This window comes from Hemitrygon akajei, chromosome 18, assembly GCF_048418815.1.
Source record: "Hemitrygon akajei chromosome 18, sHemAka1.3, whole genome shotgun sequence".
Classification (NCBI taxonomy): Eukaryota; Metazoa; Chordata; class Chondrichthyes; order Myliobatiformes; family Dasyatidae; genus Hemitrygon; species Hemitrygon akajei.
In genome coordinates this window covers 43,396,788-43,509,710 of record NC_133141.1, presented here as the reverse complement: position 1 = coordinate 43,509,710, position 112,923 = coordinate 43,396,788, and the positions used below count along the sequence as shown (strand labels likewise).

Genomic DNA, 112,923 nt, shown 5'->3' with positions numbered 1-112,923 from the left:
AAATCCGATGTGTCAGTATTTCAGTGGAGTAAAGGAAATTACAGTGGCATGAGAGAGGAACTGGCCAAGGTTGACTGGAAAGGGACACTAGCGGGAAGGACGGCAGAGCAGCAGTGGCTGGAGTTTATGCGAGAAGTGAGGAAGGTGCAAGACAGATGTATTCCAAAGGAGAAGAAATTTTCGAATGGAAAAAGGATGCCACCGTGGCTGACAAGAGAAGTCAAAGCCAAAGTAAAAGCAAAGCAGAGGGCATACAAGGAAGCAAAAATTAGTGGGAAGACAGAGGATTGGGAAGTTTTTAAAAGCTTACAAAAGGAAACTAAGAAGGTCATTAAGAGGGAAAAGATGAACTATGAAAGGAAGCTAGCAAATAATATCAAAGAGGATACTAAAAGCTTTTTCAAGTATATAAACAGTAAAAGACAGGTGAGAGTAGATATAGGACCAATAGAAAATGATGCTGGAGAAATTGCAATGGGAGATAAGGAGATGGCGGAGGAACTGAACGAGTATTTTGCATCAGTCTTCACTGAGGAAGACATCAGCAATATACCAGACATTCAAGGGTGTCAGGGAAGAGAAATATGCGCAATCACAATTACAACAGAGAAAGTACTCAGGAAGCCGAATAGACTAAGGGTAGATAAATCTGCTGGACCAGATGGAATGCACCCTCATGTTCTGAAGGAAGTAGCAGTGGAGATTGCGGAGGCATTAGCAATGATCTTTCAAAAGTCGATAGATTCTGGCCTGGTTCCGGAGGATTGGAAAATTGCAAATGTCACTCTGCTATTTAAGAAGGGGGCAAGGAAGCAAAAAAGGCAATTATAGACTTGTTAGCTTGACATCGGTGGTTGGGAAGTTGTTGGAGTCGATTGTCAAGGATGAGGTTATGGAGTACCTGGAGGCATATGACAAGATAGGCAGAACTCAGCATGGTTTCCTTAAAGGAAAATCCTGCCTGACAAACCTAGTGCAATTTGTTTGAGGAAATTACAAGTAGGCTAGACAAGGGAGATGCAGTGGATGTTGTATATTTGGATTTTCAGAAGGCCTTTGACAAGGTGCTGCACATGAGGCTGCTAAACAGGATAAGAGCCCATGGAATTATGGGAAAGTTACATACGTGGATAGAGCGTTGGTTGATTGGCGGGAAACGGAGAGTGGGAATAAAGGGATCCCATTCTGGTTGGCTGCCGGTTACCAGTGGTGTTCCACAGGGGTCAGTGTTGGGGCCGCTTCTTCTTACGTTGTGTATCAACTATTTGGATTATGGAATAGATGGCTTTGTGGCTAAGTTTGCTGATGATACAAAGATAGGTGGAGGGGCCGGTAGTGCGGAGGAAACAGAGAGTCTGCAGAGAGACTTGGATAGATTGGGGGAATGGGCAAATAAGTGGCAAATGAAACACAATGTTGGAAAGTGTACGGTCATGCACTTTGGTAGAAGAAATAAACGGGCAGACTATTATTTAAATGGGGAGAGAATTCAAAGTTCTGAGATGCAACGGGACTTGGGAGTCCTCGTGCAGGATACCCTTAAGGTTAACCTCCAGGTTGAGTCGGTGGTGAAGAAGGCGAATGCAATGTTGGCATTCATTTCTAGAGGAATATAGTATAGGAGCAGGAATGTGATGTTGAGGCTCTATAAGGCACTGGTAAGACCTCATTTGGAATACTGTGTGCAGTTTTGGGCTCCTTATTTAAGAAAGGATGTGCTGACATTGGAGCGGGTTCAGAGAAGATTCACTAGAATGATTCCGAGAATGAGAGGGTTAACATATGAGGAATGTTTGGCCACTCTTGGACTGTACTCCTTGGAGTTTAGAAGAATGAGGGGGGACCTCATAGAAACATTTCAAATGTTGAAAGGCATGGACAGAGTGGATGTGGCAAAGTTGTTTCCCATGGTGGGGGAGTCTAGTACGAGAGGACATGACTTGAGGATTGCAGGGCGCCCATTCAGAACAGAGATGCAAAAAAAATTTTTTTAGCCGGAGGGTGGTGAATCTATGGAATTTGTTGCCACAGGTGGCAGTGGAAACCAAGTCATTGGGTGTATTTAAGGCAGAGATTGATAGGTATCTGAGTAGTCAGGGCATCAAAGGTTATGGTGAGCAGGCAGGGGAATGGGACTAAAGGGGAGATTGGATCAATTCATGATGAAATGGTGGAGCAGACACGATGGGCCGAATGGCCGACTTCTGCTCCTTTGTCTTATGGTCTCTCGTTAGAATATGCCCTCTAATCTGGGCAACATCCTGGTAAACATCTTCTGCACCCTCTCCGAAGTCTTGACATCCTTCCTATAATGGGGCGACCAGAACTGTATGCAATACTCCAAATTCGGTCTAACTAGAGTTAATGAAGCTGCAACATAACTTCCTGACTTTTGAACTCAACGCCTCGATTATTAAAAGCAAGCATGTCATATGCCTTCTAAACCACAGAATCAACCCGTGTAGCGACTTTCAAGGAACTATGATCTTGAACTCCAAGATCCCTCTGCTCAACAACATTGTTAAGGATCTTGCCACCTTGAAAGTCAAACAATGTCTCTAACTCTAGAATTATTTGGTTTTATTTCAGGGATCTATGCATCAGATAAGCCAACATTACTAGATGCCCTTGAGAAAGTGGTGGTGGGCTGCCTTGGTGAACCAGTACACCTCTGTGAAGTTGCTGGGTGAGGTGTTCCGGAGTTTAGACGCAGTGACAGTGAAGCGCCAGTGAGGCAGGAATGAGTGCAGTTTGGAGAGGGACCTGCGGGCATTTGCGTTTCAGTGCCCCAGCTCTACTTGTCCTTGCTGGTAAAGGTAGCGGGCTCAGAAGAGGTGCTGGTGGAGTAGCCTGGGCGAGCACCACACTGCATTTTTAGAAGGCACGAAAACACTGGAGCTGCTATGTTCCGCGGGCTGACAGATTTATCATTTGTGTTGTTTTCATAATGCTTTGTCCTGGATAGTATCAAATTTATTTATGGGACGATACAGCATGGAATCGGCCCTTCGAATCGCTCAACTCCAGCAACCCCTGACCATCCAGATTTAACCCTAACCCTGCCGAAGGGTTTCGACCCGAAACATCGACTACCTGTATACTCTTTTCCATAGGTGCTGTCTGGCCTGCTGAGTTCCTCCAGCATTTTGTTTGTGTTGGTCGGATTTCCAACGTTAGCAGTTGTTCTCTTGGTTAACCCTAACCTAATCACGGGACAATTTACAACGACCAATTAACCTACCTGGTACGTCTTTGGAGTGCGGAAGGAAACCCTGAGGACGGACGAAGACTCTCTACAGAGGGCGCCGGGATTGAACTCCGATCTCGGACGCCCCGTGCTGTACTAGCATCGACCCATGGTACTATAGCGATTAAGTTCTCGAGATCTCTTCGACCATTGTACGTTATAGATGTGCTAAGCCCTTGGGGGAGCCATGAGGCAAAATAAAAGTTCTGTAAGACCCCCAGCCCCTGACTTATAATTGTTGCCATGGTGTTTCTGGACTAGCCCAGTAGAGTTTTCATAATACCGAGCTGGAGAAGGGAAAGGATCATGGGACGGGAGGCCTCAGGAGAAAGAAAGGAGGGGGGGGGAGCACCAGAGGGAGATGGAGAACAGGCAAACAACTAAATATGTCAGGGATGGGGTAAGAAGGGGAGGAGGGGCATTAACGGAAGTTAGAGAAGTCAATGTTCATGCCATCAGGTTGGAGGCTACCCAGCCGGTATATAAGGTGTTGTTCCTGCAACCTGAGTTTAGATTCATTTTGACAATAGAGGAGGCCATGGATAGACATATCAGAATGGGAATGGGACGTGGAATTAAAATGTGTGGCCACTGGGAGATCCTGCTTTCTCTGGCAGACCGAGCGTAGGTGTTCAGCGAAACAGTCTCCCAGTCTGCGTCGGGTCTCACCAATATATAAAAGGCCACACCGGGAGCACCAGACGCAGTATACCACACCAGCCGACTCACAGGTGAAGTGTCGCCTCACCTGGAAGGACTGTCTGGGGCCCTGAATGGTGGTGAGGGAGGAAGTGTAAGGGCAGGTGTAGCACTTGTTCCGCTTACAAGGATAAGTGCCAGGAGGGAGATCGGTGGGAAGGGATGGGGGGGGGGACGAGTGGACAAGGAAGTCACGTAGGGAGCGATCCCTGCGGAAAGCAGAAAGAGGGGGGCAGGGAAAAATGTGTTTGGTAGTGGGATCCCGTTGGAGGTGGTGGAAGTTACGGAGAATCATACGTTGGACCTGGAGACTGGTGGGGTGGTAGGTAAGGACAAGGGGAACCCTATCCCGAGTGGGGTGGCGGGTGGATGGGGTGAGGGCAGATGTGCGGGAAATGGGAGAGATGCATTGACTTCTCTAACTTCCGTTAATGCTCCTCCTCCCCTTCTTACCCCATCCCTGATATATTCAGTTGTTTGCCTGTTCTCCATCTCCCTCTGGTGCTTCCTCCCCCCCCCCCCCTTTCTTTCTCCCGAGGCCTCCCGTCCCATGATCCTTCCCCTTCTCCAGCTCTGTATCACTTTCGCCAATCACCTTTCCAGCTCTTAGCTTCATCCCACCCCCTCCGGTCTTCTCCTATCATTTTGCATTTCCCCCTCCCCCCACTACTTTCAAATTTCTTACTATCTTTCCTTTCGGTTAGTCCTGACGAAGGGTCTCGGCCCGAAACGTCGACAGTGCTTCTCCCTATAGATGCTGCCTGGTCTGCTGTGTTCCACCAGCATTTTGTGTGTGTTGTTTGAATTTCCAGCATCTGCAGATTTCCTCGTGTTTAGAGTTTTCATAAAGAGCATTTTGATGGTAGGAGAAGTGGTGACGGCAATGACATTGACGGAATGGTTGGACTCTCCCATCAGGGGTGGTAGTTATGTGGCACTCATGTGGCATGAAATATTACTTGCCACTGATCAGCCCATGCCGGAGTCTTGTTTGGGTCTTGCTGCGTGCGGATATAAGAACCACTGCAGCAATCTGACGTAAATAACTTCAAAGATTCACCCACCTCTGTGAAAGAATTTCTCTGTTTCTCAGTGCTAAATGGCCTACCCTATTCTGAGATTGTGATTCTTCTCCTGAAACTCCTTAGCATTGGAAATATAGGACCATAAGACACAGGAGTAGAGTTCAGCCATTCGGCCCATCGAGTCTGTTCTGCCAGATCCATTTCCCTCCCAACTCTATTCCCCTGTCTTCTCCCCATAATCTTTCATGTTTTATCTAATCAAAAACCAATTAACCACCTTAAAAACACTCAATGACTTGGCTTCCACAGCCACTTGTGACAATAAATTCCACAGATTCACCTCCCTCTAGCTAAAAAAAATTCCTCATCGCTGTTCTAAATGGATGTCTCTCTATTCTGAGGTTATGCCCTCTGATTCTAGACACCCCACCATAGAGAAAAACATTTCCACATTCACTCTATCAAGGCCTTTCAACTTTCGCTAGGTTTCAATGAGATTACCCCCCCACACACCACCACCACCACCCTCTATTCTTCTAAATTCCAGTGAGTAAAGGCCCGGAGACATCAATCGCTCCTCATATGATAAGCCTTTTATTCCTGGAATCATTTTGAAACGTAAATTTGGCCACAAAGTCATTAATTCTGTCATCAAAATCACTGACATACAACATAAAAAGTGGTCCCAACACTGACCCCTGCCAGATCACCACTAGTCAACGACAGCCAATCAGAAAAAGCTCCTTTTATCCTCATCTCCTACCAAAGAGCCAATGCTCTATCCATGCTACTATCTTTCCTCCAATACCAAGGGCTCTTGTTAAGCAGTGTCATGTGTGGCACCTTGACAAAGACCTTCTGAAAATCCAGGTACACATCTAGCGATTCCCCTTTGTCTATCCTGCTTGTTATTTCCTCAAAAAAATTCTAACAGATTTGTTAGGCAAGATTTTCCCTTAAAGAAACCATGCTGACTTTGGCCTATTTTGACATGTTCCTTCAAGTACCCCCAAAACAACATTCTTAACAACCAACTCTAACATCTTCCCAACTACTGAGATCAGGCTAACTGGCCCATAATTTCCTTTCTTCTCCTTCCCTCCCTCCCTCCCTTCTTGAAGAGTAGAGTAATACTGTATTTGCATTTTCCAGTCCACTGGGAACATTTCAGAATCTAGTGATTCTTGAAAGATGCCTCCACAATCTTTGACCAGGGACCAATCAGCATTTGGGATTGATTAGTAAGAGCAAATTAAAAGGAATGCAGAGGCAAGCGCAGCGGCCATTTGAGAGGTGATCTTAAGGCTTCAGCGAAGAGAAACTTCGCTCAGAGAAGTCTCTTTGTTATACCCACTCAGATAGGACAGTGGGAATTACAGGCTGGATAGGGAAATGCTCCTCTTGCGGGATGTGGGATGGCAGGGGTACCTGCAGTGTCCCTGACGACTACACCTCTGAGAAGTGCATCCAGCTGCAGCTTCTAATAATCCATGTTAAGGAGTTGGAGCTGGAACTGGGTGAACACCGGATCATTCAGGAGGCTCGATAGAGAGGACGCAGAGAGGTGTCTTGCACCCAAGGTGCAGGACACAGGAAACTGACTGGGTGACAGTCAGGAAGCGGAAAGGGGTTAAACATCCAGTGGAGAGTACCCCTGTTGGCCATCCCTCTCAACAACAGGTATACCACCTTAGATACTGTTGGGGGGGGGGGGGGTGACCTAACAGAGGAAAGTCACAGTGGTCGGGTCTCTGGCACTGAGTCTGGCTCTGTGACTCAGAAGGGAAGGGGGGGAATAAGAGGCACGCTGTGGTGATAGGGAATTCATTAGTTAGGGGAATGGACAAGAGGTTCTATGTCTGAGAACTAGATTCCCGGGTAGTATGTTGCTTCCTGGGTGCCCTGATCTGGGATATATCGGATCGAGTCCTCACCATTCTTAAGTGGGAGGGTGAGCAGCCAGAAATTGTGGTCCATGTAGGTACCAATGACATGGGTAAGAACAAGTGATGAGGTTCTGCATGGAGAGTTCAGGGAGTTAGGTGCTAAGTTAAAGGGCAGGACCTCAAGGGTTGTGTTCTCAGGATTCCTACCCATACCATGTGCTAGTGGGGCCAGAACTAGGAAGATCATACAGTTTAATCCATGGCTAAGGAGCTGGTGTAAGAGGGAAGGCATAAGATTTTTGGATCATTGGGCTCTCTTCCAGGGAGGGTGGGACCTGTACAGAAGGGACAGATTACACCTGAATTGGAGGGGGACTAATATCCTAGTGGGCAAGTTTGTTTATGCTGTACAGTGGGGTTTAAACTAGAGTTACAGGGGGATGGGAACCAGAGTGCCAGAACAGTTAGTGAAGAGTTTGTGAAGGTAGATGTTGTTTAGTCTTCAGACAAAGTTAAGAATCAAAAGTTTGAACATGGTGCGACTAGTGGCCTGAGCTGCACATATTTAAGTGCAAGAAGTATTGTAGGGAAGGCAGATGATAGTGCTGAAGATGAGGTGGCTGGTTTACAAACAGAGGCAATGTGTAGTGCGGAGAGGTTGTTGATAGGCAGAATTGTACTCAACAGGATGAGATGGAACGTAAAAGGTGGACAAAATCAAAATGGGTGAATACAGGACAGAAGGTGTTGTATGTGAATGTGTGTAGTATATGGAATAAGGTAGATGAACTTGTGACACAGTTACAGTTTGACAGGTATGATGTTGTAGGCGTCATGGAATCATGGCTGAAAGATTATAGCTGGGAGCTTAATGTCCAAGGATTCACATTGTATCGAAAGGACAGGCAGGACAGCAGAGGGGTGATGTTGCTCAGTTGGTAAAAAATGAAACAAAATCATTAGAAAGAGGTGACATGGAGTCGTAAGGTGTTAGACCATAAGACCATTAGACATAGGAACAGAATTAGGCCATTCAGCCCATTGAGTATTCTCCGCCATTCCGTCATGGCTGATCCCAGATCTCACTTGACCCACGTACACCTGCCTTTATTGGAGTATAAAGTTGCATTGTTTGCTGTGTAACCAAAACTATGTAGTCAGCTTTGTATTTGCTATTTGCTATGTATGTATCCAATTTAGTAGGAGAATGAAATCTCTGTATTGTCTCTGTACTATTGAACACATCAGTGACTTAAAAATGTAGCCAAATAAGAAGATAATGGTGTGTTATTGAGAGGCTAGTAAAGAGATAACTGTGGCCAGGGATGAGGTAACACGTGGCCCAAAAAGTAGAACATGATTAAGTTAATAGGTAGAAACAATAGTGGGAAGTCGAGAGCTGATGTACTGGTGATACGCAACTGTAGACCAATTGGATATGCTAATACAACTAAACCAGGAGATGGCTATAAAAAATGCTATGCACAAGGATCGGTGGGCAATCAGCGACTAGCTCACTGACTGTCTCAGCTTTGATTTGCAAATTAAAGTTTAACACTTCTTGAAGAATCTTCTGCATCTCCTGGTTGTTTGTGGTGCACAAGAAACCACGACACCTTCTCGCCATATTCTTTGAAGTCATGACCGATCAGGAAACTATCAATTTCTGCCTTAAATATACCTATGGACTTGGCCTCCACTGCAGTCTGTGGCAGAGCATTCCACAGATTCACTACTCTCTGGCTAAAAAACTTCATCCTTACCTCAGTTCTAAAAGATTGTCCCTCAATTTTGAGGCTGTGCCCTCTAGTTCTGGATATGCCCACCAGAGGAATCATCCTCTGCACATCCACCTTATCTAGTCCTTTCAACATTCAGTAGGTTTCAATGAGATCCTGTGCATTCTTCTAAATTCCAGTGAGTAAAGGCCTAAAGCTGCCAAACGTTCCTCATGTTAACCCCTTCATTTTGGAGTCATCCTCATGAACCTCCTCTGGACTCTTTCCAATGACAACACATCTTTATGAGATATGGGTCCCAAAACTCTTGACAATACTCTAAGTGCAGCCTGACTAGTGTCTTATAAAGGCTGAGCATTATCTCCGTGCTTTTATATTCTATTCCCCTTGAAATAAGTACCAACATTGCATTTGCCTTCTTTACCACAGACTCAACCTGTAAATTAATCTTCTGGGAATCTTGCACGATGACTCCGAAGTCCCTCTGCACCTCTGATGCTCCAATTTTCTCCCCATTTAGATAATAGTGCGCTCTATTTTTCCTTTCACCAAAATGCATTATCATACATTTCCCAACACTATATTCCATCTGGCACTTTCTTGCCCATTCTTCCAATTTGTCTAAATTCTACTGCAATTTCATTGCTTCCTCAGCACTACCTACCCCTCCTCCTATCTTCATATAATCTGCAAACTTTGCCACAAAGCCATCAATTTCATTATCCAAATCATTGATAAACAATGTGAAAAGTAGCAGTCCCAATACTGACCCGAGGAACACCACTAGTCACTGGCAGCCAAGCAGAAAAGGCCCCTTTATACCCACTCGCTGCCTCCTGCCTGTCAGCCATTCCTCTATCCATGCCAGTATCTTTCCTGTAACACCATAGGATTTCATCTTGTTAAGCAGCCTCATGTGTGACACCTTATCAAATGTCTTCTGAAAATCCAAGTAAATGACATCCACTGCCTCTCCTTTGTCCACCCTGCTTGTTACTTCCTCAAAGAACTCTAACAGATTTGTCAGGCAAGATTTCCCTTGACAGAAACCATGCTGACTTTGACTTCTTTTATCATTAGTCTCCAAGTACCCTGAAACCTCAACCTTAATAATAAACTCCAACAATTTCCCAACCACTGAAATTAGGCAAACTGGTCCGTAATTTCCTTTCTTTTGCCTTCCTCCCTTCTCAAAGAGTGGGGTCACATTTGCAATCTACCAGTCCTTCGTGACCACACCAGAATCAAGTGATTTTTGAAAGATCATGACCAATACATCCATTATCTCTTCAGCACCCTCTCTCAGGACTCTGGGATGTAGTCCAACCAGTCCAAGTGACTTATCCACCTTAAGACCTTTGAGTTTATTTTGCACTTTTTGCTTTGTAATAGCAATGGCACTCGCTCCTGCTCCCTGACACTGTGGCACACTGCTAGTGCCTTCCACAGTGAAGATTGATTCAAAGTATTAATTAAGTTCATCTGCCATTTCTGTCTCCCATTACTACCTCACTAGCATCATGTTCCAGTGATCCAATATCAACTCTCACCTCCCTTTTACTCTTTATATAACTGAAAAACTTTTAATATATATCCAATCATCCAATATATATCTTAATCATCCAACTTCCCACTCGCTTTTGCTACCTTATATGTCCTTTCCTTAGCTTTTATGCCGTCTTTAACTTCCCTTGTCAGCCACAGTTGCCATTTGAGAACAACTTCTTCTGTGAAACATATCTATCCTGTGCCTTGTGAACTATTCCCAGAAACTTCAGCCACCTCTGCTCTGCCGTCAGCCCTGCCAGTATCCTCCTCAAATCCTCTCTCATGCCTCTGCAATTCCCTTTATTCCATTGTGATACTGATACATCTGACTTGTGCTTCTCCATCTCAAATTTCAGTATGAATTCAACCATATTATGATCACTGCCTCCTAAGGGTTCCTTTACATTAAGCTCCCTAATAAGATCTGGGTTATTACACAACACCCAACCTAAGATAGCCTTTCCCTGAGTAGACTCAAGCACAAGCTGCTCTAAAAAGCCATCTCATAGGCATTCAACAAATTCCCAATGCGAACTGACACCAACCTGAGTTTCCCAATGAGCTTGCATATTGAAGTCCCCCTTTACAATTGTGTCATTACCCTTATTACATCCCTTTTCCAGCTTCCTTTGCAATCTCAACCCCACAACTTGGCTACTATTTAGAGGCCTATATATGATTCCCATAATGGTTTCTGAACTCTACCCACAAAGATTTAACTTTCTCTGACCCTATGTGTCACCTCTTTCTAAAGATGTAATTATCAACAGAGCTACACCACTGCCTATGCCTTCCTGCCTGCCCTTTTGATACAAAGTATATCCTTTGATGTTAACCTCCTAACTATGGCCTTCTTTCAGCCACGACTCAGTGATGCCCACAACGTCATACTGATGAATCTCTTATTGCACCACAAGTTTGTCCACCTTATTCTGAATGCTACGTGCATTTAAATACAGCACCTTCAGTCCTGCATTCTTTGCCCTTTTGAATTTTGCCTCTGTGGTACAATTTATTGTCATAAGTCGGGTGATGAATCAGGACCCAACTGCAGGACACAGACACTGGAGTCCCTGAAACAGGACGGGACAGGATGCAGTCTAGGCAGGGGAAGCAGGACCAGGATGAGGGACTGGGAACAAGGAGCCTGGGGTGGACTCTGAGCTCGAGACTGGACAAGGACCCAGAACCTGGGTCTTGCCTCAGGCTCAGACCCCCAAACCCAGGCGAGGACGTGACGAGGCTTGGCTAGGGACTTGGGGTCTTGAGGCTTGAGGCTGGAGGCTGCAGGCTTGGGTCGAGGCTGCCAGCTGGAGGCTTGGGTCGAGGCTTGGGTCGAGGATGGAGGCTGCAGGCTTGGGTCGAGGATGGAGGCTGCAGGCTTGGGTCGAGGCTGCCGGCTGGAGGCTTGGGTCGAGGCTGCCGGCTGGAGGCTTGGGTCTGGAGGCTGCCGGCTGGAGGCTTGGGTCTGGAGGCTGGAGGCTGCAGGCTTGGGTCTGGAGGCTGGAGGCTGCAGGCTTGGGTCGAGGCTGGAGGCTGGAGGCTGCAGGCTTGGGTCGAGGCTGGAGGCTGGAGGCTGCAGGCTTGGGTCGAGGCTGGAGGCTGGAGGCTGCGGGTCTGGAGGCTGGAGGCTGCCGGCTGCGGGTCTGGAGGCTGGAGGCTGCCGGCTGCGGGTCGAGGCTGGAGGCTGGAGGCTGCCGGCTGCGGGTCGAGGCTGGAGGCTGGAGGCTGCCGGCTGCGGGTCGAGGCTGGAGGCTGGAGGCTGCCGGCTGCGGGTCGAGGCTGGAGGCTGGAGGCTGCCGGCTGCGGGTCGAGGCTGGAGGCTGGAGGCTGCCGGCTGCGGGTCGAGGCTGGAGGCTGGAGGCTGCCGGCTGCGGGTCGAGGCTGGAGGCTGGAGGCTGCCGGCTGCGGGTCGAGGCTGGAGGCTGGAGGCTGCCGGCTGCGGGTCGAGGCTGGAGGCTGGAGGCTGCCGGCTGCGGGTCGAGGCTGGAGGCTGGAGGCTGCCGGCTTGGGTCGAGGCTGGAGGCTGGAGGCTGCCGGCTTGGGTCGAGGCTGGAGGCTGGAGGCTGCCGGCTTGGGTCGAGGCTGGAGGCTGGAGGCTGCAGGCTTGGGTCGAGGCTGGAGGCTGGAGGCTGCAGGCTTGGGTCTGGAGGCTGGAGGCTGCAGGCTTGGGTCTGGAGGCTGCAGGCTGGAGGCTGCAGGCTGGAGGCTGCAGGCTGGAGGCTGCAGGCTGCAGGCTTGGGTCGAGGCTGCCGGCTGGAGGCTTGGGTCTGGAGGCTGCAGGCTTGGGTCGAGGCTTGGGTCTGGAGGCTGCAGGCTTGGGTCGAGGCTTGGGTCTGGAGGCTGCAGGCTTGGGTCGAGGATGGAGGCTGCAGGCTTGGGTCGAGGATGGAGGCTGCAGGCTGCAGGCTTGGGTCGAGGCTTGGGTCTGGAGGCTGCAGGCTTGGGTCGAGGCTTGGGTCTGGAGGCTGCAGGCTTGGGTCGAGGATGGAGGCTGGAGGCTTGGATCGAGGCTGCCGGCTGGAGGCTTGGGTCGAGGCTGCCGGCTGGAGGCTTGGGTCGAGGCTGCCGGCTGGAGGCTGGAGGCTGGAGGCTTGAGGCTTGGGTCTGGAGGCTGGAGGCTGGAGGCTGGAGGCTTGGGTCTGGAGGCTGGAGGCTGGATGCTTGGGTCGAGGAGGCTGCAGGCTGGAGGCTTGGGTCTGGAGGCTGCAGGCTGGAGGCTTGGGTCTGGAGGCTGCAGGCTGGAGGCTTGGGTCGAGGAGGCTGGAGGCTTGGGTCGAGGAGGCTGGAGGCTTGGGTCTGGAGGCTGGAGGCTGGAGGCTGCAGGCTTGGGTCGAGGAGGCTGCAGGTTGCAGGCTTGGGTCGAGGAGGCTGCAGGTTGCAGGCTTGGGTCTGGAGGCTGGAGGCTGCAGGCTTGGGTCTGGAGGCTGCCGGCTGCAGGCTTGGGTCGAGGCTGGAGGCTGCAGGCTTGGGTCGAGGCTGGAGGCTGCAGGCTTGGGTCGAGGAGGCTGCAGGCTTGGGTCGAGGAGGCTGCAGGCTTGGGTCTGGAGGCTGCCGGCTGGAGGCTTGGGTCTGGAGGCTGCAGGCTTGGGTCGAGGATGGAGGCTGCAGGCTTGGGTCGAGGCTGCCGGCTGGAGGCTTGGGTCGAGGCTTGGGTCTGGAGGCTGCCGGCTGGAGGCTTGGGTCTGGAGGCTGCCGGCTTGGGTCTGGAGGCTGCCGGCTGCAGGCTTGGGTCGAGGCTGGAGGCTGCAGGCTTGGGTCGAGGCTGGAGGCTGCAGGCTTGGGTCGAGGATGGAGGCTGCAGGCTGCAGGCTTGGGTCGAGGCTTGGGTCTGGAGGCTGCAGGCTTGGGTCGAGGCTTGGGTCTGGAGGCTGCAGGCTTGGGTCGAGGATGGAGGCTGGAGGCTTGGATCGAGGCTGCCGGCTGGAGGCTTGGGTCTGGAGGCTGGAGGCTGGATGCTTGGGTCGAGGAGGCTGCAGGCTGGAGGCTTGGGTCTGGAGGCTGCAGGCTGGAGGCTTGGGTCGAGGAGGCTGGAGGCTTGGGTCGAGGAGGCTGGAGGCTTGGGTCGAGGCTGGAGGCTGCAGGCTTGGGTCGAGGCTGGAGGCTGCAGGCTTGGGTCGAGGAGGCTGCAGGCTTGGGTCGAGGAGGCTGCAGGCTTGGGTCTGGAGGCTGCCGGCTGGAGGCTTGGGTCTGGAGGCTGCAGGCTTGGGTCGAGGATGGAGGCTGCAGGCTGCAGGCTTGGGTCGAGGCTTGGGTCTGGAGGCTGCAGGCTTGGGTCGAGGCTTGGGTCTGGAGGCTGCAGGCTTGGGTCGAGGATGGAGGCTGGAGGCTTGGATCGAGGCTGCCGGCTGGAGGCTTGGGTCTGGAGGCTGGAGGCTGGATGCTTGGGTCGAGGAGGCTGCAGGCTGGAGGCTTGGGTCTGGAGGCTGCAGGCTGGAGGCTTGGGTCGAGGAGGCTGGAGGCTTGGGTCGAGGAGGCTGGAGGCTTGGGTCGAGGAGGCTGGAGGCTTGGGTCGAGGCTGGAGGCTGCAGGCTTGGGTCGAGGATGGAGGCTGCAGGCTGCAGGCTTGGGTCGAGGCTTGGGTCTGGAGGCTGCAGGCTTGGGTCGAGGCTTGGGTCTGGAGGCTGCAGGCTTGGGTCGAGGATGGAGGCTGGAGGCTTGGATCGAGGCTGCCGGCTGGAGGCTTGGGTCTGGAGGCTGGAGGCTGGATGCTTGGGTCGAGGAGGCTGCAGGCTGGAGGCTTGGGTCTGGAGGCTGCAGGCTGGAGGCTTGGGTCTGGAGGCTGCAGGCTGGAGGCTTGGGTCGAGGAGGCTGGAGGCTTGGGTCGAGGAGGCTGGAGGCTTGGGTCGAGGCTGGAGGCTGCAGGCTTGGGTCGAGGCTGGAGGCTGCAGGCTTGGGTCGAGGAGGCTGCAGGCTTGGGTCGAGGAGGCTGCAGGCTTGGGTCTGGAGGCTGCCGGCTGGAGGCTTGGGTCTGGAGGCTGCAGGCTTGGGTCGAGGATGGAGGCTGCAGGCTTGGGTCGAGGCTGCCGGCTGGAGGCTTGGGTCGAGGCTTGGGTCTGGAGGCTGCCGGCTGGAGGCTTGGGTCTGGAGGCTGCCGGCTTGGGTCTGGAGGCTGCCGGCTGCAGGCTTGGGTCGAGGCTGGAGGCTGCAGGCTTGGGTCGAGGCTGGAGGCTGCAGGCTTGGGTCGAGGATGGAGGCTGCAGGCTGCAGGCTTGGGTCGAGGCTTGGGTCTGGAGGCTGCAGGCTTGGGTCGAGGCTTGGGTCTGGAGGCTGCAGGCTTGGGTCGAGGATGGAGGCTGGAGGCTTGGATCGAGGCTGCCGGCTGGAGGCTTGGGTCTGGAGGCTGGAGGCTGGATGCTTGGGTCGAGGAGGCTGCAGGCTGGAGGCTTGGGTCTGGAGGCTGCAGGCTGGAGGCTTGGGTCTGGAGGCTGCAGGCTGGAGGCTTGGGTCGAGGAGGCTGGAGGCTTGGGTCGAGGAGGCTGGAGGCTTGGGTCGAGGAGGCTGGAGGCTTGGGTCTGGAGGCTGGAGGCTGGAGGCTGCAGGCTTGGGTCGAGGAGGCTGCAGGTTGCAGGCTTGGGTCGAGGAGGCTGCAGGTTGCAGGCTTGGGTCGAGGAGGCTGCAGGTTGCAGGCTTGGGTCTGGAGGCTGGAGGCTGCAGGCTTGGGTCTGGAGGCTGCCGGCTGCAGGCTTGGGTCGAGGCTGGAGGCTGCAGGCTTGGGTCGAGGCTGGAGGCTGCAGGCTTGGGTCGAGGCTGGAGGCTGCAGGCTTGGGTCGAGGAGGCTGCAGGCTTGGGTCGAGGAGGCTGCAGGCTTGGGTCTGGAGGCTGCCGGCTGGAGGCTTGGGTCTGGAGGCTGCAGGCTTGGGTCGAGGATGGAGGCTGCAGGCTTGGGTCGAGGCTGCCGGCTGGAGGCTTGGGTCGAGGCTTGGGTCTGGAGGCTGCCGGCTGGAGGCTTGGGTCTGGAGGCTGCCGGCTTGGGTCTGGAGGCTGCCGGCTGCAGGCTTGGGTCGAGGCTGGAGGCTGGAGGCTGCAGGCTTGGGTCGAGGCTGGAGGCTGCAGGCTGCAGGCTTGGGTCGAGGCTGGAGGCTGCAGGCTGCAGGCTTGGGTCGAGGCTGGAGGCTGCAGGCTGCAGGCTTGGGTCGAGGCTGGAGGCTGCAGGCTGCAGGCTTGGGTCGAGGCTGGAGGCTGCAGGCTGCAGGCTTGGGTCGAGGCTGGAGGCTGCAGGCTTGGGGCTGGAGGCTGCAGGCTGGAGGCTGCAGGCTTGGGGCTGCAGGCTGCAGGCTGCGGGTCTGGAGGCTGGAGGCTGCAGGCTGCGGGTCTGGAGGCTGGAGGCTGGAGGCTGCGGGTCTGGAGGCTGGAGGCTGCGGGTCTGGAGGCTGGAGGCTGCCGGCTTGGGTCGAGGCTGGAGGCTGGAGGCTGCCGGCTTGGGTCGAGGCTGGAGGCTGGAGGCTTGGGTCGAGGCTGGAGGCTGGAGGCTTGGGTCTGGAGGCTGCAGGCTTGGGTCTGGAGGCTGCAGGCTTGGGTCGAGGCTGCTGGCTGGAGGCTTGGGTCTGGAGGCTGCAGGCTTGGGTCGAGGCTTGGGTCTGGAGGCTGCAGGCTTGGGTCGAGGCTTGGGTCTGGAGGCTGCAGGCTTGGGTCGAGGCTTGGGTCTGGAGGCTGCAGGCTTGGGTCGAGGCTTGGGTCTGGAGGCTGCAGGCTTGGGTCGAGGCTTGGGTCTGGAGGCTGCAGGCTTGGGTCGAGGCTTGGGTCTGGAGGCTGCAGGCTTGGGTCGAGGATGGAGGCTGGAGGCTTGGGTCGAGGCTGCCGGCTGGAGGCTTGGGTCGAGGCTGCCGGCTGGAGGCTTGGGTCGAGGCTTGGGTCTGGAGGCTGCAGGCTTGGGTCTGGAGGCTGCAGGCTGGAGGCTTGGGTCTGGAGGCTGCAGGCTGGAGGCTTGGGTCGAGGAGGCTGCAGGCTGGAGGCTTGGGTCGAGGAGGCTGCAGGCTGGAGGCTTGGGTCTGGAGGCTGCAGGCTGGAGGCTTGGGTCGAGGAGGCTGGAGGCTTGGGTCGAGGAGGCTGCAGGCTGGAGGCTTGGGTCTGGAGGCTGGAGGCTGGAGGCTGCAGGCTTGGGTCGAGGAGGCTGCAGGTTGCAGGCTTGGGTCTGGAGGCTGGAGGCTGCAGGCTTGGGTCTGGAGGCTGGAGGCTGCAGGCTGCAGGCTTGGGGCTGGAGGCTGCAGGCTGGAGGCTGCAGGCTTGGGGCTGCAGGCTGCAGGCTGCGGGTCTGGAGGCTGGAGGCTGCAGGCTGCGGGTCTGGAGGCTGGAGGCTGCAGGCTGCGGGTCTGGAGGCTGGAGGCTGCGGGTCTGGAGGCTGGAGGCTGCGGGTCTGGAGGCTGGAGGCTGCCGGCTTGGGTCGAGGCTGGAGGCTGGAGGCTGCCGGCTTGGGTCGAGGCTGGAGGCTGGAGGCTTGGGTCGAGGCTGGAGGCTGGAGGCTTGGGTCTGGAGGCTGCAGGCTTGGGTCTGGAGGCTGCAGGCTTGGGTCGAGGCTGCTGGCTGGAGGCTTGGGTCTGGAGGCTGCAGGCTTGGGTCGAGGCTTGGGTCTGGAGGCTGCAGGCTTGGGTCGAGGCTTGGGTCTGGAGGCTGCAGGCTTGGGTCGAGGCTTGGGTCTGGAGGCTGCAGGCTTGGGTCGAGGCTTGGGTCTGGAGGCTGCAGGCTTGGGTCGAGGCTTGGGTCTGGAGGCTGCAGGCTTGGGTCGAGGCTTGGGTCTGGAGGCTGCAGGCTTGGGTCGAGGATGGAGGCTGGAGGCTTGGGTCGAGGCTGCCGGCTGGAGGCTTGGGTCGAGGCTGCCGGCTGGAGGCTTGGGTCGAGGCTTGGGTCTGGAGGCTGCAGGCTGGAGGCTTGGGTCTGGAGGCTGCAGGCTGGAGGCTTGGGTCTGGAGGCTGCAGGCTGGAGGCTTGGGTCGAGGAGGCTGCAGGCTGGAGGCTTGGGTCTGGAGGCTGCAGGCTGGAGGCTTGGGTCGAGGAGGCTGGAGGCTTGGGTCGAGGAGGCTGCAGGCTGGAGGCTTGGGTCTGGAGGCTGGAGGCTGGAGGCTGCAGGCTTGGGTCGAGGAGGCTGCAGGTTGCAGGCTTGGGTCTGGAGGCTGGAGGCTGCAGGCTTGGGTCTGGAGGCTGGAGGCTGCAGGCTTGGGTCTGGAGGCTGCCGGCTGCAGGCTTGGGTCTGGAGGCTGCCGGCTGCAGGCTTGGGTCGAGGATGGAGGCTGCAGGCTTGGGTCGAGGATGGAGGCTGCAGGCTTGGGTCGAGGCTGCCGGCTGCAGGCTTGGGTCGAGGCTTGGGTCTGGAGGCTGCCGGCTGGAGGCTTGGGTCTGGAGGCTGCCGGCTGGAGGCTTGGGTCTGGAGGCTGCCGGCTGCAGGCTTGGGTCTGGAGGCTGCCGGCTGCAGGCTTGGGTCGAGGCTGGAGGCTGCAGGCTTGGGTCGAGGCTGGAGCCTGCAGGCTTGGGTCGAGGCTGGAGGCTGCAGGCTGCAGGCTTGGGTCGAGGAGGCTGCAGGCTTGGGTCGAGGAGGCTGCAGGTTGCAGGCTTGGGTCTGGAGGCTGGAGGCTGCAGGCTTGGGTCGAGGCTGCCGGCTGGAGGCTTGGGTCTGGAGGCTGCAGGCTTGGGTCGAGGATGGAGGCTGCAGGCTTGGGTCGAGGCTGCCGGCTGGAGGCTTGGGTCGAGGCTTGGGTCTGGAGGCTGCCGGCTGGAGGCTTGGGTCTGGAGGCTGCCGGCTTGGGTCTGGAGGCTGGAGGCTGGAGGCTGCCGGCTTGGGTCTGGAGGCTGGAGGCTGGAGGCTGCCGGCTTGGGTCTGGAGGCTGGAGGCTGCAGGCTGCAGGCTTGGGTCGAGGCTGGAGGCTGCAGGCTGCAGGCTTGGGTCGAGGCTGGAGGCTGCAGGCTGCAGGCTTGGGTCGAGGCTGGAGGCTGCAGGCTGCAGGCTTGGGGCTGGGGGCTGCAGGCTGGAGGCTGCAGGCTTGGGGCTGCAGGCTGCAGGCTGCGGGTCTGGAGGCTGGAGGCTGCAGGCTGCGGGTCTGGAGGCTGGAGGCTGGAGGCTGCGGGTCTGGAGGCTGGAGGCTGCGGGTCTGGAGGCTGGAGGCTGCGGGTCTGGAGGCTGGAGGCTGCCGGCTTGGGTCGAGGCTGGAGGCTGGAGGCTGCCGGCTTGGGTCGAGGCTGGAGGCTGGAGGCTGCAGGCTTGGGTCGAGGCTGGAGGCTGGAGGCTTGGGTCGAGGCTGGAGGCTGGAGGCTTGGGTCGAGGCTGGAGGCTGGAGGCTTGGGTCTGGAGGCTGCAGGCTTGGGTCGAGGCTGCTGGCTGGAGGCTGCAGGCTTGGGTCGAGGCTTGGGTCTGGAGGCTGCAGGCTTGGGTCGAGGCTTGGGTCTGGAGGCTGCAGGCTTGGGTCGAGGCTTGGGTCTGGAGGCTGCAGGCTTGGGTCGAGGCTTGGGTCTGGAGGCTGCAGGCTTGGGTCGAGGCTTGGGTCTGGAGGCTGCAGGCTTGGGTCGAGGCTTGGGTCTGGAGGCTGCAGGCTTGGGTCGAGGCTTGGGTCTGGAGGCTGCAGGCTTGGGTCGAGGCTTGGGTCTGGAGGCTGCAGGCTTGGGTCGAGGCTTGGGTCTGGAGGCTGCAGGCTTGGGTCGAGGCTTGGGTCTGGAGGCTGCAGGCTTGGGTCGAGGATGGAGGCTGGAGGCTTGGGTCGAGGCTGCCGGCTGGAGGCTTGGGTCGAGGCTGCCGGCTGGAGGCTTGGGTCGAGGCTGCCGGCTGGAGGCTGCAGGCTTGGGTCTGGAGGCTGCAGGCTGGAGGCTTGGGTCGAGGAGGCTGCAGGCTGGAGGCTTGGGTCTGGAGGCTGCAGGCTGGAGGCTTGGGTCGAGGAGGCTGGAGGCTTGGGTCGAGGAGGCTGCAGGCTGGAGGCTTGGGTCTGGAGGCTGGAGGCTGGAGGCTGCAGGCTTGGGTCGAGGAGGCTGCAGGTTGCAGGCTTGGGTCTGGAGGCTGGAGGCTGCAGGCTTGGGTCTGGAGGCTGGAGGCTGCAGGCTTGGGTCTGGAGGCTGCCGGCTGCAGGCTTGGGTCGAGGATGGAGGCTGCAGGCTTGGGTCGAGGATGGAGGCTGCAGGCTTGGGTCGAGGATGGAGGCTGCAGGCTTGGGTCGAGGCTGCCGGCTGCAGGCTTGGGTCGAGGCTTGGGTCTGGAGGCTGCCGGCTGGAGGCTTGGGTCTGGAGGCTGCCGGCTGCAGGCTTGGGTCGAGGCTGGAGGCTGCAGGCTTGGGTCGAGGCTGGAGGCTGCAGGCTTGGGTCGAGGCTGGAGCCTGCAGGCTTGGGTCGAGGCTGGAGGCTGCAGGCTGCAGGCTTGGGTCGAGGAGGCTGCAGGCTTGGGTCGAGGAGGCTGCAGGTTGCAGGCTTGGGTCTGGAGGCTGGAGGCTGCAGGCTTGGGTCGAGGCTGCCGGCTGGAGGCTTGGGTCTGGAGGCTGCAGGCTTGGGTCGAGGATGGAGGCTGCAGGCTTGGGTCGAGGCTGCCGGCTGGAGGCTTGGGTCGAGGCTTGGGTCTGGAGGCTGCCGGCTGGAGGCTTGGGTCTGGAGGCTGCCGGCTTGGGTCTGGAGGCTGGAGGCTGGAGGCTGCCGGCTTGGGTCTGGAGGCTGGAGGCTGGAGGCTGCCGGCTTGGGTCTGGAGGCTGGAGGCTGGAGGCTGCCGGCTTGGGTCTGGAGGCTGGAGGCTGGAGGCTGCCGGCTTGGGTCCGGAGGCTGGAGGCTGGAGGCTGCCGGCTTGGGTCCGGAGGCTGGAGGCTGGAGGCTGCCGGCTTGGGTCCGGAGGCTGGAGGCTGGAGGCTGCCGGCTTGGGTCGAGGCTGGAGGCTGGAGGCTGCAGGCTGCGGGTCGAGGCTGCAGGCTGCAGGCTGCGGGTCTGGAGGCTGCAGGCTGCAGGCTGCGGGTCTGGAGGCTGCAGGCTGCAGGCTGCGGGTCTGGAGGCTGCAGGCTGCAGGCTGCGGGTCTGGAGGCTGCAGGCTGCAGGCTGCGGGTCTGGAGGCTGCAGGCTGCAGGCTGCGGGTCTGGAGGCTGCAGGCTGCAGGCTGCGGGTCTGGAGGCTGCAGGCTGCAGGCTGCGGGTCTGGAGGCTGGAGGCTGCCGGCTGCGGGTCTGGAGGCTGGAGGCTGCCGGCTTGGGTCGAGGCTGGAGGCTGGAGGCTGCCGGCTTGGGTCGAGGCTGGAGGCTGGAGGCTGCAGGCTTGGGTCGAGGCTGGAGGCTGGAGGCTGCAGGCTTGGGTCGAGGCTGGAGGCTGGAGGCTGCAGGCTTGGGTCGAGGCTGGAGGCTGGAGGCTGCAGGCTTGGGTCGAGGCTGGAGGCTGGAGGCTGCAGGCTTGGGTCTGGAGGCTGGAGGCTGCAGGCTTGGGTCTGGAGGCTGGAGGCTGCAGGCTTGGGTCGAGGCTGGAGGCTGGAGGCTTGGGTCTGGAGGCTGGAGGCTGGAGGCTTGGGTCTGGAGGCTGGAGGCTTGGGTCTGGAGGCTGCAGGCTGGAGGCTGCAGGCTGGAGGCTGCAGGCTTGGGTCTGGAGGCTGCAGGCTTGGGTCTGGAGGCTGCAGGCTTGGGTCGAGGCTGCCGGCTGGAGGCTTGGGTCTGGAGGCTGCAGGCTTGGGTCGAGGCTTGGGTCTGGAGGCTGCAGGCTTGGGTCGAGGCTTGGGTCTGGAGGCTGCAGGCTTGGGTCGAGGCTTGGGTCTGGAGGCTGCAGGCTTGGGTCTGGAGGCTGCAGGCTTGGGTCGAGGCTTGAGGCTGCCGGCTGCAGGCTTGGGTCGAGGATGGAGGCTGCAGGCTTGGGTCGAGGATGGAGGCTGCAGGCTGGAGGCTGCGGGCTTGGGTCTGGAGGCTGCGGGCTTGGGTCGAGGCTCGAGGCTGCCGGCTGCAGGCTTGGGTCGAGGCTCGAGGCTGCAGGCTGCAGGCTTGGGTCGAGGCTCGAGGCTGCAGGCTGCAGGCTTGGGTCGAGGCTCGAGGCTGGAGGCTGCAGGCTTGGGTCGAGGCTCGAGGCTGGAGGCTGCAGGCTTGGGTCTGGAGGCTCGAGGCTGGAGGCTGCAGGCTTGGGTCGAGGCTCGAGGCTGGAGGCTGCAGGCTTGGGTCTGGAGGCTGCAGGCTGGAGGCTGCAGGCTGGAGGCTTGGGTCTGGAGGCTGCAGGCTGGAGGCTTGGGTCGAGGAGGCTGGAGGCTTGGGTCGAGGAGGCTGCAGGCTGGAGGCTTGGGTCTGGAGGCTGGAGGCTGGAGGCTGCAGGCTTGGGTCGAGGAGGCTGCAGGTTGCAGGCTTGGGTCTGGAGGCTGGAGGCTGCAGGCTTGGGTCTGGAGGCTGGAGGCTGCAGGCTTGGGTCTGGAGGCTGCCGGCTGGAGGCTTGGGTCTGGAGGCTGCCGGCTGGAGGCTTGGGTCGAGGATGGAGGCTGCAGGCTTGGGTCGAGGATGGAGGCTGCAGGCTGGAGGCTGCGGGCTTGGGTCTGGAGGCTGCGGGCTGGAGGCTTGGGTCGAGGCTCGAGGCTGCAGGCTGCAGGCTTGGGTCGAGGCTCGAGGCTGCAGGCTGCAGGCTTGGGTCGAGGCTCGAGGCTGCAGGCTGCAGGCTTGGGTCGAGGCTCGAGGCTGCAGGCTGCAGGCTTGGGTCTGGAGGCTGCCGGCTGGAGGCTTGGGTCGAGGCTCGAGGCTGCCGGCTGGAGGCTTGGGTCGAGGCTCGAGGCTGCAGGCTGCAGGCTTGGGTCGAGGCTCGAGGCTGCAGGCTGCAGGCTTGGGTCGAGGCTCGAGGCTGCAGGCTGCAGGCTTGGGTCGAGGCTCGAGGCTGGAGGCTGCAGGCTTGGGTCGAGGCTCGAGGCTGGAGGCTGCAGGCTTGGGTCGAGGCTCGAGGCTGGAGGCTGCAGGCTTGGGTCGAGGCTCGAGGCTGGAGGCTGCAGGCTTGGGTCGAGGCTCGAGGCTGGAGGCTGCAGGCTTGGGTCGAGGCTCGAGGCTGGAGGCTGCAGGCTTGGGTCGAGGCTCGAGGCTTGAGGCTGCAGGCTTGGGTCGAGGCTTGAGGCTGCAGGCTTGGGTCGAGGCTTGAGGCTAGAGGCTGCAGGCTTGGGTCTGGTGGCTGCCGGCTGGAGGCTGCAGGTTTGGGTCGAGGCTTGAGGCCGGAGGCTGCAAGCTTGGAGCTTGGGGAACTCGGAGGCTGGAGCTAGGGGCAGACTAGGAACTTTACATCAACATGAAGCCAGGACTTATCCTCCGTCAAACCGGGACTCATCTTTAACAGGGCACTGACATGAGCCGGGACAGTACACAGACATAGAGCCGGGACTTATCCACCAACAAGCCAGGACTCATCTATAACTCCACACCAAGGTGGGGCAGGACCATCCATCAGGTAACAGCAGAACAGCCTGACTTACCCCACAGAGCCAAGGACAAGAGAAGACAAATCTCCCCACAGGGCAACAGCAGAACAGCCTGACTTACCCTACAGAGGCGAGGACAAGAGAAGACAAATCTCCCCACAGGGCAACAGCAGAACGGCCTGACTTACCCCACAGAGGCGAGGACAAGGCAAGACAGATCCCCCTGCAGGGCAGCGGCAGAACAGCCGGACTTACCCACGGGGGCAAGGACAGGAAGAGACAAACACCAAGGAACGAGAGACAGTTCCACCTCTGCAACAGGGTAGCTCCGAGTACCCATTACAGCCAGCAGCCTTGGCTGACTACAGAAGCAATCAGATCCCTACCTAGCTCAGAGTGGCTGATGGCCACCCAGCTGGCCCAGGAAACAGCTGAATCCATACCACAATGACCACTCCAACTACCACCAGCAAGGCTCCCAGAAGCCATGGTTCTCCAACACAGCCCCAAGAGTCCATTCTAGCCTTCCACCAGCCATCTGTACCATGAGTATCTTGACAAGACAAATTCCCCCAACCACACTCCATACCAGGGCCACTTATATTCCCAGTTCCAATATGAGCCTCAGGTGTTTCTAGTTAAGTCCAACCGCAGCAAGGGACCGCCGGAAAACACGGAGTCCGGTGTCCATGGACTGGACCACAGACTTCGGACTGAACCACCACATTTAACTCTTTGCTCTGTCTGCAGTTGTACCCAATCATTGGCTTGTCCTTCCTTACATTCATGTTACATCCATCATCTACTTGTAAACCTGCTGGCTTATCCTCAGCTCTATCATACTGGCTCCCATCCCCCTGCCAGGTTAGTTTAAACCACTCCCAACAGCTCTGGTCAACCTGCCCACAAGAATATTGGTCCTCCTTGGATTCTAGGTCACACCTGCCCCAGAAGTGGTCCCAATTATCCAGAAATCTGAATCCCTAATCCCCTGCTCCAATTCTTCTGCCACGCCACCCCATTCTATTCCTATACTCACTATCATGTGGCACAGGCAGTAATCCTGAGATTACTACCCTTGAGTTCCTGCTTCGCAGTTTCCTTCCTAACTCCCTGTATTTTTTTTCATGAACCTCCTCCCTTTTTCTACTTATGTCACTGGTAACAATATGTATCACGACATCTGGCTGCTCACCCTCCCTTTTCAGGATATTGTGGACATGTTCAGAAACATCGCGGACCCCGGGAGGCAAACTACCATTCGTGTTTCCTTTTCATGCCCACAGAATCTCTTATCTGTCCCCTTAACTATAGAGTCCCCTATCACTGCCGCCATCCTCTTCAGTTGCCTACCCTTCTGAGCCACAGGGCCAGACTCTGTGCCAGAGGCACGGCCACTGTTGCTTCCCCCAGGCTTCCCCCTCCAACAGTACTCAAGTTGGTGGGGAAGCCACAGGAGTGCTCTCCACTATTTCCCCTTCCCTCTCCTGACAGTCACCCATTTATCTGTCTTCTGTAGCCTTGAGGTGACTAACTCCCTGTAACTCCTGTCTTTGACTGCTTCACTTTTCCTAACAAGCCAAAGGTTATTTAGCTGCAGCTCCACTTCCCTAACTCGGTCTCTAAGGAGCTGCATCTTGATGCACCTGGCACAGATGTGGCCATCCGGGAGGCTGGAAGTCTCCTGGACATCCCACATCTGACACCCAGAACAGAACACTGGCCCTATAGACATAACCTCTTTCCTCTCAAGAGTTAAATAAGAAAAAAGAAATAAGTAATGAACTTACCTACTTACTTACCTTGCCTCCACCTATTCTCGACAAAGTCTTGTTGAGCCAAAGCCTTACTACTCATACTACTTCAATGATGACCACTCTGCTAGGCGGTGCCCCTCTTTTATAGAGACTGGGTTTTTAAAGCTCTTCGCTGGACCTGCGCGGGAACAATTCTGTTGCGTCTGCACAGTACTCCAATCAATAACTCCTGTCGAAAAACTTCCTGCTTTTTAAAGCTCTTCGCCGGACCTGCGCGGGAATGCTTCTGTTGTGTCTGCGCAATACTCCAATCAATGACCTCAGGGAGGAGGAAGAGAGCTAAGGAACTGCAATGGTAAAAAGAGCCTGATGGGAGCTGTATAGAGACTCCCAAACAGTGCCCTACAAATTACTATGGGAGATAGAAAATGCATGCCAAAGGGGCAATGTCATGGTAGTCTTCAATATGCAGATAGATTGGGAAAACCAGGTTGGTGCTGGATTACATGAGTGGGAATTTCTAGAGTGTCTAAGAGATGGCTTTTTAGAGCAGCTTGTGATTTAGTCCACTAGGGGATCAGCTATTCTGGATTGGGTGTTGTGCAATGAACCAGAATTGATTAGAGAGCTTAAGGTAAAAGAACCCTTAGGGGAAGTGATCATAAAATATGATCGAATTCAACCCTGAAATTTGTGAAGGAGAAACAAAAGTCAAATAGAAACATAGAAAACCTACAGCACAATACAGGCCCTTCAGCCCACAAAGTTGTGCTGAACATGTCCATACTTTAGAAATTACTAGACTTCCCCATAGCCCTCTATTTTACTAAGCTCCATGTACCTATCTAAAAGTCTCTTAAAAGACCCTATCGTATCCACCTCCACCACCGTTGCCGGCAGCCCATTCCATGGACTCACCACTCTCTGAGTAAAAAACTTACCCCTGACATCTCCTCTGTACCTACTCCCCAGCACCTTAAACCTGTGTCCTCTTGTGGCAACCATTTCAACCCTGAGAAAAAGCCTCTGACTATCCACACAATCAATGACTCTCATCATCTTGTACACCTCTATCAGGTCACCTCTCATTCTCCGTCGTTCCAAGGAAAAATATCCGAGTTCACTTAACCTGTTTTCATAAGGCATGCTCCCCAATCCAGGCAACATCCTTGTAGATCTCCTCTGCGCCCTTTCTATGGCTTCCACATCCTTCCTGTAGTGAGGCAACCAGAACTGAGCACAGTACTCCAAGTAGGGTCTGACCAGGGTCCTATACAGCTGCAACATTACCTTTCCGCTGCTAAATTCAATTCCACGACTGATGAAGGCCAACTTAATGGTCTTTCAAGAATCCCTAGATTCTGGCATGGTTCTGGAGGACTGGAAAATTGCAAATGTCACTCCACTCTTCCAAGAAGGGAGAGAGGCAGAAGAAAGGAAACTATAGACCAGTTAGTCTGACCTCAGTGGTTGAGAAATGTCGGAGTCGATCATCAAGGATGAGGTCTCAAGGTACTTGGAGGCACCTGATAGATTAGGCCATAGTCGGCATCGTTTCCTCAAGGGAAAATCTTGCCCAATAAATCTGTTGGAATTCTTTGAAGAAATAGCAAGCAAGACAGACAATGGGGAATCAGTTGATGTTGTGTACTTGGATTTTCAGAAGGCCTTTGACAAGGTGTCACACACGAGGCTGCTTAACAAGCTACAAGGCCATGGTATTACAGGAAAGATTCTAGCATGGACAAAGCAGTGGCTGATTGACAGGAGGCAAAGGGTGGGAATAAAGGGAGCCTTCTCTGACTGGCTGCCAGTGACTAGTGGTGTTCCACAGGGGTCAGTGCTGGGACCAATTCTTTTTACGTTATATGTCAGTAATTTGGATGAAGGAATTGATGGCTTTGTTGCAATGTTTGCAGATGATATGAAGATAGGTGGAGGGGCAGGTAGTTTTGAGGAAGTAGAGAGGCTACAGAAGGACTTAGACAGATTAGGAGAATGGTCAGATAGAATACAATGTTGGGAAGTGTATGGTCATTCCTTTGGTAGAAGAAATGAAAGGGTTGACTATTTGCTAAATGGAGAGAATATACAAAATAAAAACTGAGACACAAAGGGACTTGGGAATCCTTGTGCAGGATTCCCTAAAGGTTAATCTGTAGGTTGAGTATGTATTGAGGAAGGCATTTATTTCAAGAGGACTAGAATATAAAAGCAAGGATGTAATGTTGATACTTTCTAACACACTGGTGAGGTCTCACTTGGAGTATTGTGAGCAGTTTTGGGACCCTTATTAAGAAAGGATATGCTGAAACTGGAGAGGGTTCAAAGGAGGTTCATGAAAATGATCCTAAAATTGAATGGCTTGTCATATGAAGAGCGTCTGATGGCACTGGGCCTGAATTCACTAGAATTCAGAAGAATGAGGGGTGACCTCATTGAAACCCATCAAACAGTGAAAGGCCTTGATAGAGTGGATGTGGAGAGGATATTTCCTCTGGTTGGAAAGTCTAAGACCAGAGGACACAGCCTCAGAATACAGGAGCGTCCTGGAGAATCCCAGCCTCCTGGACGGCCACATCTGCACCAGCTGCGTCGAGCTGGGAGTCTGCGTTAGGGAACTGGAGATGCAGCTCCATTACCTTTGTCTGATCAGGGAAAGTGAGGAAGTGATAGAGATGAGCTATAGGTAGTCACCCCGGGACTACAGGAGACAGAGAAGTGGGTAACAGTCAGGAGAGGGAAGGACAAGAAGCAGGTACTAAAGAGTACCCCAGTGGCTGTCCCCATTGTCAATAAGTATTCCTGCTTGAGTACCGTTGGGGTGGGGGGGGGGAATGGCCTACCTGGGGGAAGTAACAGTTGTCACGCCTCTGGCCCTGTGGTTCAGAAGGGTAGGGAAAGGAAGAGGATGGCAGTAGTGATAGGGGGCTCTATAGTTAGGGGGCCAGACAGGCAATCCTGTGGATACAGGAAAGAAACACGGATGGTAGTTTGCCTCCCAGGTGCCAGGGTCAGAGATGTTTCTGATCACGTCCAAGATATCCTGCAGTGGGAGGGTGAACAGCCAGAGGTCGTGGTACATATTGGTACCAATGACATAGGTAGAAAAAGGGAGGAGGTCCTGAAAAGAGACTAAAGAGAGTTAGTAAAGAAGTTGAGAAACAGGACCTCAAAGGTAGCAATCTCGGGATTACTGCCTGTGCCATGTGACAGTGGGTATAGGAATAGAATGAGGTGGAGGATAAATGCGTGGCTGAGAGATTAAAGCAGGGTGCAGAGATTCAGATTTCTGGATCATTGGGACCTCTTCTAGGCCAGGTGTGACCTGTACAAAAAGGATGGGTTGCACTTGAATCCAAAGGGGACCAATACCCTGGTGGGGAGATTTGCTAAGGCTATTGGGGAGAGTTTAAACTAGAATTGCTGGGGGCCGGGAACCGAACTGAAGTGACGGAGGAAAGGGAGGATGGCTCAGAAATAGAGAAAGTTTGGAGACAGTGTGAAAGGGAGGATAGGCAGGTGATAGAGAAGGGATGCGCTCAGTCCGACGGTTTGAGATGTGTATTTTAATGCGAGCAGTATCATGAATAAAGCGGGTGAGCTTAGAGTGTGGATCAGTACATGGAGCTATGATGTTGTGGCCATTACAGAGACTTGGATGGTGCAGGGGCAGGAATGGCTATTTCAAGTGCCAGGCTTTAGATGTTTCAGAAAGGACAGGGAGGTAGGTAAAAAAGTGGGGGTGTGGCACTGCTGATCAGGGATAGTGTCACAGCTGCAGAAAAGGAGGACGTCATGGAAGGATTGTCTACAGAGTCTCTGTGGGTGGAAGTTAGGAATAGGAAAGGGTCAATAACTCTATTGGATGTTTTTTTTTATATAGACCAATAGTAACAGGGACATTGAGGAGCAGATAGGGAGACAGATTCTGGAAAAGAGTAATAATAACAGGGTTGTTGTGGTAGGAGATTTTAATTTCCCAAATATTGATTGGCATCTCCCTAGAGTGAGGGGTTTAGATGGGGTGGAGTTTGTTAGGTGTGTTCAGGAAGGTTTCTTGACACAATATGTAGATAAACCTACAAGAGGAGAGGCTGTACTTGATCTGGTATTGGGAAATGAACCTGGTCAGGTGTCAGGTCTCTCAGTGGGAGAGCATTTTGGAGATAGTGATCACAATTCTATCTCCTTTACCATAGCATTGGGGAGGGATAGGAACAGACAAGTTAAAAAAGCATTTAATTGGAATAAGGGGAAATATGAGGCTATCAGGCAGGAAATTGGAAGCTTAAATTGGAAACAGATGTTCTCAGGGAAAAGTACGGAAGAAATGCAGCAAATGTTCAGGGGATATTTGTGTGGAGTTCTGTCTAGGTACGTTCCAATGAAACAGGGAAGTTATGGTAGAGTACAAGATCCATGGTGTACAAAGGCTGTTGTAAATCTAGTCAAGAAGAAAAGAAGAGCTTACAAAATGTTTAAAAAGGTTCAAAAAACTAGGTAATGATAGGAATCTAGAAGATTATAAGGCTAGCAGGAAGGAACTTAAGAATGAAATTAGGAGAGCTAGAAGGGGCCATGAGAAGGCATTGGCGGACAGAATTAAGTAAAACCCCAAGGCTTTCTACAAGTATGTGAAAAGCAAGAGGATAAGATGTGAGAGAATAGGACCAATCAAGTGTGACAGTGGAAAAGTATGTATGGAACTAGAGGAAATAGTGGAGCTACTTAATGAATACTTTGCTTTAGTATTCACTATGGGAAAGGATCTTGGCGATTGTAGGGATGACTTGTGGACTTGAGAAAGCTTGAGAATGTAGATATTAAGAAAGAGGAGGTGTTGGAGCTTTTGGAAAGCATCAAGTTGGATAAGTCACCGGGACCAGATGGGATATACCCCAGGCTACTGTGGGAAGTGAGGGAGGAGATTGCTGAGCCTCTGGCAATGATCTTTGCATCATCAATGGGGATGGGAGAGGTTCCAGAGGATTGGAGGGTTGTGGATGTTGTTCCTTTATTCAAGAAAGCAAGTAGGGATAGCCCAGGAAATTATAGGCCTGTGAGTCTTACTTCACTGGTTGGTAAATTGATGGAGAAGATCCTGAGAGGCAGGATTTATGAACATTTGGAAAGGCATAATATGATAGGAATAGTCAGCATGGCTTTGTCAAAGGCAGGTCGTGCCTTATGACCCTGATTGAATTTTTTTTGAGGATGTGACTCAACATATTGATGAAGGTACAGCCGTAGATGTAGTGTATATGGATTTTAGCAAGGCATTTAATAAGGTACCCCATGCAAGGGTTATTGAGAAATTAAGGAGGCATGGGATCTAAGGGAACTTTGCTTTGTGGATCCAGAACTGACTTGCCCACAGAAGGCAACAAGTGGTTGTAGACGGGTCATATTCTGCATGGAGGTCAGTGACCAGTGGTGTGCCTCAGGGATCTGTTCTGGGACCCCTACTCTTTGTGATTTTTATAAATGACCTGGATGAGGAAGTGGAGGGATGGGTTAGTAAATTTGCTGATGACACAAAGGTTAGGGGTGTTGTGGATAGTGTGGAGGGCTGTCAGAAGTTACAAAGGGATATTGATAGGATGCAAAACTGGGCTGAGAAGTGGCAGATGGAGTTCAACCCAGATAAGTGTGAGATGAGTCCTGACAAAGGGTCTCGGCCCGAAACGTCGACAGTGCTTCTCCTTATAGATGTTGCCTGGCCTGCTGTGTTCCACCAGCATTTTGTGTGTGTTGTTTAAGTGTGAGGTGGTTCATTTTGGTAGGTCAAATATGATGGCAGAATATAGCATTCATGGTAAGACTCTTGGCAGTGTGGAGGATCAGAGAGATCTTGGGGTCCGAGTCCATAGGACACTCAAAGCTGCTATGCAGGTTGACTCTGTCGTTAAGAAGGCATATAATGCATTGGCCTTCATCAATCGTGGGATTGAATTTAAGAGCCCAAAGGTAATGTTGCACCTATAGAGGACCCTGGTCAGACCCCACATGGAGTACTGTGCTCAGTTTTGGTCGCCTCACTACAGGAAGGATGTGGAAACCATAGAAAGGGTGCAGAGGAGATTTACAAAGATGTTGCCTGGATTGGGGAGCATGCCTTATGAGGATAGGTTGAGTGAACTCGGCCTTTTCTCCTTGGAGTGACGGAGGATGAGAGGTGACCTGATTGAGGTGTACAAGATGATGAGAGGCATTGATCATATGGATAGTCAGAAGCTTTTCCCAGGGCTGAAATGACTAGCACGAGAGGAGACAGTTTTAAGGGGCTTGGAAGTAGGTACAGAGGAGATGTCAGGGATAAGTTTTTTTTACGCAGAGAGTGGTGAGTGTGTGGAATGAGCTGCCGGTGGAAATGATAGGGTCTTATAAGAGACTCCTGGATGGCTACATGGAGCTTAGGAAAATAGAGGGCTATGGGTAAAGCCTAGGTCAGGCATGGGCAAACTACGGCCCGGGGGCCATATGCGGCCCGTTAAGCTTTTTAATCTGGCCCGCAGAACTTGATGAAATTATATTAATAAACCTTGTTAACGTTTTTTCTCCCGCAATTCTGGCGTTTTCGCCACAACAAAACTAAATCCAGACTTTGATGCGCTGGCTAAAAAGGGAGACCAACAACACTGTTCCCACTGAAATTAAAAATAAGTTTCTTCGTTGTGTTATGTAAAAAATGCATTTGAAAATATTTTTTTCAATAAGCCTTACATGTTACATGTCATTTCTGTTAAGTGATGGACATGAGTAGTGCGCAGGTGCACGTACGTTCTCAAAATAAAAAATGCGCTCCAGATCAAATAACGCGCTCCGCATACTGGCGCGCTGTCACTGTTCTGTCCTTGTGCTGGTCGTTGTTGAGTTTTGGTACAGGGGACAATTGAATAAGGAGCAGGACAAGTAGACCTGCATCTCCTACCGTTTTTGAAATAAAGACAGTCAGGAGGAGAGTGATGATGATAATATCTTGAAGGATAACAGAATTTTCAGTGCTTTAAAATAATAACTGTTACTATTAAAAAAAGCTGTATTTTATTCATTTAATTTTCAGTGTTTTAAAAGTCATTTCAATAAATAGCTAAATACCATGGGCCTTCAAAGACAGATATTTTGTTGTAATGTATTTGTTCATTTTCAATTGAAATTAAAGCACATGTTTTCTACATATCCCATGATATTTTATTTTCTCTTATGAGGTGTATTACCAAAACACTCCGTCCATCTGCTCCTGGTCCGGCCCCCCTGTCAAATTTTGGAACCCTTTGTGGCCCACAAGTCAAAAAGTTTGCCCACCCCTGGCCTAGGTAGTTCTAAGGTAGGGACATGTTCGGCAAAGCTTTGTGGGCCGAAGAGCTTGTATTGTGCTGTAGGTTTCAATGTTTCTCTCCACCTTTGATCCCCCGATGGGTATTGGCTGATGGACGTCTGGTTTCCTCCTCCTAGTCAATAATCATCTCCTTGGCCCTGCTGACATTGAGTGAGAGGTGGTTGTTGCAGCACCATTCAGCTAAATTCTCAATCTCCCTCCTATTGGCCAATTCATCACCACCTTTGATTCAGCCAGGACAGTGGTGTCATCAGCAAATTTAAATATGGCATTACTGCTGTGCTTAGCCTCACAGTCATAATTTTAAAGTGAGTAGAGCAGGGGGCTAAGCACACAGCCTTGTGGTGCATCTGTGCTGATGGAGATTGGGGAGGAGATGTTTTTTTTCCAATCAGAACTGACTAGTCTGCAAGTGAGGGAGGGAATCAAGGAGGTATTGAGGACAAGAACTTGGAGCTTATAGATTAGTTTAGAGGGGATGATGGCATTGAATGCTGAGTTAAAGAGCATCCTGATGAATGCATCTTTGCTGACCTGATGTTCCCGGGTTGAGTGAAGAGCCAATGAGATGGCATCTGCTGTAGACCTGTTGCTCCAGTAAGCAAATTGGAGCAGATCCAAGTCACCACTCAGGCTGGAATTGATATGTTTCATCACCAACCTCTCAAAAAGCACTTCAGCACAGTAGATCGACTTAAGTGCTACTGGACGATAGTCATTAAGGTACCACGTTCTTCTTAGGGATCAGCTTAATTGAAGCCTGCTTAAAGTGAGTGGGTACCTCAGACGGTCGAAGCGAGAGGTTAAAGATATCAGTGAACACGCCAGTTGATTAACACAGGTCTTTAGTTCTCGACTAAGCACCCCGTCAGGGTAGGATACTTACCGTGGGTTCACCCTCATGAAGGATGCTTTCACTTCAGCCTCAGGGACTGAAATCGCGAGGTCATCGGGGACTATGGAGATCGTGAAAGTGCCGCCATGTTTTGATAGTCAAAGCGAGCATTTGCAGCTTGCTGTCCATTGATCCTGTTTACTGTTATAGTTCTATAGATTTGCTAAGTATGCCCGCAGAAAAAGAATCTCAGGGTTGTATATGATGACATGTATGGCCTCTTGATAATAAATTTTACTTTGAAAATGTATGAACTCCTCGCAGACAGCGCCGGATGAACTCCGACTCCGGAACTCTCCGAGCCCTAATGGCTGCTGTACCGTGGGTTCGTTGTAGAGTCCATTGATAATCTACATATACCTGACCTTTTTCCTGGGGTGTACTTTGAGAATTGCAGCAAAGCAAGGGTTAAAACTTTGTGCTGACCGAACAGAGCGCACGCACTTCGTACGGCTTCTTTCCATGCTGAAGCTCACAGAAACAGTATGCAGTCAGCCAGGCTGACCATGGTCATTGAAAGCCTTTCTGTTCAAACCCGGGACTCAAGGTCACTGAGCATACCAAGACGAGATAAAGATGGAAACGAAGGATTCTAGGGCAATCCTTGCTACTGGACAATTTATAGTATTATTGGCCTTTAACACGTGGGTTTAATTGGTGATCAGCACCTGAAATAAGTATTATGATTGGTGCTTGTATGTGTTTGGAGCAAGATTAGTGGGGATGGATGTATGGACAAGGGGATCAGAGGGGGAGCGATCGCTGCACTAAGTGGAGGGTGTGTGTGTGTGTGTGTGTGTGGGGGGGGGTTAAACAAAAGTGGAAGGTGTTAACAGGAAAACCTTGGAACATAGACTGTTCTACGAAGCCAACGAAAAGGCAAGCATAACTGGGGCCCATGGTACTCCTTGGGTTTGGAGAAAGAGAAATTATTGCATGTGAGGACCGGTTGCTAGATAGAGGATGTGGTGGTGGAAGGGGAACTGGTCCGGTCTTTTGTTGAGAAAGAAGTGGAGAGCTTTAAGGCCTTCTTGAGCGGGAAAAGAAGTGTACAGTATAGGGACTGTATAGAAATGTATACGGACTAGACATCCATGGTGAAAATAGGTGGTCAAGGTCAGAGAATTGGAAGTTGTCGAGGAGACCAAGAGCATGTGAAGTGTCACAGATGTAGGTCAGGACAGACTGAACCAAGAGGAATACAATGGAGTAGAGGGATGAGGACATGAGTTCAGTGTGGCAGGGGCAGACAGAGATAATAGGCCTACCAAGACAGTCAGGTTTGTGGATCTTGGGCAGATAGAAACTAGCAATGTGGGGTACGGCAACTATGCGTCTGGTGGCAGTGAATGGGAGCTCTCCTGAATTGGAGGTTAGTAACGAGGCAGTCTCCAGCACCTCCATGAGACAATGGATCTGTGGAGGATATTCCCCCAGCTGAGTGATCTAGAAGAATCACAGGCTCCAGTGGAGAGTTAGGACTGAAATGAGGAGAAATTTCTCCACCCAGCAGAGTCCAAGTCACAGAATGCATTAAAGGACATAAACAAATGTCTAGATATAACAGGCATTAAAATGCATGCAAGAAGTGGGAATATAGTATTGAAATAAATGATCAGTCTTTATCATATTGAATGGTTGGTCAGACTCAAAGGGCTGAATAGCTTACTCCAGGATTGTCAAATATAATCAGCCTTCACCACTACCAGAATGAACTTTTACAGCTGCAAAGGAAAATGTAAGGTTTTTATTGGACGTCTGCTTGTGCAACTCAGTGAGAGATTCTGACAACTTCATCTATTAACATTCAGTGCTCTCAATGTGGCCTCCTCTGCATCAGTGAGACCGAGTACACTAGGCAACTACCTTGCTGAACACCTGAACTCCATCCACAATAGCAACCTGGTGCTCACAGTTGCAAGCTACTTTAATGCTACTTCTCCGTTACCAGGGTAAAGCTAAGTATAAACAACAGCAACTCATATTCCCCTTGGGTAGCATAAAACCCACAGCCATGAGCACCAAATTCTCCAATTTCATGAAACCTACTCCCACTCACTCGCTTTCTGGTCTACCCAGGTCCTCTCACTCAGATCTCCCAACATCCCACTCCATCTGCCTAAAACTTTTTACATTCCTTTATCAGATCCTATAATCTGCAGTACTCTGTCTCCCCTATTACCTTTGATATTGCCACCCTTCCCTCTCTCATTTGATTTCATCTACCCATAAAACACTCATCTCCTCTTGCTACTGGCCATTTCCCCTCTACTGTTTCAGTCCAGATGAAGGATCAAGACTCAAAACATTGTATCCACTCCCCCGCCCCACAGTTGTTGCCTGCCTAAGTTCAAGGCTTTTTCCCCTCTCTAGTCACAGTATTGTTTCCTTTCCTTTCTACACGAGAGAATACACATTTATGGAGTGATACAAAACAGCAGTTATGGCTACACATAAACCAAGGTTGCAGGTGATGATCAGCTGAATAAACTAATATTTGCTCCCTTAGATGAGTAACAGAAAATAGAAAATTTCATTAGCAGAGACAGTTTCTTACCTGTTAGGTGTCCACGGTTCAATTATTTAAAATTTGCTAGTGTATGCTAAATAATTATTTTGCAGACTTGCTTTCTGGCACCATTCTGTCACTGGAAATGCAGGAAAAGAACATAGCAAGGATGCAGAATACCAGAGGCCTGTTACCCCGATGAGTGGCAGAATTCAGCTTTACTCACGTCACATCCATATTCAGTGCAGTAGAGAGCTTCCTAACAAGCTGCACCACTGCATGCTAAGGAAACTGCACTGTGGTGGGCAGGAAGGACCTACGACGGGTACTCAAAACTGCCCAACGTATCACTGGCACCAGCCTACTCACCATCAAGGTCATCTATACAGAAAGGTGCCAGAAAAGGGCCAGTCATGAAGGATCCCACATACCCTGCTCACGGACTGTTTGTCCTACTCCTTTGAGGGAGAAGTCTACATAGCATCCACGCCAAGACCACCAGACTTGTTATTTTCCCCAAGCAGTAAGACTGATCAACACCTCCACCCACCAACTCCACCACTACTTTATTTCCCACCTGTCACCTTATGTACAGCCTAGCATCACTTTATAGTCATACAATCTATGTACACAAGCTATCTTATGTATTTATTGTGTGATTTTTATTGTTATTGTGTTAACTTGTGAGTTTTTTCGTGTGCTGTATTGGATCCACAGTAACAATTACTTCATTCTCCTTACACTTGTGCACAGAAAATGACATTAAACAATCTTGAATCTTAACTGTAAAGCTCCAGATTAGAATGCTGGATTGACCTCTGCAGCTGTATTATGATGCTCTGGCTCATGTAAAAGTTTGCGGAAGTGTGCTTGGACAAAGTACACTGTCCAGTAGCGATCTCAAATTAAAAAAATAATTTTAAATCAGCATGTTCTTATTGTAAAATATAGAAACAGCTTTTAACAAAATCTTTTGCTGCTGTTTCCTGCTTTAATTATTTCCAAATATCAGACTTAAAAGTCTGTGCAGATTCCACTGGAGCAGTAATAGTTTCACAGTGTGTTGGACCAGATATATTCAGATTATCATATGTAGGTTACCTTGAGTTTAAATCCTTGTAATGGCAATACCATAAATATGTTTCCAGCAAAACATAATGTGCATGTTTTTATAATTCTTTCTGAGAAATTAGAGTACATTAACAAACATGTTTCATAGCACTGCCATATTTCATTGCTTTGATTACCCAGACATCCAGTTAATGCTTGTGCAAGGAAGGATGAAAATAATGAAAGAAAACAACAGCAAAATTAGATGAATAAAACTAATGAGTGGTATTTTTAAACAAGATTGGAAAATTCTGCATTATCTGCCCATCAAATAGATATTTCTGATAACAGTCCATAGATTTAAAAGGTTAATTGTATTTTTCCTCTGCACATACTAAGTATTTCCAACATTTTCTCTTCTGATTTCAGCTTTCCAGAATCTGTATTTTGTTTTAATACTTATAAAGAAAGCTTATTTTGAAAAAAAAAATCATATTAATTTGATTTTATAAACACAGTATAATAACTGGCACAGTAACACAATTATATCAATCTCTATTAAACCTACTTCTGTAGTCTTTAATGTAATTATCTTGTAACACTGCATGATGTAAACAGATTTTTTTATATTTGTATATAAAAAGTTACTCGACAGATTATCATACACAGACCTCAACACAAAGTATCTAGGAGGCATGTTTTATTTGCTTTTAAATATAGTTTTATAGTTGTCGCGTTCTGAAGGTTGGGCTCAATAGAAATTATTATGACTTGCAAATTTCTTCCCCTACCTCCCTCCCCACCCACACGCCCAAACCCTTGACTAAGGAGCAGAACATTCGCACATCTTGCAGATCAAAGGTGAAAAGTTCTTAGCAAAGTGCAGAGACTGACTTAAAAACTGGGAGCAACTTCACAAGAAAAAAAAAATGCTGAAAGCATGGATTAACAGGAAAATCTAATGTTCAGTATTCTAATTTATGGGCGTTAGATCACAGAAATGTGTAATTTACATAGAATTTTTAGCTTCATTTAAGCCCCATTATGGAACTCAGACCAAGCATACAGCACTATGCTTTATTTTAAAAGAATATTTTCAAATAACTTCCTCGTAAAAGAAACAGTGTGTGCGGGTGACTAGGATAGTGAAAAGGAACAGACAATAAATGTAAAGTATGGTGCAATGACTGTGTGTTTTCATTTATCATATGCTGCCTGCAAACATGTGGCTCGTGTTTTGAGTGATTCCCTGTACATAAAAGTTGTACTTGAATAATCGTTCAGAATGTACAGAATATTTTATACATCAGCTTTTGTGGATCACATTAAAGATATTAATGGATGTGAAAAATACTACTTTTGAAATAAAACCTACTTCTAAACATAACTGCTTCCTATGATCACTAATACTGTACATTACAAAGATCCTTTAGAGCAAATGGGAAAAGATTCCTGAGGATTAAAAAACCTCTTAAACATCACAAAAATAAAAGAATGGAGATTCTTTCTTATCGTTTATTTCACTAAAATGCAACTAACCCTGTGCTTCACTTTCCAACCAATTTCCTTTTACTGCAGCAAGACCAATTTCACTCAATAAGCCAAGGCAATCATGGTCTCATATTTGGGGTTACCAAGGTCAGATTCCGTTTCACGAGACAAGCATGTTAATACAGTGCATCTGCATTGCTGTTCCTGGGTCGTTTGATTTTTTCAATGTTTTTAAGGATCATGTCATGTAACGTTACCTGTTAGGGGAAAAAAAATGTGATGTAAAATTTACAAATCTACTCTTCCCTAGGAAGGCCTGAACAATAAGTCAGTCTCTCTTCATTAACATGGCTTATTTTTTTTTAGCATGGTGGGGTGGGCATTGATGTTGCCATTTGCGCGATTTTTTTAAGCATGGAGGGATTGATGTTGCCATTTGCGCGATTTGTTGCTTTTTAGCATGGGGGGGGTTGATGTTCTTGTTGCTGTTTGCGCGATTTGGTTTTTTTTGTGCGTGGGGCAGTGGCTGATGATTTTCTTTGAATAGTTTCCATGCGTTTCTTTGTTTCGTGGCTGCCTGGAGAACACAAATCTCAAAGTTGTAAACCGTGTTCATACTTAATAAATGTACCACGAACCTTGATGGCTTGGGTTTGAATCAAAGCTGGAATGAAACTCTGCCAGCACGAGGTTGGACAATTACAATCAAGTGGACTTGAAACCAAAAGGGTTCATATCATGGCTCTTATACTTGAGGGCAAACAGTATGAAAAACGGAACATACTTTTGCAGAAGCCTTCTTTGTATTTTATGTTAAGGTACATTATTGAAACAAAGTAGAATAAAGTTGACATTTGAACATCATCTGCATAAAGAGACTCATTTTGTCTTTAGTGTGTCCCTAAGATGATCAATGGTCTAAGACAACCTACCATTACTTGATAAATATCTGGCATCTTCTGGGAATGGTGCATTTGTATCTCAGTGGCGCAAAGGAATTACATAACTTGTATCCAATAATTGGCAAAACAGTTCAGTGATTCTTTGCAACACACACAAATTACTGGAGAACTCAACAGGTCAGGCAGCATCTATGGAAATTAATAAGCATTTGATATTGTGGGCCAAGACCCTTCTTCAGGACTGAGAAGGAAGCGGGAGGACATCAGAATGTAAAGGTGAGGGAGGGAAGGAGGATTAGCTAGAAGGTGATTAGTGATACCTGGTGGTTGGGAAAAGCAAAGGGCTGGAGAAGGAGGAATCTGATAGTAGAGGAGAATGGGCCATAGGGGAGAGGGAAGGAGGAGCACCAAGGGGAGGTGAGAAGCAGGTGAAGCTAGAATGGGGAATAGAAGAGGGATAGGGGAGGGAAAAAATTACCAGAAGGAGAAATCAATGTTCATGCCATCAGGTTGGAGGCTACCCAGATGGAACAGAAGGTGTTGCTCCTCCACCCTGAGAGTGGCCTCACTGTTACAGAAGTGGCCATGGACCGTCATGTCGGAATGGGTATAGGAATTGAAATGTTTGGCCACTGGGAAACACTGCTTTTGGTGGATGGAGCAGAGGTGCTCGACAAAGCGTTCCTTGGTGATATTTTAGAGTTCAAGAAATACAGTAAGCTCCATTTAAAAATCTGCATACTATAAAAATAACTGTCAAGAGTGTTATTTAGTTTATTCAAATGAACCAGCCAATAAGGAACTTAAACTTTTGGAAATAAGGGCTTCTCGCTGCAGAGCTACACATTGAAAGTTATTTTATATCAACAAGTTTTGAAAAGAAAGTCAACCAAAACACTACTCGATTAAGTTTTTAGTATCTAGCTGTTTTTTAAAAAACAAAATTGAATCAGATAATGCCTGTAAGTTCAGAAGCTCAAGTTGGATCAATTATGGAATGCGATGCAAAGAAATTTCACACATACAGTGCTCTACAGCAAAGCAAAATGACCTTCCTGTGCTCAAACATAGCTCTGATACCCACATATTTGATCAAATCCAAAGCATCTAATATTAAGGTGACCTTTTTGTTTATCTACACTAAGATGAAAGGGGCTTTTCTCAAAAGGCATGGTAGCAACTCTAAACAGCTTGTGATAGGATCATCCTATAAAATTAACTTTCCACAGTCCTCATGTCATTTTAGGTTATTTTTAAGCCAAAAGGATTGAATAGAATGGTTTTGGGGGAGGGGGTAACTAAGAAAGCATTAAATCCTTCTGCTTTTGTACTTGCAAAGTTGTAATGAACACATTGTCTTAGCACAATTAGAAGGTTCCAAGCCAAGCTGAGGAATATATGGATAGTTTCTGTTTATCTGGTTTGGAATGCAAATTTTCCTTGTAGGTAAACAAATGATTTATTTAAATACAGGAAGCTGAGCAACGACCGATATACCATAATTGGGCTCTCCGAAGTGTAAATGCTGCTATCTTTAAATTTGCATGAGCCATCTAAAGAGAGAACTCCCAGGTCTTCGGCTCCTTTATAGCAACGGTTTCTATAACCATCAGAAAGCAACTTGGAAGAATCTCAACATGTCTAATTAACCCATATTGACTGCTGAGCTAGGGTCAGTGAACGTTTGTCAGAACCCTGGAGATTTGCAAATGTGCTGGTCTTGCATATTACCTGAGAGGACAAACTTTTGTTCTGTACTTCCAATGTGCTGGGTTTTGAAGTAATCTGAATAAAAAGAGGCCTCTTCCCCCCCCCCCCCCCCCCACCCCCTATCTAGTAAGAGAGCTAGTAGTCAACAGACTGTGATATAAAGAATAGCAATTTGCACTTTGGGATACAAGGCTTAATTTGCACCAACCCCCAAATATGTGACTCCCCTCCCCCACCCAACTTTTTATGATTTCATTAAGTCATTCTCAAAACTTTGTCAGAATATCGCAACATATTCTGTTCCTATCATAACCAGAGAAGGGATATTCATCCAATCAATAAGTCTTGACTAAATGCAAGTACAAGTCAAAAGACTCTGTCCCACTGCACCATTAATGCCCACATAATTATTTCAAAATATAAAATGGAGAGGAGGGATATTATTGTTAGTGAAGCATTCCATAAGCACATGATTCTGATTAACTCTGTGCCCTTAATCATTATGGGGAAAAAAAACATTGAACCTCCCCACATTCCTCACAATAGGGAATTAGGTTATGATTTTTGAATCTCCAAATATTCACAAGGAAAATTTCCATTCTTCGATGTTGAAGGGAGGCAATGAGTTCATTTAGATTCCCACACAGGAAGTTCAGGAATTTAAAAAAAGTTATTTATGTAATAATAGATGTTGTCTTGGCAAAAACGAAATAGCAAGAGGCCCAGTTCAAAATGCACTAAACCCACAGCTTGAGACTTCAAAAAACTGAAAGTAACGTTAAAAGATTTTTCATGGGACCATTGCTGTTTTGGACAAAATTTATACTTACATATTGATTTCTCAGCTCAGAAACAATTAATCGAAGACTAATGTATTCCTTTTCATCAATTTCTGATACCGTGCGACGATAATCTTCCTAAAATCAAAAACAGGCATAGTATTGCTCTAACTTTAGTTAAACCATTCACTAATATTCAAAACTGTGGTAAAGCCCTGAAGCATCTGCATTAGTGGTCAAAACTAGACATATGCAGGTAGTTTTGCAATTGCAAACATGCCATTGACACTTAGCGTGTACAGGGGAAACTATTTTGGGAGCACAAACTTTGTATTACACATTCCTGAAAACAGCAATACTTACCCCAACTGGGGTAAACAGCTAAGGACATCCTGCGAAGAAAAGCTATACCCAGGTAGGGAGAATGTTTAAGTGGAGAGGAGCCAAATTGACAAATTGTGCTGAAAAACTTATTTTGCCAATTAGCATGCTACTGGAAAATCAGAGAGAGAAATCTTGAAGTCAAGGAAAATAATAAATTATCACTGTGAAGAAATGTTCTATATAATAAAGGTGAATGCAAATTGGTGCTAATGGTTTTGGTGAGTCTTGGTGCTGCAAGTCACATGATGAACTAGACTTGAAGTACAATCACGTTTCGTCTTCCCCAATAATGATTTTTGGAAGATCACTGGTTGTTCAAAGTAGGATGACAGCAGACTCTCAACTGTACTTGAGAAACAAGCTGAAAATTGACCATATTCCCATCAATTAGTACAGGGTAAATATGCTGCCAAGTTGTAGAGAAAAGATTTCAGTAAGTCATCTCTTTGGAGTTAACTAAGGGGATATTAGTATTAACTAACACCTTGGCAAATATTTCTCCCCACTGCATTATTAAGTAATAAGATTAGTAACTATTTTTAGGTGCTGTTCAATTGCCTTTCCTCTAAACAGAATTAGGACATTCAATCCTTGCAACTGCTTCGTTATCCAAGACTTTGCCTGATCCTTTCCCCCAGTCCCACTTTCCTGAGTTAGCCATGACCCTCATATCGAAAAGTTTATCTGTCTCTTTCTTGAACATTCATAGCAATTGAATCTCCACAGGTAGTGAATTCTAAAGAAGTATCCAGTCTCTGGACAAAGAATATTTTTTATCTCCATTCTGAATGGTAGGCCTCTTACTTGGACTGTATTACCCAATGGTTCCAGACATGGCAACCAATTCCACATCTACCCTGTCTAAGCCTCTTGAATATGTTGTGTTCCCCACTCCCTATACAATAAATTAAAGATACAGTGTACTTTTAAGACAGTTTTCTTTAAAAAAAAAATAGCCACACGCACCACTCTTGCACATTTAGGGACCCTAGAAAGACCAAGCTCAGAAACTTATAATTAATTTGTTAATATTTACTCTTTTCCTCTCTAATATGGTATACCCATCTGAACTTTATTTATGCCCACTATGGATTATTTTAGAAAAACAGACTCTTTTCTCAACAGAACACCATGTATTTCTTTTACATTGTTATCGCAGAAAATATCTGTTTCAATGCCCATTCAGTGATCTGAATTTTTTTTTTATTAACTTTGGTGATTCAAGTTAAAATGCAAGCTCATTCCACTTACCACATGAGGATACTTGGCTACTTTGGACACCAACTTTGCTCTTGTTATGTAATATCTGAAAAAAACATGTTTTATAGGCTGAAGGCTGTGTATAATTTACTTCTATTGAAGTTTAAGGGTAATTATAGCTATACCTAAAACATTAATATTATTGTAGTGCTGAGGATTAATAAAAATTCAATGATCAATTAAACTTTAAAGAGATTCCATGTATACAGTTTAAGTTTGAGATCTGACATGCTTGAGCTAAAATAGGCTGATAAATAAATTCAGGAAATTATTTCTACATCAGGATGTGTATTTTACCTAGAGATCTGGTCCAAGTATGAAGCAGCTTCACTTTCAACTGTTCTAAGTTCTGCAACAGTCTCTTCCTGAAATTGTAAATGAGAAAGAAATAAAACAAGGCAGTGAGGACAAAGATATTATGGCAGAAAATATCATGCCATAATATTCTGCCCACTGTTCCAATCCCCCAGCTCACAATGTCCAGGTCCATGTGTAGAAAAACTCACTCCAAAAACCTAGGTGCTAACTAAACAAGGCTTCAGAAAATAAGCAAGTTAAAATCTAAAGTACAAAACACAATGAAGGATATTACCTGAATAGAAACACCAAAATTGTTGCCATCTTCTATCCTTGGTATCAACAATTGGACCCACATTTTAACCTGCATTGGTTAATAAAATGGATATTACACAGCTGCACAAACATTTACAGGAAGTTCCGATAACAACACTAAAAAAAAAAGCTCCATCTGGAACACTAATCCTTTTTTTGTGTGTAGTGGAGTAATATGATATGGCTCATGAGTGTGTGGAAGGAAAAAACAGAACAAAATGCTCACTTGGCTTTACTGACTTGGCACGTAACCAACAGCTGCTCAACAGTCCTCAATATTGGCAGAACTACGGAAAGGATTTCTTCGACAACACACACAAAATGCTGGTAGAACTCAGCAGGTCAGGCAATATCTATGAAAAGGAATAAACAGCTGACATTTTGGGCCATCAGCCAGAAATGTCGACTGTTTATTCCTTTCCTTGGGTGCTGCCTGACCTGCTGAGTTCCTCCAGCATTTTGTGTGCATTGCCTTGGATTTCCAGCAACTGCAGATTTTCTCATGTTAATGATTTCTTAGAGCCCACTCTGTCCAATTACATGCATGTAACCAACTGACCGACAACCCCATATGTCTTTGGAATGTGAGAGGAAACCGGAGCCCATGTGGTGACAGGAATAACGTACAAACTCCTCTGAGACAGCGTTAAACACAGATCACCGGTGCTATAATAGCTCTATGCTAGCATACCGCCCAATTTTATTCATTGCTCCAACACCCTTGCCTAATGATGACCATCTCTAATTTGGAAACTTAACCACCAGCTCGTGGTGCTTAAACATATTTTCATTGTCAAATCTCCATCACAAATGTTGTGAATCACTACTGCCCAGAAATTAGATACTGAAATGACATGGCTACAAAAAGATGACAGCAGTAGGTAATTTGCAGTGAATGACTCCCCAAGATGTTCAACAACACCCAGGACAAGGCAGCTGATTGGTTGTCATGCCATCCACAACAATGGATGTTTCTGCCTTTCGTCATTCTTGCACTGTGGCTGGAGTGAGTACCAGTAGATGAAACGAACCTGCTTGCCAAGGCTTCTTCAACACCTTCCAACTGTGATCTTTTTGTACAAGATCACTATGGCTAGTAAAAAGGAGCATAATTTAATGTGATTGGAGGAAAATATAGGGGGGATGTCAGAGGCAAGTTGTTTTTACAGAGTGGTGGGTGCATGGAACACTCTGCCGGGGTGGTGGTAGAACATCAGGGATTCTTAGTTAGGAATATGGATGATAGAGAAAAGGGAGGGTTATGAGGAAGGGAATGGGATTTTGGGTACAGCGGATTCTGGTTAATTGGGACAAATTGAGACCAATTTAGTGGCTGCCCCAATTAGCCGGTTTCATGGAAATAACAGTTCTGAATTGTCTTACTGCTTATTACTCACCAATTATCAGTAACAAAAATGACTGCTTATTGAACACAAGCAAAGCTATTTAAAAATTGTTTGCTCTAAACATGCTGTAGTGTCTAACGGCCACATAAGCGCTCGCAACTGATGCTAGTAAGAAACTGTTCAGTAACAGTTTCCTGTCCCAATTAAGTGACATAGTGTTCCAAGTAAACAAAGAGAGAAAATTCAAAAATCAGGTGCACAAAGAGTAAACACAAAGTATACTGCAGGTGCTGTGGTCAAATCAACACATACAAACAAGCTGGATGAACTCAGCAGGTCGGGCAGCATCCGTTGAAATGAGCAGTCAACGTTTCGGGCCGAGACCCTTCATCAGGACTAAAGGAGGAGGGGGCAGGGGCCCCATAAAGAAGGTGGGGGGAGGGTGGAAAACCAATCAGAGGAAAGATCAAGGGGTGGGGGAGGGGATAGGCAGGAGCAGTGAAGAACGAATCTAAAGGGAAAGCACTATGGGTAGTAGAAGGCGGCAGAATCATGAGAGATTCTGCCTTCTCACCTACCACCCCACCAGCCTCCGGATCCAACATATTATCCTCCGCAACTTCCGCCACCTTCAACAGGACCCCACTACTAAGGACATATTTCCCTCTCTACCCCTCTGCTTTTTGCAGGGATCGTTCCCTCCACGACTGCCTGGTCCACATGTCCCTCCCCACAAATCTCCCACCTGGTACTTATCCCTGCAAGCATAAGTGCTACACCTGTCCCCACACCTCCTCTCTTACCACCATTCAGGGCCCCAAACAGTCCTTCCAGGTGAGGCAACACTTCACTTGTGAGTCTGTTGGGGTAATCTATTGCATCCGGTGCTCCCGGTGCGGCCTCCTCTACATTGGTGAGACCTGATGCAGATTGGGGGACCGCTTCATCGAGCACTTCTGCTCTATCTGCAACAACAGAGAGGATCTCCCGGTTGCCACCCACTTCAATTCAGCTTCACATTCCCATTCGGATATGTCCATACACGGCCTCCTCTACTGCCATGATGAGGCCAAACTCAGATTGGAGGAGCAAAACCTCATATACCCTCTGGGTAGTCTCCAGCCCCTTGGTATGAACATCAAATTCTCCAATTTCCGGTAATTCCCTCCCTCTCCCTTCACCCATCCCACTTTCACTCTGTCTCCTCTTCTAGCTGCCTATCACCTCTCTCATGATTCTGCCTTCTTCTACTACCCATAGTGCTTTCCCCTTACAGTCCTTCTTCACCTCTCCTGCCTTTCCCCTCCCCCACCCCTCGATTTTTCCTCTGATTGGTTTTCTACCCTCCCCCCCACCTTCTTTATAGGGTCCCTGCCCCCTCCTTCTTCAGTCCTGACGAAGGGTGTTGGCCCAAAACGTTGACTGCTCCTTTCAACGGATGCTGCCCGACCTGCTGAGTTCCTCCAGCGTGTTGTGCATGTTGATGCACAAAGAGACTTGGGAGACCTTGTGCAGGATTCCCCAAAGGTTAACTTGCAAGTTGAGTCAGTGGTAAGGAAGGAAAATGCAGTGTTACCATTCGTTTTTTAAGAGGAGTAGAATATAAAAGCAAGAAAATAATGCTGAGGCTTTATAAGGCATTGGTCAGACCACACTTGGGAGTACTGTGAGTTGTTTGGAGCCTCTTATACAAGAAGAGATATACTGGCACTGGAGAAGGTCCAGAGGAGGTTCATCAGAATGATTCTGGAATGAAAGGGTGGATCTCATTGAAACCTAATGGTTATTGAAAGGCCTAGATAGAGTGAATGTGGAGAGGATGTTTCCTACAGTAGGGGAGTCTGGGACCAGAGGCCACAGCCTCAGAATAGTTGGATGTCCATTTAGAACAGAGATAAGGAGGAATTTCTTTGCCAGAGGTTGGTGAATCTGTAGAATTCATTGCCACAGACAGCTGTGGAGGCCAAGTCATTGGGTATATTTAAAGTGCAGTTTGATAGGTTATTGAGTAGTCATGGTGTCAAAAGTTACAGGCAGAAGGCAGGAGAATGGGGTAGAAAGGAATAATAAATTAGCCAATATGAATGGCCAATGGGCCGAAAGGCCTACTTCTGCTCCTATATCTTATGACCTTATACACATTTTGGTTTATGAACTCAAAATTTAGAAGCTTCACAGCTGAAGTATACCAGTAACATATTCAGAAATGAGCAAGTGGATAGGACTGCCAACAACACTATAATTTGCATTCTGTTACTGCCTGGATGTACTATTGTTTTGGTACAATCTTTATGAAAGGCATACAGAACAGTGTTTCACTACATCTTAGTACATGTCACAACAAACCAATTACCAATGATTCATACTTCAAAAACATGGAACTTGCATTGATTTGCTTTCTGAAGGCCAGTTTCCAAATATATCATAGAATCTCATTTATTTTTCCAGTTTACAGCCTCATGTAAAAAGGCCTGGGCCTTGATTGCAAAATGTGGAATTTTATGAAAAACATAACACTGTACAAGTTTCAATTGGCTTTTCCAATTCTAAAATACAAAAGTGTCTTGAGAGGCCAAATAAAGAATAGGGAAAATCATTATTACTTTTCTTTCTGTGGAGTTTGCAGCATGATTTGTCTGCAGATCAGTGAGTGCAAGACATACCAGACCAGTGGGGCTGTGCTCAGTTTCATCTGAAGCACTCAAGTACAGAACAATAACACATGGAATCTGGCCCAACTGCAACCCAAAAGGACAGCTCCCTGTATACATACTGTATTGCACTTTTCCATAAGTGTTCTGATTTCTGGTTTTATTTTCTCAATCATCTCCACGAGTTGCTGGTTGCTCTTTAGCATTCCATTTGGCATTATAAACACCTTTGTACCTGAAACTGCGAAGTTATAGAAACTGTTAGATCAAATCAAGCAGCAAAAGATTCATCAGGTTGCAGTCATAAGCCTAAGCATGTCCTGTTGAATGTATTTCCAAAATATGCAGTACTGTAAAGCTATTAATATAGTTGCTAATTCCCAGCAACATAAACAGAAATTGCTGGAACTACAGAGCAAATTCAAAAGAACCTAAAGAAAATCTAGGCTCACATTTGAACACTGGACTTGCTTCAAAACAGCTCAGGTGGCAGCAACAATAGTAGATAATCACCTGACCCATTTGCTGAAATGCTTCCAGCATTTTGCACATTTAGTTCTCAAAACAAACAGTCCGATTCATCTGTAGTGCCTGAATCTGACAAAAGGAATTACAAATCCCCAAATGTGAACAACTTCAGTTGGATTTTCTAGTCAGGATGAAGTTGTAATTGGGCAGTCACACACCAAGTATAACAGAATGTAATTTTGTTGCAAGAAATATTTTAAGTACTTTAAGGATGATAAAGTACTTGAGGCCTGCCAATATTCTTTTCCAAGTATTCATAAAGTTAGTTTATAGCTTGTTAATGACTCTGTGGAAAAACAGTTTCCAAGAACCGATCTGGGAAAGCAACGTGCATGTTTTAAAATTCACATATCTAAAAAGGCCCATTCTTTTTACTAATTAAAGGTGTCATTAAGAAATGTAACATGAAAGTTTTACCTGTATTTCTTTTTTAAAAGCTGAATATACAATGCTTTACCATGCAACTACTCCTGAACAACAAGTGTCAAATTGCATGCATTGGCTCTTCAATATAAATTGCACTATGAATGGTATACTGCATGTCTACATTTTCAGCAACTTCCTTGCTGCCTTCATCATTGCTTAGCAACCATCTGGTTATCAGTAGTTGACATTGTGAAGCTTTACATCTCAAATCCTAAACCTAAAACTTCTTTGGGTCTGTTCACTGACCAGCAAGTGGAGGATGCGTCTGTCAGGTGGGAAGTATTGGAGTGCAGCATTATGCCACAAGCAAATTTTAGATTAAAGTTCAAATCCTGTATGTTAACAGAAGAATTGTCCACCCCTCAGAATCTTCAATCTTGTGGTTTGATGGAGGAACTTCCACATTTATATGTAGATTGCTGATTATATATGGGATTGGATGAAGTTTGTTTGAATAACTTTCTGCATTGGAATTTTGGAACTGCAGATACAGGAAAGTTCTGCCTGTATTAAAAGACTTGTTTAAGAATCACAGCAATGAAATAATGCCACCATTCCTCAATCACATCTCCACAGATAAAGATTTAAATTTTAGTCACAGCACTAATGCGGCTCATAACCAAATATATAAAACTGAACTCCTTTGTCACTAACCTTAAATCTTACTCCTCTAACCTGAAGTCGAGGGCAATATTTCAAATGAATAAACAATGAAAAGCATTGACCTGAAATGTTAGCTTTGCTTCTCTCCATAAATGTTGTCTGATCTGCTGAGCATTTTCCATATTTTATTCAAATTCCTACAGGTACCTGGTCCAAAGGTTTATCATCACTGGGTCAGTGACCATATTGCATTTCAGATATTGGATAATGTGAAAATTAAGTTTGGGAACAAAAAAATAACTTCAGTTTTGTTTTGTATTACCAAAAGTTTAAGTCAACTTGTTTTCAAAGTGAGGTTGCACACTTAAGGCTGCGTCACATCTGAGCTCTAAAACATTACCGCCATGCTACTACAAAGTGGCAAAGCCAGGCAACATGGTTCACTAAATAGTGAATTCATGGGTGACATAGTGGCACAGGGAATAAAGCTGTTGCCTCACAGCAGCAGAGGACCAAGTTCAATGCTGACCTCTGGTCCTGTCCATGTTATGTTCTCCCTGTGACTGTGTGGGTTTCCTCCAGGTGTTCCAATTTCCTCCAATTGCAGTTTGGTTGGTAGGTTAACTGGCCACTGTAAAGTGCCCCTAATGTGTGGGCAAGTAGGAGAGTCCAGGGGTAGTTGATAAGAATGAGGGAGAAAAGAGAGTGGGATTAATGAAGGATTAGTGTAAATGGGTGGCTGGCGGGCTGAAGGCTGTTTTCATGACTAACAGTCAGCCACCTGAATTTCCAGAAATGTACAAGTTTTAGACAGCTGGATTTTTGATACTGGATCCAGAATCAGGTTCTCCCCAGATTATGAGCACCCAATTTATACACATACAATTAAGCAATTGTGAGACCAGGATGGATTTGCTGACTACTGACACTTCCAACCTATGGACTGACAGCATTATAAACATTTCACAGGAACAGAACTGTACCATAACCTGGATAGGACCTGTCCTTTCTTCCTTACCTCTTTGAAGTTTAGTGGACTACATTTTTTAAATTAAGAATTAAACTAATACTTGTACAAATCTGCTAGGATTTAACATGTTAGTGTTCAGCGCACACATCGTGAGTTGAAGGACCTGTTCTTCCTTTACCATTCTATATTCATAACTGTGAATCACTTTAATTAACTGGCCTCCTTTTTATCTAATCTGAACCAGATCACAAAGTCAAACCTATGACAGACAATGGAAAGCATAGTAGATAATATAGTATCACAAAGATAAAACATTCTTATCTCAATTGTACCAAAAACAACCTGCAATGAAGCTGATTAGAATTTAAAGAACAATGTCTCACATCTTTCAAATTAGTTGTTCGAACTTATCTGATATTTTTATACGACTGCTGAAACAAAGGTGGCCATTCTAAAAGGGATGCAGGAGCAGAGGAAACTGGAGGTATGTATGCAAAAATCATTGAAAGAGGCAGGGCAGACTGAGGAAGGCATGCACAAGTTTGAGTTTTATTCACAAAGGCAGAGCATTTGAAAATGAAGTAGGACCTTTATAAAATGATTTTGGAGTCTTAGATAGGAGTATTTTGTTCAGTTTTGGTTGCTTCGTTGTAGGAAGGATATTAGGGAGGTTTATGCGCATGCTTCCTGGGATGAAAGACAAGTTACTGGGATAGTTTTCTTTACAGGTGAGAAGGCTAAGGAGAAATTTGACAGTAGTAGTAAAACAATAAGAGGCCTGAACAGTTTGGATAGTGGCTACTGTTTCCTTCAGATAGAAGGTCAAGGATCAGAAATCAGAAGTACAAAATAAAAGAGAACTAGGAAAGTCTAGAGAAAAAACATTTTCTTAAAAACAATGTCTGGCTGAAACCTTGAATGCACTGCCTGCACACAAATGTGGTGGAGACAGGCACTTCTGTGGCTTTGAAAATCAAACTGGATAAACATATAGTCAAGAAACTTTTGCAGGGCTATAGAACAGGGCAAGGGAACTAGCAAGGTGCTCCAGTGATGGGATAAATGGCTTCTTCCTGTGCAATATCAACTGTACAGGTTGCTTTTAAAGAATTTCAGAATCAGATTTATTATCACTGTCTTGTCTTGTCCATGCTGCACTAACTGGCGCCACTGGGCTATAAACGTGCAGGAGCAGTTTGTGGTTAAGCGCCTTGCTCATGGACACACATGCTGCCTCGGCTGAGGCTCGAACTAATGACCTTCAGATCACCAGCCCAAAGCCTTAACCACTTGGCCACACAGACATATATCATGAAGCTTGTTATCTTGTGGCAGTGGTACAGAGTGAGATAGACATGTCTGGCAACTGTTGTTCATTCCTAACTGCCCCAGGACAGAGCTCATCCCTCCAAATGTGTGAATTATTGCAACAATCTAGTGGTTTCAGTCACTGTGACTGAAGTGAGCTGTTCTTGAAGTATATTAGGGAGCCACATTGGTTTTTAGAACAAACCAGTCATTTCACAGCTATTATTATGCTTTAAAAATTCCAGACTTGTTTACTTTTAAGTTAAATTCCACATCTGCTTTGGTGGGATTTGAATTCATGTACTGGGATCAATGGTCCAGAGGTCTGGCTGCCAGCAGAGTAACTGAACAATCAGGCTATTGTACGTCTACATGTATGTATATACAATCTTGCTTACAGACCTCCACTCAAATAAAAATGGTAGCCTGGGCCAAATTTTACAGTGTACCTTTGTAATGTTTGGAGAAAATAAATATCCTCTTTCAAAAATAGTAATAAATATACAAATGCTGAATAAACATGTCAATTTGTTTATTCACATCTGCTCACCAACACTGAAAGATTAAACTATTCAAAATGTTGACATTGCTTTAACAGATGTAAAATACTAGCCATCAGAAGGATAAGTAATTATCAGCACTCAAAAGCCAATTAACTTTGGATTGTACTTCAGACTCTGGGGCCAGAAGCATTAAGAGGAAAACAATTACGACACACACAATTTTGAAAAGCTCACCATCGAAGTGGCCAGTACCGGAGGCTGCACTCAATCATTGAACTCACCAGCAAGGACATGAAAAACGTCACGGGCAAGGGGAATTTTAGTATAAAATACTGAGTGGTCCCCGTCAGCCTCAAGATGTTTCAACAAAGGAAAAAGATTTCAAACAAAAATTTATCGACCCAATATGCTGCCAATAGTTGAATGGATAATGGCCAAAGTTGGTAACAAAATGATACAAACAATTTAAGGTTAGAACTTTGAGATCTTTAAAGGGCAAAAGTTTTCAGTAATCATGTATTAAAGGGGTAATTAAGAACTCCATACACGTAGGGCACACACATTATTGTGGTTATTCCTCAAGGCAGAGGAGGAATCTTGTGCAATGGAAGTTCAAGGTTGACAATCTAAGGCCGAATTCTAGTTTGGGGATCTCAACACTTAGTAACAGGTTGGAAATTAGGTGTATGAAACAAGTACCGTAGATTCCGGATTTTAAGCCGCTACTTTTTTCCCACATTTTGAACAGCTTTGAACTTTGCGGCCAATAATCCGAAGCGGCTAATGCATGATTTTTTTCATGCCGCCTCGTAAACATTTTGCCTCATAACAGTAGACCAATAAAATTGATGAGTAGTTCACAGAGGTCCAATGAAATTGTACGATAAATCAAGCGCACTTTCACAATTAAATTATTGTAAATCAGTCATTTGTACTCACCCTCATCAACATGGAAAACACTCGAAGCATTGTGCTGCCTACTTAGTTTAAACTATATTTGTTTTCTGTACTACATCGCGGGATGCTATGACGTCACACCCGGTTTCGCGGTGTCTTGTGGGAAAATGCCGGTTTGCGATAAACGGAAAGGAGGGGGGGAGCGCATTACGCGAGCGGCTTTGGATCTGAGCGAACTCTGCTTTTAAGTTAAAGGTGATCAATAACTTTTCCTGGTAGGCTGCAATATATATATTTTTTTACCAGTCGTTAGGAGATATTGGAATGTTGTTCAGTAAAGAAGTATACGCAACGTATATTTAAAAGTAGCCGCGTACGGGCATGGTTCGAAAAAAAGCATTTGCAATATGTATTTGTTTTTGTTACCATATGGATTTAATTAAAAGTTAAAAAAATCCTCACGTGTAATATCTTTCTGTGTAAATATCTCATATTACAACGTGGGACACCTGCGGCCGAAAATCCGATGCGGCCTTTACAATTAAAAAATTGATTTTATTTCTAAAATTAGAGCCAGCGGCTTTTAATCAGGTGCGCTCTGTAGTCCGGAATCTACGGTATTAATTCTAAAGGAAGGTGGGAATTAAGCCAGAAGGATTGACAGCATATGAGAAGAACTAGGAAAATGGATGAATATGAAACTGAACTACCATTTGAACAGAGATGAGGCAGGCAGATGAAATTGGAATGAATTGTGAAAAAGAATAAAAATAGACTGGGTTAACATCACAATTAAAAATTTTGGGGGAAAAAAGTGGCCATGTAAAGAAAAAAGTAAAGCGAGACTGATAAGTTGTATGTAGAAAAATTCCACCAAAAAGTGACAGATGCAAATTAAGATCCAGAAATATGCACAAAGTACATTACAATGCCCAGGTAATCAAGAAATTAGCAACAGATTTACACAATTTTACAGCAAACTACGTAGGAATTTAAAAAAAAATGCTGTACTTATGGGAAGGTCATGTAATGGCCATGTATGCTGCAAAAAAAAAGCCTGATGCTGACAAGTTCAAAAGTTCTCTCAGTTAATACGTAGTTCAAGGATAAAAAGGGACTATTAAAATTATCTCAACTCATATGAGCTTAACAAAAGAAATCTATAATACATTTAAAGTAAAATTCCAAGAGATTTTAATAATATACATTGGATTGGAACAAGATAGGAATAATTGGGTGAAAGAAATATGATAACAGATGATAAAAATATTGACGCAAATAACTAAAATTGGGTAAGCTAGAGGTACAAAAACAAATGAATGAGCACTACTGTAAAATAACTGATTGCTATTAATCTGCCAAGATGCCCTAGATGTAGCAAATCAAAGAGTCAGAAATAGTAACATTTTCTGCTACTTTGTGAGGATACTGTCAGTGCTAGTTGCATAAATGTTGATAGGTAACTTTTATAAAGCACAACAGAGGTAATAATTTCTTTTTGTATCTTTATGGCAATTATTCCCAAGCAGCTAACCTCATTTATTTGTGGTCTTAGCCTGCAGCCACCCTGACAGTGGAATCTGCCAATATTTGTTTACTTTATATCCTCTTTCTCTTTCATTTTTCAAGAAAGTGTCAGAGAATGGTGGCTCATTGCAACCTGTTCTCTGTAGATCTATTTATTACTTCCCTTTAATCATTCTCCTCTTTTAAATATAAATTCTAATACTGTGCTTTTCTCTGTAACTGTAACACCATATTCTGCATTCTGTTATGGCTTTGCTCTTGTACTGCTGCGATGAAATGATCTGTTTGGATGGCTCGCAAAACAAAGTTATTTATTCATGTGACAATAATGAACTAACTTACCAGTTTACTCCATCCTGACCCATCAGCTGGGTGACTGGAGATAAAATTTCCCAGAATAATTCTGCTTTTTCTGCACATCTCTCTATTGTTTGAAAAGTTCTTCAGTTTTCTTCCCATGTTAGAATATTTAAATGAACACATTTTATCTTTGATCTCTAAACTATTAACTGACTGAAGTATTTTTTCTTTCAAATTGTCAGTACTAGTCCTTTTAGTTATAAGTATAGCCTCCTCTTTTGCACACTTCCTTCCAAAAACAAAACATTTTCTATTCCTGGTTAGTAGGAATTATATACCATAGCTATATTTGCCCCCTCATGAGGCATCATGTACAACAAAACTGACCCTGTCCACCGAACCATACCCAAAATCTTATGGTACCGTGCACAGCAGAGCACACAGAGGAAATTAATTGGGCAGAAGATTTGGCATGCAAGATGTTGGTCAAGAACATCAGCCCGCTTTAACAACACAGAAGGTGGCCTCAAACTCAAGGCCCATTTCAGTGTATGACACCCATACCATTTGCATACCCTCGGGTGTCCACTTGTGAAGAACAAAGAACAACAATGCTTCTAATACTAAACCTCAATTGGTGATTGGGTTTACAAAAAAATACAGCGCATGGTGCACAAAAGCCTTGAAGAATGCAATAGAATTCTCAGGCCTATGTATTTTTGCCTGTTGCATCCATGGGCAATGCATGGATAAATATTATTTTACCTTAATTTCTCTCAGTGCAGTTTATGTAAGCTACCTATTCATTAATAGAGGAAGCAGTAGAGACAATGTATTTTTATGATGGGGAGACATAGTAGAAGATTGCGGACTAAATATAGAGTGCTGGAGAAATCAGCAAATCAGGCTGAGGAGAGAGCATTAAACAGGCCAGGTTCATAAAGAACTTTCATGAAAACGTGAAACACGGTAGCTTGCTTTTACGTGAAACATGGTAACTTGCTTTTAGGCTCCATCTTTACTTGTCATGACAATCAGAATAACTCTAACTCTCTAAACAATTTGAATTCTTAAAAAATTAAATTATATGTAAGAACAGCATCGCAAAATCAATGAAAAGAAAACACTTATAATTTACATGCAAGTTTCCAGTACCTGGACAATCAGTTTCACTGTCTTCCAGCTTTCTCTTCTTTACGTTGCACTGAAATTAGTTAAATAAATATTATAAATCAAATTCCAAGATCTGGGAACGAGTAAGTAGAAAGTGAAGCTAAACAGCATTATAGTTAACAAGGCAATAGGACTTGAAATAAATGCTTAAATGTTCTAAAAGTTAAGGGTGGATTATTGAAAAATTACAAGGAAACATAAAAAGATAACAAGAACATGCAGACGCAACAATTTTCATTTAAATGAGATTATGAGAAATAAGAGCAGCAGGCCATTCAGATTCTGAAGTTTACTCTGTTATTAAATTTGGTTATGATTGATCTTGAATCTCAATACCATTTGCTGCTCTGTATCCTTTGATCCTTGTAATATCTGGAATCTATTGATCTATTTTGAATGTAATCAATACTCCAGATTCAAAGCCACCACGCCTGAGAATTCTATAGGTTTACTATCCTTGGAACACATTCCAGTCCTAAATGGCCAAACTCTCCTTCAAAGACCGTGGATTTGGCTCCTGGCATCCTCAGCCAAAGGAAACATCTTCTCCATAACTACCCCATGGAACCCTCTAAGACTGTCAATTTTAATCATGTTACCTCTCAATCTTCCAATCTCTGAAGAACACAGCCCTATCTAAGTTTCTCCACGTATACCATATCTGCCATCCCAGGAACTCGTCTGGTGAACCTTCATGCACTTTGTCTAATAATCATATCCTAAATAGAGCACTTAATGTAGGAAAACATCATTAAACAAAATTTGGGACTGAACCTCAAAAGGAGACATTGCCTGGTCTGGTCAAAAGGCAAATTCCAAGGAGCGTTTTGAAGTGAGATAGTTTGAAGAAATAAATTCCACAGCTTAAGCCATAGGATGGTTACCATAAATTTGGAGTTAAACATAAATTTATGGCTGGATACCAGAAGTGAAGGGACAAAGACTACTCAGAGTAGATTCTTAAGATAAGAGAGAAGGGCAAGTCATGGAGGGATCTGAAAACAACACCATGAATTTGAAGAGGCCATAGTTAATTGGGAACCAATGTGGATTAGGAAGCACCGTGATGACAGGCAAGCAGGAACTGGAGCAAGGTTGGACACAAGGTTGCATTCTTAGGATGCCTCAAGTTCATGGGCAAAAACACAAGGGAAGAAATCAGAGACAATACTTAAAGGTTACAAAACATTGGACAGCTTTTGGGAGATTAGCCAAGTTAAATATAACAAAATAATGAAATGAACAAAAGGCAAAGTGGAAACTGAAAACTAGAGTGTTATGTTATTTGAATGTATTGTAACTGCTTTTTACACATCCTCAAAACACTGCTCCATTAATTCACCTGAAATCTGTGGCTTGCTCTTCACATGCTCTGCCATTAACTTATGAACCTTTTCAATGTTAAGAATTATCCCAAAACATTCTCTCAGCAAGTACAACTAATTCAGCTAATTTCAAGTCTTTCACTCAGAACTTCAACCCTTGGAACTCCATCCAACATCACATTTTTGAAAAGATTCGGAACTAGTTACGGTTTCTCTATGGATGCCAATGAATGTGCTGGGTATTTTCTACCCCTTAAAGATGAGCTTTATTTGTCACATGTACATTGAAGCATACAGTGAAATGCGATGTCCGCTAGGGGACATCAAAATCAAGTCAGCTGGGGGCATCCCGCATATGTTACCATGCTTACGGCACCAACATAGCGTGCTCACAACTTACTAACCATAACCCTAACAGTACATCTTTGGAATGTGAGAGAGAACTAGAGCACCCGGAGGAAACCCACATGGTCATGGTGAGAACGTACAAACTCCTACAGACTGTGATCAGTAATTACTGGAGCTGTAACACAATTTCACTAACCATTACACAACTGTGCCACCTCACTAGACTACTGGCCATCTAAATGAAAATCTGTAATTACTTCAAGCCTAAAAAGTAACAAAACCATACAGAAAATATTCTTGAACTCAATATTATCTTACTCCTGTGGTTTGCCTGTTGCTAAGGAAGTGTCTGCCTTAATAAGGATGCTTCAATTGAGAATTTCATTTCAGCACAAGCAACTCTTTCTGATATGACAGGCAGCAATCTTGTGCTATTTTATTCTCATCTTTATTTACCAGGAAGAATCCAGTGAAATTTTGTACCAATCCTCATTTTCAACCAGATTTAAACTTTGTTAGAGAAAATGCCACTCCAGGACCTTTCAATAGCCTACATAGAGCCCCATCAATAATTCACACTCTTTTCTAATTTTAAACCAGTTTTAATAACTCCTGCTACATTTTATCTCTATACATCCCTAACAGCCATTTTAAATTGCCGATGATCTTAAATATATATCTTGGATAATTTTGTTCTCCTCTCTAGCTATTTATAACTCTTAAAGTGGTTGTATGATTAAGGATTAAATGTTTCTGAATAGTATTACTTATTCTAACAGCCAAGATAAATCAATTGTATCAGCTTTGGAAGGCGCTGACATACTAGAACTGGTTTTAATATGTTAAGAATTTGTTTCCCATATGGTACTTTAACAGACACCTGGCATTATCCACATCCAGTAGATATACTGGATAATTCCAGGATTACTTAGAGCCAAATATCCATTGACTCAATGAACTGCCAATTCCAAATGCATTCCAATGTCATAGTTCCCTTCTGAAATAACTTCTTGCTCAGTCAAATTTATAGCCTGCTGCAAATTACTATTCAGGTCAATATAAAAGCAAACAGTTACTGAAAGTGATTTTAAACAGTTCTTAAACAGTATCACTGCAATTGTTTAAATGAAGTGTAATTTATTGCCTGGCACTAGCTAACTGTTTTACAGTTAGCACTATAAAAGGAATAAATAAATTAAAACAAAGACATATCTGTCAGATTAAACCTCACATCTTTAGTAAATCTACTAGTTTTGGCAATGATAAATGGAAACTTGAATCAGACTTCCAAAATAACTTGCAAATATTGCCAAATTTATGACTGGAATGGAGGAAGATGCTCATTTGTTGCTAGGATACAAATGTTTCTTCAAATCAATGTTAGTATCTTTGTTCCCATGTTCAAGTGACTCTAAGACCTTATTCCATGCACTACTGTTCTAATACTGCTATTCTACTTGCTCCTTAGCTCATTTGACAATCCATTATGCAGTATTATCCACATTCCTTTCATATCCTTCTGCCTAATCTTTCTCTCCTGTTTGCTATAGACCTCTGAAGATATTTTCCAATAATTCTCTGTTACCTAAAATTTATTCTACCCGTTCTTCCTTCTTGCTTGAGTTACAAAAAGGTGCCCATTCAGACAGCACAAGGTAGGTTCCCAATGTGAGGATTACTGTATAACTGCAATTTCAACAGCAAAGCACACTTCCTGAGGCAGGTGACCTTACTATGATACTTCTGGGTCCTTAGAAGAATTTAAATTGGATATCCAAATCCACTTCTGCAATTTGGGTGATAATTTTTTTTTTACTTTTGCTGTAGAGTGTGTGGAATATCTTGGCTTCTGTGCAGTAATGAATCTAGTCACTAATGTTAGATAGAAATGTACCTGGCTCCAACACAAATGAGAGGATAAAATGCTGGCAGAAATCTTGGTCTGAAGCTTGTTGAAACTGTGAATAGTTTTAGTTTCCATTATACCTTACTCAGAATTATGTTACAACATTCTAAAATATGCTAAAAGTAACAATAATGAACAGAAATTATATTCTTATGCTTTTTTTAAGACCTCATTAGTTGAAATCTAGTTCACTGCATTGTGTTCGCAAAGTGGTCTCCTCTACATCAGAGAAACTAAAGGCAGATTGAGTAATTGCTTTATGTGTTCAGTCTGAAGGGGCCCCTGAGCTTTACAATGCCTGTCACTTTAATTCCTCATCCCACTCCCATGCTGACCTATCTGTCTATGGCCCTCCTTTGCAGTTAAATGAGGTTCAATGAAAGTTTGAGGAACAATACCTCATCTTCATGTCTTCTGGACTCAATATTGAATTCTACCATTTCAGGTAAATTGATTTTTGTTTGTATCAGCCATCCATCTGTGATATTGGCTCACCTTGTTTGTTGCTTCCTCCCCCCCACCTTTTTTCCTCTTTTTATTTCTCCTTCAAAAATGGAGAATATGCCCAGTTCCAACTCTCAGACCTGCCTCCCTACTCTACATTTATCAACACCTACATTCTTCTATCGATATTCTCACTCTCTAACTCCTCACATTCATTCAATCATCAGATGCTGCTTATTTCCAACATCCCCCTCCCACCTTCCCTGCAGATTAATATGCTCCTTGTGGCTTCCTTCCCAGTTCTGATGAAGAGACTTCAACTCGAAACGTTAGGTCTATTTCTCATCCTAAAGGTGTGGGTGGAACTGTTTAGTATTTCCAGCATTTGCGGTTTCTATTTCAGTTCAAAGCTTGGCAATTATCAGTATCAGTAAGGTTATGAATAACCATATTAGTTGAAAAGTACAGCTCCAGAGAAATCCCACAAAGCAGCACAGAGCACAGCGCAAGGTCAGACTTCAGGATGCATTTTGGTTTCAAAATTATTGCTTATCTCATGTTTACTAACTACTGTATAAGCCCAGGATGCACAGTAGGGATCATACTGGAATTAGGAAATTATTTGAGCTCCCTGCCTACAGAGTAACTACTGACAGCCATGCCTGATAGTTTCAATGATCAGAAATTGAATGGGCGAAGATAACAGTGTGATGTATCCCAGAGTAGGCAAGCAGGAAAGGAGGCAACAATCAAAGTTTCACAAACAACAAAGCTGAATTTTACATTCCAGTAGAATTCAAGTGTACAAGTGGGATGATAATGTCAGCAAATGCCTGGAATGTTTTATTGCCTTCTGTGCTTGTCTTACATTTAGCCAGTTAGGGATTATAGAAGTGCAGATATAGATCCACACAGGAATATAGTAGCAAGTAAATGGGGAGTGGATCCCAAGTGAATGGCATTTTCGCTTCCCTACTTAATTAGATCCTCCTTAAAGTTTGGCCTTCCTGGGACAGGTTTCTGTCCAGGGGCAGACTGGTATATCAGGGACTGTTCTGGAGTTATGAAATTATGGATGAACTAAAATGAGAACCAGTCTTCGGGAAACAAAACCTATACGCAGTTTAACTTTCAACTAATACTTTGTGGATAGTGAAATCAACCATTCTGATTTTGCCCCATTGAAATTACACAGGAAAAGAAACTAAGTGAATGTTCCTGGTATTAGCACATTGTTACAACTGTATCGCTGTCACTAAATGAGCAGTTCAGGACAGATCTGCTCTTTTGGTTTGTGGTATATTCATGGAATGGACACCAGTATTGAATATTCAAAGATGTTTTGTTAGCTGGGATGTGCTACCAACGTTAAGTATGTAATTTTGTAAATTTACGTGACTATATTCAAAATGTTAAAATTAAGTAGATGATTATAGCAACTGGAACTGTTGTTAATCATTTATCTTTGTGTTGAAAAAGTATAAAACGTCATGCCAGGAAAGTGAGATTCTCTTTGATTTTCCTGGACTCACTCTCTCTCTCACAGAGACTCACTGTGTCAATAAAGACCTTTATATTTCCTAGTTACAACTTCCATCTGACTCAGTTCTAGTCAGTCACAACACCTCTGATGTTGGTTTTACTTTGAAATGATGATGATAAATACACAAAGAACCTTTCAGTTATAACACTAATTTTTAAAATACTGCTCACATCCCAATACATTTGGATCAGTGCATCAGTTTTAGTTCATGCAGCTCAGGGAATTTTGAGATTTACAGACATGGTGGGCAGAAATTGCAGAAAAGCTGCTTATGTTGATATAAAGATGTGTCATTAATTAGACTAAAGCTATTCACTGTTTCAACAAGAAACATTTATTCACTGCTCAGCAGCCAACATTGAAATCCTGGGGTAAATAAAACTTTATATTTGTGGATATCCAGCTCAGTTGTGCCAGGCATACCTTTTAAGAGTCTAGCTAATGTGTGATGTAATTTTCAACCACAAAATTAACACACCAGAGCACTGCTTTGCCTTCAAAATGATACCAAAATATTACATAATAACATTGTAAGCTTTCAAGATCAGTTGCATACACTTGTTTAACAATTGAAAGACATCTCTTACTGAAGTACTCATTGTACTGTCCAAGCCATCGTGGCTATTGGTGAGCACAATAGGTTCTGGCACAGGTAAGTTGAGATCTGAGTGAATGGTTGCCAAATCCGAAATATTCGAGAGCGGTTCCTAGAAAGTATGTATCTTATAGTTAGTCATGTGATACTTTTATATTACTACTTACAAATTCAAGGGTTCCACAATAATGTGTTCAAAAAGTAAGGACGTTACATAGTTAAACTTAGCAATTTAAATTAAATTGCTGAATTGAAATTATTCTATAATTAATTATAGAATAGAAATAAACAAAATGGGGGGGGGGGAGACAATGTCTTCATTAATTACCAAAAATAATTTAACAGAAAGCTGACATGAAATAAAGGAAATCAGATTTCTACAGCACACTTTCATTTCCAGGAAGTAGGTGACAAGTGTAATTCAGCAGCCAATACATACACTGGAATGACAAGAGCCAAAGTGATAATGAATGCACAATATGTCTTTAAAAGTGGCAGTGATTGAAACACATCTTCTCTGCAATGTTCTGGAGGTAATTCCCTTACTAATCCGTGAAATTGTGTTATGGGATCTTTCAAACCAGGAGAGTGAGAGGATGGAGCTCTGGCTTCATTTGACAATGGACACCTTTGACAATGCAGTATGTTCACAATACAGCACTAAAGTTTCAGTCTATAGTTCAATTAGTATCAGAGGCGAGCCTTGTATTGCAGACATCTAAAACATTTGTCATACAAACAGTGTTGACACACAAAGTAATAAAGCACCCAGCCTTTTATTGCTACACAGAATGAACATGGATTAGAGATTCATATCTACAACACTGTGATCTAAACCGTTTTCAAGTATTGTCCTAAAATCAAAGATTTACATACATCCAACAAACATTTGTGAATCATACCTTGAGAAAGGAATCTAGTTCCAACAGCTTCTTTGGAAAGAAACTTGCAACTAAGTCTTCTGCCTAAAGTACACATTTAAAATATAAATAAGAAAAAAATGCATAAGAAAACTCAAGCAGCTGTAGAAATAAAGAACTGTCACTAAGCTACCAGAAAATAAAATATGAAAAATACTGTTTCCATAAATATAATACTGCATGATCAATGCACCTCTAACTCATAGTAGACCCAATCAATTTTCTTAAACAAAAATCTGATTTGCATTAAAATAATCAGCTCAGTTCATTCACTTAACTACAGTAACTGTTAACAGGCCAACATACTCAGATGCTCAGTATTTAATATAGCAGTTATAGTTCACTAGATACAACAGGACCCTCGAATGGAGGTGGTCAGCATTTTTATAAATAAGAATACAAAATTCACAGTACAGAAATATTAGCAATTAAATGAATATCAGTACAAATATCAAGTACATCCATATAATCAAAACTTTTGGCCATAATATTAAAGGAAATATTTAATTTACCCCTTTGCACCTAGATGTTAAGAAGACAAGGTCTCTTCCTTCAAAGAACTCTGTCACGCCAGTTTTTATTTGGGGGAAAACCACAAAGCCTTCACTTTGACAGCAAGTAATTTTGGACTACACACCACCTGCACTGAGTCAATAGACTAGAATCACTGAAGCACAGTCTCAGGCTATTTTGATCACGCAGATCATGATGCGCAACTACACCAATACCATTTGCCTGCAATAAGCCTGTATCACTTCACGCCTTTCCTATTCAAACACCTTTTAAACATTCTAATCACATCTGCCTCCACCACCTCCTCTGGCAGCTTGTTTCAGACATTCACTACCATGTGTGTGAGGAACTTCCACCTCAGATTCCTTTTAAATTTTCACTTCTCACATTAAACTTGTGCACTCTAGTTATAGACTCTCCCACCTCAGGACAATGATACTATCTATGCTCAATTTTATAAACTTCTAAGGTCACCATCCCCTCCCCCACCAGCCCTGAGCCTCCCATTTTCTAGTGAGAATAAACACAGCTCATCTACTCTCTGTGACGGGAACCCTCTATTCCAGGCATCGTTCCGGTGAATCTCTTCTACATTCTCTCTACTGTAACCACATCCTTCCTAGAGAGTGGGAGCCAGAACGGTACACAATACTCTAAGTGGGGTCTAAGCAATGTTTGTACAATTGCAATATGACTTTCCAGCTTTTATACAATTAATCATTAATATCACTCTGCAGCTTCTCTGAAAACATCACATGACAATAGCTGACATGACAATCATTCAGTTTCCATTCTCCACTGGCATATAGCTCATGTTGCTCTAAAAGTGGCTTCTCAATATCCAGAACTGAGATGTGAAGCATTAAGTCACATTTCTCTCCCCACAGATGCTCCTGGACCTGCTAAGTACTACCAGTACTATACTCTTTATTTTGGGTTTCCAACATCTGCAGTACCTTGCTTCAGAATCACCCTCATATTTATTATAACTGTCAATTGGCTCACGCTTGTTGGGGCTGCAACATTGCTGTTTCTTTAGCATTTTTGTCTGTTTTTTTTTACAAAACCAAGTTGCTAGCTCGATGTTCAACTAAGCATAGATGGAATGTGCGCAAGCAGCTGGCCACATTTGATCCCAGGACCATTCGCTTCGAAGTCTGGTGAGAATGCTACTATATCATCAGCTGGCTTAATTGGCTCATGTGCATTAAAGAAACCCAGTGAACATATCATATTTATATTCATATTCCTATTTGGAAGCTTAAAGTTGACATCTGGGAGATGGCCGTCTCCTTACTTGGGAGTAAATGGTGCTGGTTGAATAAAGAGAATATAAACAATTCAGTAAATAGTTCTGCAATTTGTGCTTACAATGCTGACAGGTTTACTTACTTCAGCAGTGACTCGTTCTCTAAAAGCATCAACCTAAACAAGGAACAAAAAAAAATTCTATAATAATTGTAATTTATAATTATTTTCAAAGTATTGTTCAGTTTTTCAAACAGGAGGCCTTTAAATAGATTTCTATTGATCATTGAAGCTCTGTCAATTTGGCATTAATTGCCTTTGGATCTAGCGGGGAAAAAGCTGGTTTTGGCCTTTGGCTGGGGAGGGACAATACCTTTCAGAAAGGACCACAATGAAGGGCGGTTCAAAATTCAAACATTGCAAGTGGATGAACCACATACCTGAAAGCACAAGAAACTAAAAACTAAGAGTTGTCACTACTCCACCACTAAATATTACAAATCTCACATTAGAACCTGGAAGAGACTACATGAAAATAAGAGAGAGCTCTTTGTACAGTAAGCCTAAATGACTTCTAAGAAAATGGAAACATTTTATCAATCAGTTCTTTGGAAAAGCAACAATTGATCAAACAGTTGTTACATTACTTGAGGATACTAAGCATACATAAGTTTACGTACTATAACCTAGTCTGATTACAAAGACTAACTGTAAAGCAAAAGAATGATGCTAGTAACAACAGTGTTGACAAAGTAAGCTTTTAAAAAAAAAATCTTAAAGCAAGCATCAACAAAAAATTAAGGATAATTTGGGGTAATGACACAGTTCTGTCCTGATGCAGGGTCTTAACATGAAACATTGACCATCCCTTTGAATGCTTGACCTGCTTAAGTTCCTTCAGCTGTTTGATTTTTGTTCCAGATTCCAGCACCTGCACTCATGCATCTCCTTTGGATTAATCACGGCACTTTATAAATGCAAGGGTTTAGGACACAAGGGACTTTTGCCTCGCCCCTGGTTGGCAGGGATCATAGAGCATAAAGCTAGGCCAAGTCATTTAACCCATGCGGCCCATCAAATATGTGTCAATACTATCCTGTCTGTCTGTCACCCATTCCTTGGTAATTCAAGTGCTTGTCTAGAACATCTCAACATGCCTCTAGCACACAACGAGGCAGCACATTCAAGATTTTGAACACCAGCTGGCTGATAAAAGTTCTTTCTCAACCCCTCTAGATTTCTTGTGCATTTATCTTGCACCCATCTGGATAAAAATCCATTTGGCTTTGCTCTGCTCATCTTATCAACCAATCAATACCACACAGTAGCATTATCAGTATCCCGCGATTGTGCCAGTTCCCTTAAACAGTCAATTGCTAGAGCTTTCAAAAACTTATCTAGCTTCTCTTTAACTATCCACAAACAAAATGCTGGAGGAGCTCAGCAGGTTGGGCAGCATCTATGGAAAAGAGTAAACAGTCGACATTTCAGGCCAAGATCCTTCATCAGGACTGGAGAAAAGGATGAGAAGTCAGGAAAAGAAGTTGGAGGGGAAGGAGGGAAGGAAGAAATACAAAGTAGTAGGTGATAGGTGAAACGGGGAGAGGGGGAGGGGTGGAGTAAAGAGCCGAGAAGTTGAGAGGTGAAAGAGATAAAGGACTGGAGAAGTAGGAATCTGATAAGAGTATAGAAGACCATGGAAGGATGGGAGGGGGAGGAGCATCAGAGGGAGGTAACTGGCAGGTAAGGAGATAAGGTGAGAGAGGGAAATGGGAATGGGGAATGGTGGGTGGCATTACTGGAATTTCCAGTATCTGCAGATTTTTTCTTGTTCGTGATTGGTCCTCTTTAAATACCTCCAGTTATTTTACCTCCACCACCCACCAGAGTAGAGGATTTCAGAAATTCGCCATCCTCTGTAAGATGATATTGGTCTTAAATGACTGTCCCCTAACCTTGTAAATATGACCCCTTACTTAAAACTCTCCAACTGCATTTCAACATGTACCCTTAGCATCTTGTGTTTCAATAAGATCATCCCACATTCTTCTCAACTCAAGGAATAAGATTCAATTTCTTTAGCCTCTCATAATAGGTCAACCCTATCCTTCCAGGAAATAGGCCAAAACTAAAAATTTTGCAAAGTATTCCAGATGTGGTCTAACACTGTAATAATGCTTCCGTTTCTAAATTCTGAGCCCTTTGCAATAAAATATCATTTGTCTTCCTAGCCATTTGGTGCACCTGCTTGTGACTGATCTAAAAGAAGCCTTAGATCTCTCTATACTTGATTTATTTGTCCAGGCAGTTTCGAGAGTAGGTTACATGGTTGGCACAACACTGTGGGCCAAAGGGCCTGTAATGAGCTGTAGATTTCTATATTCTAAAAGGAAAACAAGTAGGCTTATTGCACATGTTAAGATTTTGTTTTGCTGAAATTCCACAGAAAACAAACCCTGACTGCATGATTGTGCTTGTTGTCATGGAGACGGTAATGCTAGATGCCATCATAATGCTGCACCTTGACAAATATTATGATGTCACTGAACCCTTACGGTTGGAAATAGGTGCAAGTGATACTGTGTGCAAGTCAGAGTGACAGAACATAGAAAAAAAGATGTTCAATCCATATCAATCATCTAGATCAAACTTAAGTTACTCTGAAATATGTAATGGACTCAATAGCAGTTAACTATAATTAAAGCTATAGAATTTACAACTATAGGGATAGGCAGTTCATCCCAACCAGAGCATACCCATGAGTCTCATATAACTCCATTAATAGATCAAAACGCTTGCCACAATCCCTTCAATTTAAGCTATTTATTCCAAGCCCTGAATTTACGACAGGATTTATTAGGCACCATTTTGTATTTATCCTATATATATTCCCTATAGCATTTGTATCAAACAATTCCTAACTTACTCTTTTTAACTCTGTCATGGACCGTCCCAAGCCTGACTGCAAAAGGAGGGCTGGGCTTGGGGCTAGCAACTCTTCCCATAAAAGCCTAGTGCTACAGAAACACCATTGGAAGCTCCAAAGACCTCATCCCTGGGAGAGGAAGGATTTTTGCCTAGAAGAGTATAGGTGGGCTGCACCTGGACTTGAAAGACTGGACCAGGACAGAACCTCTGGCGAGCTTCTGGTGTTCACCTATGCCCCAATAGGGATGATGGACTTAACAATTTATTCTATTCAGCACACAGCACTGTCAGTATCATCCAAATCAGTAAGCAACAGAGCCAACAATTATTGCAATAGTGTGCTCAATTCATTTGCTAAAACATACATCAACCTTTGTATTCCAATAGAGGGAAAATGTTGTGGAAACTCAAGCAATTAACATTTCAAATAAATATGAGCAGGTACCTGACTCAAGGTGAACTGTCACCTTCTGCCTTTTAATACTCCTGACTTCACTGCCATTCCCCTATTTAGCTTTTTCCTCCTCCCCTCCCCCACTCCCTTACATCTTTAAAATTTCCAGTTCTGATTAGTGATCGTCCACCCAAGGCTATTTCATTCTCAATAGACGCTGACTGACCTGCTCAGTATTTCCAACAATTAGTATTTGAACCATTGTATGACTGTCTCAACAAGTCAAAACTACAGTTCCTTTGAGCCTGGAAGCTTAGTTCAATATTTACAGAAATTATTTAACATATTTTAAACGGGAACGACTTGTAACGAACAGGAAATGTCTCAAGAAGTCTGTATGTAGGGAGATCGAGTGAGAAAGGGCGAAAATGTGTAAAGTCCTATTCTAATGAGGCTTCGGTACATTTAGGACAATTTTGGATAACTAAGTGCCCCATTCAATTCTAAGAACTAGGTGACGGTAAGTAGATTGGCCGGGATAAATACAACAAACGATTTGCCAATAATTTTAGAGCAATTTCATTACGCAAATCAGAGGCCTCAATCGCTACTTGCACATGTCGGATGGTTTAAAGGGCAGGGCGCTGCCATTCTCTGATGATAACCCAGGTAGGTGGAGGGGAACCGGGCTGGGCTGTAATTTTCGCTCGCGGAAGTCGAGCCAGCCAGGTCGTTGGCCGACCAAACGCTCGAGAAAAACGTTTAAAATAAAACTGTTACGCGTGGTACCGGTCCAGGCGGGAGGTCTCAACGGCACATCAGCGGCCGCGTAACCCCTCCCCACTCGCCTCCTGCAAGTGGCAGCCCAGCAGCCGGTACCCGGGACGTCGCCAGTGCCGGGGAAGAGCCAAGTTTTTGGGCCCTAAAGCCGTTACCTTGGTCCTGAGCGCATTGTCCAGCTTAAGGAGACCCGACATGTTGCAAACTTCGCGATTCTGCCGGCGGGCGCGGGTGGCGCGGGCGGCTGACGTCACAAACACTATTACGCCATTGGTCATCCTCATGCAGCGGAAAAAGTATCAAAGTTGTCACTTCCGCCCTGAGGGGGGTTGGGGGGGGGGAAGGATAAGGAAGTCCGGAGACGGAAATCGAATGTTCAGTGGTAAAGTTTGTTCTTCTGGGGCAACATCGTGGGATGGGTTTGGGCCGAACGGTCAGCAGTTGTTTTACATTTATCTGGGCCGGAGGGTGGGTTAGATAGGCGTGTGTGTGTTTCTGTTTCTGCACGTCTGTTTTCCTGTTGATACTGGAAGTTATCCTTGGCCAGTGGAGATGGGGGTGGGGAAGCGTGCCTTGCTTCTATTTTCCTTTAATTCACCTGTGTATTTATTACAATTATACAGTAAAGCGGTGCGTTGCGATCGCGCCTCAAAAATGCAAATCATGACGACAATCTGAATGGGCCTGCATCTGTAAAACAAACTAAACAAAGTTTTAGGTCAGTGATCTTTGAAAGACTGCTGACCTGAAACTGCGGTTATTTCTCTTTCCACTGATACTCGCTGATCTGAGTCCTTCGGCATTTTCTGCGTATTTTGTAATGGTTTTATTTGCTATGTTCCGTTATTGTTAGGATCTGGCGGAGGCAGGTAGTCTTAGTATTGAGTACTGCAAAAAATAGGCAGAAAAAAAGGTAATGGTTTAATTGTGAAGGAAAATTGCTGGTAGCATCTGAAATTGTCAGTATTTTTGCATGAGACAAGATGATTGCATACATGGCAAGGTCCCCAGGGGAGCTGGTACACTGGGTTAGAGCTTGTGGGATCCAAGGAATTTAAGTAGACTACGGTAATTAAAATTGTCTTGCTAATGGGAGGGTTACTGGGAAGAGTGGCTTTTGCATTTGCGAGTCAGTGACCAAGAGTGTATCCATAGTATTGGTGCTAGGACCCCTGTTTTTTATATGCTAATATTGTCGCTGTGACTGCAAAAACTATGATTAATAAATCTGTAGCTGATAGATAGTGAGGAAGGTTCTGGAATGATATTGATCAGCTGGTAAATTGGGCTGAGCCATGGCAGATGGATTTAATCCTGACAAATCTAAAGAGATGCCTTTTGGTGGGCAATTAAAGCTAGTGTTAAGCACTATGAGTTATAGGGCCTTGAAGAACAAAGGGGCCTCTGTCAATAAGCTCAAAGATCCCTGAAGGTGGTAGACAGGTTGGTGAAGAAGGGAAATGTGATATTTGCCTTCATTATCTGGGGCTTAAAATATGAGAGCTGGGGGGCAGTGGTTGTTACTGGTACAACTTTATAAAACATTGGTTGGACTACAGGTAGAATGCCATGTGCAGTTCTTTTCACCACACTATAGTAGGAATGTGAATCAGATGCAGGGGAGATTCACCAGGTTCCTTGTTGGGATGGGGCACTTAACCTATGAGGAAAGATTGGATAGGTCATATTTGATTTCCTAGGAACAGGAGAGGGTAAATGGGGACCAGATATAAGTATATAAAGTTAGAAGAAACCTTTTCCCATGAAAACTATTTTCCCATGAAGACTAGAAAGTATAGCTTTTTAAGTGAAAAAGTAAGAGTTTTATGGGAATTCTGAGAAAGAATGTTTTTATTCACTGGAGTGGTTGAGAGGAGTGCTTAAGGTGGTGGTGGGGGCACACAAGAAGTAACAGCACAAGCATTTGAATCGCCAAGCTATAAGCTAGAGAAAAGGTGGTGGTACTATGGACATGGTGATCTGAAGGTCCTGTGTCTGTGATGTATGATTATTTTTCAGTCAACTGCATAAGGAGCCAAATGGGCTGTTTCTCCTCTTCCTTGTGATAATTCTGTTAAATGTGGTGAGTTATTTTAACAATGGTTACATCTTGACACGATTATACATTTCCGCTTTCCTTTTCTATATGGAGATTGATGAGTGTGGAATGATATGATATAGAATCGGAGAAACTTTTGCCATTTTGTTCATGCGCGGGGTGGGGGAAGCTGCCTGAAATGTTATTCTACCTGCTGGCACTTGGTCTCTAGCACTACGGATTATTGCTTTTCAAGTACATGCCCAAATACTTTCTAAATATGATAAGGGTTGAATTTTTTTACTTTGCTCCTGTTAATCTCAATTGCTCTGAATCTCTGATCAGCAGTCTTTAGCTAGGGAAGCATCCTTTTTATTCAGTCTCAACTCTTCAAAATTCGATTCATTCTCCTCTGATCTAAAGAAAACCATCTCAACCTATGTAAATGTTCTTTGTACCTAAAATCCTGGCAATGTTCCTCAAATCTCTGTACTCTCATAAACTGTATTTCCTGTAAGTTAGGGGCCAGAACTGCACGATTGTACTAACTAATGTTGTATGCAGTTCTAACATCATCTCCCTTTTGTGTCTTGTTTAAGAAGCAAGCTTATCTTTATGCCTTTATATATAGTTTATCAACGTGGTCTGTTGCCTATGATGATCTGACAGACGTTCCAAAGTCCCTCTTTTCATGTCATTCAGTATCCTATTTATCTTGTCTTATTATGCATATTCTAAATGCATGACTTTTCTGTTTTGGATTCTATTTGCCATTTTTCTGCCCCACTGACCAGACATGTGTCCTGACGAAGGGTCTCGGCCCGAAATGTCGACAGTGCTTCTCCTTATAGATGCTGCCTGGCCTGCTGTGTTCCTCCAGCATTTTGTGTGTGTTGTTGACCAGACATTTGTATCTTTCCATTGTCTAAATCTTTACTACTCGGTGTCAACTGTGCAGCTAGTTTGTATAACTTTTGCAAACTACCATCCTTCAACCTCTCAGTCTAAATAATTAATACAGATTGCCAAAAGAAAGGGACTGAATCTCATGGTAGCGTTCTTCAATCACAGAAATCTCAGTCAACCATAATGCATTTTTCCCTGCATTGAACCAATTCTGGATCCAATTTGCCACCCTCCCGTTGGATTACATAAGCATTTTATACCAGCCTAAGCAAAATACTGCTTTAAAACAAGAAGACGAGATTATTATGTAGTCGGCCCTCATTAACTTCTGGGGGGAAAAAAATCAGTCAAGCTAGTTTCCTCTCTAACTGCTTTTAATAGGCCAGAATGACATGGCTGGGTGTGGGAGTCCGTATCCGTTTAAAACATGAACTGCTGAACATCAGCAAAGTACTGCTGAGTTCCTCCAGCCTTATTGAACATCAGACATTCATAATAGTTGCATAGTGAGATGCTGATGTGGATGGTTGTGATGGTGTTTTGAGGGAGAGAATGGTTAGGAATCTCTAAATGGAAGATAGTTGGTATCGGGTTGCCCTTTTGCTCTGGCTCCAGTTCCCATTAGGAGTTTTACTCTGTTTTTCTTTGCAGTTTCACTCACCTCTGTTTGCTTTTCTCACAATTGTCTAGCCTTCATCTACTCAGTACGACTCAAATGACCTTGAAATCTCTATGTGCCTTCTATTGTCTCACCTTGGCATCAATTTGTTCTTTTAACTACTGTACTTATAAATTGACCTTGTACAGTGTATCCAACAAAAAGAATACTATTAGAATTACGATAACTTACAAATTGTATCTATGATAATGACACTTCAATTTTTAACATAGTATTAATTTTGTATCGCTTAAGAACTCAGCTCTGTAATCTTGATTCTGAAGAATGGTAAATGTACCTGCTTCCCTCTCACCCTCATCCACAGTTACTGAGTTAGTATTGATTCCCTCCAGTGTTTACCAAATATGCTTGCCTTTCGCTGCTGCCTTCTGTTTTATGGATGAATATTTTGTCTTGATGTATGCTTTTATAAATTGTATTGAATTTTTTGACCCAAGTTATTTGGTCACAGAATTTATGCTGGCAAATTGCTCATGACCTGTGTGAGGGATGAATGTAATGAACCTAATTCTATTGCCTTACTGTGTAACAAACAATCTGGAAGAACTCAGTGGATCAAACAGCATCTGTGGGAGAGAAGAAATTTGAGCTCGAAACCCTGCACCAGGACCTTTAATCCTTTTCCTCTCACAGATGCTGCTCGACCAACTGAGTCCTCCAGCGGTTTATTTGTTAATCTAGCTTCCACCATTTGCCACCTCGTATCTCAGTTATCTTTTTGCATGTTTTCCCATTTTGTAGAAATGGAGGGGTCAAAGACATCGAGTTCTACTATGCAGGTGAGCTTTGTATGCCAGCGTTGCAGTCAACCTCTCAAGCTAGATACATCCTTCAATGTCTTGGATAAAGTCACGATTCAGGAACTCACAGGTATGAGATGTTAATAAATATAATGTTTTTATTATTGTCATTAATGGCTGTATTGGTAGTACACCCTTCTCAGTCAAATGGTTGCAGTTTGAGATTCAGTTTTTGGGTGTGATGATAAGTGGGGTCTCACAGGTGGATGGACGTACTCTGATGGACAGTAAGTAATTAAGTGTTGCCAACCCTCCCCCACCTCTTGATCAACTATTTTTTCTGATATTTTTAGTTCATTTTGTTTTAGATCTTGCTGTGTGCAGATTCTGTTCTGTTTTTTAAACCAGTGACTGCATCTCAATTAATACTTATTAGCTGTTAAGAGTCCAATGGTCAAAAAAGATACTACATAATTTCAATGATGGATTTATTGTTGACTTTAATTTAAAGTAACTTAGTTTTTTTTTTGGTTCCAGGTGAAAATCCAGAATCAATAAGATGTCGTGTGTTTATGGGAAAAATTAATTGGATTTTTTTTATATCTTCCTCTTGTAACCAATGTTATTTGTCGTCTTTTAAGACCCCAAAACATTCAATGGACTAAATGTTTCTGTAAACTTGCCCAAACTTAATACAGAGCACCATGGTTTAAAAACAATGTACTCTGTTATTGGTAAGCCACTATGTTTTTCGGTGCAACAGAAAGTTTGATTTGATCAGTTTTCAGCTTTTGTGTTGGTGATGGTATTAGTTCAGTGGTGATATCCATGTTCACTTTTGGCTCTTTATCTTTATGCCAATGAGGAGGAATTAAACTTGAGCAGAATTGAAGTGTTGAGGGCTTCTGGTATGCTCTGCTCTGGTGGTTGAGATTAAAGATCTATTAGTGAGGCTTACAAGGAATAGGCAAATTATTTGCTGTTGTGTCAGGGCACACTTATAGTTAGGAAGTGCAAAGCGTTCTAGTAGCGATCAAAGAAGTGCTGGCTGAATATGGGGAAAAACTTGAGGGTAGTAAAGATGGAGTAAACCTTTTGGTGAAAGTGTTTTGGAAAACGCAGGAAGGAGGGATCAGTGAGTGAAGGTGAGAAAGGGAACTGCTAATCCATAAATTCGTCCCTTTCAAATCTCCTAATCTTAGAAAGGTATTTCTCAGCCCCAAAGTTGTAAGTTTTATTTAAAAATACTAAATAAATGTCATGCATTAGACTTATGAAGTGTTTTGAACACAACAATATTCCAAGGGTCTTCACAGAGGTATAAGGAAAAGATTCATCACTGATAGATTAAGGGTGATGGAGGCATAAAGGAAGATGGTTGGATTGGAAGAGCCTGGAGTTAAGGCAGTTGCAGGCAAATAGTTTAAATGCTTAGCAACTCAGGCAGCATTTGAGGAGAAAATTAGTGTTGATCTCAAAAAATAACTTTTCAGATAAAGCAAGGTTTCTTCCTCCGAGAAAACTGGGAGATGTGGAGACGATATAGAGAAATTGGTTATCATAGGAAAGGGAGAGACTCAACGACAAAGTAATGATGGAGCTGGATGAGTGGGGTTGGTAAAGTTATTAGTGAATAATGCAAAGTAGACAAGTAGATGGAGGAAAATGAATAAAATCTGGAAAATACAACTGCCAAAAATATTCGACAAAATGACTGGAATTGTTGGTTATCTGAATTTGGCATTAGGTCCAAAAGTAGTACTAGGCTTCCATTGCCCAGTGTCTGATGACAATGGTAGATAAAGTGAGATGATAGAGACACAAAAAACTAATGAAGGGCCTTTGACCTTAAATAGTAACAGTTTCTGTCTGTACTGATGCTGCCTGACCTGAGTATTTCCAGCATTTTCTGTTTTAATTTCTAATTTCAAGCTCGTACAGTTCTTTTTTTTTTTTTTAGAAATGACTGGCATTGGGTAAAGTCTGTTGTGGAGGGGAATACAGCTGTTTAAGGGCAACAGGTTACAAAGGTCAGAATTGAAATGACTTGGGTGTGACTTTAAACTGCACAGGAAAATTTTAAAAATAAGATGCCAGAGTCTAATGGGAATCATAAGGTTGGGCAAACAAGACAGTTAACTTATAGTGGGAGTCTGAAAATGAGAACATTGCACTTAGATAGATAGATAGATACTTTATTCATCCCCATGGGGAAATTCAACTTTTTTTCCAATGTCCCATACACTTGTTGTAGCAAAACTAATTACATACAATACTTAACTCAGTAAAAAATATGATATGCATCTAAATCACTATCTCAAAAAGCATTAATAATAGCTTTTAAAAAGTTCTTAAGTCCTGGCGGTAGAATTGTAAAGCCTAATGGCATTGGGGAGTATTGACCTCTTCATCCTGTCTGAGGAGCATTGCATCAATAGTAACCTGTCGCTGAAACTGCTTCTCTGTCTCTGGATGGTGCTATGTAGAGGATGTTCAGAGTTATCCATAATTGACCGTAGCCTACTCAGCGCCCTTCGCTCAGCTACCGATGTTAAACTCTCGAGTACTTTGCCCACGACAGAGCCCGCCTTCCTTACCAGCTTATTAAGACGTGAGGCGTCCCTCTTCTTAATGCTTCCTCCCCAACACGCCACCACAAAGAAGAGGGCGCTCTCCACAACTGACCTATAGAACATCTTCAGCATCTCACTACAGACATTGAATGACGCCAACCTTCTTAGGAAGTACAGTCGACTCTGGGCCTTCCTGCACAAGGCATCTGTGTTGGCAGTCCAGTCTAGCTTCTCGTCTAACTGTACTCCCAGATACTTGTAGGTCTTAACCTGCTCCACACATTCTCCATTAATGATCACTGGCTCCATATGAGGCCTAGATCTCCTAAAGTCCACCACCATCAATTGTCAATTGGACGGGTGTCAAGAGGATATACTGAGGGTTTGGTGAAAGACTAATTTACAGATAGATGACACAGGATTGAAAAATTGGAAGCTATCTCTGAGGGAGTGCTGAGTGACTTTATTCAGGGATCAAATTAATTTTGTGTGATGGAATAGTACAATATAAAGTCTTGTATGAATTAAGGAAATGCTGCTGGTTCTTAAGCCTATCACCTCTACTGGGGAATAAGTCATCAGCAGCAGCTCACTAGAGTCCTCTGTCCTGTGTAGCCCATCAAAGATCCTTCCTCTCCCAGGGATAAGGTTCTTGGAGCTTCTGTAGCACTGGGTTTTTTTGGGATGCAGGTCCCCTGCCCAAACCACCACCTCTTGCAGCTGGGCTTGGAATTGCCCATGGTGGAGTTAAAGAAATGCTAAAGTTTTATATCATCTGAATAAACTGAAGTCCTGCTCACAACTTTAGTAACACGACCCTGAAGATAATCCATTCTCAGCAAGTTGTTGAATGCTTTGTGAAAACTTTTAGTCCATTATTTTCCTTTTCCAAATGTATTTAGTCAACTACAAGTTAATGTTATGTGGCTTATTGAAATTTATAGTATATTGAAATCAAAATCAATTATAAAAAAATCAGTAAGACAATTTTTTTTTTAAACAGCTCCTTTAGTTACAGTTACTCCTGTAAAACCAGAAGAAGGCAGGGTGGAAGATGGCAGCTTCCCTGAGGTAGGAAATTAACCAGATATCTACAAATTTCAAAGTGCGTCTGTTTTGTTTCTGGGGCGCTAACTACTGTTTAATTGTTAAAATATATTCTGGATTGTTGTTTGTGCTCAGTTCAATTATTGTGTGCTGCTTAATCTAGGGGATGTTGGTATTTACTGATCCTATTGTTTGAAATGGACAATGAGGACCTCGTGTTTGTTTGATACAGTTTTGCAGCTTTATGGTGCAAATGGATATGATGGTGGATTGAGGGTGGCAGGGTAGATGGTGAGGGTGGAGTCTTCCTGTGGACGCTGTGCATCATTCTTATTGCCATCTTTAGCATACATGTACTTGCATAAAAAATTGGTATTGTTTAGAAAAACTAAGTTATGAATTTTTGGAACTCTCTTCCTCAAGGGCAGAAGAAGCAGTATCTTTGAACATCCATAAGGCAGACATGGTTATAGGCAAGGGGGTGAAAGGTAGATGGGAATGCTAGGTTGAGGTTGCTAGCAGATCAGTTGTGATCTTATTGAGAAGCAGAACAGGCTGAGTGCACTACTCCAGATATTGTAAGTTCATTTTTTAAATAAATGAAAACAATAGAACAGAATATACCAAAAGCACACACATTTAAAAATGATTGTTTAAGTTAAATCAATGGGTAGGAAATAACTTTTTTTTTGTGTGTGTGTGCCATACTCTGCCAGAGCCTTGGTGACCACTTATTTTTTTTCAAGTGGTTGTCTTGGAGGAAAAATTCTGTGAGTGGTCCCCCACGTCCTTCTCACAGCGCAGTGTTTTTTTTTTTACGAGGCCAAGTTGCAAGCTCGACACTCAACCCGGCACGGATGGAAAGCGTGTCCGGGAGCGGCCCGACTGGGTTCAAACTTAGGAACCCAGTCCATCAGAGCAGTGCAGATATTTTAATGATAGCACTTAGCTAAACATAATGCTGGACTTCAACCTGAAGTTGGGTATCCAGTTAAATGCATAAAGGCCAACAGTAATAAAGTTGTCAGCTTTTATGAACTGAACCAATGTTACACCATAATTTCTGGAGGGGATTAGTATTTGTTTTCGATTTGGAGAGTTGGTCTCAAGTTACAGAATAGCTGAAAAAATACAAAACAATCTCAAAATAGCTGTGGTTTAAGAGGAAGTCTTTGCTGCCTTTCCTGGCAAAAACAAGCAGATGAGCCAGTGTTACACTGTTAGAGATGTTAAGGTGGCTGCTCATGGTCCAGATCCCTTTGGGGGGGGAGGGAATAGGGATTACCTTCTGCACTATATTTCACACACAACTTTTATAACTAGAACAGGGTAATAAGTCTTTCATCCCTTGTGTTTTGTAGAATCTTGGTATAAATTAGCTCACCAGCAAACCTATAACTGCCTTTTCAAAGTAACTAATTTTTAAGTTTTGGTTTTGGGGTATTAGTTCAGTGCCACTATAGGTATGTGATTTTATAACAGTAATTCCACTAATTAAATTATTTCAGAAAGTGTGCAAGTTGATAATCCTTTTCATCTGTTTTTACTAAAAATGCTTCATTTTTACAGGAAATTTGTATAGAAAACAAGCCAGACGGTGTATCCAGAAAATACATCCCTCCAGCTCGGTAAAGACAAATGATTTCATTCTTTTTAAATGGGGCGATTTCTCCACCCCCCCCCCCCCCCCCATGAAAAAGGCCATTCATTTATCAATCAACAGTGTAAATGCTGATGAACGTAATTTTGTTTCACGTGTTGGGTGATTAAAGTTTGGAGAAACTCTTCTTGTTGCTAGATGATTATCGGATAAAACCTCTTTCCTGCCATTCTGTCAGGAATGGCAAAGTGGATCCCTTGGTGCCTTTCCATAGCGGTAGGAAGTCATTTGGACTGCTATACTAATGCCTGAAAAAAAAATGGTGATTTGTGGAAGGAAAATAAATTGAGCAGGTGGGTGTGGTGCATTACACTGCATTTACTTTTCAAAATTTTCTTGGCATTTGCTGTGGGTAATTCTGCTTTGCAGAATAGGCTAATGTATTTTATCAAATTGTTTTGCAGGTTATATTACTGATCCATGTAAAGCAGAAAGTTCCTATGCTAGCACCATTGCTGATGTTGAGTGAGCTGTTGTTTGACAATACAAACAGGGATAGTCATCCAGTGGCAACTGAGGATAGATTTAAGAGCTAGAGATTGGATACAGTGGATTTTGGTTAATCAGGGCAGCAGCTGATTTGGGACAGCTCTTAAAGAACAAAAACAAATTGAGAAAGTAGCTGGGGTTCCCCTTGCTTAATTGGGATATTATGCCGCTTAATTGAGGCTAGAGAATGTGTGTACGTCGTGTAGCTGTTGTGCTTAGAGCAAACAGTTTTTAAATAGTGTCACTTGCATGTGCTTGTGTTCAAAAGGTAGTGATTTTTGTTACTGATAGTTGGCGAGTAATAAGCAGTAAGACCATTCAGAACTGTTTTGCTCACTGCGATTTCAAGCATTCAGACTTGGAGATGCCAGAAACAGCTAGGAGTGAAAATGAAACTATTTCCCTACTTCAAGTTAGAAACTACTAAGAATTTGAAGGTATTGACAAACATCTTGTGTACTATAATTAAAATGAAGATTTGGAGGATGCATCCATTGAAAACATTGTTGGAAGCCAGTCCATTGTCTGCTAATTTTGTTCATTTACAGTCAATCAAAAGAATACATCAGTTTTCACTTAAACTGGATGAATTCCTCCGTTGATAAAACTGTTAGTTCCTATTAGTTGTACTGTAGTAGTATGGGTAGTGTTGTAATTTATTCTGTATTTCATTTAAATACATAATTTGTTACTCAATTAAAACAATAGTTTGCCTTTTTTAAACCTCCTTAACTGTTTTCATGCAACTTTGGCTAGTTGAAGCAGTGGCTTAATTGGGCCAAAATGTACTGATCCTGATGTGTCCCAATTAATATTTTATTGTTATACTAGTGTTATTGATAACAAGTTAATCATTTAAAATGCCATAGGGTCCAACTGCACCTTGCAGTGACTTAGATCTGGAAGTATTTCACACTCAACAAACTAATATGTTATATATTGGCCATGTATATCATGGAATTTTATCCCACCCTGAGAAGGTAGGGAAGGAAAATGTACTTCTCCCTTCCAATTATGCCCTCTAACAAGCAAGTCTGTTTTTAATGTAGAATTCTTGTAGCAGTTTGCAATGAATTAGTGAAATCATTCAAACAAGTTAAAATTAAAATTTCCATCTATAAACAAGCTATTAAAATACATGGAATGTTCTTAATTGTGTTAATTTAGTAACATTTTTATCAGGCTCTATGTGTTGGAAGTGAAAATAATACAAAGTTATATTGTTGTATTTAAAGAAACATGGAATATAGAATTCTATGACTTTTATTTAACTTAAAAGATCCTAAACTATTTTGTTTGCATTAGGAATTTGTTAACAGGCCATAATCTTTTGTAGGATGTTGTCCACTGAAAGTGCTAATAGTTTTACATTAATTGGAGAAGCTTCTGATGGTGGGACAATGGAAAATTTAAGTCGAAGGCTCAAGGTAGGTTTGTCTTTAACATTCAATTATAGTAAAAGTCAGTATTTTAAATTTAAGCACGTCTTACAAGCAAAAATATCTAAGTGAGATAATGTACATCTTGATAAAACAGATTAACAAGTCTACAGGAAGTAAAATGTTTAATAGGGAGTGATGCTCACAGTAAGTGAACGTTATAATTAAGACTTGGAAAAATATCTATGATTTGTTCAGAGTTTCATTTATTAAAATTAAAAGATGCTGTTTGTGTAATGTCCCCTCTATTATTTTAAATAAGGAGAGATTGGATCAATTTGGCTTATGTTCATTGGAGTTTAGAAGGATGAAAGGTATCGAGACAGACCTGATTCAGGGAGATGTCAATGTCTTAGTTAACAAATCCATGCCACTGAATCTCCAGTGCGGCTTTGTACCATTAATCAAAATAGTTGCAGCTGTGGTCCATGTCACTAGGAAATGGGGTGGGGTAAGACAACAGTTGTTAAGGAACAGTTTCCAAATGACTTACAGACTTTAAAAAAAAAATTAAACATCATCTCAATACATCTCTTGGAATGGCGACAACCACCTGCACTGGAGATCGCCTTCATATGACTACTTAGCAGAATAAGATCTCACACTGGAAAGGGACCCAACCTACAGCCTGTTCCCAGCATTCTCACAGGACACACTTAATTACTGCAGTATACAAAGCTGGGAAACTCAGATAAAGGAGCCAGCAACCTTCCCCATCATTTAAATACAGCAACCTTCAGCTGGTACCTATTAGAAAAATGTCCTTTACCTCTACATCTTATAAATTACTCTGTCTGCCCAGTTACCCTCCCTTATCATTCCTGAGAAATGATCACAGCCATCATGTGGTATCTGACAATGTGCTCATAGTAGTGTATCTTTCACCTCACTGCAGCAAAGTCACAGAATATCCAGTACATCCCTACAAATAAACTCAATGGAATAATTAAGAGAGACAAATTAGTAGCTTAGCCTCCATAGGCCCCTTGATGTTGGATTAATGATTGTTCAAATGAATAGTAATTTGAAAAATGTCATCCCAAGAAAGCAAGCAAATGTTCAGTGTTACACTCTGATATGAGAGTTCTAATTTACAGTACTTCCTGTTCCATTAATCACCAAGCTGTCCTGATTTAAATAATTCTTCTATAAAGTTCCCAATTGAATTGACTTTATTTCTTATATCCTTCACGTACATGAGTAAAAATCTTTACGTTATGTCCCCATCTAAATGTGCAATCATAATTTATAATACATAGAACAGTCAATGCAACATAGGAATATACTCATATCAGCATGAGTTAATCAGTCTGATGGTCTGGTGGAAGAAGCTGTCCCGGAGCCTATTGGTCCTGGCTTTTATGTTGCAGTACAGTTTCCTGTATGGTAGCAGCTGAAATAGATTGTGGTTGGGGTGACTCAGGTCCCCAGTGATCCTGCACACCTGGGAGCCAACAGTAAAATCTCAAGGTGTCCTTCAAAAAATATAGTCAGTTTCAAAGCACTCGGCCAAAACTTAAGCATGTGATTGTAATTCTCCCATTACTGCAGGTTCAATTCTCCAGCATTTCCACCACCCTACTCCAAGTCTAGCTCCTATATCAGCCTTTGTCCTTTTGGCATTGCACTTGCCTTCATTCATGCTGTGACGGAGCACTGAAAATAATCAGTTTCCAGCATGGAGATAGGCTCTTTGGCCCATTGAGTCAACAATGTTTATCAAACATTGGTGATGTTCATTCCTAGTCAACAATACCCTGGCCTACTTTAACCATGTAGATGCTATGGCAAAAAAAGAGTGCCAATGCCAATTATTCATCTTGGCTTGGATAGGTGGAGTTCTCTGTACATTTCCAACATGACTGACATAATATCAGGATGTTAACTGATACCAACGTAGTTCTGTTCCTTCTCTGGAAAGTAAATGTAACAGAGGAAATATGTGGCATATGCAGGGTATGCACTGAACTCTGTCCTTGTTTTTAAATAGGTGACTAGTGATCTGTTTGACATAATGTCTGGTCAGACAGATGTGGACCACCCTCTTTGTGAAGAGTGTACAGATACATTGCTGGATCAATTAGACCAACAGCTGAATGTTACAGAAAATGAATGCCAGAATTACAAGTATGTCCATTGATATTAGTTATACTGTAGAACTACTATCCAGATCTATTTCAATGGGGGGGTGGGTATGGAAACTTTAGTTGAAGGAGCCAAGACTGCAAAGTTATACTGTTCTTGCAATTAACCAGGTTTAACTTTATAGTCAGTTCTGCTTTGGATTGTCATCCCACTTTTTTATTTTTAAATAAAACTATTTCTATTTTTATGTAGTACCTCACTATTTTTGTTAGCTTTTGCACTATTTTTCTGTATGTTTCAAGGTCAAGTTTATTGTCATTCAACCATACACATATAAGCTAAGCAAAATATCGGTTTTTTTTCTGGGGGAAAGTGCAAACACACAGCACATATAGTTATGATCCAGCCCATACAGTCACAAAATAATATTAGCGCATGGCCTGAAGGTTGACGTAAAGTGCATGTATATGTAAGACAGAACTTAGTGTATTTCTTATAGTATATTTTGTGTTGCACTGTCGTGCTGCCACAAAACAACTAATTTTACAACGTATGTAAGTGATAATAAACCTGATTCTGAGCCATCTCTTTGAGCTTAAACTCTCAATGTTAGGCTTGAATCCAAATTCTATAAATCTAGAGACAAGTAAGGAGCAAAGCAAACAGACTTTTCCTTAAACCATATGAGTCAATTTGAATCCATAAACTGGTGCTTATAAATCAATCCATCCCGTAGAGTGACTGGACAGAGATGATTTCAGTTATGATTTTTGAAATAGTATTCCTAAAAGAAATCTTGCACTAAAATTATAATGTGCAGCAGCAGTAAAACTCATCTTTCTCTTCATTTGCTGCTGTTCCCGAGGCCTGCATTTATTTCCATTTCTGATTGCCCTTCGGAAGGAGGGAGTACATTGCCGTCTTTTAACAGTGCAGTTCATAAGGGTTTTTCTTTCAGATTTCTAGTAACCTCAATATTTTGCTGCTGGCATAGCAGACTCAAAAGGCTGAATGGCTTAATACTGCTATTTTCAATCCTCAAGTATCTTCCACTCTCCAACTGTAATGAAAGCAAGTTATCCCCTAAGACAAAGATTGCACCATAATTTTTTTTAATGTTTTAGATTAACATCTTCAAAATTACTTTGGTTTTGCTGAATGTAATGCTCACAGCTGTTACGAAGGATGAACAGCTCTGATGGGCAGAAGGGTGCAAGGTTGCCCATGTCTCCCTCCCCTGGGAGAATTACAAACCATTACTGTTGCCAGGCTGCTAATGAGAGAGAAAGAGATGGAACAAAAACATACTTGGTACTGGAACATTTGCTTCAGATAAGGGAGAGATAACACAGGGAGGAAGAGACTTGTTGTTCCACCATATTATGACTCCTGTAAGACTTACGGCTCCAGAGAGGGCTGTTTACTTGGTACCATTCTGTTCATTAAAATTCCTCAGTGGACAGCCGGAGTGGGCTGGTTTGATGGGCTAAGCCATTCAAAACTGATTGACCCCTGAGACCCCGTGAGTAGGGATAAAAGTGAGGTCTGGGTAGACACCCCTCAGACACACCAAGAGGTGTACCAGGAGACACACTAGTGAGTACTGCTTAAGTGTTGGAACCCACGAGAAAGTGTGGGGCATCGGAGACTGAACAAAGGATCGGTCAATTTTAACTCAGTGTTTATAGCGAGGCCGGTGGGGGCTTGTGTGTGTGTCCACCCTTGCCTGGGTGACGAGTCCACCATAGAAGAATGGTCTAGCTAAAGGCGAGAGGGGTCATACCTGAATGGCCACAACAACACATCGACGGATCAAGAACGTAACGGAATGTTTGACTGGCTGTCACTGTTTGCTCGCTCTCTCTCTCTCCAACAATTACAACACATCGACCAACAACTACCTCAGCCTGTATGGACTGAACTGAACTTTATACTCACATATGACACTTCATTATCCCCGAGACATCGATAGAGCTTGTTTATTATTGATTATTATTATACCCACACTTTTAGGTTTAGTATTGCTAATGTGTATTATCTGTATATTTGCACTGTTGATATTGATTTGTATATTTTACTAATAAACACTGTTTGGAAAATAATACCAGACTCCAACGGACACTTCTATCTTTGCTGGTAAGACACCCAGTTACGGGGTATGTAACACAGCTAAAAAGAGTGATTAAAGTGTTCTTGGTTTAGGAACTGTTTAGAGATCCTTCAGCAAATGAGTCAGGAAGATGAAGAGCAGCTTCTGGAAAAGCTAAAAATGCTGAACTCTGAAGAGGACCATCTAATCCAGGAACTTGGAAATGTAGAAGAGAAACGGAAGAAAGTAGCAGATGATTTGGCCAAGGTTAGAGCAGAGACTGACAGACTCAATCAGGAGGAAGCCCAGTGAGTAAACAACTGTCAATTGAATCATTTCTGTCTGATAGTCTGTAAATTTACTACTGCTTAATAGAAGTACATATGAAACTCTCCTTCCTTATCTGGGTTCTTGAATCTCGTACCAAATGTTAAGGAGAAAGTAGAAGCAAAACTTTACATGAAGTAGCATGTTTAAACAATGATCTTACTTCCCTTTCTCCAAGACCTCTAGTCAAAAGGCTAGATTAGGATGGCATGGCAGTGTAGTGGTTAGTTAAACAATTTTCCAGCACCAGCGAACCAAGTTTAATTCCACACAGGTCTATAAAGAGTTTGTACGTTCTCCATATGATCACATGGTTTCCTTTAGATGCTCCAGTTCCCTCCCACATTCCAAAGACATGCGAGTTAGTAGGTTAACTGGTGGCATGGGCTCATTGGGCCAGTAGGACTTGTTACCATGTTGTATCTCTGAGTTAAAAAAAATTGTTCAATAAATTGATGTTAATTTAAATGAATGACATATTTCTCATTAATATTAGTGCAGATGGAGCCAACAATGGACTTGGTGAAGAAGAAAGGCTTAAGGATATTGAATGCTACTTTTGTCATGTTATATAAATTTTGAAGCAGTTCAGAATTTTATTTCAATTCTCCTTTTCCTGTAAGCCAGAAACTTATCAGCATTTCAGAACAAAATTATGAGTTGTAAATTAAAAACACAGATCCTCCCCACCTTATGAACACCCGACTTGTGTAGCGACCATACATGTGAGCAAGCTGTTAGGAGACCAGTGGTATGGATTTGCCTGCTGCTGCAGGGCTGCAAGCATCTTCTGCTACCTGGGAATTCGGTATACGGTCGCACTTCTGACTTGTGAACTATCTGAGTTACAAACAGTTCACAGGAATGGAACCCTGACATAACCTGGGGATTGCCTGAATGAGAATTCAGAAGAATGAACCTGCTCCAGCATTTACTTTGCTGATTTACATCTATTGGTTCCTGCTGTTTCTAAAAAAAAAATTAGTGCAAATTTTTTTTGGCACCCCTTCAGTAAACTTTGTTACACTAAGGTTTTTGTTTTCATATATCTGTAACTTGTGTAAACAAAAGTCATTGCTGACTATGACCATTCTAAGATTAACAGCGCATTTTGCTTGTGTAAAAGGTACCAGAGAGAGTACTCTGAATTCAAAAGACAACAGCTGGAGCTTGATGATGAGTTAAAGAGTGTTGACAATCAAATGCGATATGCTCAAATTCAACTCGACAAACTCAAGAAAACCAATGTTTTCAATGCTACATTCCACATATGGTGAGAACCAGTCACCTTGTATCTGTATTAAACTGATCAGCTTTTATTGTTGTTGTTGTTGTCATCAGTGGATTTTTGTGTTAATGAACATGTTAAGGTGATGTTCTAATCAATTAATGATTTAAATTTGAGATGCTAATAAGTCTATAATGATGGACTGGTGTCACCTAAGAAGCAGTTATTAATGCTGTGACAGGATGTAAATTTATTCTCATTGCTGTCTTGCTTCTGGATTCTTATACCTGTTGTTTTGTATTCACTGAAAGCTTATTCAGAAACCATGGAACATAGGGGGTAATGTTTTTGAAATGTAAACAAAGTGGGTTTCCATTTTTAATTAGTGAGGATGGGTTTGGAATTAAGTAAACTGAGGTTTGCTTTTCCCTGCTATATAATAATGCTTACAAAAATAAAAATGTGAACAATTTATACTGGCCTAACCCCACTTAATTGCTCATGCGGGTGTAACTGGTGGTGCGGGTTCAATGGGCTGGAAGGGCCCGTTACTGTGTTGCATCTCTGAATAATAATAAGAAGTGGGATCTACAACAGCCATCGTAACAATACGATGTGACCTCTGGGTGTAGGATTTGTTCCAGGATTATAAATATGCAAGAATATTTTTTCTTTTTGCAAATATGCAGGAGTTTTTGCTAAGGGATTGTTAGCATTGGAATATTCAAGACAGTACAGTAGCCCATAGTCTCTACCACTTGACTCATCCTCAGCAATTTACATGTTTGTATTTAAATTTACTGTCTTTCTTTCTTGGTCTTAATCATTACAGTCATTGTTATGTGTGTTAAATGTGGGTTCTCGAGTACTGAAAGCATTGATTATGAATGTAATGAATGAAAAGGCATTGCATGTTTTATTCTTGTAAATGTTTTTATCATGAAGTTTATTCTGATATTTATATATATATTAAAAAAAATACTGTCCCTTCTAACTGTCCTGTGGGGACGTGCCTTATTGTTGTCAAAAGCAGCTTCTGTTCTGATTAGTTTAGAAGGTGCAGCTGCTTTTACCATTGGTGTCCAGTTTCAAGTATTCTGGATATATAAACTAGCACGTGGAAGGGGTTTGCTCTCTTCTTCCTTTGTTTAAGACAAGACCATTGGGAAGGTGTGCTCTGCATGCACTTTTAACTAAGTATGTTTGTTGAATGTATGTATGTTGATTATTCAGCTTTGTAGTTTCTGTAACTTGGGGAACATGAATGTTCGAATTTTTATGTTTATAAATAAATGATTAATATACTTATTCACAGAGAGTGCTTTCTGTATCACTCGCCAGACCTACAAACCTCATTGAACATTACACTGATAACACATAAAACTCTTTGTAAACTTCATCCAGTCCATTATCAAATTGCTCTTTGCCCACAACACTTGGTTGATTGTGATTCCCTGTGTGAAAGGTACAGGGAATGTGTCACTTTTTAAGTTATTGTTGCTCATTTTGTGTGCAAGTTTGATGTGATATTGGAAAGGACATTATAATTAACATTTTCATTGTATGCATATCACATCTTTAGTTATGTTCATTTACCAAAGTTAAATCTTTTCTTGAGCTTCACTAGCATAAGTTATAACAGACCAGATTAAAAACTATTTGTCACACCTGAATCTTGTAGTTGTGACCTGTTCATTCGCCTCCAAAGACATTGCCTGACTTGCTGAGTTCCTCCAGCATTTTATGTGATTTGCCTTGTATTGTTTGTGCATTTTTATTTTGATGTAATTTTTCATTACTGAGCAATTTGAATTACAGGCACAGTGGACAGTTTGGCACTATCAATAACTTCAGACTAGGGCGTCTACCAAGTGTTCCTGTTGAGTGGAATGAGATTAATGCAGCTTGGGGACAGACTGTGCTACTTCTGCATTCACTGGCTAACAAGATGGAACTTCGATTTCAAAGGTGCATTCTGAAACTGCATTTGGTGTGTGAAACTTGTTATTACAAATTTTCAAGTGAGCTGGTTTAAGTACTCTAAATGATAAGAACCTTAAAAGCTAGATGAGCAATTCATTACAGAAATAAGGACAAAATTGTCTGTGTTTTAATAATTTCAAATAGAAGGAAAGAAATTTTAGGGAAAAAGTATTTCCTTCAGCATACATTAACACAATATAAATATATATTCATCACTTAGGACATGCCCTCCTCTCATTGGTACGATAGGGGAGGAGGTACAGAAGCCTTAAGGCACAAATTCAACGATTCAGAATAGCTTCTTCCTCTCTGCCATCAGATTTCTGAATGCACATTGAACCCATGAACATTGCCTCACTACTTTTTTTTCCTCTTTTTCCATGTATTACATAGTTGTACCACAATGATAGGCAATGGGTTGCAGATATATTTCAAGTTTGGGGAGATTTGATATGTCAACTAAGATGCCTGCAACTTTCTACAGATGTATTGTGGGAGAGTATTCTAACTGGTTGCATCACAGTCTGCTACGGGGGGGGGGGGGGGGGGAGTGGTCACTGCACAGGATCAAAATAAGCTGCAGAAAGTTGTAAACTCAGTTAACTCAATCATGGACACTAGCCTTCCCAGCATCTTCAAGGAGCAATATCTCAAAAAGGCTGCATCCATCATTAAGGACCTCCATCACCTAGGACATGCCCCTCTCATTGCTACGATCAGGGAGGAGATACAGAAGCCTGAAGGCACACATTTCAACAATACTGGAATAACTTCTTCCTCTCTGCCATCAGATTTCTGAATGCACATTGAACCCATGAACACTGCCTCACCACTTTTTTTTCCCCCTCTTTGCACTGCTTATTTCTGATATGAACTGCATGAATAAGAAAGAGTTAGCCAAAGCCAGGTCTAGTACTGCATTCTATTTCAACTAAAATTTTTACCTAATGGAGCTGATGCAGGACAGTTCTTGGTGAGGACATTCCTTTTCTAGTTTGTCCTCAACTAGAACCTAATTAGCAGCTCCTGTTCTGAATGTGACTGGTAAAAAATTGGCAGAGATGGTGCTTCTTGGATTTGTAAACCTTTAGTGAACACCAATACATGAGCTCTGAGTACCCTATATATTGTTCAGTCCATGATCATGGGTTTGTAAAACAAAAGGCCCAAAATAGGAATATAATCATTGAGAGCCATGCATTTTAAAATTGAGACAGTACTAAGTTGTATTGGCTTGCAGATTTTTCTTCATATTCAGTTATTCCAACAGGACTTGCTGCCAGCTATCTCATCATTGTACTTTGGAAAATTGTTATTAACAATTGATGACATTCCGGCCCCCCCCCCCCCCACATTGTATGCTCTATCAGAGAAGAAAGAAAGTGTTGGTGATACTTTTTGATGTCGAGAGTTTTCTTATAAGATTGACTGCAAGGAACATAACAGTTTACTATAAAATTGTATGGAACTTGTCTGAAAATGCAATTTCTTAAAAAAAAGTGTACAAACCTTTTTTATTTATTAGGTGTTTCTATTTTGTAGGTATCGCCTAGTTCCTTATGGCAATCATTCATACCTGGAATCACTTACAGACAGAACCAAGGTCTGTATCTTGGTAGTAAAATAATCCTTGCTGAGTTAACAAAAATTACTTTGACCATATTTTTGTTTTCTGCTAATAAACCCGATTTAAAGGTTGTAATCTGAAAATAGAATGATGTGCTTAAAGAGAAATAATTTTCAAAAAATTGTAAGTTTTGAAAAGTAACCAGGTTTCAAATGTTACTGCTTTAAAATAATGGGTTAGATACTTTCTCTTGAGAAAAGAGTTAAAGTCCACTGTCAACATGATACTAACATGACTATAAATTAAATGAATTTGGGAACATCTCGTACCTCATTTGGGGTCAATGTCTGTAGCACTAATCATTTAATTCTCATTAGAATGATTTTATTTGTCTTGCAATTAAGCTGACTGCATGTGTATGTGTGTGATGAGATGTTTTAGCATGTGATGTAACTGTTACAATTGGAAACATTTGACTTCCATTATTGGTCTTTTTTCATGTCATCATTTTTGCTGTTTATAAATGGATAATTAGCTATTCTCACAGAAAAGGGTATTGCAAGCATTGGTTTATATGATACACTTTGGTAAATGATCAGAAATAAGATTATGGTAGCTAGATGCAAAGATTATACACGAGTCTAATGGAGTGATGGATGCAAGTTTGTATTTTCTTATCCCAGTCTTCCCAGTTCAGCAGTGTCATCTGGGGAGGAACTAAAGAGAGATCACTTATAGGCTGTCTCTAGGAGTGAAAGGGTTCTACTTTCAGATGCCTTTAAGTTATTGTGATCCATAAGTTAGAAAATGCACAAAAATCACTTTAAGAAAACCTTCATGGTACTGTAATGATTGGCACCAAAAGCATACAATACTGATGAGAACAAACAATTGACAGAAGTGAAGGAGGGAAACAAGTTCTGTCCTTTAGGAGCAAACTGATGTCAGACTTTTGAATTGAAAAACATTATGACAGCTTGCCTGTATGTACGGATGTCTGTAATCTGGGGATGGCCTTTGTTACTTAATGGAAAGTGAAATCCTCAGTCCCCTTCTGTACTTTCCTCATTCTTGGTTGATAATAATTCCAGTAATAGAAGAACAGAGTGTTTAATCATTAAGTACAGAAGAAATCAAGCAAAGTACTCCTTGGCAGTGGGTGAGTGGGTGGAAGGAGCAAAGAATTTCTTTTTAGTGTTGTACCTAGAATTTAATTTTCTGTTTTAGGAGCTGCCCTTGTATTGTTCTGGGGGACTGCGATTCTTCTGGGATAATAAATTTGATCATGCTATGGTGGCTTTTCTGGACTGTGTACAACAATTTAAGGAAGAGGTCGAAAGAGGTGACACTGGCTTCTGTTTACCATACAGGTATTTAGATTGGTTCACTAGTCAAATCTAATTCTAGTCAAAAATCATGCAAGACTTCCATTCAAATGGCTTTATCAGTAGCAAAGTGTGCCTTCACTAAATTTACCGATTTAGAAAACAAAATAGGAACCAGTGTTCAGTAAGTGTGTGTTATGTTTCTCCTTTTGTTCTGGATGTTGTCACCTGGGAGTGACAACACACAGAACAGAAACAAAGCCCTGTGTTGCATAATGAGTCAGACGCTTTCTTCTTGAATTTAATGCACACTGCAGCACAATCCATTTCCAAAAACACTTTCATCCCCAAGGTAACGAAAACACAATCTACTGATTCCAAGTAATTTCCTGTAAGAGATCTTTTGGTTTCCATTACGATTGATTTTTGTAATCATCCTTGTATTGTGACTGTATTAGGGTACTTGTAGTCAAAAATCAGCATGCTTTTTTTTAAGTATGAAGAATCAAAAATGTCAGTTTGTCTGCAGTTCTTATGAACTCTGCATATGTTTCAATATATAAATATCATGCTTGCTACAATGCAATTAGTACTTGAGTGTATGAAATGAAGTCAAATGAGGATGATTTAAAAACCTCAGTTAAAATGCTTAATAGATTTTGTATAAATGCATGGATGCAGTTTTATAGCTACAGTTAATGACCAATATGTTGGCCATTAAGGGTTTTGTCATCCTTGACCCCGTAAGTCATAGAACATTACAGCATAGTATAGGCCTTTCGGCCGACAATATTGTGTTGACCTTTTAGTCTACTCATTCTAACCCTTCCCTCTTATATAGCCCTCCATTTTCTATCATTCATGTGCCTATTTAAGTGGTTCTTGTATGGCCCTAATGTATCTACCTCAACTACCACCCCGGCAGGGCATTTCACACACTCACCACTTACCTCTATTCACCTTAAAATTATGACCCCTCATTAGCTATTTCTGCCCTGAGGAAAAGGTCTCTACCCACTCAATCTATGCCTCTTTATCTTGTACACTTATCCTGTACATCTCTATCAAGTCACCTCTCATCCTCCTTTGCTCCTATGAGAAAAGCCCGAGCTTGCTCAATCTACCCTCATAAGGCATGTCCTCTAATTTAGGCAGCATCCTGGTAAATCTCGTTTGTACCCTTGCCAAAGCTACCGCAACTTGGGTTATTTTCTCTGGAGCGGCAGAGGCGGAGGAGTGATCTGATAGAAGTTTATAAGATTGAAAAGCATGGGTACAGTGGACAGACAGTATCTCTTTCCCAGGGTTGAAATGTCTAATACTAGAGGCATGCATTTCAGGTAAGAGGGGGTGTTGTGATGGAAAATAACTGGCTCTTTGAGTCTCAACAGTAGAGGCCTGGACACACACAGTTTTAATAATAAGCAATTTATTTACAAGGGGAAGTTGGGTCAACACAAGCAACTACAATACACAGGAAGGGGTGTGGGGACAGGGTACAGTTACACATACAAAGAACAAGAGAAAAGCACTACGACAGCTATCCCCCTTGACCTTGGATAGCTGCGGCTCCCTTACCAGGACAAACAATAGACCTTCCCAAACATAAATCAATGCACTTACCTTCAATGAGGTGGTCTGTAAGAGACACCAAGCCAGGCACAAGTCTCACCTTTTATAGCATGGGGCTGGGTGAGATAATCCAATTAAGGTGACCAATAATTTAGGTGTGCATTGATTAGTTGGGAGGGACCAAATGTTGATTGGCATGTGGTGTGTCCTCTGACCAGCCAGGTGGCAGTGCGTCTGTCACGTGGCCAGTATCTCTGGATACAGGGGGGTAATTTCAAACGAGATGAGGGGCAAATTTTTTAAGAGTTGGTGGGTGTCTAGAATGTGCTGCCTGGGGTGGTGATAGAGGTAAAACTATTAGAGACTTTTAAGAGATATTTGGATGCACATGAATGTGAGGAATGGCCATTATATAAGCAGAAGAGATTAGTTTAGATGGCCATTTGATTACTAATTGGTTCGGCACAACATTGTGGGCCAAAGGGCCTGTTCCTGTGCTGTCTGTTCTAAATTACTATAATAAGGCAACCAAAATTTAATATAATCCAAGTGTTATCTAACCAGGGTTTTATAGAACTGCAACCTTATTGGGTGGCTCTTGAACTCAATCCAACACACCATGCAACTGAACAACCCTACCAACTTGTGCAGCAACTTTTGAGGGATCTATGGATGTGAACCCCAAGATCCCTCTGCTCCTGCACAATGCTTCATATCCTATTAACCCTGTATTCTGCTGTCAAATTTGACCTTCCAAAGTAAATCATTTCACAAGGAGGAAAATTAATACATTTGCAGAGCATCTTGTACTATGATTAATTCACTACACCTGAGAGAAGTAATGACTTTCTCATTAGCATGGATAGAGAATTGGTTAATGAATACAAAGCAGATTTGGGATACATGGGCGTTTCTCTGGTTGGCAATCAGTGGTGAGCGGTGTGCCACAAGAGTTGGTGTGGGGCCTGCAATTGTTCATGGTATACATTAACTATCTGGAAGAGGGGTCTGTATGTAGTGGATCCAAGTTTGCTGATGACACTAAATTGAGTGGAAAAGCAAATTGTGCTGAGGATACAAAGAGTCTGCAGAGAGATATAGAAAGTTAAGTGAGTGTAATGGTCTGGTAGATGGAGTACAATGTTGGTACATGCAAGCTATCTACTTTAGAAGGGAAATCGGATAATTTAAATGGTAAAAGATTGCAGCATGCTGCTGTGCAGGACTTGGGAGTGCTTGTGCATAAATCGCAAAGATTGTTTTGCAGGTTCAGCAGGCTATCAAGAAGGCAAATGGAATGCTGGCCTTCATTGCTAGAGGGATTGAATTTAAGAGCAGGGAAGTAATGCTTCAACTGTATAGGGTACTGTTGAGGCCACACCTGGAGTACTGCGTGCAGTTCTGGTTTCCTTACTTGAGGAAGGATATACTGGTTTTGCAGGCGGTGCAGTGGAAGTTCAAGTTGATTCCAGAGGTGAGGGGGTTAGACTGAGGAGAGATTGTCGCCTAGGACTGTACTAGCTGGAATTCAGAAGGATGAGAGGAGATCTTATAGAAAACTATAAAATTATGAAAGGGATAGGTAAGAAAGGCAGCAAAGTTGTTTCCACTGGTAGGTGAGACTAGAACTAGGGGACATAGCCTCAAGATTCAGGGGAGTAAATGTAGGACTGATGAGGAGGAACTTATTTTCCCAAAGAGTGGCAAATCTGTGGAATTCTCTGCCCAATGAAGCAGTGGAGGCTACCTCAGTAAATATATTTAAGAGGCTGGATAGATTTTTGCATAGTAGAAGAATTAAGGGTTATGGGGGAAAAGGCAGAGAGGTGGAGATGAGTCCATGGTCAGATCAGCCATGATCTTATTGAATGGTGGAGCAGCCTCAACAGGCCAGATGGCCTACTCCTGCTCCTATTTCTTGTGTTCTTATGACTGAAGTGAGCTCAGTCTAGTGAACAAATGTCATTGGGTTCAATAATGACACTTCTTTGTTTTCAGTTACTTTTGTTACTTTTCCAATATAGGATGGATGTGGAAAAAGGTAAGATTGAAGACACAGGAGGAAGTGGAGGATCTTATTCTATTAAAACTCAATTCAACTCTGAAGAACAGTGGACTAAAGCACTGAAGTTTATGCTTACCAATTTGAAATGGGGACTGGCCTGGGTATCTTCTCAATTCTACAATAGATGATTGCACACTATTTCCTTCTTGAATCTGCAATGGTTTTGCTGAATATTGTTTCTTAATTTAGCCTGTCATTTTTGCTTGTAGAAAGCTATATGCTTTCCTAGAGGAATCATCCACATCATCAAATGTGGGGAGAAATTGGAGAACTGGCTAGCACAGTGGGTTTGTCTTTCATCTATGGACACTGTTCCAAATTAGATAGTTGAAACTGTTGGCTATTTGTATGAATTGTATGAAATTTAGTTACTTTTAGTGTAGTTAAATAAGCCTGAGGCTGCATCCTAAAGCTGTACCCAGTTCTCTCGTTGCTGGCCACAGGGTGAGTGGTGCGAGACATTAAAACAAAAGAATATCACCTGCTGGGGTAGGGTTTTTAAATTCTGATGCAGGCATACCATCAGAGTGGAGACCTCTTCTCTGCACCCTTCCTGAGATTACTTAATGCTGAGACTGAATGAGTCAACATTAAAATCACTTTTTTTTAAAAAGCACGGAAATGGGGTAGGGTCAAAATAATTTGCTTCGTCGATGAAATGTACAGCTAGATCTTTAGGGCATTATATACTGAATTAACGTGTGCTGCACAAATGTAATAGTCTTCTATATGCATATGAAATGATTGGAAATAACTTTGTCTTTTGATAAATCAGTAGGATGCTATAAAAACATTGAGGACTAATACAAAAGTTTTTCTGTGCCAACCCACTTTTTGTGGTATGGTGTTTAGATTATGTTGGATTGATTTAAGATTAATTTCAGAAATCATGTATGCTTTAATGTTGAGTCATTAAAAATGACAAATGTTAGGCTCTTGGAAGCTATCACTCAACTGGACATATTGCTTTGTTACATCATGGGTTGGAATGATTACAAGAGAGTATAAAGAGTTTGGGAAAAGCCATTAAACACAAAAATAAGGTTGTCTGAACAATAAGTGAGATTGGTTCTGTTACAACTACCACCTCACACTTTCTCTTTAGTAATTATGTGTATATATTATAGTTTTATTTATAACAAATTAAGTTTAGTGCGTTGTGCTGCTGGTTGTAGAACATACACTGATGTCATGGCTGACTGGGCAGGATCCATTAATCAGTTGAGGCATGATGACATCCGCACTAAAAGATTAAATTTACAATGTAATCATTGCATAAATTCCATAATCTATTCTGCAGTGGAATACTGTAAGATAGCGGTGATTTTATAGTCTAAGGATATATTAAGCTTCTGTCAAAATAATTATTTCTGAGTAAAGGCTTGTTTACTTATCCGTGCATAACCTGGTGTTCCATTTGAAATGGTGTAAATGGCTCCTTTTTGTATAAGGTGTCATAGAAAAACATCTAAACGTTGACAGATTTAAGTAGTATGAATTTCCATATTGTAACATGCCTTTACAAAATTTCAATTGAAACTTTTGCAATTAATATCCATACATTTTGAATATATTGAGTATAGTTTCATCTCTACAATACATTTCATTTAATCTTTTACTTGCAGTGAATTGATTTCCAAATCTGTTAATGGCCCAGCTGTTTCTATGTCTATCTAATGTCCGTATAAATGGACTGGAGATTTGAGGAATTGAGAATACTGCTGTTAGGATGTTGGATATATCCATATATGACTAAAATCTACAGCTCCATACCATCTAAAGACTGATCTGGTAAAATAGACAATTTAATATAGACACATTCATAATTTAAAGTGACTAGTTTTTTTTGGTTAAGGATGTGAACTACAATAAGATGTTTCTCCCATAAAGTGATATAACATGTAAGATGAAAAATTCAAGAGCTGAGAATTGATGTCTTTGGCAAGCTTTATATTCTTTAAATGCTAGCAGCTATAGTCATGTACTTTTGTGCTTCAGTAAGCATTAGTTTACAAAATAGAGAAGCAGCTGTTTTATGTAAAAAGCTTGAACTTTGCATAACCTTTGCAGCCTTTATGTTGCTGAATTTTCAGCTTTGGAAACTGCAGCTTTGTGTAAATGTTCACAATATAAACTGGATAGGTGCAATGTATTACTGTATCTTAGTGCACTGTAATACAATGATGAGTGTTCACTTTCTGTAATAAAATGTACCCATAAACAAATTTTTTCTGGATTTATTACGTATATTTGTATTTGGCTTTTTCCTGCTATAGTTATCCAGTACAGGTTTCCCCTGCTATTCGAAGGTAGAGCATTCCTAGGAAATGGTTCGTAAGCTGGAATGTCATAAAGTGAAAAAGCAATTACTACTCATTTATATGGGAAAAATTTGTGAGCGTTCGCAGACCCAAAAAAGTAACCTCCTAAATCATGCCAAATAGCACAAAACCTAAAATAACAGTAACATATAAAGTAAAAGCAGGAATGATCTGATAAATACACAGCCTATATAAAGTAGGAATACTTTTCTGCAATCATTGCAGCGCTGTCCACCACAGCGAAAATCTCACACAAGCGCTCTCGGCAGCACTCGCGGTAAAAACACTCGGCGCAAACGCTCTTGGCAGAAGCACTCTTTCCAGTAACCTTTAAGCCATGAAGTTGCCAAATCGTACCAAATAACACATAAAAATACACGGCCTATATAAAGTAGAAATAATGTATGTACAGTGTAGTTTCACTTACTGGAATTGGGAAGACAGCGAGCACACTAATGATGGTGTGTTAGGCTGAGTCGTCGGTGGTTGGGGTGTCATCTCATTGTCGTCTGTTTCCATCAGTGCCAGCAGGTCATCTTCTATGTCTGCCTGCCTCAATGTTGAAGGTCGAGGTTCATCGTCTGCTGTGGAAGGCTTGAAAGACGACAGTATGCTTGATTGCTTAGCCTTGTGCATTTTTCTATCATACAGTTCTTTGTAAGCACTCAAACCATCCTACAAGTATGCCCTAAACCTATGTACCCTTTCAAAATTAAAGTCATACTTTTCTGCAATCATCGCAGCGAAAATCTCGCAATTGCTTCACGTTCAGTTCCTGGACGACTTCACTTTTGGGCCGTTCGCTACTGCATTCTGTTTCAATTGTTATCATGTCCTCTATCAGCTCTTCATCTGTCAGTTCTTTGTCATGGGATGCCAAAACCACTTCAACATCATCTTCGTCAACTTCCACAAACCCAACCTCCTTAGCCAAACTCGCTGTCCTTACTTCATTCACCACGATCGAAATGCTTAATTATGTCTAGCTTTACACTAAGTGTAACACCCTTACACGCTCTTTAGGCTTTTCCGATACCTTAGAACTCACCTTGCTAACGGATGAACAAAATAAATCGACATAAAGCACAGATGCTCACGGGCACGTGTTTAAGCAATGCTGGCTAGAATGCAGTTCTGGGGGAGGAGCTTGGCTGCTTGGGGTGTGCGCTACCTTTTATTCTAACAGTGAAAACAAGTAACTAATGTAGGTCTTCCATAACAGTAAGGTGTTGTAAAGTCAACGTTTGAAAAACAGGACACCTGTATTTCAGAAGAAATGGTCATAATTTTCTTAAATGTGTAACTAAAAATGAAGGTTATTTAAGTATTACTAGTTTCAAACTCTTCAGTGATGAGCTGTCTTTGACCAAAAATAACTGTTTCCTATATTATCCCTGTTATGAGTTCAAGAGGGTAACATGATGGGAGATTGATGCAGCTAGTAAACTGCTGCCTCAAAGCTCCAATAAACCAGCTCCAATTCTATTCTCCATTCCTGTCTTTATAGAATTTGCATATTGTCCCTGTGACTGCGAGTTTTCTCCAGGTGCTCCAGCTTCCTCTCGTGACTCAGTAGGTAGAATGATGGGCCATTGTAAATTTCCCACAGCGGGTAGGTGACATAGAATTTGGGGAAATAAATGGGTGAGGGGAGAAAAATATTGTCAAATAGGCATTCACTTGATCAGCATTGACTTGATGGGCCAAAGGAATTTCTGTGCTGTATGACTCTCTCCCCTTGTCCATGTCTTTGTGGAAGCCATTTAAACTGTTCATCAAAAGCTGCAGCTTTTCTAATTAACACACGCAAAATGCTGGTGGAACGCAGCAGGCCAGGCAGCATCTATAGGAAGAAGCACTGTCGATGTTTCGGGCTGAGACCCTTCAACAGTGCTTTTTCCTATAAATGCTGCCTGGCCTGCTGCGTTCCACCAGCATTTTGTGTGTTGCTTGAATTTCCAGCTTCTGCAGATTTCCTTGTGTTAGCTTTTCTAATTGCAAGCTGGTTTATTTAAATATAATTTCTGGTTGTATCTAATTTTCCAACTAGCCTAAAGCAAAAAGTATCAAAAAGTTTTAATCAACATTTTCTGAAAATATCTTGTACAATGCCAGTGTAATCCATGAAGCACATTTCAAGAGCAAATTTACATGAACAGTATTTAGTAAAATATTTAATTATGATAACCTGGCACCCTGGGACTTTGGTATCATAGACCTACAGCAAAGAAATGAGCCCTTTGGCCCACCCTGTCCATGTCAGCTATCAAGTAAGCATACTAATCCCAAGTACAGTCGGCCCTCCTTATCCGTGGGGGATTGGTTCCGAGACACCTCCGCGGATACTCAAGTCCCTTATTTAACCTGTCTCAGTGCGGTGGTCTTTAGGACCCAGCAAACCCCCAGACTTTTTAAAACATGTCTCAGTACAGTGGACATTAGGACCACGCGGTGCACCTCCGAATCCGGTGTTGCTGTTCACGAAAATAATCACGATCCCGATTGAAAATAAGGTGGAAGTAATGAACTGATCGGAAAGAGGTGAAACATCAGTCATTGGAAAAGCATTAGGCTACAGTCGGTCAACGATCGGAACAATTTTAATGGAGTATGTGAAAGGCCCTACCCCGATGAAAGCTACAATTTTACTAAGCAATGCAGTGGTTTAATTATTGAAATGTATGTTTAAGTGTTTTATATGCATAGAAAGGTAAAATATGTACTATATACCAAAAAAAAGTTTGACTAACTGATGCTAAATAATACTGGTTGTACCTTTTCCAACTTCAAACCCAACTTAAAAGTCGGACTCAGGAATTGAACTCATTCATAACCCGGGGACTGCCTGTACTTTTAACTCATTTCTAGATTACTTACAATACCTAACACCATGTAAATAATTGTTATACTGTATTGTTTATGGAATAATGACAAGAAAAAAAGTCTGTACATGCTCAAACAATGAGTGCTGGGGAGAGAACTTCCAGGTTTTCCCCAATCTGTGGTTGGTTGAATCCGTGCATGCGGAATCTGCTGCTAAGGAGGGCTAACTGTACCTGCAATTCATCTGCAGCCTGCCTTTACCTTGGAGATTCAGTGCTCCTCAAACTACATAAATATTATGAGAATCTCTACCTGCACCACCCTCTCAGGCAGTAAATTCCAAACTTCAATCATACTATAGATTCTTCCCTGCATCTTCCTCACCATCTCCCTGACTACCCTCATATCAATATACTCAATGCCTTGGGATTTTTCTCATCTTCCACTGATACTTCTCATTGCCCTCCAAATTTTTTTAGTAAAATCCCACCAACACTCACTACTGGAAAAATCTCCATTTTCAATCCTCTTCACCTAATATCTGCTTCCTTAAATAACACCTTGGTGTCTCTTTGCCTCCAGGGTTCTCTTGCCCTTCACCCTTGTAATAACATATGGGACCCCGAACTCTCACTGTTTCACTTTTAAAAGATTCCCACTTGTTGGATGTAGATTTTCTAGTTAGCTGCTTCCAGTCTACATTTGCCAGATCCTGTTTGATGGTGAAACTAGCTTTCACCCAATTCAGAATCTTACTCTTACACCACAAATTAAACTGGAACAAAAATTTGCAATTTGCTCTGTTGGAGCTTTGTACTTCTGCAGTATATGCAGGGAGTAGGATGGTGGAATGATTTTGAAGACCTTTGCTAATGCCACTGGAGCAAATGGGTTGGAAGGGGTCATCAAAATCCTGCACTGGTGGGTGTGGGCGGTAGGAACTGCACCAGCAATAATGGTATTGGAGGGCAGTCTTGGTGGGGGAGAGGAGGCCACAAGAGTGCAAAAATAAGTGTAGAACAAATGTAGAGGAGTTTGTTCTTTAAATTAGATACTCATTTGATAAACAACTTGTGTATATTGTAGTATACTTTAATGAAATTGAACATAAACTAAAGTAAATATCCACATGCACTCAGATCTAAAAAAATTCAGAGCACTTTGTGTAATTCAATCATGTTAACTTTCTACATCAAATAACATAAAACAATAAGACAATTTTTAAATAGAATAAAATGTTTTCAAATTAATTGCATGTCTTATGCAATGAGAATTAGTGCAATGGTGAGTTCATATCATCACTACACTAGCAAAATACAATATATGCTATGAATGTACATATTAAATGGTTTGGTAAATATGTTGTAATATTATTTGAGAAAACTCAAAGATACTCTCTTCTGTTACACCACTAATTGAGGCAAGCTGCTGTACAACCTTAAAAACAAAAACACAAATTGAGATATTTGAAACAATTCATTGCTTTACAGTTGCAATTACAGTAATTACTGCAAGATATGACTAAAGAACAAAATTTATTGATTTCTAGCACAATAGTATTTTTATATTTGTATTGTTTACTACCTTGTACCACGGGGAATAGTTCAGTATAAATGCACTTGCTCCAATAACCCCAGCGGCTAAAAGCATGCAATCCTCCTTCACCGATAAAAATTTTGTTCTATGATAAAGTTGAAATGTTATTTGTCATTTGCACATGATAGATTTTGAAACAACTAAGACAAAACAAAAAAGTGCATTTTACATAAACTGGCTGTTTGCACTTTAAATTGGTTAGCTAAACTTCCTTGAAGGACTCATTCCTCACAATTGACGATGACTTGCTTCTACTCCAGCATTTAAGGAGTGGAAGATGATAACTTAATGTGAAGAGGTCTTTGCGCACTAGTTACTGAGTGTATAAAATAATAAGGTATTTAATTATAAGGTCCAATGACAAGGAAACTTAAGATGGACACTGTTAACCTATACCCACACAGCTGATCATGTACTCGGGTGGACACAAACACATATGCTTTCTCCCACATACTCTTCCTTTGCTTTCTTCCTAACTTTTAACCCCAATCCACTCCCCTCTACAGTATCTCCTTTCCCTCCAATCCCCCACCCTTTTATCCTCCTTCCATGATCTCTCCATTTTGGCACTCACACTTTATCATTCCCCTTCCATCTGTCACTGTAACCCACCACCACCCCTCCCTAACCCTGCCTTCCAAACTATTCTTGCCCAGTCTGTCTCTTACTCCCAATTGCCAGCTGCTCGCTGCTGATTCGGGCTGTCTCCACCTGCTGTTTCCCAGACTGCAAATTCTCCACCTGGATCCTGTTTCACCTTGTGTTTGTGATCTTTCATTTTTATCTTGCACTCATTTCCCTTGCTGAGTACTTATTAACTCTGAAATAAGTCATGGATAAAGTACAGGAATCAATGATGTTCTGAAAGCCTTCCTGAAGAAATCCCCACCAACTCCTGCAAATCTTTTTAAGCCTCATGTCTTAATAAGCTGTTAAGGAAGGCGGGCTCTGTCGTGGGCAAAGTACTGAAGAGTTTAACATCGGTAGCTGAGCGAAGGGCGCTGAGTAGGCTACGGTCAATTATGGAAAACTCTGAACATCCTCTACATAGCACCATCCAGAGACAGAGAAGCAGTTTCAGCGACAGGTTACTATCGATGCAATGCTCCTCGGACAGGATGAAGAGGTCAATACTCCCCAATGCCATTAGGCTTTAACAATTCTACCGCCAGGACTTAAGAACTTTTTAAAAGCTATTATTAATGCTTTTTGAGATAGTGATTTAGATGCATATCATATTTTTTACTGAGTTAAGTATTGTATGTAATTAGTTTTGCTACAACAAGTGTATGGGACATTGGAAAAAAGTTGAATTTCCCCATGGGGATGAATAAAGTATCTATCTATATCTAAATTAGGGAATGAGCTTTTAGGATGAAACTGCAAACTGAGGCAGTGCATGAGAAGCATAAAGTCCAGTGTGATGGTGGAGGAACAGGTCACCTCACAGATCACTAATCTGCGACTGCACAGATTGTCTTTGGAAGAATTTGGAGCTTCTCCCAATGGCCACAAACCTGTAGAAGTAGTCTTCCCCAATCCCAAGGGCTCTAAATGAAAAAGAGTAAATGTGGTACCTTCTTGCATTGGTTGGGAGGTGGTTGTGAGGAGTAAGTGATCTGATCCATGAGCAAATTGGCATAGGGTTAATAAGATCAGAATTAAATATGTGCCTCAAAGATTGGTGTGAGAGAAGTGGTGTTGAGTTTGCGGGACACTGGCACCAGTATTGGGGAAGGAGGGAGATGTTCCGATGGGACAGCCCACCTGAACTATGCTGGAACCAGGATCCTGGCAAATCACTAACTAGGGATATGGATAGGGCTTTAAAATAGTAGGGGGATGCTATGGAAAACCTATGGATAAAGTAAAAGGGAAGGAGAGTCTAGAAAAGGTTACAGGAGTCTCCAGAATAAAGAATTAGACAAAGTTTAGAAAGGGATAAAAATTTAACTTAAGGTAATATGGAGACAAAATTGAGAAAGGTGGTGAATAGAGGACTGAAGTTGCTATTTGAATGCACGAGTTAACTGTGCTATAAGCCCAGTTACAAGTTGGCTGGTATGATGTTGTGGACATCACAAAAACCATGGTTGAAACATCTTCCAAGGATACACATTCTATTGAAAATACAGGTAGGTGCATAGAGGGGGTGGGGTGCCTCTGTTGGCAAAAAAATGAAATCAAATCCTTAGAAAGTAGTGTTATGGGATCAGAAAATGTACAATCATCATGTGTAGAGTTAAGAAATTGCAAGGGTGAAAAGACCTTGGTGGGAGTTATGATAATTGGGGGGGGGGGGGGGAGAAGAAGAGAAGGGATTTCAATATACAGGTTGATTGGGGAAAATCAAGTCAGTTCTAGATCCCAAGAGGGAATTTGAAATGCCTAGGAGATGGCATTTTAGAGCAGCTTGTTGTCAAGACCACTATGGAAAAGGCAATTCTGAATGTGGCGTTGTGCAATTAACCAGATTTGATTAGGGAGCTTAAAGTAAAGGAACCCTTAGGAGGTAGTAATCATAATATTATACAATTTGTCCTGCAGGTTGAGAAGATAAAGTCAGATGTATCAACATCAGTTGAGTACAGATAACTACAGAAGCATGAGCGAGGAGCTGGCCAAAGTTGACTGGAAGGTGATACTAGCAGGGATTACAGTGGAGTAGCAATGGCTGGAGTTTCTAGGAGTCATTTGGAAGGTGCAGCATCCATTCATCCCAAAGAAAGATCAGGCAAGTCAAAGAAATAGAAGCAAAAGAGGGCATAAAGTAAAAATTAGGAGGGAAGCTAAAGGGTTAGGAAATTTTTAAAAACCTACAGAAGACAACTGAAAAGCAAAAAGATGAAAATACAAAGGTAAACTGACCAATAAACATCTTTATTCTCAGATTTGTGACAATAAAGACTTCCTTCATGGAAATACTCTCAAATAGCAACGGAGATATTTATTTTATACCAAGCAATTATTGGACTGAATTGTGCTCCTCAGCCTATAGTCTGTGCTTTTGCTTCAGATGCACCTATAATTTGCAAATCCATTGATCAACTGGTAGTTGGTGATTCTGTGGCTGTCTTGGAATGGCACTGAAGGCCACAAGCAATGACTTGTAAAATGTTCTTTATTAGCAAAATTAGTGACCACATCCAAATAAATGGGATTCTGTTATTTATACCACTTGGCTCAGTGTGTTGGTGCTCTGTTGCTGAATTTTAATGCGAGTTTAATAGATGAGAAATCAAAAGCAGTAGCAAATATTCAGCTGGTCTCTAATTTCCATATTTCTAAATACAAGCCTGGAAGTTGGTGACTAGTTGTCCCAAAAGGAGATTGCTGCTGGCCAGGGCCAAGTATGTTTGTGTTCATTAATTTAATACCAGTATTTATCTTCCTACCCAACAAGGGAAAAAAAGCAAAATTTCTCATAATAAAAGCAACAACATTTAAGTGAACAATTTGTATTAGATTTGCAATATACAGCCTATTTGAATAAATGATTATCCTAGTCAACTGGGTTGGGGGTTTGTTTTCGTCGTCTGGAATCCCTTGCTTATGAATTTAAAAAATACAAACGTAACCAATTTTAAGCAAAGTTAATGTACAAAGAAAAGTACTTGCCTCTGGAGTTCAGTGGGTGTGGAATTTTGAAGAGTAGTTTTTAATAAACTTTCATAGATAGTGTTTCTCCTTATATAAACATATGTCAGTACCTTCAGAGAAATACTGTGCAGATGCTTAACAGGAACAGATGGATTATTATACCCTAACAAAGGTAATGTTAAATAGGTAATTGTAAAGAATAGTCTAAATAGTCAAATAGTTTTAAATTATTTCTGCTTACTTTTCACAATCAATCAAGTAATGGCACACAAAATCAATTCTACTCCAAAGTAACACTTGGTCATTTAAACATAATTAACAAAACTTTATATTATTGAAAACAATGCTGACTTGATTGTGTTACTGCCCAAGTGAAAAAGATTGTTTCAAATTGATTTACCTTTTATATTATGTGAATGTATGAGTCTTAGTGTAGCAGAGGTTTATTTCATTTGGCATTATGGTAAAAGATTGGAGGTTGGAGTACTGTGTATTGAATAAGATGAAAGGAAAACTTGGTCACAAACCAAGAAGTCATTTCAGTTGACAGCTTATGGTATAGAAAGCACAAATTAAAAATGAAACTGAGAAAAAACTCAAAAAACAAATAATATTAAGGGCAAAGAGGTATCAAAAGGTTTGTTAAAGATAAAAATAGGTAATTGGTATGTGTAAATGTTAAAGATGGCTACGATCAAAGTTGACTTTTTTGTTAGAAAACACACAAGCTATTATTAATTGTGGAATACTGGATATAATAGAAAGAGGCGAAAACAATGAAGGGTAGGGTCGGGAACAGTGGATGTTCTAGCCACAAATCAATGAAGCATTGACAATAGAAATAAGAAATTGAGAAAGAATGCTGCTTAAGCAGATATCAGTCTAGATTATATGCATTTGAAGTGACCTTTTTAAGGAGGTAGTGTGGAGGATCATCAAGGGATATGCTATCCACAAATTTTAGCAATGGATATGACAAGGTTCTGTAGGCAGACTGATCAGAATAAGAAACTTAAGGAATCGAGAGAAAAAAAAATCATTTAAAATTAGCTCAATGATAGTGATTGGGGAGGTGTTTGCAGAGGGAGTCCACTGGGCTTTACATAGCACATGTCTATTACTTATATGACATAACAATTATGAACAAATAGGAGAAAATCATGCATATAAAAAATTGTCAGGCTAGTGAAAAGCAGGGAAAATGGGATATTTGGGAAAGTGACAAATGGAATTCATAGAAATGCAAGTAGTGCACTAGCACAGAGTGAACAAGTCAAGAGATTACATAAGTAGGATTTTGATTAAAAACAGCTTGTCCCCAGATTCTTAAGGGTGGGAGTAAAAGTGGGTAAAGAAACAGATTAATTAAATATATTGCACAATGACAGGGAAACCTTGAGGAAAAACTGTAAAAGGAAAAAGGGAAATTTATATATTTAACTGTTCCCAATTAAAATCTTACACTGATATGGCACCTTTTGCTCAGGAAATTCTAAAGAGCTCTACAGCCTAATAAGTGCATTTTGAAATATATCCCATGTTGTAGCATTAAAAACAAGACAACTAATACAGGCTCAAAATTTTCACAAACACTGTGACCATGACCTGATCTAGTTTTATGTTATTGTTTGAGTGATGATCACTGGACAAAAGGAATAATTTCTCTGCTCTAAATTTGCATTTTTATTCAATTCCTTCCCAGAGGTTAAACATTTGATTAAAATACACCTTATATTTAGTAAAATATTAATTACAATTTTTGGACTCACCCATGACTACTACTAGTAGTTCAGTGTGTGTGAAAGGGGAAGGAACATTGACTTGAAAATTCAGAGTTTTGAGAACAAGGAGCTCCGAATCCAGGAGATTTGTGCTTTTGTATGAAAAGCCAAGAGACCGAAGGAACTTAAGGGCCATGGCATTATTAACAACCTGAAAGAAGAGGCAAGTAAGTAAATCAATCACATTTTGTATTCCAGTAAAACATCAAGACAGAACTTATATTGAATGTCCTGACAACATTATTCAGGTATATTCTAAAAAGGTTACTTGGTAATGGAATGAGATCTTGCTTGCTATTTGAACACAAGACATAATTCGTAGCACAAAATGTTCTTGGACTGCAGTCTGCTTCAGTATCCAGTCAAAGTTTTCTGAATCATTGTTTGAATCTGAGCACCTAGATGGATACAGTTTATCAATGTATTGAATCATAAACCTGCAAAATAAAGCAAATTTGAAATGTTATTATAGTTGGTGTCATTTCTTTCACATCTTATAAATTCCCAAAGTCATGAAATCTCTCAAGCTGTGTGAACTCAACTTTTCAATTCCCCCCCCCCCCCCCCCACATTACCATTAATGTGTACTCACAGAAACTCCTTTATTATCCATGATGCCTTGGTATACTGCAGATATGTATTATCACCAGACTCAAATGTTAGGCTATTCTTTAAACACATTTTTAAGAGTCTGCCTTTGAAGTCTGATATCAGGCTTTATTTCCTCTCAGTTGCTCCTCTATTGCTATTCAAAATAATCCTGATTTATTTAGTTTAGCTTAAATTAGTTCATAAGTTACAGGTTGTTCACACTCTAGTGGATATTATTTTCCCCCAAGATGAACACTTATCCAGATGGATATTATTTCCTTACAAATTCCATCATTCTAATAAATTTACACTTTAAAAAATTACTGCTACTGGATACAAACAATCTAATATAACTTGTTTTTATAGCGAAATAATGAAACAGTCAATTTAAAACTTCATGAATGATTCAGGTTTCATTGTGACTTTAAAATGAATGCAAAACATTTTGCAAAGTTATATCTCACCAGAGGACGAACATCAATCAGTACAGGAGCTGAATTTTTATTTTTGAGCCAGTTTTATCTTTAAAGAGCTGAATTACTGAGTGTTCAATGGTTATGACATTGGGGCCTATATAAAATTCCCAGTTCAAACTCTATTCCACAGCTGTAAAACCTGGATAATTTTCAAGTATCATTTGATAAACCAGTAACTTTTGCTGGTGCTACTTCCAAAAGAATGATGATCAAAAGTGGGTGGAACATCACATGACTGCCAACTTTTCTAATGCCAATGTCACCAACATAATCTGTGGTAGACAGGACATCAAGTCTGACAAACATCAGAAACTAAAGTTGATTAGTTCAGGACTAACGTAAAAGCATCATCTTGTGAGACAGAACATATCACACTTTGGAGATAAAGTAACAATGGAAAAGGGGGAAAAAGACCAGTCTGATCCTCCTACTGGCTGTCTATGAAATACCAGGAAGCTGATGGTACAGAGCAGGACTTTTCAGCAATAACGTAGCTCAAATATCAAAATTACTCAACGGAGGATCATCTCCGAAAATGGTGTTTGTATCCAAGAACATTTTCTTCATTGTTATTTGGATTGGGTGTTTAATTGGAATTTTATCTACCCCTTTTGCTTCCATTACTCCACTCAGAACTTGTGAATTATGGTATTCTGTGGGCAAGTCATATGAGCTTCAGTTTTACACTGCTTTAACTTTTTTCATTTTCATGAAGTATGGGAAGGATATATTAAGCTATAGAGGGTGTAGAGCAGATTCATAAAGATGCTGCCTGCAGTGAAGAGGTTATGTTTAAAGGAATGTTAAGGTGAGAGGGGAAAGAATTCAAATTAAAAGGGATCTGAAGGGCACAAAGAATGGTGGGTATATGGAACAAATTGCCAGAGGTGGTAGAGGCAGTTACAAATACAATGTTTAAAAAAATACTTAGGACTCATATGGGGACAAAAGATGGTAAAGGATATAGTCCAAACATAGACAATGGGATTAGTTTTGATTCGCATGTCATAAGCATAAAGTATGGGCTAGTTGGTCCAAAAGGTCTGTGTCCGTGCTGCATAACCCTTCAAAGTTTAAAGTAACATTATTATCAAAGTACATATGTCACCATATACACCAAGATTCATTCTTGCAAGCACTCAGTAAATCCAAGAAACACAGAATCAATGAAAGACCGCACCCAAGGACAAACACCCAATGTGTAAAAGACAATTTACTGTAAAGACTGCAAATACAAAAGAAAAATAATAATAAGCAATAAATATTGAGAACACGAGATGAAGAGTCCTTGAAAGTGAATCCATCGGTTGTGGGAACAGTTCAGTGATGGCATGAGTGAAGTTATCCCCTCTGGTTAATAACTTCCTGAACCTGCTGGTGTAAGTTCTGAAGCTTCTGTACCTTCTTCCTGATGGAGAGACCATGGCCTGGGTCTTGGGAACCTGCAACAGCACTGTGTAGATGTACTCAATGATGGGAAGGGTTTTTAATCTGTGATGGATTGAAACATATCCACTTTTTGTAGGATTTTCCATTCAAGGGCACTAGTATTTCCATACCAGGCCATGATGCAATCAGTCAATACACCCTCCACCACACATCTACAGAAGTTTGTCAAAGTTTTAGACATCATGTCAAATCTTTGTAAACTTCTAAGTAGAGGCACTGCTATGCTTTCTTTGTGGACAGATCTAGAATACAAAGGAAATTAAAGTTGTTCACCCTTTCCACCTCTGATCCCCCGATGAGGATTGGCTCATAGACCAACTGTTTCTTCTTCACAAAGTCAATAATCAGCTCATCGATTTTGTGAGAGGTTGAGTGAGAGGTTGTTGTGGCAGCACTCAACCAGATTTTCAATCTCCCTCCTTTTTACTGATTACCACCTTTGATGTCAGTAAACTTGGAACTGTGCTTAATCAACAGCTGTAAGCATAGAGCGAGTAATGCACATTATACCTGGCTGATGGAGATTGTGGAGGAGTTGTTGCCAATCCAAACTGACTAGGGACTGCAAGTGAAGGAATCAAGGATCGAAAAGGGAGTAATGACACCAAGGACTTGGAGCTTATAGGTTTATTTTAAAAGGGATGGTGGTATTGAATGCCAAGCTATAGTCAATAAAGAGCATCCTGATTTGCTGTCCAGATTTGAGTGAAGAGCCAATGAAATGGCATCTGCTGTGGACCTGTTGCTCCAGTAGGCAAATTGAAGGAGAACCTAGTTATCATTTGAAAAGTAAGAGTGGAAATAACTTAGTTTAATAATTGTTTTCTACATCATTCAAGGTGGGGTCTGAAATAGTATTTCATACAGCATATTCCTCAGACGGCAAACTTAAAATGTCACCAAGAATTCACTATCTAACTGTAACGCTCATTTACCTGTCTAGTAGTTCCACTGCTTGGTATCTGATTAGATGATGAAGCCCCAATTGATCACAGAGAAGGAAAATAAATTCTGTGATGAGAGAGAGGGAGAGAAGTTACTTGAGTGAAAAGTACAGAGCCGCTTTTGAACTCGATAGGCAGATGCCTGGCCTCACCTATTAATCGTGTCTTTTTGAAAGCTCCTGCGTGCTGGGACAGCTTCAACAGGTTATTTTTATTCTTTTTCGCCACATCCACGAGAAACTCTTCCAGCATCTCTCCGGTGAAGAGCACCAGTTCAGGGGGCAGTCGGGAACAGCCCCAACTCTGGCCCGCGTTCACGACCATCATTTTTTCCATCTTCCTTCAACTCCGAAGGCCCAAAACCGTGCGGTCTGCTCGCCTCAACACACTCGACTAACCTTCTCGATCAATCGAGAAGTGCGAGAAAAATCCAAACTGGCAAAAATCTTCAACGGTCTACCCTGCTCCGCGAGAGTGCGAAGCGAAAGGCGACACGCTCCTCGCACGTGGGAAGCCACGCGACTCGACAGCGCATGTCGGAGTATCGGCAGTTGCCACGTGTCTTGCGCCCAATGTCACGGCATCAGAGGCCAAAGTGAAAAAAAGTATATATCCCTTCCCCCCCCAACTTCCCTATAAAAAATATACATTTTTCCCCATACTTGTAATTACTTAAAAACGCAATAAAAAAAGTTTTTTCTTTTTTTTTTAAAAAAGAGGCCAAAGTGAAACTCAGTCTAATCAAGCCATCATTTTAACTTAGAATGAATGGAAGGAATAACATGAACTAAGGAAGAAAAACTTACCTTTGCTTATTGGACTTAAAGAAGCTCTTGGGTGAAAAAGACAGGCAACTTGTCAGGATCTCCCAGAGCACTTTGTAGCTAATGAGGTGCTTCCAGAGTGTACTTTCACATATTTTACATAGTCCCCATTTAGATTAAGGAAAGCAGAAAGAATGCTTGGAACAAAAGGCAGACTGCTGGAAGTAACTCATCCATAGTTCATCAGAGGAGTCTCCTCCAGTCATTTTCAACTGATCATCAATGATCTTCATGTCAGGAGAGAATGTTTGATGATCAATTTCATTCACAATGTTTTGGGAACTGAAGCAGTCCCTACCTGCATGCAGTAACGTTCAGAAATAGGGAAGTAATAGTCACAGATCCCCTTCCAAAATTATATCATGTTATTTATTCACTCCTATTCCCTAATAATCTGGAGAACTCAGCCTTGCAACATTACCGATAATGCTGCTATCCTATTTAACAGTGGAGATGGCTGACAACATTCAGACAGCAGTTTTACTCCCTAACATTAATTCATTGTTAAAAACTCATGGGATAGCTGTCAGGCCTGCTCCCACTGACGTGTCCCTGCCTACACATGTAGGCACCTTCCAGTCTCCTCCCAGGTAATAGGACTCACCTGCCTCTTGTTCTAGACCTGCAGACTATTTAATCCTAGTTCTCATCCAGTCCTTGTGTCATGGTGCACTCACAAAGACAGAAACAAGAGGTTTGATTTCGGAAGATCAACAGAGCCACAGGAGTGATTGAACAACACCTCAAGCCATTTTCATTCCCTCTAACACAATGACCCCCCCCACCCCCCCAAGGGACTGAATGGGAGTAATCATGGAAAGAAACATACCAGCCACTATTAATTTAACAAGATTAAACCAAAAACACAAGGGTTTATCAACTCTAAGATATTGAGTAGTAAACACAGGTGCTCAAAAACCCTAGCACCTCACTCTATGGCAAGCTGCAGGGCTCATGACAGTACCTCCCCCTATAAGTCTGGCACATGACAGCCTACAGAGCTCTCAAGACAGGTCTGAAAAACACAAGGCAGATCTAGAGCTCAAGGCAGCACCAGAAAAATCTGGAACAATTCTGATGGTCTCATGGTAGGTCTGAAAAAACAAGGCAGACCTCTCAGGGGCAACACTGGAAAATCCAGAACAGATTATATAGCTCAGAAACATTGCACTTGACTCAGAAATATAGCATACAACTGGAAAATATTGTATACAACTCAGAAACATAGCATGTAGCTCAGAAAAAGGTATAACATGGGAGATCTTATAAACCTTGTTGACCCAGAGAACCTTGGAAAAAATCTTGAACATAGACTGGAGAAGCCAAGAAACCAGAACCTCCACTAGGTCCATAGGGTGATGGGGGAGGGTCTGTCATGATGCACTCTTGAAAGACTGGACCCAGGTACACAGAACAGCAGGACCCCCCCAAGAAGAGACAGAAATAAGATTTGACATTGGAATACCAACAGGGCCTCAGAGGAGCAACTGAGCAATACCACAAGACAATACATTCTCTCTGACACAATAACCACCTCTAATGAGGCACAGAATGAGAGTCCTCTTTAAATAATCATAGAATGCAGGAAATGTGCCAGCAACAATTAACTCAACAAGATTAAACCAAAAACACAAGGGTTTATCAACTCTAGTTAAGGTATTGATTAGTAAATGCAGGTGCTCAAAAACCCTAGAAGCTCAATGCTCCATGGTAAGCTGCAGGGCTCATGACACCTTGTTCACTCATCAAACCAACCGGTCTCAACCAGTTTCTCCTAGTTTTCAGTCTCCCTGCCTAAAGTTTATCTTGTTGTCTGTTGTATTTAGTTTTTGTTCTCTATTGTTTTGTGGCTTGTTATTTTGTGATCGATTATTAAAATTGTCATGGAG

The 112,923-nt window shown here is 43.1% G+C and overlaps 3 protein-coding genes across 7 annotated transcripts; 1 reads left to right on the top strand and 2 right to left on the bottom strand.

Annotated features, from left to right (window-relative positions):
* Positions 1-36,091: 36,091 nt before the first annotated feature.
* Positions 36,092-69,095, bottom strand: psme3 (proteasome activator subunit 3). The gene is made up of 11 exons (XM_073071527.1): positions 68,973-69,095; positions 64,860-64,892; positions 62,937-62,999; positions 62,027-62,146; positions 55,856-55,904; positions 47,761-47,879; positions 43,622-43,690; positions 43,327-43,394; positions 43,021-43,075; positions 41,437-41,523; positions 36,092-38,251 (listed from the first exon to the last, which is right to left on the bottom strand). Exons 1-11 carry the CDS (start codon positions 69,093-69,095, stop codon positions 38,171-38,173), a joined length of 867 nt encoding a protein of 288 aa, XP_072927628.1. The 3' UTR covers positions 36,092-38,170.
* Positions 69,096-69,134: 39 nt separating this feature from the next.
* Positions 69,135-96,854, top strand: becn1 (beclin 1, autophagy related). Of its 5 annotated transcripts, XM_073071526.1 has the most exons (13): positions 69,142-69,250; positions 73,182-73,310; positions 76,757-76,824; positions 78,370-78,428; positions 80,286-80,376; positions 82,379-82,515; positions 84,676-84,870; positions 86,016-86,162; positions 87,936-88,085; positions 89,643-89,703; positions 90,895-91,037; positions 94,589-94,605; positions 96,255-96,854. In XM_073071526.1, exons 1-13 carry the CDS (start codon positions 69,190-69,192, stop codon positions 96,260-96,262), a joined length of 1,266 nt encoding a protein of 421 aa, XP_072927627.1. In that variant the 5' UTR covers positions 69,142-69,189; the 3' UTR covers positions 96,263-96,854. The 5 variants fall into 5 exon arrangements, with proteins under 5 accessions (XP_072927624.1, XP_072927627.1, XP_072927626.1 ...); XM_073071523.1 differs by having other exon boundaries at positions 69,135-69,199; positions 94,589-96,854; XM_073071525.1 differs by lacking the exon at positions 94,589-94,605.
* A 4,000-nt stretch (positions 96,855-100,854) lies between these two features.
* On the bottom strand, positions 100,855-110,702 carry cntd1 (cyclin N-terminal domain containing 1). Its single transcript, XM_073071520.1, has 7 exons — positions 110,363-110,702; positions 110,202-110,277; positions 107,019-107,187; positions 106,739-106,901; positions 104,988-105,132; positions 101,358-101,454; positions 100,855-101,210 (listed from the first exon to the last, which is right to left on the bottom strand). The coding sequence occupies exons 1-7, from the start codon at positions 110,544-110,546 to the stop codon at positions 101,115-101,117; spliced, it is 930 nt and encodes a 309-aa protein (XP_072927621.1). The 5' UTR covers positions 110,547-110,702; the 3' UTR covers positions 100,855-101,114.
* Positions 110,703-112,923: the final 2,221 nt, after the last annotated feature.

Bases quoted from the DNA above. Each gene is read 5' to 3' on its own strand.
- psme3 (XM_073071527.1), bottom strand. From the start codon at position 69,095: ATGACCAATGGCGTAATAGTGTTTGTGACGTCAGCCGCCCGCGCCACC. The intron at 43,395-43,621 runs GTAATATCCTTC...TTACAATTTCAG, and splicing joins ATTTTGGTGTTTCTATTCAG to GAAGAGACTGTTGCAGAACT. The intron at 41,524-43,020 runs GTAAGTGGAATG...TTTTGATTTTAG, and splicing joins TAGCCAAGTATCCTCATGTG to GAAGATTATCGTCGCACGGT.
- becn1 (XM_073071521.1), top strand. From the start codon at position 69,190: ATGTTCAGTGGTAAAGTTTGTTCTTCTGGGGCAACATCGTGGGATGGG. The intron at 88,086-89,642 runs GTGCATTCTGAA...TCTATTTTGTAG, and splicing joins ATGGAACTTCGATTTCAAAG to GTATCGCCTAGTTCCTTATG. The intron at 89,704-90,894 runs GTCTGTATCTTG...TTTCTGTTTTAG, and splicing joins CACTTACAGACAGAACCAAG to GAGCTGCCCTTGTATTGTTC.
- cntd1 (XM_073071520.1), bottom strand. From the start codon at position 110,546: ATGGAAAAAATGATGGTCGTGAACGCGGGCCAGAGTTGGGGCTGTTCC. The intron at 110,278-110,362 runs GTGAGGCCAGGC...CTCTCATCACAG, and splicing joins CAAAAAGACACGATTAATAG to AATTTATTTTCCTTCTCTGT. The intron at 101,455-104,987 runs GCAAGTACTTTT...ACTTTATCATAG, and splicing joins ACACCCACTGAACTCCAGAG to AACAAAATTTTTATCGGTGA.